Here is a 144,179-nt window from a genome sequence, read left to right as displayed (position 1 = left end):
TAAATTGTAACATTTTTGAGGACAAATATTACTTTATACAATAAGTCATGGGCGCACCGTGGCACAGTGGTTAAGCGGGCTCAACTCACAGCAAAAAGGTTGCTGGTTCGCCAACTTGTGACCTTTCTTTGTGGATTTTGTATGTTCTCTCCGTGTTGCGTGGGTTCCTGGCACTCCAGTTTCCACCCACACGCTGAGTTTGATTGCACTGGTTGGCTCAACTACATGTGCTGTGTCTCAAATTGCGCACTTCTATAATTTCACTGCTTCAACAGTACTGTCTCAAATCAAACGCTGCCACTACACACTTACTGGAAATGACTCAAAAGCACTTGGCAGCGATTTCCAGTAATCAAAACAAGTTATTAAGTTGTTTGATTTTTTTATTATTGTTTTTGTGTTGTTTTGTGATAAAATTTGTGTTTTCTCGAGACATTTACGTCAGTATCCACTCGGCAACGTGTTTTCCATTTTGCGTCATCTACGTCTCTAAGATGGAGGCTGTTGAGGGTGGAAAGTGTCCATCGATTCACACTCAATTTTTAATACAGTGCTCTAATAGGGCTGGATATTGGAACCTAATCATAGTGTAATCATTTTTATTTGAAGACTTGAGACCTGATTTGGTTTTGCAAAAAAGACTAAAGGAATATGCTGCTTGGCAAAGTGTCGGTGCTTTTATAGCCTGAATGATATCATTTGAATATAAATTTTGCACATAAAGCATCTAAATAAAGGAAAATATTTGCACTTACGGTGCACGCAAATACAATCCCTAACGCTACCCAAAAAGAACTTTCATTTTTAAACAGTGTCACAAATACTTTTCTTTTCTAATTTCTCTCAAAAAGGCTCCATTACATTTAAATATCCCTTCATCCTGACCCCTAACCTTCTGTGCTTAATATTGATCCACCCAAGAAGGTGTTGAATATATCACCTCTCCTTTAGATCCACACAAATACATCTACCACCCTCAAAATTCAAATATCCCTTGGCAATTCTTTGCTTAGTAGGAATATGACAGAAGGGAAATAATATAGAAAAACATTTATATATGTCAAATTGTACCACTTTTTGTATGAGTAACAACTGCCAGCTAGCCCAACCATGCTGGTATTGCCATATCAGTCACAGCCATAGTTCACTCTGTTTTATGGTAATCACCATCGTTATTGCTCACTTCAAGGAAAACATGCACACATACCCTAAAGGAAGGGAGGCAATCATCCTCCATCCACACATACCATGACATTTTCCAATATCTCCACACTATGCAGGCACTATTCAAGTTATTTGTTTTCTGCACTCCATTTTTTTTATCTGATTTGGAGCTGACATCATTACACTCTTTCTGGGAATTATTTTACGTAGGCCTTTTTTTCATATGCTATGTGGAAAACAATGAGTGTTTTTTCTGCATTATTTTTAGTTTAAAAATAAAAACAATTTCCAAAGTAGATTATAACTACAGAAATAATTTATATTATGTATTGCAGTCTTTCAATACTCTGATGCATTTGTATAGGATATGTGACTTTGTGAGTGTATTTTTAAAATGAAGACACAGCTGAATCCTGTAATGTTTTAAACTATTTTAAAAAAAGCCTGTTAGACATTAGTTATTCTTCCACTAAAAAAACTGCATGTTGATTTGTATTATTTTACCAAATTGTTTTATCAACACCCACCTATTGAAGAAATTCTTGCGTGAAAAGATTTTGGCGCAACAACACAAAGTTCCTCACCTGATGATAGCATACATAATGCAAAGTGTGCCATGACTGAAGTAAACCTTTTTATTTTGATATTTGGGACACACCTCAGGTAAAAATCATAATTAAATGTAGTTGTTTCCTTTTTGTATTTTAGAAATGAACAACTATTGCCATGAGAGAGACTCTGTTATCTTGAGAACACTGTCATCAGTGAGCAGAGAAGCAGATGGAATGCTCCTTCCCAGATGCAACACTAATAGACTTAGGAACTCATTCATTTCTCGTGTAATTAGATTGTTTAATTCTGAGTTCAGGGCTAGAAGAGGAGTGAAAAGATGATATTATTCTATGTTAATCTTTTTATCCCTTTCTTTGTGTTATTTTTCCTTGATCTATGTTCTTTATACTTCGATTTTGTCATTTCTCATTCTGTTATTTTTATTTGTTCTTGTTTTTGTTTTCATGAATCTATCGTCTGTGTTGCTGTGTGCTGGAAAAACAATTTCCCGAAGGAGATCTCTAGAGGGCTTCATAAAGTTGATCTGTCCCTCCGTCCGTCCATCTGTCCGTCGGTCCGTTCGTCTGTCTATCTATGAGTAATTATTGTCATGATCTGCTGTTACCCCCCTTTGTAATGTTAAAAATAATAATTCATGCCACTGCATGGATGTGTTTCACATGCTCAGAAGCATTGCATTGTGGGTAATACACAGCTCTGAAGTAAACATCGATGTTCAGTCGATCCCTCTGCCCTCGCAGAGTGGACTTCAGTAAGTTCGCTTGAGGTGTTCTGGGTTTTGGAACAACTTAAAGATAGCAGCGGGGAATCCCCCAAGGGGCCCGGTGCTCAGGGCAAGTAAGCGAGGGCACGTAAATCAAGTATTGAAACGCAACCCATTCCATATCCACAGGAGCTTGATTCAGGACTGCTGTGCATGTTGCTGATGCCCACAGCTGTAGGTGATGATCCTCCAGGCCTGTGGAGCATGAAACACCTTCCAGCCTAGATCGACATGCTCTCTACATACAGCAGGTGTTCACCTCTGTTTCAACATCATCCCTTTGTGTTTTCTTGTGTATTAACTTCTTGTCCTTTTGTTTGTTTTTACTTTGCAGTGCCTGTTTATAGTGTTGTTATCAGTGGGTTTGTTATTGACCAAAACATTTCTGGGTTTTTTGTTGTTATTTAGTTTTTAACTAAGTAAACCCAAGTGTGGATAATGAATTGTAGCAGAAAAACAAAAAGAAACAAAGGATTGCAAAAATGTAATTTGTAGCCTGTGACCTTTTAAGTCCAATAATCTATGTGATCTATTGTTCAACCAGTAATGTCTTGAAGTGAAATATTCATTATTTTCTCCAATTCCAGAAATCAACTGATTCAATCCTAGAAAATCAGAAAAAAAGACATGCAGCATTAAAAGATGCCTGTTTAGAACAATATAAAAGGTACATGTGCTTGTCCAACATGGTTTCCTACAGTAGATATTGCATCGTTAGACAAGGTTTAGCAGAAACAGAATGAGAGAATGTTTTTAAAGTTAGGTGTGAGATCATTATTTAGCAATGACACACTTACCAAAATGTTTAAGTAGTTGTCAAGGGCACTAACAAGGATTCATTTAAGGGTTAAGATTTGCATTCAGGCCATTAACTTCTGAAGTGTATTTAAATTAACATTTTATCGGACTTTATTGACTAGTTATCTTGTGTTCTTCTCCATAAAGATCAGATGTTATAGTTGAACTTATTAAGTATCTAATGCAATTCACATCAAACATTTTAATTTTTCTTCCTGAAGGCGTGCCTTTTGCCACTAAGGTAATATTTCTCTCTCTCATATGCCTTTTACACTGTAATCTGCCACTGCTCTAGTGTTACCCCCATTTCTAGACCCCCTCTTCTGAGTCGTTCTGCTGCTGTTTCAATAGCTCTTTATCACAGTAGAGGCAGCAGACTGCTGAGACGCACCGTTGCACCAGCTTTCTGTGCCAGAATCACTTCTGACATACACACAGCAGATGCCAGAACAGACACACAAGCCGTGGGAGAGGCGGCTGCCACTGCTGATCACACTGAGCCCGACACTGATCCTTGCATCCACGTGCACAGGCTCATGTCCCATTGCTGTCTGTATATCTAGTACTAGAAGAGCTGAAACACCAAGTCAGAAACATACATCTGCGGTCTAGCTGAGCGAGAGAGAGAGATGATCGAAAGCCAACTCACACAGTCTCTGATTATCAAACTCTGAAGCAAGACCGGAGCAGGTGACGATACAATTCATAGGAAAGCTCGTTAATACCTGAAATACATCCTTTATAGCTGCTGTTATTGATCGAAAAGTCAATAAGGGAACTCAGCATGGCTGTGCAGCTGCACTGGTCTCACGATTGGATTTGATTACACTGCATCATGATTCATTACGATTAACATGCTGGATTTTTATATAGCAGAAATGTGATCAATTGAGACAAGCAAGTTATTACATAAATTTCAACTCTCTCTGTTCATTTTCCATTAACTGTTCTTAAAAAAGGTATATATTATAATGTATAACAAAATATTAAACGTAAATATAACAAAGTGCTGTGAATCTCTTTGTAAAGGAAAGTTTTTGAAACAAATGAGCAAACATTTAGTTTAATTAGCTAACATTTATATATAGGCCTACCTTTGAGAAGAAAAAAAAAACTAAAATAGGAAATAAATAGTACTTCCTGGAAGTGGCAAGTAACACTAAACATTATAAAACATCATACATAAGACAACAGGCAGCATGAACATCACCAAATTATGATAAGCTGGACAATGCTGAACAAAAATATTCACCACAGGCTTACACACAGCTGCTCAGTATAATGTAAAATAATATACATTTATAATTGATTATTTCTCATGATTGCATCAATGCAGAATCATTGTTGTCTGCATTGCCATGCATTGGGACAATGCTTATTTCCTTGAGCCCTACAACTCCCGGTTTCTATCTGAGCCTTCTCTGCTGCCATGGTGTCTGCTTCTGCATCACTGAGCAGTAAAACAAGCCAGTGATGATCTGTCTTACTTAACACAGATGCCTGTTGTTCAAACCTGGGATCTCATTTCTCAGTTCAACCAGGATGCACTCCACCAACTCCCTGCGCTCTCTCAGCCATCATGGGTGATTGTTAAGGGGCTGAAACAATCCTCCAAGCAATTTGTTGCCACGGACAAATTAATCTAATGAATTGGCTAAAGTCAATTAGATGGGAGGCTCAACAATCCTCTCTCTTCCTGACTGCGTACTGCGCACCTTGTCAGGTTATTCTATTAACCCTATATTATTCGATAAGAGATGAGGAGTAAATAAAGCTTAGCCATAACAACCCTCCCACCCCCGTTGCTTATGTCAACGACCAGGGTGGAAGGAGTGAGACAGTCTCACCATTGAAAACATTTGGCGAGCCTGGATAATGCTGCAGTCGGCACCATGTGACCCATATTGATAAGTTATCCGGTAAAAACACACGTGTGATGATCATTTTAGACAAACGAATAACAGTTTGTGATTTATTTAGTTCAGACCAGAATGACAGCTTCATCCATTTGAATCTCATTTTCATCCTCGCTTGACCTTTAAGCATTTGTTTCAGAGAAGAATGATAAAGATTGGACCTCATCAGCCTAATTACCAGGCAGCTCTCCCGCCTCTGCCGCAGAAGCCTCCGCCACTCAATCCATGATAAGAAGCTCTGTGTTGCAAGGACACAAGAAAGAGTTCACTCATCCAAGTTCAGAGGGAAGAAGGTATTTTTATTGTGTGACATGATGTATGGTGGAAGTAAAGGTGTAGGACGAGGAAAGAAAGAAAACTGCTGCCACTGTGAAGTAGCACAGAAACTTTACTTACTCCAATGAAGGATTGACATCATAAAAAAAGAATGAGGACAATTTAAAATAGACTGAATACTCTTATTCGGATAATGAATGACCCAAATAGTATTTCTCTAGGTGCTTCCAAGTGTGCAAAGTTTATTGAGTTATGGGAGGAATATTTATACCAGGGACACATTCACAAGATTATTTAAGTTAATTCAATTCTACATTTCTGTCAGATCATAATGTAATCTCAATACACTTTACAGTTTAAATAAGACTATAGGGGAAAAGAACCGGTCCCAGTGAGGAAAAACATCCTTTTAGAAGGAACCTAAGGAAGAACCAGACTCGGTGTTGACTGAAAGGATGAATTGAGAGAAGAGAGGAGAGCATAGAGCAGGGGAGAAATGGAGAACAAAAGTATTTATTTAAACTGCATAGGTGATGAACAAAATACAGGAAAGAAACATACATAGAGAGAGCTTTAAAACTCCTCCCCCCAAAATCAAAACCTATAGCAGCATAATGAAAAAGGGCTGGTTCAGACAGAGCCTGAGTCAGTGCTAAGTAAAGTTAAGTTTTAAGATTACTCTAATAAATAGAGAGGGTGTCTGCCCTCCACACTGAAGCCAGCAGTTGTTTCCACAGCAGAAGGGCTTAAAAAACTGAAGGCCCTGGCTCCATGTCTACATTTAGAGATGTGTGGTATAACTAATAGTAATGCCTTACAGGTTAAAAGGATTTTAAATTGTATTATAAATATTACTGGAAGCCAATGTAAAGAGGACAGCACAGGAGAAATGTGATTGCGCCTTTTAGTCTTAGCAGGACACAACTTTAAATGGGTATGAGCTGAAGAGTTCTGAGAGACTTTTTTGAGCATCCTGACAGGTAGAGTAATCTAGCCTAGAGGTAACAAAAGCATGGATGAGTTTCTCAGCAGCGTCCAAAGGAAGGAAATGCCTGATTTTTGTAATGTTACGAAGGTGATATTTGTTTTATATGCAAATTCTAAATGATAAATACCTGTCAAAGCAAACATGATTCTTTACAGTCGTGATTGGCATGCACATAATATATTGTGTCTGATAGGTAAGATTTAATTCCAGTTCCACTTATACTTGTTTCGTTTTCTAGTCTCTGCAGAAGAATTTCGTGTCAAAAGGGTCAAACGACGCACTGAGGTCTAGAAGACGAGTTCTGAAACACAGCCCTGATCAGAGGCCATTAGCAACTCATTGCTAACTTTACCAGAGCTGTCTGCAGTGGTGTTCCCTAACACCTAAACCTTCCATTCAACCACGCATTTCGAAATAATTTGGATTTGAATCTGTCCGTCCGTCTGTCTAACTCGGTTCATTTTAAATATTAAAATCATATTTAAATGAGTCCGGTTGAATCCTCGCTGTTTGGAAAAGCAAAGTCGGATAGTAATGAAATGTATTTTACAGACAGCCAAATGGAGGTGTAACTTGCTGAAGTGAAGTCTTGTGAGAAATGTGCTATTTGGCACATTGTCCTCTGAAATCGACTGCGAGCACAAAGTGATTTGGTGAGAGAGTGTCTGTGTGGCTGTCAATGATTTGTGGTCAGAGAGGCCCACACAGGCAAAAGTTAAAAATAAGTGGTCTGACATTAAAGTAGCTGTCAAGCTGCGATGGCTGCCATGTCCCCAAAGTATGATCAAGACAGGAGGACGGACCTGACTTTAGCTTACCTTACAAATCTGTTCGTACAGTAGCCTGGTCAAGCCTGTACAAGATTAAAGATTGTGTGTATTGTAGTGAAGGTATATATATATACATATACATATATATATATATATATATATATATATATATATATATATATATATATATATATATATATATATATATATATATATATATATATATATATATATATATATATATATATATATATATATAGCTCAGATGGTAGAGTGGTTGCCTGCAGTCCAAAAGGTTGCAGGTTCAATCCCAGCTCCAGACAAGCTTGTGTCGTTGTGTCCCTGAGCAAGACACTTCACCCTGATTGCTCCTGATGGTGAACTTGGCGCAAGTGTGCAGCCTACTCCCATCAGTATGTGTGAATGGTTGAATTTCCCCTCGCGGGACTAATAAGGGATTCTAAATAAAAAAATATATATATATATATATATATATAAATGGCCTAGGTTTGAGGTTGGGATCGAGGTTCACCTTCCAGGATGACAATGACCCCTTACACACTGGTAAACCATTTGTCATTGTCATACTGGAAGAATAACCTCCATCCCAACCTCAAATCACGCACAGTCATGTAAAGGTTTTGCTCAAGAATAGCTTAGTATCTAGCACCATCCATCTGTCCCTCAGCTCGGACCAGTTTCCCAGTCCTGCCTGCTGAAAAACATCCCCACAGCATGATGCTGCATGATCCGGCTTATTGTCGTCCTATGTACAGAAGCCCCAGTCTCTGCTGTGGAACTCTGCAGCTCCTCCAGTGTTACCTCAGGTCTCTGTGATGCCTCTCTGAATAATGCCCCTCTTGCCTGGTCCTTGACTTTTGGTGGGCGGTCGTGTCTTGGCAGGTTTGTTGTTGTACCATGTTCTTTCCATTTGGCTATTATAGATTCGATGGTGCTCTTAGAGATCATCAAAGATTTGGATTTCTTTTTATAACCTAGCCCTGACATGTATGTCTCAACTACATTGTACCTCACTTGCTTAGAGAGTTATAATATCTTAGAGCCTTGACAAGAGGATTTGTAATTCAAGTAACATTTTGCATGACCTTTTTCATCTCTGGAAAGTCATAACTCATTTCTAGCTATGGATATTTTCCCCAAATTCCCGATCAACTTCTGTATGTTTTTGGACATATTTTGAAATCTAACTTAAAAATTGCTGGGCTTTTTTTCCATTAGAAGTTTATTTCTGTAGGGAGAAAACAACTTTAAGCCAATTAGGTTTTCCTAGTACAGATGGTATTTATCTCTAAACTGCACAGGGAGGAAAAATGCTGAATCTACATCTGTGTTTCGCAAATGAAGGAAATACATCAAGCCAGGTGCTTAGGTACGTAATCATTTGTGAAAGCAGCAACTCCCCAAAAGTCAACAAAATCAAGCATTAATTAGAATACATTCATTTAATTTAGCCATTTTCTGCCTCATTCAACACACACACAGGCCTTAATTCAAATTGAGATGATGTTCTAAAATTTTTGTTTTAGTTTTGACATTATTTAAAAGACTTAAAGACAAAGCCTGTTTCTATGAAATATTCATTACAGCTCCAGGTCACTTGCTTCCATAGCCGCATTCTGAGTATTATTGTGGGCATCTGGATGCATGCTACCCACAGATGTCCAGCCAGCAGTTAGGGATTGTTAAACTCGAGTGTTAGTTGCTCACCAGTTGGCTCCATAAACCGGTAAAATTAGATGTGGCTTATTTCTGGATGTTGTGCTGCAGATTGTGATTCACTGATTTTATGACACAATTTGGTAAACTTGATGTTGCATGTTATGGTTTTGCCTGATTTAAACCAACGCCATTTGCTAAGGACTCTAATGGTGGGGATGCAGCGTGCCAACTCATCTCATTCAACTCATTCAGCACAATTAACAGAACGTTTTGCCTTTCGCTAGACAGCAGTGGCGGCTACCGAAGTTTTCAGTTGCTGAGGCTGCTTCAAATTTAAGAGAAGGAGCTTTGAATTTTGGGATGTTACATTCCGGAGGGTCACCTAGCACCACCTTTGGTGAAGCCCCTTATTACGTCATAATGGATTCCGCTGTTGTAACCCTTTTTCCGCACTATACGGCGCACCGGATTATAATACACACTTTCAATGACTGGCCTATTTTAGAACTGTTTTCATAAATAGGGTGCACCAGATTATAAGGCTCATAGACTAGAAGATACTGCAGTCAAACGTTTGCGTGACTCACAGCCATGAGCTTGAACTCTTCATTGTAAGCTTGTCTCTTGAAAGGTCTTTTTATACACACACAAGTTGTGTGAGACTGTGAGTAAAGGCAAAAAAGCGACTGACAGGAGAGAAAAAGATATTGTCTCCAAAAGTGTACGTTCTGCACATGTGCTGGACGTTATTCTCCCTCATAACAGCATGTGGCTTTGCAACCGTGCTCATCTGTATTTACGTCACAAAGAAGTGAAAACTGGAAATGCTTTGAGTTTAGACAAGAGCGGTCGGAGTTTTCACCGGTTGAACGAAAGATAAAATTAAAATCCGATGGATAACGACACGAATATGAAGCGACTGGCATTGTCAGCCCTTGGTCTTCTTGTTGTGTAAGAAAGACGTTGCAGAAAAAACCCAGCTTGTATTGTTTCAGCCCCCCCACTGACTCTACAGGGGACAATGCCCCCCCACCCCAGCCTGTCCTTCACACCTCTCCAGGTGAGAAATCAGCTCAGGAGAACCAGGACAACAAAGGCCCCTGGACCAGACGGCATCGGTGGCAAAGTACTCAGGACGTGCTCTGACCAGTTATGTGAAATTGTTGGACTTCTGTTTAACATGAGCTTGACCCCGGGAAGAGTTCCACTACTGTGGAAGACGTCCTGTGTGGTACCGGTGCCGAAGACTCAGCACGCTAAGGATCCCAGCTGCTACAGACCTGTGGCCTTGACATCCCACCTTATGAAGGCTCTGGAGTGGCTGGTCCTTAGTTACCTGAGTCCTCTGGTGCGCTCCTCCATGGATCCGTTGCAGTTTGCCTACCAACCTGACATCGGCGTGGAGGACGCCATCATCTTCCTTCTCCACCGAGCACTTTCTCACCTGGAGTCCCCTGGAAGCACTGTGAGGATCATTTTCCTGGATCTAAGCAGTGCTTTCAATACCATCAGGTCAGACATCCTGAGGGACAAGCTGGAGCTGTCTGGAACGGACACTCACCTCACTGGACTGGATTGTGGACTACCCCACCAACCGTCCACAGTTCGTGAGGACCCGGGATGGTGTTTCGAAGACTGTACTGTGCAGTGTAGGGGTCCCCCAGGGAACAGTGTTGGCACCGTTCCTTTTTTCACTGTACACTGCAGACTTCCAACACCTGTCTCCCACCAGTCACCTGCAAAAGTTCTCGAACGACTCCGCCATCGTCGGCCTCATTAAGGACGGGGATGACGGGTTGTACCGGGGACTTGTCCAGGACTTTGTTGACTGGTGCCTGGAAAACCACCTCCAGATCAACTCCAGCAAAACTAAGGAGTTGATTGTGGATTTCCGGCGGTGTCCCTCCATCTCCCCCTCACCACTGAACATCCAGGGACAGGACATTGAGATTGTCACGTCTTACAAGTTCCTGGGTGTTCACCTCAACAACCGCCTGGACTGGGTGGATAACACTGCTGCTCTATATAAAAAAGGCCGGAGTAGACTCTACCTGCTCCGGAGGTTGAGGTCGTTTGGTGTCCAGGGGCCACTCCTGAAGTCATTCTATGACTCAGTAGTGGCCTCTGCCATCTTCAACGGTGTGGTCTGCTGGGGGAGCAGCATGACAGCAAAGGATAGGGCTAAACTGGACAGCCTTATTAAGTAAGTAAGTAATATTTATTTATATAGCGCTTTTCGAGACCAGGGTCGAGACAGGGTCACAATTAAGAAGGCCGGTTACGTCCTAGGGCGCCCCCTGGATCCTGTGGAGGAAGTGTCTGGGAGGAGGATACAGAGCAAGCTGGCCTCCATGAGGAAGAATTTATCTCACCCTCTCCAGCACACACTGAGGGCATTGAGGAGCTCCATCAGTGATAGGATGCTCCATCCCAGGTGTGTGAGGGAGAGGTACCGCAGGTCCTTCCTCCCTGCTGCCATCAGACTCCACAACAAGAACACAGCCAGATAATATTTAACAGCACCTTTTCTTCTTGTTATTTTTGTAAATATGTTAGTGTATATATATATAATATAGAGCAGATTTTTATTCTATTCTATTTAGATTTTTTTCATTTTATTTTTATTTCTGGGTGTTTTTATTTTTTGTATATTGCTGTTTAAACCGAATTTCCCCTCGCGGGACAAATAAAGGATTCTGATTCTGATTCTGATTCTGATTCTAAAGTCCTGGATCACACTGCAGCAGCTGGGAGGAATTTTCCGTATTTTTGTCGAGCATCGAGCAAGATATAGGGAACTAATTTTGAAAATCTAGAATGATCAATAAAATCATTCATATGAAAGGACCAGATTACCATGTTTAGACTGCACCGCATAGAAACACCACAGGGACTCGGTGGCGCCGACCACAAAGGACTGCCCGACGGCACCAGACTTCAGATAATCGCCCGTGTACAACCAGTACAAACCAATTGATCCATATACAAGGCGCTCCGGATTAAAAGGCACTTCTTTTTGAGAAAATTAAAGGCTTTTAAGTGCGCCTTAAAGTGCGGAAAATACAGTAATAACTTCAAAACATCATCACGATGAGGGGCTTACTGCATCTTGGAGAGGAAGACTTCAACATGTGAGTAAGTCAGGAAAGTTGTATTTTCACATTAGTTGCTCTTTACATTGTTACTTAATTTAAATAATATTTCTAGGGGGAGCTGGGTGGGTCTATGGCTATTTTAGGGGGAGCTACATCACCACCTAGCGCCTCGCGGGCACGGCCACTGCTAGACAAGTTTCAGTTGTGTTCATTTGATGGTTGTGCTCAAATTCAGTCACATGATTCATTGAATTGCCATGATTCCTCTACTCAAAAGCATTGTGATCTTACTTCTAGTTTGTTATATGATTTATTTTGGCTTAAGTCAATCCTCCAAAAACATTGTGCAAAAGCTTAAACATATTAAGAAGCGAGAGCTCAGAAATCTGTAAATCAGAAAACATACAGATTGATTTTAACAAATAAAATGAAAATATATTAAAAAAAAAACATTTAGGGCCCACTTAGCCCAAGTCTTGTCCTTACAATTTCTGTTGTTACTGTTTAACGAAATTCTCTATTGTGTAATAAATCTTTAACAGTTATGTGGTGCCGCATGCTCTTGTTCACATAAACATCCCGAGGATTTAAGCGAGCCAGCAGGTCAAAAGGTCGTAAAAGGCAAGCATTGAATAGACAGCAAAGCGATAGAGTCAGGGGAGATCGTCGGCAGTGCTGAGGTATTGACACGCGATAATGTGGGACGATGTTAGACAAGACAGAGACAAAGAGAAAGCAGATTACTGCAGCTCGGAAAGTAAAACGACGAATGCTGGAGTTTCTGGTGAAGAACAATCTAGCAGTTTTTTGTTTTATTAAGCGTGATATTATGTCAGTGTGTTAGGCTAATTTTGAACTGAATAGTCTGGTCAAATTTGATTTTACTTGTCAGTTTTGGTGTCATCAACTTCAATCCCAATTTTGTTTTTCAAAATGTCAAGTTTTGAGTTTTTTATGTCATATGTTCTGCAACAACACTACTTTGTTTTGTCAACAAGATGGTCCCACATTGATGTTTTGTTTTATTAGTTTTCCATGAAAACTAATGTCACAGACTAATTATAGATTTTAATAATCAATATAATGGAACATTCACAAAATATTTTCTTTATTTTCTGTGCAGCCCAGTAACAAACGCCTCACTGACTGAGGTTCTGGCCCCTGACCCAGTGGTTGAAATAGCTTTAGAGGTTAACTATGGCAAGATCAAAGAGCACTGTTTCCCCTCTCTCTCAGAAGAAGGTTGCCAAAGTTAGTTTAGAAACTTTTTGTTGCTTATTTAAAACTTTATTTAGTACAAACATTTAAAATCGCCATGATCCATATATAAAAGTTAAATTGGAGTCAACTATAGATTTTTGTGTGTGCCTCAGTTATGTAGCCAAGTCGTGACTGTTGCTTATAGAAACCAAGATTAATGTGCGCATCCACACATTCTGATTAATTTACCAGGACTCAGAACTACTGCAGACTGAGTATCTTTTGAAAAAAAGCCACCACAGGAAAAGATCCTTGAAACTAAGTCCAAAACAAACACATCCAATCTCATCTACATTAATCTGAATAATTGATATAAAAAGAAAAAGCCTGTGCAATTAAAAAAGTTGTTTGCCAGGGTTATTTCTATAATTTAATGTTAGCGCTGGTAAAACTCTGTCTCCAATCTGAAGTGTGATTGCAGGGCATTCAGCAGCTGATGTAATCTAAACACTCATTAGCATTTCCCATTAGAAGGAGTGCCGGGGCGGCCATATTGAACAAGGAAGGGTTGCCGGTTCCCAGGAGGACGTGCATATTGCCTTTTTATATCTTCAAAATGTTTTGTGTGTTAATATTCAGGTCCTAAATGAAGACGTTTGGACGTGTCGAGTCTGTGCAGATTATGCACGGTGCAATTTTGCTGCTCATATTGCCATGAAATTGTGTTTGTGTTTAAACACTTTTCAGACCAGCTCTTATCGTAGACCTGACAATTTGAACAAATTCATTGCCTCTTTAAAAAACAAAATACTTCTGAAGTCTCAATAGAAGCAGAGCAATAGTCTCATTTCCATTCCTCAAAACATTTGGTAGGTAGAAGAGCTGCGGAGTCTCAAACATATCCATCAGAATTATTCTTTTTTAGATCCGAGAGATATCTTTTCTCGTTCCTTGACATTTATACTTGGGCCTGGTGATGAAAACAACATCTTGAGGGACAATGAAAAACAAAAGACAATCAAAACCATGCAGCTAACCTAAGTCATGTCAATCCATATGCTTGTTAGGGCAAGATAAAGATAATGTATGAAAACCCTACTGTCTAAAATACCCTCTGGTAGCCACTACTGTTACCATGTGTATAAAGCACAATGATGTGTTACTCCTGCAGCTGTGGCATTCCACATCAGCGATTCAGGGTAAAGTGAAAGATCAAATTATGATTAAAAGCCTAGAGTAAGTTATTTCAAATTTAAATGTGGAGTCTGGTTCAGTTGACAGTGTAAAGATAAGAAAAGTCAAGATAAGATTACATGAATATGTTCTTGGACAAGAGACCAAGGCTTTTAACTAGAAAACAATATGAATTTTGTAAGGGAAAGGTCATTTAAGTTGAACATATTTTTCTTCCATATGTTTATGACCATTTGTAATTTTGACATTTTATTTGTAAAATATAATGCAGTTATCAGACAGTTGCTACACACACTCAGAAAGGAAGAGCAGGAGGTGTGTTCCCATAATGTGAGACAGCAAACCAAAACATATTACTTGACATAAGATGATACAATGATGCTTTATTACCATTTGTATGTGTGTGTCAATTAACTGTTTCTTTGTTTATTCTGTAACCTGGTTTAAGTCACACCAGGCTTGGCTTCTCAACCAGCAATGCCTCCTGAGGTCCTTCACAAGATAATTATTTGATTATATTATAATTAAATGAAAAACTACATTATATAGCATAAGACCAGCTTAAAATCTTGAAGCCAATCCCTGGAAGAAAAAATATTTAGATGGAATCAGAGGTCCAAGAACCATCAATCAAGTCATTGCAGTATAAAAAAGACGACAACTCCCCAGCTACTGCAGCGATCAGTGTCCACTCGATGCATATACTTGGTTCACAGGTTTGACACAACTTGTGCTTTTGTCACAGCTTCACGAGTGTGTGGAACAGCCTGACCTGTTGGCTGTCACTGAACCCCATCTGTAATACTTAGACTTACATGAATCCAAGTCAAAGCAATGTTACTATTTTCAATCATTGTGTAATGTTGTAGATTTTTGGAGGTAAAAAAAAAATGTTTTGTAAAAAATAAATAAGGTGAATGCACAACAAAAACTCTGTTATTTGCAGGCCTATTGTAATTCCCGACCACATCATTTTCGATTGTTGTGATTCAGCATCTTTAAGCTGAACTTTTTAGGATATGAATGAGAAAAATATCAGGTAGGAAAAATGCACTCCTTGTCGGGAGGATCGGAGGTGTGTGCATCAGTAACAGTCAAGTGCTGATGCTGAAATTGTGGCTCACCTGCAACCTGTATTTACCTGCTATTTTAAATCACCACTGCCATTATTCATTTGAGTACATTTACAAATGCCACTACAGAACATTTAGTACAAGCATTCATACTATTATAACAAAGTTTTAATCTTACCTACACTAGGTTATGACGGCAAAAGAACCCAATATTAGAATAACAATGCAGATTAACGTCAATAGGACAGTTTATCCCCACAAAAGAATAAATGCAAAAACATAATTTATTGAACTCTGGAGTTCCACACTATATATATTCTCCAGCCCAGCATTTCACTATTACACTGATTATTTTTATTTATACTTGAAAAGTTATGGGGAATTTCTGCTGATGATCACTTTGTCCTTTTCATAGAAATCATTAAATCTTATGACAATACAGTTACTTTTCAGGGTATGTTGAATGCCTTTTCCAGGATTTCTTACCTCTTTATTTTTGGCTTATTTGTTCATTGGCACGCTCTTCCCCAAAGGTTTTTTTTGTTTGTTTGTTTTCAAAAGCTTAAGCTTTTTATGTTCAATTTAGAGAATAAATCACAGAGTCAGAAAAAGACCGCTCTTGTTTTCTTCCAACATCCAATGAAATCATTCAAGGACAAACTCCAATGTGTATATTGACAGAAAAGAAAGAGTCTTTGGTAGCTATAGCTATTGATGTACAAGTAGTTAAAACAAAATAATAATAATGAAAAACATGGGGAAAATCAAGAAATCAGCTCTTAAATGGAACTCTTTTTTTTAATAAATTCTATATACTGTATTCCACACCTGTGGTTTCATATCTATACAGAAAACACGTACAATAATCAGCTAAATAGACAGGAAATTGATTAAAAAAAATATCCCTGTTAATACATAATCAGTTCTCAGAACAGAGACATTTTTGAATTATTATTTTAAATTATCATTTAGTCATCATCATCACTGATAAGATAATTTCTGATTTTATTTTATATCAGACCTTTCCACCACTCGCTGCTTCTGATAATATTTTTCTCTCACTATACGATAACAATCTTCTTATTGTTATATTTATATTGCTATTTTGAGAAGTCGCTTTAAGCCAGCACTGTATGGTGTGGGATGACCACATAAGAATGTATCGGATGGTTATCAATTGCTCCTAAACACCCTCCATGTACAAACTAAAAAAAACAAGTACATAGTTTAGCACCTTTGGAGGACTCCTGCCCCATTGAACTTTCACAGTTTGATACGAGTCCCAAAAATGTAAGATTCCAATCAAATAAACAAGACCAAATTTATTTAGTTTTTTTTTTCTGTACAAACTTCTGTTTCTGCCTTTAGATATGTACACCTGCAGTCCATCCAAGAGAGCAAAAGGGCTGTAGATCTCTATGCTAGACATTTACTACCGTATAACTTTGAGCTAAAAAACACACATTTTATGTTGTTGTGAGTTTCAAGAATGGACCGTTCTATTTTACTTTATATACAATTATAGTTATTTCAGATGAAATAAATAATGTTTCCGCTGTAATGCACCCAAATTGTTACCCGTTATTAAACTAGTTTCAGTTGATAAATAAAAACGAGGCGAATGAGATTGTATAGATGCAGCAAAAATCAAGATCTGCTGTAAAGGCCAAATTCTGTGTTTGCTGCCAGTTTACATTAAAAGCAGGAATGATTCCATCAGTACAAAGTACAGTACAGTTTCAAAGATCCAAATAATTCTCTCCCACAGCTCAGCTATACTTTTAGAACCGCAGAAATAGATTCATTTTATTCTTTTATATTTTATATTTATATATTATATTTGTCCGGTCAAATGTGTAATAAAGGAATATAAATTGAAGACACAAGACCAGTTTAAAATTTTCTTTCCTGGATAATGTTGTATTCTTTAATATTGTGTGGTAAATGAAAAAGAAAAGTAAAATATTTCTGTTACACTATGCTATGTTGTGTATCAAGCATTTGATAGCCGATCATCAAATTGCATCAAAAAAAAAAAGGAATATGAAGACCTGTCAGTGTGAAGTTAAATGTTGGCGGCGCGAACAGTCGCAGTGGCTCGTAGCTCTCCATTTCTGTGCTTTTTTTGTTCAGTTTTGGCATACCAGAAAAGATCGCCAGAAAACCGGGCTCTCCGTGGATTGTTGTCAGCCCCAGCAGACGCCTTAGACAGAGGAGGCACAGGAACCAAACGCACAGTCGCTGGTCCGCACTATTAGCTAGGCTAAGGCAACATCCACACATACCAACGCTACCCAGCATCATTCTTACCAACGGCAGATCCATCACCAACAAAATAGACAAACTAAGACTACAGATCACCGCAAACAAACTAATCGCGGACAGCTGCATTCTAATAATAACAGAGCCATTGAGCTAGCAGGCCGCACAGAATTCCGTGGGGATAGGAACAAAGACTCTTGTCCACAACAACTGGTGCACAAATACCACAATTTTAGACGGACACTGTTTTGATGATTTGGAGTGCCTGACATTTAGATGCAGGCCCTTCCACATCCCACGTGAGTTTACTTTTGTTACTGCTGTGTGTACCCCACCAGATGTTAATGCTAGCATAGCTTTAGGATACCTACACAGAGCCATCAGTTAGCAAGAAAACACTCACCCCAAAGCAGTCCACATTAATCGCTGGTGATTTTAATCATGCAGAATTAAAATCAGTTCTCCCCGAGCTAGAACAACACATCAAATGTGCAACCAAGGGAGCAAATACATTGGACAATATGAACTCTAATATAAAAAAGGGGTTTGGAGCGACACCACTTCCTCACGTAGGTCAGTCTGATCACCTATCCATACACCTAACACCAGCATACACCCTACACCCAGAACTGTGTTGACAACATCACCATTGACAAACGTGTCCAACGTGTTTACCCCAACCAGAAGCCTTGGATGACAGGAGATCCAGCACATGACCAACTACAAGCCCAGCAGCAGAGCGGCGGCTGACGGCGACGCCTCACTATCAGAGGAACTGAACTATTGCTTTAAGTTAAAACTGAAGGAGCCTGTCACCATTCTCCCACAAGCCCTTAACGACAACAACACCCTTCCCTTACAGGAGGGTGAGGTGTGTGCTCAGGGCTGTGTACCCGAGGAAGACTGATGGCCCGGATGGCATGACAGGAAGGGTTCTGAGTGGATGTGCAGAACAGCTCTCCAAGGTCTTCACAAAGATCTTCAACCTGTTCCTCGCCAAATCCATGATCCCAACATTCCTGAAGTCTGCCAGAATCATCCCGGTACCAAAAAAGCCAGTCGTCAACGACCTCAACGACTATCGCCCGGTCGCTCTAACACCAGTCATTATGAAGTGTTTCGAGAAACTGGTCCATATCAAAGCCACCCACCGTTGACCCACTGCAGTTTTTCTATAGAGCTAATAGGTAAACAGAGGATGCCGTTGCCACTGCTCTACAAACTGCACTGACCCACCTTGAACACCCAGGAAACTATGTGAGGATGCTCTTTATCGACTTCAGTTCTGCTATTAATACCATCATCCCCAACAGTCTGGTCACCAAACTCACAGGCCTCGGACTCTCTGAACCCATCTGCCTCTGGATCAAAGTCTAACCGCCCCCAGACCCTCAAACTGGGCCCTCCACCCCCATCAGACTCAGCACCAGCTCCCCACAGGGCTGTGTGCTGAGCCCCCTCCTGTACACCCTCTACACCCATAACTGTGCCCCCACCCACTTTACCAATACCATCATCAAATTTGCAGACGACACAAGCCATCAACTGTAATCGGAATTATCTTAAAAGGAGACGATACAGGAAGGAAGTCCATAGACCGGCAGTGTGGTGTTCAGACACCTCATCTCTGAACACCACAAAAACAAAATAACTCATTATAGACTTCTGGAAAAACTAGGAAGCCCCCAACCCCTACTGATTAAGGGGGACTGTGTGGAAAGAGTTCCAGACTTCACATTTTTTGGCAAGCACATATCAGAGGATTTCTCCTGGACTACAAACACCACTGCAATAGTCTATACTGTACACATTGTATTTTTTTATAACTTGTGAATTTTGTGTTGTTTTCTTATCTCGTTTTAACCCTTCTTTTATATATTTTTTGAAGTTTGATGTGTTATTTGCACTTTTCATTCAATTGCACAATTTGCAATGACAATAAAGACATTCTGATTGTGATTGTGATTCTGTTTTGAACTCCAAAAAAAAAAAAACATGTTTCTATATTCAGTTGTGACTTTTGTTTGGTTGAGAGATCCAAATCATCCAGTGCTCTCTACTAGTGTCTTGCTGCAACATGGGGTGATGGAGAGAACACCTCTCAGTTAGAGGATGAACTGAAGACAGGTTAAAACCCTGGACTATGCCTGACTTTAAAAAATGTGCAGAAATTTTTTATGCACTGTTTTTTTTGCAGCAGTGGTCCAGGACACTGTTCTAATATCATCCTGGAGGTGAAGATGCTGGATGTGGAGGCCTGTGGCCATTATTGTCAAGTTCTCTAAAACACTGATTAATGGACACTATTTGAGAGGGATAGGCATTTTGTCCATAAGTACAAGTACAAGTATAAGACACCGTTGCAACTAACAGAATTTCCATATATTAAAGAATGAGAAATAAACAAGGAATCGGAAATCCTCCACTAGGCAGTCCCACTGTTCCTCTAAAACACATAGTTAAACACCCTAACTCATAAGCCGTCAGACCTGTCACACAGTAGAATAAAAACTTAAAAATCCCTTCTGGAAAACATTGTTTCAAAAACAACAAAAACGATTAAAGTAATAATAACGGCATTGTAAGTCGTATTATGATGAGGTATATTTGACAGCTGTCAACAACTCTTTGCTTCACCCAGAATTCTAGGAGTGAATTTTCAGTGAACCATTCTGCTGAAATAGGAAGATTAAAAAGTAAGACAATCTAAATCAACAGGTAAACTTGGAAAGCTCTGTAGCAGAAGTATTCTCTCCTGTCTCTACATACAAAGTTCTACTGTTCAGTCAAATATAAGACAGCTATGTCAATTCTTTTCCCAGACAACCAGAAATCAGCAACTGCTCTGGGTAATACACGATGACTGATGTGTTGCACATGCTGCCTGCTATTTGTGCACACAGACTTTTTTCATACTCTTTTTTGCAGTTTTGATCTATAGCATCAGAGATAACCCATTCCTCACCGATGTTTTGACTAAAGTGCTAGAGGGAAGAAACTTCCTGCTATATCTGTGAGTTCTTGATATTTTCTGCATAGCAGTAGCACCTAATGTTTTTGTAATCAAGGACTAATCAGTATTAAACTAAGATCAGATTTGTTTTTAATGAATCTGCCCAAAAGCTGAGATCAGGCATGAGGATAAGTGCATGGTTTGTAGTTTAAATTTAAAGGTTGCAGTTTTACTTTTTAAAGAGATGGAAGCTTTTAGTGTTATCAAGCCTGTTTCTTCTCTTACAACCTTTGTTTTAAATAAAATGTCCCTCTTTGTACTCAACTCTTGACAGGAAGGTTGGTTTTCCACCTGCCTAATTTAGTCTTTTCATCTACATTTGGTCACCTATGCTTTAATAAACAGCGTTCAACTTGGCTTGACATTACTGTGTTATGTTGTGTTTCCCACATACTACCTACTCACAGTGGGCGGGGCCATCAAAAAATAGCACTGCGTTACTTAGAGACAATGTTGTACACAAAAAGGTCTGGCCCTAGTCCACCAAAAAAACTTTTCAGTTTCCAAATACTGTACACCTGTTTTGAGTGGCTTTCATGAATGGCGGGCGTGATGAGCCTTCAGGGGCGTCAATCCATTAGTGGCCGGAAGTAAGTTCATACTTCACTAGCAAAAAATTGTATCTGCATCAACGCACCGATCAGACACAAACTGAGTAAAGTTGGGCCGAGCAAAGACGGTAGAAAAGTATGGCGTTTTATTTGTGTCTATTTGTTGAGCTTGCAGTAAGACATTTTGAGCACCTGAGAATATGTTTTGAGCGTACGTAAGTGACAGGTTGCATTTTATTTTTACTCCAGCAAAAAATAAAGTGGTTTGAGCAAACAAATATCTATTTTACGTTTAATAAATATCACTTTGGGCACGCTTTTGCTGCTTTACGAGTGCTCAACTTCATCTCCCTGCGCGCTCAAATTTTCTTTTTACGATCGCTCAACTTCTACACAGCACTTCATTTGTGCCAATGAGCCAACCAATCACAGAGACCGGAGAAAGCTTGTTTCTGATTGGCTGTTTCCAACGACAACAAGGTGCCAGGAAAAGTGTTACATTCAAGTGTTTCTGATCATTAAACAGTACCGCGGTGAAGTTAGTTTGATATTGGATATTCGACAGACATTCGCTCCAGCAACCGCCAAGTCATTGTCCGCTACATGCCCGCAGAGAGCTCATTGAAAGCGGCTGATAGAACTGCCAAGAGTCCCTGACGCTCCATCGTGCATCTGTTAGGGACCGTCAATTAATTTTACTTTGACAAACATTAACATATGAAAATTAATAAAAAATTGTTTTGAGAGATGCATAGTAAAAACAATGAATACATATTAAAAATATGATTTAGTTCTATGATCTCAGTTATTTTTAATTGATTTTATCCCAACATCTTGAAGCTATTGAGCGCACAATGACTCGGCGGTCGCTGGAGCGAATGTCGAATATCCGATATCAAACTAACTTCACCGGTACTGTTTACTACACTTTTTCCGGCACCTTGTTGCCGTTGGAAACCAAACAGCAGATCAGAAAGAAGCTTTCGCCAGTGTCTGTGATTGGTTGGCTCATTGGGACAAATGAAGCGCTGTGTAGAAGTTGAGGGATCGTAAAAAGAAAATGCGAGAGCGCGCAGGGAGATGAAGTTGAGCACTCGTAAAGCAGCAAATGCGTGCGCAAAGTGAGATTTATTGAACGTAAAATAGATATTTGTTTGCTCAAACCACATTATTTTTTGCTGGAGTAAAAATAAAAAGCAAACTGTCACTTACGTACACGCAAAACATATTCTCAGGTGCTCAAAATCTCTTAATGCACGCTCAACAAATAAACACAAATAAAACGCCATAGAAAAGGGCCATAAATCTTAACTTTAGACCACAGAAAGGAAGACAACATAAAAATAGGACCAAAGCTAGTATCACCTAGTCTTGTTGACCGCAAGGTTAACAGCTGATCTAAGATGGCTTTGCAACATACATGATTTTAAACAACATTTCCTATCATAAATTAAACTGTTTATTTTTTCTTTAAAAAAATATTATAACCAACAGTTGCTGTGAAGCATAAAGTAACTAACCATTAGGGCCAATTTAACATCATCTGTTTGCCAGTTGTGTGAAGCTCTTTGTTCTGTTTCACAGACACATTTTAAAGGAATCACTGATTTACTCAGTTTGGGTTTAATCCTTTTACTCGTCTACTCTGCACAACAAACAGAAGCACCATTTGACACCACTTTTAAGGCAAATAATGAACTTCTATTTAACTTGCAGTCATAGATTTGGAGATAAACCCTCGCAAAGAATAGCCATTTTCTGAATAATAGATGATAGAACCCAGCAGCTTTAACTAATGGGGACATTTGGTTATCCCTCGGGATTGCAAGTAAAAGAATAATGTGAATTTAATCGTCTGAATATCTCTGAATAATCTAGACTGACGCTGCCTGTCAGGCAGCTGCTAATTAGTGGAGGCAAGTTAACGCCTTGTGATGTTAAAATTCAAATGTGTCTGTACTTGAATAAATAAGAGATAAATTAAATGATAATGTGAATAGTCTTAATTTAAGAACCCTTCAAGAAACCTCAAAGACTTACTCAACATTACTCTTGGAAAATAAGTCCAGCCAATGACAACTTCAAGAAAACAAAATATCCGACCCCGGAGTAGAAACATTTAAAGGAATCACTTGTTGGAGCTAAATGAGAGTGGCGATGAGAACCGAGTTGTCTTGATGATACTCCTTTGATATCTTGTCTCTGTGCTTCAGGTTCTTGTCCTGCTGGTGAATTAACCCTCTCTAAAGTCCCTGGGGCCACATGTACTAAGAAGTTGGTAGACCTTCTACTAAATATGTCCTGAAACTGAAATCCAGTAGACGGCGCAGCACAAAATTTCGATGTATGAATCTGTGCGCAACACGAATTTAGGCACTTTCCTTCCTACCTCCCAATCAACGTAGAATTTATCGCAGACTTGTTCAGTCCGTCATTTTTCTCTCCGTGACCAGAACAAAAAAATGAAAACACAAATGTTATTTGTTTATATTCTTTGATTTATACATTTCTGACATGGATCACATACTTACATTTAAATAGTGCAGGCGAGCTCCAGTGTAAATGTTTATATTTTATATACATAGTTATGAACACGAATACTTTATTTAGAGACGATCACGGGCTTATTTGAAACGTCTCAAAATGAGTTTAACAAGAATAAAACTGTAAATCAGTAACTGAAAGTGCTCAGTGTTGATGATGAGGATGATGAAGATGATCTGAGTTTCATATAAATGTGTGACGCAACTGCAAGACACACACAAGTTTTTATTACATTTAAAAAATAAAAACCTTTTGTGTACAAATGAACAAATCATGTGACAGTGTATTTATATGGGTGTGTTTTTCAAAGAGATCGCTCTGATCACGTGATCACACGACCTCAGCTGCTTCAATTCTGCAGTTTCACTTTGATCAAACGTTGTTTCACAAACATCTTCATGACTTTTGTTGACTTGAAGCATCATACGTGAATCTTTTTTTTTATATTATAAAAATAAGCTCATAATTCCTTCTTTTTTTCTGAATAGCGTAAAATAGCAGATTGAAATATACATTATAAAATGATCGATGTTTTCTTAATAAATAAAGATCATTAATTTGGTGAATGAGGACATATTAACTTGTGTATTTCCAACTACTGTGTGTTAATTTATAATCAATATTGATCGTTAATGTAACTCTGATGTGAACATCTCATGACTAGTGAGGCTGACATGCATCTGAGCAGCTGATCTGGGCGTACGCGACCTACATACCGTGCGGGAATTATGTACTTCTTACTGCTCTTTTCAGTGTTGATACTTTTACGTAAAGGTGGATAAGCATGTTTTTTGTGCGTAAACCCCCTTAGTACATGAGGCCCCTGGTTATTGGAACTGTGCAGCAGGTTTTCATCCAGGATGCTCTTGTATGAATCTGCATTCGTTCTTCCACTAAAAACATCCCTTAAGCATTGACTTCTGATTTTTGCCAAACATGAGTCACTAGTAATGGGTAGTTGAGGATCAGCTATATTCTGAAACAGTGTCTTGATTTTGAAAGGCCACCTTTGGGGATGATCTACAACTTAAATGAAACATGGCATCATTATCCAACCGAGAGTGCCATCTAGTGGCCTTTCAAACTGTATCAAGATACAGCATCAGCTGCCTCTTGAGGCCTCATTAATCAATCATTAATTTACACTAAAGAGTTCAATCGTTGCCTGCCATGTGAGTCTAGATTGCCAGCCAGTTCCATTTTTCTTTACCTTTTATGGCTTACTGGGGCCACTATTTCCATCCGAACCTTCAAAGCAGCAGACATTTCCCCCACTCTTCCCCAGATTTGTGCCCAGGGACAATCCTGTTTTCGAAGGTCTACGGACCATTCCTTTGACTTCATGCATAGTTAATACTTTTGCATGACTTGTCAACTGTGGAACCGTACAGTGTGGCGGTTAGCTTCATGGCCAGTTCTAGCAGAAACACATATTTAAAAGATTGCTGTTTCCCTGTGCTATTCTTTATAGACTTTAAGAGGCCGATGTAATCTATTTCGGAAAAGACGAATAAAGTTGTTGTGAAGTGGTTGTTTTAAAGTAAGAGTTTCATGTAAAAAGTATTGTGAATGTGATTTGTTTAATTCTAGTGTTAGTGCATTTGTTTACAATGTTTTTTTATGCATTACATGTCTGACCTCACTGATAGACAAGATTATATATTCATTGTTTGTTTCTCTGTCTGCAACAAAAGTACATGAGAAACAAAATCCCTTATACATATTGTGTTATTTTAAAAATAAAAAATCTGAATATATCAGATTAAGTTACATTGTTTAAGGGAAAAATACTTATTTTTGTCCAGATCAAACCATACCTGAAATACTGTCATGTATTCGAATGTTTTACTTGTGAGGTTATGTGGCAGACCTGAAACAATAATACAACATGAATGGAATTTTGTTCTTACCCGGATGTAGGTAAAGCGTGGGCGATAAACACTGACAGGAATAAAGAAGACAAGGTGGATGCAAGTGTCACAGAAGTATAAGCATTTGTGAGGACCAAGGGGATCATTTTACACCATGTTTCATTCTGTACCAGGAAAACATATTCCTGATTCTTCAAGAGAAAGAATGCATTTGGGCTTTTACAACAATCATGGTCAGATGTTTAATGTGATTAATGAGCAGTAACCCAAATTCAATTGTAACTCTGATGCTTCTGTTTGGAGTTTCCATGCTTGTTTTCTACTGTGTGTACTATTTAAGTTTGCTTTCAACCTGCCTGCCTCATTGTTCTGTCACACTGTCCTGCCCTCTTGAATTCATGCTCCCTGAAATGCTCCTTGAGATACACTTTTCAACATTCCCCATTCCACCTTTGAACGGAATCCATTTATTTGAGCTCTACTTGTAATTGCTTTGTACAGTTCATTGAGATGTTGAATTATACCTACAAGGTATACCAGTCTGACTCACCGATCATCAGTTGCAAGCATCTTTTGCATAATCAGATCTGCAATTTGTCAGAAACACTTAATATTCATTCTGCAGCTCATACACACAGGTCTTGTGGCTTGCTGCAGCTTCAGACCTACAGTAAGTACTTCCTTCTTTTAAGAAATTCTGAGGTTACCCTTAAAAAATCTCCTGTTGTTTTTAAAACAGTAGAAAACACACAACTTGCAATGTAAATTTACTTCTGATAGAGATATTCTCTACAATGCTTTCTATATGTGATTTCTCATATATCGTATTATATATCGTTTTTCATGTAAGTTGCCTGTTTTTCTGCGTTCATGCAGGCAAGACTTTTCCACATTCTTGTTTTAAAAAAAATGGACATTTCTTTGGAAATGCTGTTCACAAGGGTCCGTCACCTTGTTAGATAGCCTTTAACCACAAACCAAGCACCACAGAGTCAGTTATGTCGCAGCCACGATGAAAGTAAATCCAAATATCAGACAGCTTTCAGTGTATCATCTCACACCTCCATGCTTCAACACACTGTCTTTGTCTTCAGTTTTACGCCAATTAGTTGAACTATTTCCTATAGCACATCTGACAATATCTCATGGCACAGAGTGGTTGAAAAGTATAATCCGAAGTGACAGGAATCAGGAAACTGACTATGGACCAGTGCCCTGGGGGTGAATAATGTTCTAGGTTGGGCTCTTTTCCAGTACATTTACTGGAAATCGAGAGAATTAGTCGAAAATTGTGTAAACTTAGACAATATTAATAACATGTAGAAATCAACACTTTAAAAGCCAATGGTGAATAATAATGTTTATTGTGCGCCTTGTTTAGATACAAATGACAACAAATTTTAGTTATACTTTAATTTACATCATACAGAATAAACCAATTTTTTTTTTTTTAAAGGGAAAGCTATTAACAACCGGTTTCTATCAAATTATAACAAACACACACATACACTGCACACAAATAATTTAAATAATTTAAATTTTTTAAAAAAAGTAAAATTAAGATGTCAAGAGCGGGAATTGAACTGGCGAAAACTTCAAAAAATGTGTGCCACTAGTTGAGCTAACCTTGTGAGCGGAGGCGGACGTTTCCTATTAAGTGTGATAATCAGAATGGCAGCTTTTTCCAGCGCACCGAAATCATAGTCAGAGACGACGCTTCTCTGCTAGTTTTGTATATGATTGGCTGAGTTACATAAACGTGATTTTACTGACGGGCTCTTCAAAAATCGAACCTCAGATAGACCGGATATGACGAATGACGTCACAAACCAAGATTATAATCAGAACACATATCATTGCAAATATAGTTTATCAGTTTGAAACCTTCTTCTTACAAAATCATCACTGTTATAATTTTAAACTTGAATAGAATAGATAATAAAAATAATAATAATTAAAATATAAAGCGATAAAGAAATAAAGCCATAACGCTGAGAGGGCGCCCTCTATTGTTAAGGAAGTTTCTTGAAATGTCATCATAAAAATAAGAAAAGAAACAACTAAAGTAAAGTAAATGTTATATGAATGTTGTTACTTTTAGTTAATATTGGTATCAGGAGTATCATACTTTCATTTACCTGAAACATAGCTTAATACATTACTGCACACAAAATGTTAAACCCCCACCTGTGTGTTTGCAGAGCTGCCCTGCTGTGTTTGATCGATCCTGTTAACCCCGAATAAAAAATAATGTCATTTTAATGCAATGTTATCTCTTTGGTATTTCTGAATTTTCCCTGTTCATGGCAAAGCCTATTAAGCCCCAAATGAAAAAGAACACAATGCAATGAGAGGTCTCTTAGAAAGTGTTCCATTGAGTCCTTGTAAATAAAAATACACACCGTAAAACAGAAGAGCGGCTGAGAAAAATCATTTAATAATGCAGGAAGGCTGAGATGCTGTTTTTCACACTGGTGGGAGTCTCCAGCAATCACATAAAAAGGTGCAAACACATTCAAGAACAGTATATTAATACACGATCACAGCTCACATCACATACACATAATACTCAACCCCCACCTGGATCTCTCAAAAGATAATTAACTGATCTTTCAATACTTTTTCATCAACCTTGGTTTTATTCATTTATTCTTTCACATTAGCTGCAGTCAATAAACATGAGAACAATACAATATAATGTTTTTGAAATAGGAGTATGGTGAGTTGTATACTGGCATATTATTTCTCACACAACAAAAACACATTTTTATCCGTTAAATTTTTTAGGTGTTTAATTTTTTTAATTTTAAAACATGTATTATTTTTTTAAAACAAGAACTGCAACAATCAGTCATTAATTTGATATTTTTAAATAATGTTTAAAAATTGATATAATGCTAACTTAAATAACTATCTAACTAAATTAATTAATTAATTAATTTTTAATCAGCATTTATGCTTGAGTAAACAGTGAATATCACATTGCCACCAAATAAAGGAATCAGTCAAAGAAATTCAAGCACTTTTAAATCATATATCAACCAGATCATAACTTCAATAAAGACAAGATAAGAACTTGAAGGTGTCATAGCACACTCCAAGATCCATCACCAACATGGCACCCTGGGGCAGAGAGCAGTGGCAGCTTTAGAGATGTGTGTCACCTGGAAATGCAGGAATAGAATTGGAGACGTCTTGTCATCTGAGCCCAGCAGACGTTGGCCAACTAGACATCCGTGTTCAGATTCTGTGAAATTACCCCTATGGTCTCACCACTATTAGGCTTTTTCCTCTACCTGCTCACTGCTCCAGAACCTCCAACCTCCATTCCAAAATAGTAAAAAACAAAAATCTGTTTTGAGTTGATCCAATAGGTCACCTCTACAACATATATTTTATAAAAGAGGCACTAGAAATAAAGCCAGCAATACTGTTCCTTTATGTTGTCAAACGTTTACCACGCATGATAAAATACAACATGGTTAACACATAAATACTTTATTCAGATGGTAAATGGTTCTTACTTGTAAAGCACTTCATGTGCTTGTTCAATACTCAGTGTATTTACACAATACGACTTCACACATTCAAACACAATCCGATACTGATGGGAGTAGGCTGCGACGCAGTGCTACAGCTAACCGTCAAGAGCAATAAGCGTAAATCGTCTTTCTCAGGGACACAACACAATCCCGGCCTGGCATTGAACCTGAAAGATTCTTAGCCACAAGGCGACCACTCTACCGTCTGAGATATGCTCAGGGCTATTGATAATTTATGTTATTGCTACTGGAATTCTACTTGTGTTTTGTAGATACATACACTGCCTGGCCCAAAAGCCATACATTGTTATTCAGTTTTTTGGTGTTTTTTTTTTGCAATTTGTTTTTAGCTGGACAGCCACAGACCAAGTTCAATTACATGTAACTTCACCATTTAACGAATAAGGGCAAGGGACAAGTCAACTATATGCATTTGAGATCTTGCGAGATCTTTATACAATAGTTAGCAGGCCAGATTTAGCCCCTTGGCCTTGAGTTTTATGGTGTCGGACAATTTTCTTTTACATATTCAAGCTAAACCTTCAGCATTCTGTGTTTTTGTATCGGATATCAATGATAAAATGGTTGCTCATTATTGATATAATGCCAGAAAATAACCAGAAAAACACGTGATGATGGACACTTGGTGTGTTCACGGCAAACTGATGACATTTGTCAAGTCGCTTACCCAGCCAAATTAAAGTCCTGTCACTCGTCTCGTGGCAGGCCCTGGAGGGAGGATCTCTGGAACTTTAATATGCAAGAGTTTGTCTGCATGCGGCTCTCACTGAGTGTGTGTGGAATCGTGTGACAGTTTGAGAGTCGCCTCTAAGCTAGAACACACACAGGGATGTAACCAGTGTCATTAAAGCCCACAAGCATTCCGATGGCCTAATGCTGTTGTCAATCCCACAAATGCGGCTGTCAGTCCAAGCGTGTGTGTTCTGCCGGAATAAACGCCTCTACCCTCAAACACAACCGCCGCAGATTAGCAGGAGGGGAGCAAGACCGCTGACAAGACAGCGTCAGGACGGAGAGGAAAGAAACACTGTGTCCTCTTCATTACAGTACTTAATGACTCGATGAAAATGCTTACATCTGACCACGCTAAGAATGGACAAGGACGCGCATGTGACTCACTGCTGAGGTGTTTAAGTCTGCAGAGAAGACACGTAACAAAATGTTCTGAGGGGACGAGAAGATGATTTCAAAGGCTTTGTAGTGAGTCATCTCAGTGGGAAAATAGCAGTAGGTGACAGATTATACTAGTCATATTTAAAAGCAGCTTGAGCACTAGAAGCATTTTTACAACTTGAATATGCAAGATGTTAGTCTGGCTTAAAACTAGAGGGAGGTTGGAATATGACTGACAGCGTACTTCGGGAAGACTCATGCTGCCTTTAGCAGGTGTTCCTGTGTTCTTCACTTTTTCCAAATTTAAAATCAAAACTTTGATCAGACAAAATCATTTGAAATACTTTTATGGCTGTAACTTTTGACTGACCAGAATACCACTGTTTAGCATTAAACCTCCCATGAAAATAAGGATTCACCAACGAACATGATGAAGTCGATTATTCATTAAAAATGTATATATGTATTAAAAACAAGACGTGTAAACCTTCCAAATGTGCTTCTTGCTCTGCCATAAAAAAAAAATCTGAGTTTATATTTAATACAGAGTTTCTTTCACTTGATTAACTATCCCGCGCAGCGGAGACACTTCCTGGTCGTTAAAAGGAAGATTGATCTACATTTTTAGAAAAGCTGCCACTGTTTTTTGCAACATTTAAATACAATTTTAGCTTTAATTAAAATAATCAGCTTGATTAACTTCTGTTTTCTTGAATATGCATCTTAAGAATACGTGCAGCTTGTTGTGGTTTTCAAGTTAAATTAAGTGGGCAATGTTTGAATGAATTTATGTTGTTAAAGAAAATCATTTATTTACTACGACGAAGGTTCTGCTGAGGCGAGCGCTGAGAGCCGAGCGCCATGATGTTTGCAAGAGTTGACGGTTATTGAACCACAGGCGTGATTAATTGAGCTTCATCATTGAGAAAACAGACTACATATGCCAGATAAACTCAGTGCACAGGGGGACAATGGCGACAGGTGGAAGCTCAATCAGTATGGAAGGAGGAACACGAGGTGAGCAAGCTGTCACATTCAATTTGATCTCTCCTGGGATAATCTCATTCACGTTACGAGGAGCGATTAGAGCTCTTTTAAAATCAGCCATAGATGATATCGTCTGATTCAAAGGAGGGGTTAAACGTATGTGGGTAAGAGCCAGATCCATGTCGACTAATCTACTTTTAATCGACCATAGACAAGGTTACAGTTCTGTGACTTGACAGGCGGAGCTGGATGCAGTGGTTCAGGCCTACCTTTATACTTGTAATTGGTCAAATCCTCAACTAATTGCCTGACAGATCATTACAGCTTGAAACTGGGTATGTGTCGGCACGAGGATGGTGAATGAAAGGCATGGATGGAGGGACAGTAGCAAGAGTAGGAAGAGGATTAAGGATAGTGCTGTGGCCATATAATGAAGGATCTCACAATGTCTTTGTGGTGACATAATAGAATAAAGAATGAAATAAAATTGTGAGATTATATAAAAAAAATTCAATAAGAGACACAACAAGTAAGTGGCACGTAAATGAGTAGTTAATAACATTAAATTCAATTTAATAATCATCCATGTGGATTATGTTTAAAGCCTATTAGTTTAATGTGAATGTATCTTGTGCACATTTTTACTGCATGATGTGATGGTGACAATAACTGACATTTGGCCACTAAACAGAGGCTTTCGAGTCTAGTTGTTTCATGCCTCAAAAATGTTGTGGCAAAGTCATAGTGACGGCAGCTTAAACCGTACACAGGAACACATGCAGTCCAGGGAGAGTGAGGATGCTCTGAAGCCTTATCGCGGCTCCTACAGCAGCTGGAAACTCTGCTGATTTTATTGAATGAATTTAAATCACTTAACGCTGCTACCTGCTCAGTCAAATAGCTTAGCTACTGTGAATCTTCTTATATTGAAAAAATGTCACCTTTTTCACAGAGAAAACGCTGCTGCACAACACTGGTAGTTAGTTTTAGCAGCTATGCGATATAACTAGTTTGACAGATGATGGTGTTATAAGTGATCATTTGATTTTGAGTTTGGTCCTGTTTTCCTCTTATATTGATCAACATTATCTGAGTGTCAAGAGGTCAAGGCCTCATGATGTCACTGGACGCCTAGGAGGCAGGAATGGTACCTGTCAGGAGAGTTAATGGTATCTAATCACAGACGTAACACATATTGTATGTTTGGCTAAAAGGGATGTCACTCCTCACTTGCCGCCCTCGAGGACATCTGTTGCTTTCAAGTGCTGTCGGTTAAATGCACTCGGGAGCAAATTCACTGTGACAACTGCTGGTGACAAGCGACCAGGGCGGTAGATGCCAGTTCATCAGTTCATCTTCATCAAAAACCTGCGTGACCAGGGACAGAGAACCTGATGTTAAAATCGACATCCTGCTGCTGGTGGTGTTAAACGTTCAGGGACTTTGACTCTGCCAAATATCCAACAGAAGGGCATTTTTAACTAACAGATGAGCAGGAGAAACCCTTTCATTTTTTTACCATCTTCAAAGTGGAGAAAAAACCTCTACAGTAGTGAATATTTCTATAAAATGATCATTTGAGCAATACAATTTACACACATTTTTTTTGTTTTACATTTTGTTGACACACTCTGCTTCATTTATTTTCATTGAATAATTTTAATCATGCAGTAAAGGGTTACATGACAAATGACAGTCGAATGCTAGTTGAGGATTTTAACCATGTAAGTCATACAAGAGGAATTTTTCCCCATACATCTACTTGAAAGAATATTACCTGATTAAATGTGTTGCTTTTGTATAAGCAGGTTGTGGACACAGACAATAGTCTTAAATTCCTAATAATTTTCAGTAACAAATATTGGATAAACATATGTCATGTGGTGGTATGGATGGATCTAGTTTATGAATTTTAGTTTAAAAACATCTTTACATACTCATCTTTGAATGTTTTAAAGATTTCGGGAAACAACTTGTTTCACGTTGCAGTCTATATTTTGCAACTTTAACTTATCTTAACTTGATGAATGCAAAAATATTCAACATGGTTTGACTCAATCACATTACTGCTACTTCGCTGAATGAGAACACATCACTAGATTGTTTTCTAACGTTAACGTTTTGATTTTAAATCCCTATTCCAGTTAAATAGGGCTGTTATTTATGATCTTTAAATGTGAGCTTGCTTAAGAGTTTAGAATGAATTATTAAATATTGAATTATCAATGACTATAATGTATTAAAACTCGTACAAGCAGTGAATAATTTTGTGTATTTTCTTTATATTCAAAATATACTGCAACTATGGGGTCATCTTCCCTCTACATACTCTACAGAGTTTCCAACTAACTTATAGATAGAGGGCATACATTTGTATCAAATGTGGAACCATTTGAATTGAAAGACATTTGGATCTAATGGTATCTGTGTGTAAAACTGCTGTGCTCTTCAATATACGAGGAATGTGTAATTAACCCATCTGAGACTGAGGAATGTGCAGCTTAAGACTTTCTGCAGGGTATAAAAATGATGACAGATCTGAAAACAGTTGCACTGTCACACATTAAAAAGATGTCATGGATATTCTGCAAAACCTTTGTGGCACAAGTGAAATGGTGTTAACGGGGGAATGTTAAAGATGTGTGTGAGCGAGACAGTTCAATTTTGTCCTCAGCCATTAAAAATATTGGTTAAAGGTAGCTATAAGGTAAAGTCACGTGTTATAAAACAATAGATTTAATCTGTTTTTTTGACTTCCTGTGAGCTCTAGTGAGGTGCTGGTGAGCAGTTTTTGACAATTGTTTAAGCTTTAATCATATTTTTTGGACTTTCTAAAATCTTGTCATTTGTGCCACTTTAAACATCATTAAAAGAAATACGTATTCTTACATTTTTTTCTCACTTTTTTTGAACATTTGAAAATCTTCTGCTGTATTCAACAATACAATTATCCCCATTATTTTTTAATAACCTGTAGATAAATCATCATAGTGACAATACAGAGGCGTATTAAAACAATGACAAAGTATATAGGTGATGATAGCAGAAGGATGTCCACATAAATACTTTGTTTTTCTTGTTATTCTGTAATGGTACATAGAATGAAAAACTTCTGTTGGTAAAATGCAATACAGCCTGCCGAGTAACTGATAAAAACTGCGGTGTCCCTGAGAATCTCGGAAAATAACCAGTCCCATTTTGTTGCAGTTTGTGGCAGATGCGCGCCTCTCATTCCATCGACTCACACCGAAAGCTATTTTCTGTCCAGAGAATGATGAGACTGCACACCTCATCAATTCACTCGGTCTCATTCCTGGAAAATTTGGAATACTTTGTCTGGTTCACTTTGACATTTTAGTCTGTTTATTTAAGTTGAGACATCTCGGTCCCACATAAATGATGGTGTAGCCATCACTACATATACATACATGTATGATACATACATACATACATAAATAAACAGTGGGTGATTTTCTTTCTCATAAGGTCCCCCCATTAAGATGGTGGGTTGAAAGATGTATTTGGATCAACCAGCTGTCAATCAAAACAGCTGATTTGCCGTTCCGAAAGATTGCTGGATAAAACTAACGAAACTAAGTCTGATCGCAGTTGCTTTTCTGTGGTGAGGTGGAAAAAAGTAATGCATGATGCAAAATATGGCAGAAGAAGCTGTTTCACAGGTTGACAGTTTATTCATTCAAGTTACAATTGTATTCCCAACAGCAGGACAAAGTATTTGTTTGATGAACGTTGAAAGGAATTACCTCAGGTTCAGCTCAGAGAAAACAAAACCTTATTGTTTGATCCTATTGTTTACACTAACATTTAAAATATAACTTTGCAGTGGTTATGCATGAAAATATCCTGGGTGTGTGTTTGTATTTTTTGTAGTTAAATGAGCAATCTGTAGTATTTTCTAGTATTCAAATGAAGACTAAAAGTTTCTCTCCATTATCTTTTTTTTTTCACACATATTTGATACATTATCTTGGCAATTCAGTGTGTCTGATGTAATCCCCTGAAACACTTGTCTTGTTTTTCTTTATTGTGATTTATTGCATCATGTTTTGTCATTTTTTAAAAATGAAATATGTCTTAATCTAGATGAGTAAAGGGACGGGTTTTGGGGTTTTTGTTGTTTTTTTTGCAATAAACTGGTATTAAAATAATAATAATTATTTACATACAATGAAAGTGATATAAAATTGTTATGGTGTTTTCATAAAGTGAGGCTTTATTATGATGATACTTTTTTCATGCATCAGGACCAATCAATCGTTAATTAATTTAGGCCTAAAATCATTCTGTTTCTCTCCCTGATATTCCTTTAAAAGTTGAAGTAACATGAAAAATTGAATCACACCTCAAAGTCAATAAGTGAACAGTACCTGTTGGTGGTAAAGGTAAGTCACTGGTATATTGCCAGTGAGTTTGTGTTAGACTTGAAGGATTTATAGCAGTAGTGTGTGTAAAAGAATGATGTTTGCTGAGGTTCTGAGGACTCACACAATTGTCTCGTTTCACTTTATCCCTCCATTGAGGCTTTTTTTTTACTTCTCTTTTTATCATCGCAGTACTGTACACATCCTGTCTCCCGCTCTCAAGTATTATTTTGGTTAGAAAGACTCCGGTTTCGTAGTGTTTGAATTCTGTAAGGAGGTTGAAGTGATGAACCCTCAGAGATACTGAGCTGTCCTTCATTATTTAGAGAGCACAGCCTCAGCACACTTAGAAGTACCGCCGCAGCCAGCGGTTTGATTTAAGTCCCCCTGTCCTGTCTCCCATCCTCTGAAGTATCATTAATTATAAGCTCAGACATTTCCTTTGGCATTCCGGGCACAGCATGTGCGGGTTCAAACACAAGCCCGTTCAAATCAATTTCACCACTTGGTTGGTATTCAAGAGAGATATCAAAGATCTGCTCTGGGTTATTGTGGACTCGCAGACTCTCCAGCTCACACATTGGTAGTCAGCGTGGCTCCAGCTCTTCTCCTCTCGTCCCATGGTTCCTTTTCATTGCCTACAGTAACTCTCCTTTGTCTTCGTCTTTCTCTTCTCTTTCCCTCCCAGGAGCTTTTTACTCATCCAGCGCACGGCGGCTCATGCACCTCCTCTGCATTCAGCCTCCTGCCTCCACCCTTGTGCATTCCAACATCCTCATCTAAATGTGCTCGCCTTCTTTCATAACCAATGTTGTGGCCGTGATCCTGGCGTCTCCGGGCTTTCCATCAGCTCTCCTCTTTCCTCAGGAGCTGCTTTTTTCTGCATCACATCATTCTCCGTTTCAGTGTTTCCAGCCTGAAGGATTTCATTTAAAATGTCTTCTGAGCATCATGCTTGCGTAGACATGGAAAATTAATGTGCAACCCTTCCAAAACGAAGACAGGGGTTTAAAATAGCAGGAAATCTGAGTCTGCTTTTGAATATTTAACATTGAAAAGCATGACTTATTTTAGGAATTATGTTCATCACTCAAGAGCTTTCTCTTTGCACCCACTCGATTTAGGTTGATTTACAGGCCAGAGGAAAACTGAATGAATTGGCTGTGAGCGTCACCAGGAGACCGACTGAACATGGAAAGGATTTTCTTTTTAATCTTTTTTTATTATTTGGTGTTTTTTATGTTTACGGACCAACCTGATGACTCTTCTTTCATCCAACCCCGCATAAAATGGACACGACTAGTGCAGTAAAATGAAGTGTTTGCAGGTTTCTCATCTCGAATCACAGCTTTCACCCTGCTCCACCAGCCTGACCCCAACTTTGTTATGATTAAACCATCAGGGGCTTGGCCCCATTTCCCAGTGTTGCATGTTAATATTGCCAACTCCCAAGGACTGCACTCAAGTGTTGCCATGTCATGACTTATTCATAAGACGCACCAGACATAACATCAGAATCCAGATTCCAAACCAGAGACTCGTACGGACACTCCACTGCTTCTTAAGCATGTTTATCATAGTAATGTATGCTGCTCTTTTTTAATAGTTATCTCTTCCCATATATTACACCAGAAAATATTACAGTTTTAATAACACATATTATTGTGTCATATGTATTTTCAATTACTTTTGTGCTGCATCCATGTTATTTTGCATTAAGGTTTCTGTTTTTTAAGTCCCTTTCTAAACACAACACTCATTTAGTGGTGACTGGTATTATATATTCTAGGTGCTTCCCTTTTTATATATCTACATATATAGAGAGAGCGAGGTGAGATATATGTATAGGTATATACAGTATACATATATATAGATAAATAGATGTAGATATATGTAAATTCTTGTCCATTCACAAGAAAATGATCTGTAACCCAGTCATCCAAACTCGGCGTCTTTTACATCGACTTGACCAGTGTCCTCTCAATGGCCCGCAGAGCTAGACTGCCTAACTACCTTGAGCCAATGAGTTGTGGGTGTGAAACTTAAGTCACTTCTAACAAGAATAAGAAGCTCTTCTCAACACCTTCAGATGAAGCTCCAGTCGTTGCCAGTGATGGCAACAGTTTGTACTTCAGAAACAGCAAGAAATCATATCTTTTCTCTTTTGCCCTGCAGGACCTTGTTCTAATATAAGACTTTCAGACCAATGTTTGCATTAAAGTCTTCTTGATTAAAAAAAACACCCCCTCACTATTCGTGTTTAACAAAGAAGAATTCACTAAGAGGATCAGTTTATTTTTTGGATCAAGTCAGAACAACGGAAGGAAAAACTTGAATGTTTAACAATGGATTAATCCGCAGACAGATCATCGGACCATCAGCATGCAGCAGCCAAGCATCTGGTAAATACAGAAATCGTTCAGACCATGGTTCAGAGAGCTAAAACAGTTAGACACCTTTGGTCTAATTGGAGAGAGAGTCAAGAACAGGGCAGCAAACATAAATTCAGCCCCTTCACACTCGCCCCTCCCAAGCAGACCTGTGGGAGCAATTCAGGTTTATAAAGAAGATGTAAGACGACAACTTAGATAAAAGTCAAGCGATTTGTACTTTAGCGAGTGTGAATGATTGACTAAATACATACAACCTAATACAACTGCAGCATTAGTATTACCTTGACCAGGTTGGTTGGTGTGACACAAAACAAACCATGGATAGCGATGTGCTTGTAAACACAAGTTCCTCCTTAACACCATTTTCATAAATTACAGACTTGGTAAAACTGGGCCTGCTTACTGCCAAGTACTGTAACTTCCTGTTCTATCACTGTCAGAGTTGTTTTACTCTTTCCCTTCACACTCTTTTAACCAAAGACCACAATCTCAGGAACAATAAACACAGAGTCCAATATCTCCAGAAATGTCAAACTGCCCAAAAGGCAACATGTCCACCTAACTGGTGTAACTGAGTAAAACAGTAAAAAATGAAAAGGCAGCGAACCGGGAAAAAAAATGGTAATAAAATACAGAGGTCAAAACACTTGCTAGAAAAAGACTACAACCAAAATACTTGTCACTTGGGCAGGAAGGCGTATACTAAGTCCAGGAAAACCACATATCATAACCAAACAATGATTTGATCTGGCAGTCGATTGCTGGTCAACTCAAGCTGTGTGCCATTACTCAGGATACTTCTGAGATAGAGAGAGAAAACAGGAAGTAACCATACCAAATAAAACTACAAAAAAACTGGCATTAAGTGTGACTTCTGTCATTGTGCAGCAAAACAATACAAAGATGACATTATCCCTATAAACCTTATTATAACCACCATCAGAGTAAAAGTTTTGTTTAGTAGAAACCCACTGGCTAGTTCTAATTCAGTTTGCTTCTAAATGTTAGTGGACATCATCATCAGTCTGGTCTCAAATAATGTGCCTGCCCCACAGATACACACACCCTCTCACACATCGAGTGTGTTCTAGTGACAGTTGTCTAAAAATCAGAAGAAAGAAGAGAAAAAAATGTAAGAAATTGGACATGACATATATTTCTACAAGTTTACTTTTTTATTACAGGCACATTTTCAAAAATGAATTCGACCCAAAACCACCGAGTGCATCGACACTGAAATGTGCGGATCACGCATCGCAGACTATCACTTTTGCAGGTCATTGCTGTTACCATGGCAACTCAAGACAGACTGAGTGGCTGTCTGAGCTTGTCTGACTTTGAGGCCTCACACTATTGCCGTATTCTCACATAAGAGTATCGTTCCAATGACCAATGAGTGTTGAGATAGCAGACGATGGGCATCAAAAAGCTTCTACAATTCCATTAAAGATACTGTGGGAGTTCAGGATGGTTTTTCAGGAATCTGTCACTTGGCCCTGTGGATTACTATTTCATCCATTAGAAAGAATACATCCACATCACAGGTGCTTAGAAAGCGTTATTTATTAGTTTGTTAACGTTATCCAGTTTGCCTGTATATGTCATCGGATGGTATGGATTTAACAAGTGGACCTCAAAGACTGAATTACTTTTATTTTTGGAATCATTAAAATCACAAACTGAGCCTGAGAAACCTGGGTGTTGTATTTGACAAAGACATGTCTCTAGTTCAACACTGCAGAAAACTGACAAGAAACTGTTTCAAGAAAAATCTCTAAACTTAGGAAAATGTTGTCACAACATGATCTGGAGCTTGTAATCCATGCGTTTGTTTCTTCTCGCCTGGACTATTGTAACAGTTTGTTTTCATGTCTTAACTGTCTCGCCTGCAGTTAATACAAAACTCTGCAGTGAGAATTCTGACCCACTCTAGTAGAAGAACTCACATTTCTCCGATCCCTAAATCTCTTCATTGGCTGACAGTTTCTTTCAGGATCAATTTTAAAATTCTGGTTCTTACTTTCAGAGCTATTCATGGTCAGGCTCCTCCTTACATAAGGTAAGGTAAGGTAAAACTTTATTGATCCCTCAGGAGGTCTCCTTCGGGAAATTGTTTCATCAGTGATCTGATCCAGCCTTACACCCCAGCTCAGGCTCTGAGGTCTGTGGATCAGAATCTACTGATGGTTCCTCGCACACGGTTCAGGACCAGCGGACAGAAATCCTTCCAGGCAGAAGAAACTTTTATTCGTGCAGGCCTTCCATTGATTTTCTGGAACTCCTGTGTTGTTCTCTGTGTTATCTTGACCTTTTAAGTATACATTTTATTGAGTATTGTTTTGATTGTTTAAGCGCTTTGTGGCCCTCGTCTGGAAAAGCGCTCTATAAATGTTACTTACTTACCTACTTAAATATATCAGGACCAGTTTAAATTTAACAGCTTAACAAACAACCAGATAACAGTTGTTTTTTTATGTCAATGCAGCCGAGTAAGAAATATACAGTATATATGGTATCTTAGTACTGCTGTTTACTTCACTAGTACATGCCAAACTACTGTGCCTTGAACAGAGAACATGTGTGTTATTATAAAACTGAGAGCACTGAGTATTTTCTCACTGGTTATTCTGATATCATCCAGCATGCGTAAAACCACAGAGATAACATTGACAAATGATAATGAACGCAATGAAAGACAGGAGTGGTGAGAGATGATAGCAGTAGCGATGGTAAGTATAGATGAGAATGTAGGCGAGGGAAGTGCCTGTGGACAGTGATGACACTAGCTAATGAGGAGTAGGCACAAATGGAAGATGAAAATACACTTTCAACATGTCATGTGATAAATGATGACAGCGTCTAATGACTTTTCTTATTACGGTTAATTGTTTGTTTTACATACAAGTCATCATATCATTCCAGATTCGCCTTTAATATTTGCGAGTTAAATTGTTGCTTTAATACCATCACTTGACTTTCAATAGTAATGAAAATGATACTATTTAACGTCTTAAAAGGTTTTTATGGCAACTATGATTATTTTACAACAGCAGCTGCACTCAACAGTCAGTCAACAAGCATCTGCACCGGCTGTGGCGAAATCTATTTGCACAAGTGTCATCGAGCATTAGTGCTTTTAGAGGAGGCAAATCATTTTAGAGTGCCTGTTCTTTTTCTACATCAGCATCAAATCCTGTTACTGTACAGCTGCAGAGCTTCATGGCCAAGCAAAGCCAAAGGTGTCAATGGACCCAGTAGGTTCCTAAAATGTTCCTGTAGGTGCTTCACTATCTTTGAGGTATTTGTTTCCTGAAGTAACTGGGATTATTTATTGTTTTGATTCCAACATTCCAACATCATAAATACAAGTAATACTACCTCAAATAATGCATAATTAACCTTGATTACATAAAAATTGTAACAATTAAAAACTACTTAAACATTAGGTCTACAGAGATTGAACTCTTGGGTCTCAGCTGTAAATATCCATGACGATGCTACTCCTGATAACCCTCCGTGTGACCTACAGCACACTATGGTGCGCCGTGTTCTCCGCTGCAGTTTAGCTGCCATGACCCACAGTAATGCAGGAGCTGAGGGTACTTCTATATAGAAGGCTGACCAGACTTGGTTTTCAAGGCCTCCTTTGTCTCCTGAGGAAGAAAAGCTGCTGGTAAGCCTTCCTGACGAGGCAGTATGTGTTGCACCCCAGGTGAGATCATCGCTGAGTTCGACCTCATAATTATTCATGGCTGGAGATAACCTCAGCTGCAACTCTGATATGCTGGGGGAAAAGGCACAACGTATGATTTTCCTGATCCTACATGGTTGCCACCTGCGGTCTGTATTCAGATTCATTGTTGTTAGTGATTTATTCTAAAAGTGTTTTGTCGCCGGACAATCCCAGGTGAAGCAGTCTTCTGTCAGGGTGAACAGGAGGGGGCTTAGTCCCCTGGAAAACATTAATTCAGCAATTGACGTACATTGTTGGACTTTTGAATGAAAAATGTAGCATGTCTTTTTCCGGCAAATAATGCAGCTACCTTTTAATTGTTCATGACATTATTATGTCACCATATACAGAAAAGAGCAGTGTGACCAAATTTATTTTAAGTAGTTTGTAAATCTAAGGTATAGCCACAGTTTTGTGTATATCGGTTATAAGTTATGTCAGTTTGATTTAAGAGAAGTCTGCAGTCATTTTAACTTCTTTCCTGCCTGGCTCAGCATCAAGCAGCATTTATACTGACTGGACTAACATATGTTCAGAAACGCCGTGGACTATGAATAATTGATTGACGCTAAATGTCACATCATACGCGTGCACATACCCTCATCACATGGAGAGAGGATCTGCATGTAGATGGATGGGACTCTGATCTGGAGGAAGCGCTTGGAAGCAGCTTGGCTAAGAGCTCTGTAACCTTTGCCTCCAGTTTTGAGAATGAGATGAATAATTTAGAATATGAAAAATATGAAAGACAGAGAGGCTGGTAAACAGCGTCTATGGCTACAACATTGTTCCCTATTAATTATCAAACTTAATCTACTTGGACATTCAGGCTCGCAACTTAATGAAACCCGCTTGACAAATCAACACTGCCACCTGTAGTTCCCCACATGCAAGTGATTTTGTTGTAATGTAAAAACAACACCCCAAAGTGTAAAAGATCCTATAATGACACTCTCATCCTTCATGAGTGCATTGATTAACATTTTCATCATTTATGTGTCACCGTCAGCCACGTCACTTTGCAAAAGTGGAAGAAGAATTCCATCGTGCCGCAGGCGGCCACTAGGGAGACGCACAGGCTGAGTGCGTGCAATCCGGCAGGAGGTCAGCCTGGGTGTAGCAACAGTCCCTGAACACACTCTGCGACTGCATGCAAACATCACACACTCACAGGTGCATGAATAATAGAGTTTCCTGACAGGAAATTAACAAACAATGGAAACCCATCGAGACATCCCCATAACATATTCATCTACTTTAACGCTTCCGTCTGATTCCATCATAAGCTCTCTTCAAGAAAAGTGTGTGTGGGCGTGCTGGAAAGTGGCTTTGGACATCCCTGTTGTGTAAACTCAAGCGATTTAACCCTTTGCTGTCCCTTTGCCGCTGTCGCACCTTGACGTTATTCAGGTATTAACATACGATAACTGAGTCAGGATGGCAAACAGCTTAGGGTCTCTTTTCATATAACTCAGGAACTGACAATGTTGTTGGACATTCACTGAATCGCAGGATGTCCCAGAGGGATTAAGAATGTTTGTGGTGTGAAAATGGTCTTGTTACTTAAAGTGTACAAGTAAAGTGTTCTGTTTGTGTTTCTCCTGGTCAATGTGACTGCAGGGATTTAGTTTTGAGGCGGGAGTTACGCCCTGTCAGGACAGTATACTGGGGAGCCTAGGATAGGATATGTTTGATATAGAATTGCATAAAAAATGAATATGATTAATCCTGATTAATTTTAAATACAAAACAATTCAACAACAATGTGTCTTTTTATGAGTGAACAAATACTGCAAGCCTTATGTTGAATTACATAACTTTACAGCTGCACAGAGCAGTGACAAAAGTGTATTTTACTGACGGACTGTATTGACCAAATGTGGGGGGATTGTCTGACTAGCATGTTTATTGGTTGATGTTCAAACTGAAACTGATCATTATGTCATGATCTGAATGAGAGCAACTAAGTGCAGGAGAGAGTGACCATCAGACACATTATACAATAAGAATGAACAATTAAATAACTTAAGTCCAACTGATAAAATCACAAAGATACTAAACAAAGATTCCAGATATCTCTTAATGTCAAAAACTACCCAAAAAATATGCGTCTTCTGAACTGAGAAATAAAACAGAAAACAACAGGAAAGAACAACGAACATGGAAAAATAGAAGAAAAGTAAGAGGGCGGAACAAACCCTAGAAAAGACAAACTAAAGCACTGAGGCACAAGAGGAAAATTTAAAAAATGTTTTAAAAAAAAGTAAGAAAAAAAAAAGGAAACATCATCAAAAAGAAAAAGAGAGAACAAAATAAACCAAAATAAAAAGTATGACATTTCCCTAGTAACTAGTTACTGAAAGTAACTAGTAGCTTAAAGTAACTGAATTGCTGCACAACGCCACGTGTTGTGGGTTGATGAATCAGTATCAATTATTTCTGGAGTCGCTAGATGGCACTCGCTTCTCAATTATCTAAAGCTAGTCTATTGAACCCTCTGTTTCATGAAGCTTCATCAGACCCTTCACTACCGATCAAAACACCTTTTGCACAGTCTGTCTAGTAGTAGAAAAAGTCGACCGGAACGGTCTTTCAAGTTTAAATAAACCTTTTATTCTTACTTTTCTACTTCTAACAATCTAGAGTGGCAGAACAGCGGGTGAATATAAATGAGTAAAAAGCCTCTTTCACACCTGCAGTGAGCTCACTGACACTCATGCCTGATGGACGTAATGGTGAACATGAGCAGGTGGTGGGATAATTTAAGAAAAATAAAAAGGGCATCAATGAAGCAAATGAGGAAACGAGGAGTTCAGCGAGGGTAGGCAGCAGAAGCAAGATTGCTCCAGTAGAATAACTGAGGAACGTCTGTTGGTTTTTGTGGCCGCATCCTAAATAATGGATGAGATCCTTCGTAGAGATAAAACCAAAACTCCTCGCTGTTACAAGGACAGGGGTTGCAGTGAATATTAACTAATCCTTTCATTCTGTGTGATCATGCGAGGCCCCTGTCACCGTCAGACTGGCAAGCGTTCATTGAGTTGTGCAGAACATCACCTACCTGCGCTCTAATGAGCAGCGCTCGCTGTCGCATAGAAGCTTGTGCTTTTTATTGTTCTTCCTCGCTCTCTTCCATTATGCCACTCTGTCCTCATATTCTGTAATTGAAAAGCCACCTTCTGTTTACTTATTTATCACAGCCAATGCAAGTACACTTAATCAGCCGTGTGCATAGCTCATGTCCAGTGCTGTCGCTTTTTGATTAGGCTGTTCCACGAATCTTGTCACACAGACACTTTTCATTATGAACACTGAAGCATTGAAGAGATTCCCACACGTGAATTGAAAGTAGGGAAACATTGTAGCGACTCATTTATCTAAGTGTCAGACGTTAGATATTCACTGATGTAGAAATTAGGTTGAAGTTTATACGAGGAGAAAGAAAAGTATCTTTTAGTCATTATAAAAGGCCGTTTTTTCAAACACAAATATAGAGTTGGTTATTACATTTTGGCATGAATACATAACACTATTCAATTCCAAGTTTTTCTGAATCTGCAAATAACATAGCTGTGGCCTAGATTTATTACTGGTGTCGAAAAAACCCTTTTCTCTTTTCTGTCTTTGAATGTCTTCAACTGGGAAAAATTAATCTATAAAAATCTCCAGAATATATGAAAAGCCTTTAGCCAGCCCAGGTCTGTGTTCACATCAACAGATGATACAATACTGATACCAAAACTGGTTGTACACACACATCCCTTGAAAACCCATTCTGGTACATTGAACTAACTTGTTGATGCGGTCTTTTCCGCTCAGGGCTTTTTCACTGCACTAGGCCTCTGTGGGTATCATATCTTTCCAGCTAATGTTCAACAAAACAAAACCTGGTTTTGTTCATGGGTTGCTATGGCAACCACTTTACTAGGTATCGTGATGTGCTTGGAGATACCTGAGCAAACTAGAAAAGGAATGAATCAATACTTCATTTTACACAGATGTAAAATAATCCACATAAAAAAAGGTGGTTAAACAACATAATTATACTATATATGTTGGGTTTTGACATTTTTTAACATAGAGTTCTATGAATTGTCAAAGATGGCATACTTCATTCACAAAGATTACATTCTAATGATTTGAATGAAATAGGATTCATGTTTCATATTATGTGTAAAATTAATATTTACGAAAACGAAGAGATTTATTTTGACTGACACCTCAGGGAAAGCGCATATACACAGACGTGGGCGTTTTTTGTTTTTCTTTATGAAATCCATTCACATACACAATAAACATAAACAATGTTGTAACACATATAAATAACTTGGTTGTAAGAGAAAAAAAAAAAGTTTGTTTTATCCAAAAGTCATTTTAATTTCTCCTTGATGTCTGACACTTTTGATGTCAATTCCTCGGCCACATTCTCAATGAAAGTAATTTTGTGCCTCTATGGTGTGTCCATCTCATGTATACAGAACTACACAGACATCAAACGTGCCTGCTGCCAGCGACGTGCCAACTGTCTCGACTTCTGTTGCAACTTCAAAACAACTCCACGTTACCATTCTATGACAAGCTCATACACAAAAACAACACTCACTGATTATTACTTCACATTGCATGAAGTTCCTTTTTTTGGCTTTAATTTATGGTTTGCTGGATTCATGCCTGGAGTATCTATGGTAATGATGAGCGCTTCCTCACCTTATGTATGACATTATGTGGGAAACACTTTCACACGTGTGATAACTTTGTAATAAGTTATAAATGTAAAAAACAGACCGCATGTAGAGATCTTTCCATTACCCAGTTTTACAAAAGAGGCCAGGGCCAATCAAGTATATATAGTTTTGAAATAATTTTGGAAGCTGAACCGCTGGCACTGTATGCTGTGGTGATCCTCTCTAGGTGCCTTAGGCATTGATTTTCCCAGGACTTGTGCCAGTACCTAATGTGCATGTCTCAGTTATTGGCAGAACAAACTCCATGGCAATGTCCTGGAGTGAGGTGGCTCCAGGTCCTCAGGGTGCTGCAGGTAATGAAAAACTAAGCGAAAATGATGCATACAATTTAGTCAGGATGACTCCAAAAAAATATAGTTGAAATGTCATTACAAATAAGTAGTTGCCGTTCTCTGTATGCATACATGTATCTATATGCATCTACTTTACTGGGTTCTCACGGATTAGCCTGGGTTTTAGATGCTAAGGTCCTGATTTATGTGGGATTTAAAAATACTATTATTGTTTTTGCTGCTGGCCTTCAGCCCGAGTTATGGCACAGCAGCATTACTCAGGTATTAACAGCATCCTCTTGTTGAAAATATGTGCTCACTGTTGGTGTCAGCCTTATCACCCACTTGACCTCCTCCCACTGGTTTATTCTCCACTACATCTCTCGACAGGACGGCGGCTTGACAGCGGCGCATCAATCAAACTGACAGAGATCTGTCGAGGTTCATCACAGCAGATAATACTGGTTCCACTGCCATGGCTGCATGACTACACCTCCGCCCACCTCCATGACTATTAGCAAACGCACAAGTAGACTCCCTCCGACAGCTAAGGCTTCAAGGGCACGTTCCTTTGACTATTCACCAGCGCTGTGTTTTTCTAATTTCCTCCCTTCGCCTCGCAGGTGAAAACACATTCAGCGGGAGAGCATTTGCCTGACTCAGGTGAGGTGGGAGCATGTCAACTGTGAATTGACAAATAAATAAGAAAGCTGAGGCTTTCAAAAAGTGCCCCTAAAGGCCATTACATTTTGAGCAAATCATTGCTTTGTGGAAGTAAGAAAAGGACATTTGTTTTGTTTACTGGAGAGAAGAAAAGAGAATTGGTTGTAAAAATGTAAGGTCCAAGACTCATTACCAGTGTTCACTCAGCTGTGGAGTCACAAGTTTACCATAACAAAATTTCCATGAGTATATATTTTTTCTTAAAAATGTAAAATGAATATTGTGTTGAGGTTTCCGGATTTTAATATTGAAATATATCACAAGATCCACACTATTTCTATAATTACATCTCAAACAATGTGGCCTCATAAGACAAAATACAAGAAACGTCTGACTCTTGTAGTGAAGTCCTTCATGTTAGTTTTTGCTTCTACTGAAACACCAAAGTCCTCGTTTTACGACTTTGGAATGCAGCTACCCAATTATTTTTAAAGGATTGCCTCCAACCGCGATTTGGAGTTATTGTATAATAGCCCGGTGCACGGATAATCTGCCCACGGGAACAATAGTGATCAAGTGACGTTACTCATTACTTGGATGTGGTATATGTTTATTTGACCTATTTTAATTATTGTGTGTAGAGCAGGAACAGAGATTTCATAGGTTAACAGTCGTCCAAAAGGGGGTGAGTTCTCTTGTGACTTAATTCTGTGCCACGAAGAACGGAAGCGTAAGTCCGGCATTATTCCCAGAAACCGTTTCCTTGTTGTTAGCAACCTTTGCTCACCTACTATAAAGTTGCTACATACTCTTAATGTGCTAATCTGCCGTGATTAGTTGATTTGGCTGTTTCACTACTAATAGTTCAACTACTATAAGTTGTTTAGCATTATATGCCGTAGTGCTACATTGATTTGCTAAACCATTTGAACTCATCTGGCGATTAGACAGTCTCACTGCTTTTGTTACTAATATCTTAGAAAGTTATTGGTTGTTTTGCAGTTCATGCTAATGTTACACTTGGGTGTGCAACCATTGTGCTGTGTTGGTCTATGATACACCAGTTGTTAGTCATTGTATAGTTGGATCTGTGGAATGTTGTTGGTTTTGCAGTAGTTAAGCTAATGTCGTAAAGTTGGGCCTCTGTGCATATATACTTGCTAGATCTCAGCAGCAGTGGTAAACTTCACTGCTTGGTTAACTGTTCATGCTAATCTACCTTCATTGTTTTTTTGTTGCATCATGTACACAATTTATTTGCTGTTTGGTTTTCCCCATTCCACAAATAGCTTCTGCTTGTTCTGCGGGTGCTGTGGGACTTGAATTGCTGACTTTTACATTTCACCTTAATTGGATTACAAGTAAATGAGTCCTAATAATATTGGCCTAGTAATTACTTAAGCGTAATAAAATAAAAAAGAAGAAAATGTACAAGTTCAGCTGTCTTGCCTCAAGTAACAATTATAATAAAATTAACAAGAAATTAATTTTACAGACATATTGGTAAAAGGGTTTCAAACAAACAAAAAAGATTTTAGGAAAAATTATTCTAAACCCTGATAAAATGGATGAATTGAACAAATTAATAAAAAACAAACTCAAATGGTTTAGAACTAAAGTAACACCTGCACCAAGGGTTACAAACATTACAGGGGAAAACAGCTGACTGCCAAACATGAAAATATGGGTTTGCCAGAAATAAGGAAGGTGTGTCAAGAAGACACTCCAATCTTCACCCAATTTATCAACAAATGTGAGTCAAAAGCGACAGAAGTTGGTTTGCGTTCAGAAGCTTTCACCAATAATCCCTCAACTTAGTTAAAAAGCTCAACCTAATTGTAAAAAAAAATAAGCTAAAAGAAAAACAATGGCAATAAGAAACAACTCTGCTGAAACATAGAGAAGCTCTCTTAACAGAGAGGCTCGAGTCAACCAAGACTCATCTTGATAACGGTGAACTCAGTGGGTCGAGACAAGACCTCACTGATCATAAAACACTGGATAAACATCAGCAGCAAGACCTCAAACAAACGCAGGTTGAGTCCAAGACCTTTCAAGAGGTGTGTCGGGTTGAGGCAAAATAAGATTTGTGTCTAAAACACACAAAAAAACAAAGAAGTCAAAGCCAGGTCAGAAGCATCACAAGAAAAACTTCTTCCACCAGACACACTGTTCTCTAAAAATTAACCCTATATTCACAACTCTTCTATGCACCTTGTTTATTTTTAATTACTGCCAAAACAATTGTTGAAATTGTCAACATATTGCTTTTGCTTGGTGAAAAAGTGTAATGATTTCCTGATAGTTGTAGGTAGAGGATCTGGCTTTTTACTCTTTTTTTTCTTTTCCAGTAGATTATAGATCTAGTAGATTTGTCTTCACTTGAAGTTATATCATTTTTTTTATTTAAAGGTGTAAATTGTCATAAATTTGTTTTGTTTTTAACTATTTGTATTTGGTGGCTTTTTTTTTATGCTCATCATGCATGTAAAAAGAAATCTGGTTCTTTTATTGTGAAGATATTCAACATTTAAATGTTTAAATCTACGGCTGGTTCTCAATTGATTATTTAATTTACTTTAATTTTATATTACAGGATAATTTTTACATGCATATATTTAATAATTGTTCATCTTCAATATCTACTTGATAAAGTTTGTTATTTAAAACGTTATTTTTGTAAGTACAGTGGGGCAAAAAAGTATTTAGTCAGCCACCGATTGGGAAGTTCTCCCACTTAAAATTATGACAGAGGTCTGTAATTTTCATCATAGGTACACTTCAACTGTGAGAGACAGAATGTCCAGGAAAAATCCAGGAATCCACATTGTAGGATTTTTAAAGAATTTATTTGTAAATTATGGTGGAAAATAAGTATTTGGTCACTTCAAACAAGGAAGATCTCTGGCTCTCACAGACCTGTAACTTCTTCTTTAAGAAGCTCTTCTGTCCTCCACTCCTTACCTGTATTAATGGCACCTGTTTGAAGTCGTTATCTGTATAAAAGACACCTGTCCACAGCCTCAAACAGTCAGACTCCAAACTCCACTATGGCCAAGACCAAAGAGCTGTCGAAGGACACCAGGAAAAAAAATTGTAGACCTGCACCAGACTGGGAAGAGTGAATCTACAATAGGCAAGCAGCTGTGTGTGAAAAAATCAACTGTGGGAGCAATTATCAGAAAATGGAAGACATACAAGACCACTGATAATCTCCCTCGATCTGGGGCTCCACGCAAGATCTCATCCCGTGGGGTCAAAATGATCATGAGAATGGTGAGCAAAAATCCCAGAACCACACGGGGGGACCTGGTGAATGACCTGCAGAGAGCTGGGACCAAAGTAACAAAGGTTACCATCAGTAACAAACTACAACGACAGGGAATCAAATCCTGCAGTGCCAGACGTGTCCCCCTGCTTAAGCCAGTGCATGTCCAGGACCGTCTGAAGTTTGCCAGAGGGCACATGGATGATACAGCAGAGGATTGGGAGAATGTCATGTGGTCAGATGAAACCAAAGTAGAACTTTTTGGTATAAACTCAACTCGTCGTGTTTGGAGGATGAAGAATACTGAGTTGCATCCCAACAACACCATACCTACTGTGAAGCATGGGGGTGGAAACATCATGCTTTGGGGCTGTTTTTCTGCTAAGGGGACAGGACGACTGATCCGTGTTAAGGAAAGAATGAATGGGGCCATGTATCGTGAGATTTTGAGCCAAAACCTCCTTCCATCAGTGAGAGCTTTGAAGATGAAACGTGGCTGGGTCTTCCAGCATGACAATGATCCCAAACACCGGGCAACGAAGGAGTGGCTCCGTAAGAAGCATTTGAAAGTCCTGGAGTGGCCTAGCCAGTCTCCAGACCTCAACCCCATAGAAAATCTGTGGAGGGAGTTGAAAGTCCGTGTTGCTCGGCGACAGCCCCAAAACATCACTGCTCTCGAGAAGATCTGCATGGAGGAATGGGCCAAAATACCAGCTACTGTGTGTGCAAACCTGGTAAAGACCTATAGTAATCGTTTGACCTCTGTTATTGCCAACAAAGGTTATATTACAAAGTATTGAGTTGAATTTTTGTTATTGACCAAATACTTATTTTCCACCATAATTTACAAATAAATTCTTTAAAAATCCTACAATGTGAATTCCTGGATTTTTTTTTCACATTCTGTCTCTCACATTTGAAGTGTACCTATGATGAATTACAGACCTCTGTCATTATTTTAAGTGGGAGAACTTGCACAATTGGTGGCTGACTAAATACTTTTTTGCCCCACTGTATATTGCAGATTAATTAATCAATTGAAACGATAAATAAGTAAAGTGCTTAGGAAGCACTTATCTACAAACAAAGGCGTAAGTTTATTTTCGAGGTCAGAATGCATGCACTCTGTCAAGTTTCTATGCTGCTATGATTGATGTTGGCAAAATGAAGCATCAGAAGCCGTCATTGAATTTACGGCGATAATGAATTTCTGTATAAAGAATCTCTTCCGCCACATCTCGTCATGTAATAAAAGGGTTTTGTTAAATACACTCTCAATTTCGTCCTTGGTCTGCCTCTTCATCACTTCCGCCAAACAGACGAGCTTCCCTTCAAAAACAATCTTCTCGAGCTGGTTCATGCTTTATTTAATTTCTGAGTCATTCAAGACTATGTTGCAGCAAACATCTTCCATGAGAGCAATGATGCTGCTGTGCTCCACATGTGTGAGTCACTTTGTTTTTCCTGCAAAATCCAAAGTGAGCATAATATTCTTTCCAATTATAAGCAACATTATTTGAGGAAAGCAACAGAATGTGAATCATTTCCGGCTCATATAATTAGAATTAGAATAAGTCCATTTAAAATAGAAATTGTGTGGAGAGAACACACAGGAGAGAAAATGTTCTGGCACATTTCGGGAACATGTCTAGCCTCTGAAAACCAGAAACATGGGGATGAAAGCTGAATAAAACAATCTATTCTGCCGCAGCGTGGTTGTGACCGAGTCATCTGTACCAGTCATTAATTTGCCACCGACATTTGATCACATGATCAAGACATGACAGCTTTCACTGCCTCCCTGCACTTGCATCCGATGATTTATTTGCAAATGCTGGTTATTGCGTGATACATTGAGGTGAACAAAAAAAAAAAAAGAAAAAAATCCTTCTCAATCAGTGATGCCTGTCACGGCAGCTTTTGTATGCCATGTTACCATCTATCAGACCTGGATTTGTAAGAGGTGACAGGTGGAGATAAGGCTGGAGATACATGGAGGTTTGTGAAGTGTCGGATTGAAAAGAAAAATAGACGAAGTAGAAGTTTCAACACGAGCACAGTGTGTGCCGCCAGTAGGAACGGGCACTTGGAACATGTTGACAAGTTTCCCAAAAACCCATTTCCTACAGCGCAGCTAATACTGTGCGCTGTGAAACAATTAACTCTGGGGTCTCCAGGTCTGGACACAGTGAAAACGTTTCCTCGCACACGTCCAGTTTAAATGAGAAAACAATCTTTTGTGATCGTCTACACGAGATACTGCGTGGAAGACAATTGTATCATCAGAGGAAACTCTTTACCTGTGATCCATCCAACATCCACTGCCTTGGCCGATTCTCATTTTCTCCTCAAGAAACATGGATTTACAAGGTTTTATATCACCTTTCTGTCCTGCTGGCCACTTCTTTTATGAGTTGTCTCAAGTTTTTTTTTAGAAATGTGAGACTACAGAAGTCCAATTTAAATTCTTTTTTTTTCAAGCTGAGAAGATGGATTCAAAAAAGATTGATTATTTATTATATTCTTGTTATATTAAATATTGTAGAAGGCATTTTTTTGTACAACATGGACAATGTTTGAGAAATGTTGCGCAGAATAACAATTATATTTTTACCAACTGATGTGGTTAAGAACTAGAGCTTCTTCCTGCTGGTTCAAGAGGCCTCTTGGGACTATTAGTCACATGTAAAGCCTCGGGTCTAGATGATGTAAAATATTCAATTCATATCAGTGTAATAGGAACGCTCTCTCAACACGTGTGCTTTTTAGATTAAATATGATGATGATCTTTTTCTAACCAGGAAGAGTCGGCGCTGTCCTTGTGTCCCCAGATAAAACCCCAGAACTTCTCAACTGGGTCAGTCCTGCTGTCAACCCAAAATTCTTAGTGAACTAGTTTTCACTTCAGAGCTTCATCCTCGTTTTTTCTGTCATTCTTCATTCTCTCTGGCCATTAACCTAAAACCAAAAGCTCTTTATGTAGAACAGGGAGTTACATTGTGTGCCTCTGGAGCCCTTTCTAGATCTTCCATCACATCGCTGTGACTCATTTTGACTTTCAATTTCAAATCACGACATTCTTTCATAATTTCTTAGAAACAAATAAATCCACAACACTGCCTGAAAATTTAAATCACATAATTTTTGGCTTGTTTTGTTTAACAACACACATCAAAAACAACTTTTTTTAAAGTACCCTTTTGACATTATTTTTATTATGAATATATTTTCATATTTTAAGTAATTCGTTTTATTTTAAACAGTCATGACTCTTGTATTAGAACTTTATTGGGTTTTTTTAACGATCGGTAACTTTGCCTGGAGACCCTGTTAGAGAGAGTATGTGAATGTCCATACGACCACCAAACTACTTTACATCCATGTCAATTAGGACATGATTCCCAGACATTCGGGGACACTTTCAAATAATACTGATCGAGCTGCAGTAGGCAGTAGCTGCAGTTTTCCTAAGGCTATGGTTACTGACTCCACGGAACCTTCTTCGGGGTCACTGAGTACAATTCTTCTATAGAATTAAGCAGGAAATTGACATTCTTTTATATTTGATTGAGTTTTTATTCAGAAAAAGTCAGAGAAAATGTAATAAAATCAGCCATTCACTGGTTTCCTTATGGCTGTGCATGTGGCTAGGAAGCATAGAATTCTATAAAATGCATTAAGATTGAATTGTCCCTGTGCCACTTTCTCAGATGACCTGTTCTTCGAAGGCGAACGTTATACACGGAATAAAACTCATGTCAAGGTTTCATCCCTTGATATTTATGGATAGATTCTAACTTTTGCCAATCTTTCTTATTGGTTGTATCAATGCTATTAAGATGCTGTTATTGTACTTCCTTAAACTGCATATTTATATTAACCTATGTAATTTTTTTTCCTTTTAAATGATTGACTCCATCATGATGCATTATTTTAAGAGAGGCCAACCATTAACACAGGCTTTATATTTCACGAAACTGGCAGATAAATACAGCAAAAATGAAACTGCACGTCTGACAAAAACTCTTAACATTTAGAATCAGCAGGAGCTATTGTCTGGTTTCTTAGAAACAATTTGTCTGTTAAACATTTTTGCTAGTTTAGAGGGGGGATTTTTTTTTTTTAGTAAACTTAACTGAAACAAGTTACCTGCTAATGTCGCAGCTAATCTGGTCTTTACAAATTAATACATTTAAAAAAGGTTAATAACCTATTTAAAAAAATAAAGTAAACCCTCTGTTTTTTGGGGCTGGTCAAATACCAGGTCCATTAATATTATAAGATCAAAAACTGCTGGATTTCCATTTTTTTCAACATTAATAATATTAATGAAAATTAGGCATTCTGTGTTGGCCTTGACTTGCACCAACACTCTACACCTGCAGCAGTATTTTGAGGGACAAATTTGCAGAGAAGTTCATTCAAAGATTTCAAAATTCCTTGAAAACTCGAATAACAAATTAAAAAAACATGCTTGGAGAACATTCAATTTCCGACCACAAGTGAAACAGGCCATTTTTAAAACCTAGATAATGGACCGGGTTTCATAGGTCGGGCCAGGGTGGGCTTTAACAAGAATGGAAGAAGATCATTTGTAGGCTTTTTACAGGAATACTTTCAATTTGTGCTAGCACATTCAAAAAGGTATTGTGTGACTCCTGTGTCTCGTCTTCTTACAGTTTTAGCAAAGAGACCCAGATTTTCCTCTCCATAGCTACCCTATCCACATTTTCCAGAGGTGTCCCCAGGTCAGCAGGAAGACCTATCTTCTTTGGAAACATGTCCTAGATTTCCCTCATTTACCTACAAATTGGACATTCCTTCAACACCTCACCAGAATTGTGGTCGCTTGTATCCGTGATCTTGTTCTTTTGATCACATCCCATCGATACGTTCACAACATCCATGCTGAATATTTAAACGCTTGATGGTGTCAAATGAACATTCTACCTTTTATATTGTCATCGGGCAAGTACCTGGAATTTCAAGTAAACAACAGTTAACACAGACATTGTACAGTGTCTCTAAAACAAGTGCGCTAACTTAAAAGATCCAGGGTAAAGTACTTTTAGTAATTTTACCAGAGATGCATTTTCACGACAGCAGTGAGGAAACGACTCAGTTGACTGGTTACGATGGTTCTGCTACTTCCTGTGGTCTCCGAATCAGTGGGGTTTCAGGACACAAGAGGATGCTGGAAAATCAGTGATGAAGAACTGAGCAGCTCCTTCATTGACATTCTGACACACCTGTGATTTGTCAAACAATAATATTTTCCTCCTGCAGCTATGAGTTCATCCACGACTGCACTGTAGAAAATGTGATCCAGATTGATGTCTTACCCAATCAACCGAGAAGTCAATAGATGGGAAATAATGTATTTGTTATTTAGGCATTACTGTCCTAAATGGGAATTCAAATGTGTACTTCACCCAAGTTCAACATCCTTGCCAGTTATAAACTGTGTGAACTGAAGTCGTCTGCATATATATAAGTAAAACTTCCCTTCAGTTCTGATGACACAAAATGGATGTATAGAGGCATCAAATAGCCTTCCACGTCCTTCCACATGTTCTGACGTATAATCATGAGAGTGAAAAAGCATGACTGAGAGACACGCGTGAAAGCCTATTATATGTTCTGCACTTTGTAGACTATACTTAAGGTGTGTATTTATGCATTCACATGCTCTAAAAGAGGCAGAAACAACCCCATCATTTTTTTCAAGGGCAGCATTAGCCGCATCCTTCTCCTCACTTACGCTGCCTTGTCTTCAGTAGGTATCCCTGTTATGCCTCAAAGTGTACTATTACTGCTGCCTAAAACATCACGAGGCCTCGTGGTGGGCTTTAATAGCCGTCGCTGGTTTCAGGGCTCTACTACCTCCACTGGTGGTCCTCCAGTGCAGCAGATAGAATTCAACTAGGCTGTTAAGTTCCAGTGTAAATGCATTTATACGCACCTATAAAGAAGTCAGTGACTCCCTGCTCTGTTGTAGCCACTTAAGATGTTATTTGGCACATGCAGGGAGAGGCGGTGGGCTAATTTACTAGCTGTGTTAATGGAGAGAAAAGAGCTGGGTGAAAAAGTTTGTACAAAAGGCAAGGACAGAGCTACATGGAGGAAAGGTTACTTTCAGAAAAACACAATGTCTTGAGTTAGTAGCTCATCACAAATCGTCCTTTTTCAGACGTAACTTTTTTCACGCCACTCAAAGTCAAGCATTTAATTGCATCTGACAATGCCATTTGTCTCCAATAATGATGCCTTCAGCTCAGGAAACAAGCCCGCACAGCACAGTCTTTTGTGAACTTTTCTACTTTTACAATACCTGATGGGAATTCACATCAAAACACGACAAACCAGCGGGATCTTTTTAAATGATCCTCACCTTCCTCGTAAGAGTCTAATCATGTACACTGAGTTAGGTTACCGCCAATGGCAGACATCATTAAGGAGTTTCTAAAAGTAGTTTTCTATCTAATGTGGGACAGAACTGTCTTTCTCCAATCACGAGTGGAAAAGGATCCTCCCTTACAAGATGTTTCAAGCCTCATCTGGTTCCTTTCCACACTCTCCAGCAAATGATGACATTCCTATATGCGTCTCTGAAGGAAACAGCAGCCATCTGTTTCATTAAACCACCTCTATCCGTGTTCAGGAGCTGATCTTCATCATGTTAGAACCATTTCCATAAGGAGGCTAAATACTACTGATAAATACAGTGTGTGTTTTCTAGGGTCATTTAATTTCCAAAATAAATGACTTTTTCAATACATAAAAACATCCTGCTTACAATTCAAATTGCCTTTCGTAGAAGCATTTTCATGAAATGCTTGGGGACAAGTTACATATTATTTTACATTGGTGGTGTTTGAGATTACCATCTGGATTCTCTTATTTAGGTCGGCTGCGGAACACAACTGCAACCTGCAGTCCAAATTAAGTGTGACCATTATTTTTTTAAAGATTTTTATCATCATTTAATTCACTAGAAATGGAGGGAAATTGGTTACGGGAAGACTATAGTTATAAATTAGCATTTTGGGGGAGGTTTGCATGCTCTTCTACGTACATGTGGAACACCTGAGGCAATAGTTGACAAGGTATTATTGTAGATTCTTAATAAATAAAAGGTGTGAAGTGAAAAATAAAATGGTTTGAAATAAATGTAGCCACAAACATGAGCGATAAAATTGCATTGAAAAATAATATCACTTTAGCTACTTTATTATGTACAATCTATAATCATTTGTCGTTCTTCAGCAACTTACCCAAGTGTCCTCAGTCCAATAGCAAAGGCAGACAAGCTGGTAAAGTCAAGTAAATTGGGTTTCACCTGATCAATAGAGCAAAGCTCTTATCGAGACAAGACAAAGAGAAAACATTGCTGCTACATAACTTAAGTTTTTGGGAGACATTTTATCTTGACTGCTCGTATGAAATACTGGGGTCCTATCTGCTCACTGTGAAAACCCATTAAAATGAGGCAAAACTGTGAAGCAGGATAAATCTCAGGTAGAGAGAATGTACGACTAAGAGACACATAAAATGTATGATTGGCTTTAAGAAGCTTAAAAAAGGGGAGAAAAAAATGAATCTTAGAATGAGTTGTACAGTTTTTTTTTTAACAGAACTAGGAGAGTTTCTATGTTAAACCCTGTAGATTTCTCATTGAGCAATGCATATTAAAACTAAAATTTAGGGATCATATCATAATAAAAAATAATATCAAATAAGTATAAAAGTTATAATTGTTTATTTTCTGTTTTTGTAGTATTACAATTTAGAATAAAATCTAAAATACATTAAATTATACTACTCACTTTCTATGCTTTGTTTATTTCTATAAGCTTTAAATATGTAGTGACTTGATTTTGACTGTATGTAATTTTTTATATGTGATAATACCTCAGGTAGGGATGGGTTGATGAAGCTTCAAGAAGCAGTAACCTCATTTTCAGACTGCACTAGATGGCACTCACTCCTGTAAATATGTGAGTATATGGACGGTAGTAACGCTGCGTTTACCTTGGTAGCATTTTCTTTTTCAAGGTTGCCTTCCACTGAAAAACTACAAACGATAGAAAACAGAAGACCAATAATCGGCTATATCCGTGGTTGACTGGCAATAAGGCAGTTGATGGAATTTACTGCAGGAGTTATTTCCTTTTTGCCACTTACCAGACAACCACCTGAGTCAGCAGAGGAATTTTCAATCTTACAAATCTGACAAAGTCAGCAAACCAGCTTTATTCTGGTACATACAGTATTGCAAGAGACGGTCATCTTTTCTTTCTTTTTTTTTTGGAGTTTTAGCTTGTGTCAGGAAGAATTTTGGATCACTTATAATAATCCCACAGGTTCCAAAGTTGTTTCTTGTCAATTTAAAGCATTACCTCCCTCTAAAGAATCCTTATAGGATTAAGGTCAGGAGACTAACAAGGTCATTATTTAACATTTAAGTATTTTTTCTTGAGACACACCTTTGTCGCATTGGTTGGATTTTTTGGGGCATCGTCCTGCTAAAAGACAGATTCACAAGCTTCAAGTTTCCTGACTGAGAGAAGAAGGTTGTCACCCAGGATTTCCCCTTTACGAAACCCCAGTCATCTGACCTTGAATGTAATATAGTTGACCTTTCCCCTTAGCTGAAAATCCCCCTTACACAGGATAGTGTTCTTGGGATCATGAAGACTGTTTTTTTTCCCAAATTGCTTGGCTTGGTCTCTGACTACCAAATCAGGAAGTCGATTTAGTTTTTCGTTAAAAACTGAAGGCAGCAAAATAGTCAAAATGTTGAGCCTCGAACACATTGAGATACTTAACTCTGCTGGTGATAAAAGCGTACATTTAAATTTCTGTTTTAGAGGGACATGTTTGTGAAAATGCCACTTTCAAGTGTAAGAAGTTTCTATTTGCCCACGCCTATCTCCTGAGTAGCTTACATAAACTTCTGAAGTTAGGATGAGCATCAGGAAGTATTTGCTTTATTTTTAGAGCAGTTGAGTAACTTAAATTCAAAGAAAGAATATAAGAATCTAATTTTTTATTAGGCTTTATATTGATGAAATGTAACCTCATGAAACAGTGTCTACAAAAGACACTTTTAAAACGTTTTATTTTCTTCTTGTTTGTTGGTGACAGTTTTGACATTTGTTTTTTTTTCAGTGAATTTGGTTTTATTATAATGTAACAAACATTACTTAAAAACAGAAGATTACAATATTTTATGATTGTATTTTCAACGTGTGATCATTACTGATTCCTCTTGAATAATTTCTCCTTGATGGGGAAATTTTGAGGAAAATGATTGTGATTTTGGGGAAAAAATTCAAATAAAAAGAGGGAATATGTCAATCATAAATGTCTGAATGACCACAGACACTATAATGGTTTAGTATATTTAGAACAGAAGCACCCGCTAATGTCAATGTAATGCAAACTCTTTTTGTAAATAAAGCCAGGATGTTGTTAGTTGTAAATTGTTTTTGCTGAAATGAAATCTTCATTCTTTTTTTAAAAAGACAGATTCTTAGGGATATGGTCAATTACCGTTGTCCAAACATGGTGTTACCGATGGGTGTTCTGTCGGAGGCGTGTGAACCCTCCGCCACGGCATGAGAAAAAGGATGGATGATGAGTAGAAAGGGCAGGGAGCAGGAAGACAGAAGATGGGTCGGATCTAAAAGGAAAGCATTTAGCGAATAGCGTGGCATTGATTTATCCGTGGGACGCGACACATCTTGCAGGGACACTTGACTGAGACGGTGCGGTGATGAAGGACTGACTGTAAAACACCTCCGACCATTACTGTCATTAATATTTGTTCACGGAGAGAGAGGTGATGTGTGTGGGTGTCGTCGGAGGGGAGGGTTTGACAACAACATTATAAAGATGTCGCCTGGAAGCATCAGCCAGCACTGCATCTCTCGCCCTGACACCTGCCGTCATGGAAGTGTCACATCTAGTAGCTTGACATGTCACCTCTCCAGCGGGGCACACACCCCACCGAAGCACATGCGGGTCCAAACGCTGCATAACTACAGTCAGAATTCCACAGTAGCGCTTGCTCTGTTGGGGGACCTTGTTGAACCTGAGGTCCCTCCAACACACGTGGAGTTGGTTTTATCTTTTCAACTCCCTGCATTTAGAACTGCCATCAGCACATCTGGGACTCAACATCTTAGTGCCTGTTGATCCACCCACACTGGATTGTGGATGCATTTCAGGGTGGATCGGTTTATCCAACAATTCATTACCAGAGCACCTCAGAGTTAGACCTTTTTTTTTTTTCCTTCCCATTAACACTCGCTACTCATGAGGTCACACTGACACCTTGTGGTATACAGAGGTACAACTATCAGCTAAGCATTAGGAAACATTTTTCCTTATCCCTTTCATTGTGATGTTGAATCACAATCATGATGTTACTAAGACAAGAAAAACTATCAATAAAAGAAGAAAAACTTCTGATAATGCAATAATAATGATTTTTGGACAGTCAGCTTTTAAAGTCCAACAGATGGCGCTCTTCCTTCATATACAGTATATGAAGAAGTTATGTTTAGACATTTCTCAATAGGAGGCGCTTTGGCAGTTTTTATGTTGCTCTCACGAGGTCAGAGTGAAACTAATACACTGATCATGATTTTTACATTTGCTAATAAGTTTTTTATAATTATTATTATTCATTATTATTATTATGGGTCTGCTCTAAATACTATTAGGAATAATTATTATTTTCTCTTGTTTTCATCCGAAATAGATTTTGAAAAAAAACTACTTTTAAAACATTTACACATTATGTAAACTCACTTTTTCATGATTTATATTTATTAAAAGGTACGTAAAATTAAATGACAGAATTAAAGTTTGAAAAAAACAACTTTATTAATTAATTTTTGTTTTACCATCATATATGAGCTCTTTTCATTCTTTGGGTTGTATATATATATATATATATATATATATATATATATAAGGAACATGAAATCATGTCTGCTGCCTCTTACCCTTACTAGCTCAAATAGGCTATATTGTCCCGTAGGCTTTAGATAATGCACAGACATAAATATAACTAATAAAATGTTTACAGTAACCCTGAAGGAACATGAAATATAAGTTATTTCAGCACTTCTAAATAAAAGTGAATCACCTTCAACTGGTTGCAAACACAAGAGAATTTGACAGAAAAAGATTTCAGTCTTTACCAATTAGCGTCACCTTGTCAGACAAACTGACGAACTCCGTGTTAGCTTCTCATTTGCAATCCATATATTGAAGGGTGATGTCTCTTGAGAGTTGAGTGCAAACACCAACAGTCTTGGCAATTTAGGCTCACAGTGTTAAAATACAGCTGTCCCTGAAATGTTTACTTTTTAATTTTTAATTACATTTTTAACTCTAGAAAGTTGAAGTACTTTTTTGACACGGGTTCAGACTTTTGACACGGATGAACAGACATTCACAAGAAATAAAACACAACCTTTTGTAATTCTATAAGCTGTTTAAAAGTACGATGGATCGATTCAAAATGAATCGACAAAATACAATTTGAAATACATCATTCTCAGCCTAAATTTCTGTTAATATTCCAATTAAATTATTTAAATCTATAAATCCTACTTAAAAAGATTAAAGGCGTAAGAGATCGGCAGCCTCTCAAGATTTTTTACTCAAGAGAGGATCTGTTCAAGAATTAACTCATTTCACGAAGGAGATCTCCAGAGGGATTAATAAAGTCTGTCCATCCATCCATCCATCCATCCATCCATCCATCCATCCCTTCATCCATCCCTTCATCCATCCATCCATCCATCCATCCATCTAAAAAAAGAAAACGAACAATATGACATCATAATGACTTGGAAACCAACTAGTGTTGAAGCCAAATAAAATACATTTAAAAAAAAAAGGGTTCTTATAAGCAGAAAGTGAATCAAGCATAAAAAGTTGCAAAAGATAGTAAAAGGGCTGATGAATCTCAATAAATCAGTATTCCTATTTAGGGAATGCCCTCAGTCTTAAAATGGTGTGATGGTTTAATAGCTGTTCAATGCAACGGTTTGAACAGGATGTACTGCCATCTAGTGGGCTCTGAAGATAAGGACACTGCTTCATGAAGCTTCATAAATGAATCAAACTGTTTAAGATCGTATGATTAATCACTCCAAACTAAACAGCCCAGAATATATTTCCAGTGTAAATGAGAATATTGCACCATGTAGAGTAATTGTACGAGCTTTACACAAGGGCTGTGAACTCCAGTCCCACTCATCTGCTCCAGTATATAAATCTCATCATAAAAACGGCACCAGACCAGTGGAGGCCCTCAGCCTTCTATTAAATCAAGAATTCATAAAAGTGTGTGCCACGGAGGTGTTTGTCCTTCCTCACCAGTCACAGCTGTCACAGCTAATATGCTACAGCAGCGACCTCATCACATCCGCAATCCCAGAACAATAGCAGGTTATATTACTGTAATGATTCTCCTCTTGGAAACGACTCCCCTTTGGCCTGACGCTGATCTACAAGATTCATAACAATAAACCCTGTTAGAATACGGCTCTCGCACGCCGCCGTCCGCGGAGGAGCCGCCGTGGATGATATATGCAGCTTGTGTGAGTTCCGGGATGTTAGACTTCCACACATATCAGTCTGCACTAAGTAGAGATATGGACCGTTAGTCTTGCCTGGGAGTAGCATATCTAACAGCTGAGAAGACTCCAATAAGAAGGACGATCATGGAGAATCAGGTGCTTTTATGAGGAAAACTACATGCATTTACAAGTCGGTGAGCAGAAGAATAAAAGAGCGTAGAGAACACCGGGCTAAAGCCAATTACAACACATCCTCAGTGTTGCATGTCTGCACTTCCCAGGAGGCCTTCATAGTACGACAGGCAGCTAGACAGCACATTCACACTCGCTCCGATAACAAGCTTGTGCAGCTGTTTCTCTGCCAATGGTCTCCCGGTGAACACAATATGATGAGAGAGGAAGAGCAAGAGACGGGAGGTTTAATCCCGGCCTTAAGCTCTGGTAAAAATAGGCCTGGGAGTAAAACGCAGGCGATTAGACCAAAAGGATTTACCCTCCATTTGTTTTCTAAGAGCATCCTCCGCGCTCGGTGGTACAGAGAAAAGAGGTCGGGCGGGTTAGGGGGAGCAGAAGAGGAAGTGGAGGTGAAAGAGAGGAAGAGAAAGTTGGAAAGGAAATTGAAACTGGCATTGAAAATTGTTGGCTCAGTAAATTGTCAAACATGGGTGGCTGAGAGCTTCTAACTGCCAGCCGAGCTAGAAGTGGATGAGATGATTGTGTTTGTGCATTTAAGCACCAGTGCCCATGAATCCTTTTAAAGACTGTTGAATAAGTATATTAACGGATAGAGGAGCTAATGGCTGGAAGGAATGATTGGCAGGTATTTTGGAAACAAACACGACATTGTCATTTTTCATTAATCACTTTTTTTACGGTCGAAAAATGTCGATTTTATAACTGAATATTTGATTTAAGATCGGATGTATGCTCCAAAAATATATATATTTAAAATAAATAAGACAGTGTATACATCAACGAAGGCTTTAGCCTCCTCGGTTGCATTCGTTGAGCAACATCAACGTCAAATGAAAAATAGACAGCATTTTTCAGTCTAAACCGAGATGTGTGTCTTGTTGGCAGACATGGCAGGTGATGGGTCGATGAGGCTTCATGATGCTGTATCACGGTACAGTTGGAAAGGCCACTAGATGGCACTCTCAGTTTTAAAAATGATGCCAGATTTCTATGAATTAGTGGATCAGAGCCAACGATTTTAAGATCTAGTGGCTTTTTAAAATTAAGCCAGTATATCGTTAAATAATCGAAGCAGTATCATGAAGGCATCACTACTGGTAGCCATGAAAGTGGGGACTAAGCTTTAAAAGTTACCTGAATCTGAAAGTCCAGAACACCAGAAAGGAATCCTGAAATTTTTACAGCCATTCACACATACTGATGGGAGTAGGCTGCACACCTGCGCCATGTGAGTTTAATACATTCAGAATATTTTGAATACTTTGCCAACAAACAAACACGGACAAACGATTATCTCACAGAGTGTGTTGGAAAGCAGGACAGTCATATTGACCATCCATCCATTATTTTTTCCATGCAGGGAACAGTAGTTTAAAAATAACATGTGGTGTCAGTTGAAATGGTGTTTAAATTGATCATAGACACTGTGATCTTTCATGAAACTGACTCAAAAAGATTTCAATCCGTCCAGTGAGTCTGCCCTCGGGTTTCCACTCTGTTTGACATGGAACCTGAAGGTATTCTAACTAGATGTTGGTGGAAGCAGAAGTGGCGTATAATAGTGTGGAGCATTGATCTGTAACGATCTGTGAATCAATGACTTCCCAAAATAGAGGACGGAACATTCATTGGTCTGCTGAGTCTCCCTTCAGTGATGAGCATGAGCCCTCGCTCACCTGTGGGAGGATCGCATTTTTAAACCACTGGGAGTCATCATTTTGGAGGAGCTGATCCCCATCATGACCACGTCACACATTGCAGCACGCTGTCGGTCTGTTTTGAAGGTTTTAATTGAATTGACTTAGTTTTGTTTTTGTTCAGTAAAAAGCATTTGAGCTCAGCTCTTTTCACAGCTGCTGTCCTGACTTTCTTTCAAATCCCAGACCTACACTCTGACAGGGGAACACCACTCTCTCTGACATGTTGAAACCACCACTTGACAGGACCAACTTTGATCTACATCATCAAAGCGCATTAAGAGAAGATGCTCTCGGAAAAAACTGTCTTAATGCATTTCAGTTTCAGCTGCATTAAGATAATATCCATTAATTCTCCACTATGAGGTTTTATGAGCAACTTGATACATCCATTAAATGCCGTGGATTTAAAAACTAAACCTACATAATGTGTCTCTGTAAGCCAGCAGTTTCTTTACAGTACGAGGTAAATCACCTCCTGCTTTCAAAGTAACTCAGGGAGGACTTGTGTTTGGTATATATGTTTTAATAAAACTGCATTTTTCTTCTCTGAGAGTTATTCTTTTTCTGCAACAGGTGAAGAAAACACAGTTACATGAGGTTTGTTTTGTAGCTTTTTTATTTTACTACCATGTCCTGTGCTTGATGTGCTTTCATTTGTTGTTTTTCCTCACCTTCTGTGTCACAGTTTATTGATGCCTGCAGCTGTACTTTTATTGTTGTTTACGGTACTATAGCATGCTTGTCTTAACAACTATGATCTCTTTGGTTTCTTATTTTATATCGCTTTTATTCTGCAATTGCTGCGACAATTGTCCGTGTTGTGTCTGGGTGATAATAAATAAATGCGTTGAGTCTCTCTGTTGGCCAATCACTACATGCTCTTGGCACCAATGTGTTCCAGGTTGATGACCCGTGCAATCATAAAACTTAGTGACTATTTTTCAGAAAACAACTTTCACACTTTCACACAAAAGGGTGATGGATTATTACCACTGCTAGGCAGGGGATGGTTCTGTATGAGGATTACATTTAAATGATTTTTTTTTTTTAGGAATTGTTGTCAATGGGACAAGGATTTAAGGATTTGTTTTAAATGCAAATCAATATTGTAAACATTGAGTTATTAGTCATGCTATTGTATTCTATTTTTTTTTTTTTTAAATAACAAATATTTACAAAACATACCTATGATATTTGTAGAATTTAAACAAGAAAACAATCCAAACAAAGCATATTTACACATTATTTTAGACTAGAATTAGTAAAAAATTATATATATAGAGATATATATATATACAGATATACTTATAGATATATCCAGAATGATTGTTGATGATTGTTGTCTCCTTTGAAGTGAAGTAATCCTACATCAATGATAGCGGATTAACTGTTAAGACTTCCTGTCTTTCCTCAGGACGAACTATGAATAGCAAAATAAAATTAAAGTTACTAGCTACTTTACTGTGGAATCAATATCATTATCGTGAACTTTACAATGTATTTCACTTTATAAAATAAATTGTACATTTGTTGAAGGAGTTCTGACAGAAGTCATTGGAAGCAAACTGCATCAGCCCTTAGATTTCTTACTACGCATGCGCGTATTGGTCTCGCGCGCGCTCGTCGCTGCCTCCACCTATAAGTAGCGTGTGCGCGCACACCGCCGGTCTTCTCTCTCTCACGTCAGTTCGTTGAGTTGCAGTGTCTGATCGGAGTGTCTTCGCAAAGTGAGCCTTTCTCTTCCTTTTTGAACTTTAAGTGTGGATGTTGGACGCGCGGTGTTATTTAGTCGTGAAACAACTATCTTTTGTTATAAATATTGACGTGAAAACGGTGTGTATCGATGACGCCGGTGCTCATGGGTGAGGCTTAGCATGGAAGCTAACGGACTGACTGGCAGAACAAAAGAGCATGTGGCGGGACTAGTGGGCCTCGAGCCGCTGACACGTGGTTTATAACTTATTTATTCCCATGTTTGTGTGAATTCGTTTGTATACATGTTTGCTGTCTGTCGCAGCTGCTGCACCGGCCTGTCAGCGTCTGGACAATGACACGGTGCCACATGTTGGCACTTACGTCATTTACGTAACTCTTGATTCCTGTACACGACAGGCTACACTGCAACCAGTTTTTCTGCTTGATGTGTTTTTTGCCTTGTTTAATAAGTCCGGAACTCTTGTTAGGTAAAGGGCGTTTTTCGCAACTCTTTATATCCGAGCTGTGTCTTAACAATCGTAACATAAGTGCATTGAAGGTTTTCTTTAACGATTAAATACTTTTTTGGGACATTTTGTAAAGTCAAAAACAAATGTATTGTGAGCTTTTCAAATCTATCTAATATTCGGTGTCATTTACCAATGGACAGAGATAAATTGAATATCTAAAATATGGTATTGAATGTAGCTTGAGTTGTAGGAAACTGTTTGTACTAATAAACTAAAATTCAGTGTATTTTTCATGAGAACCTAAATTTGCCTTTGAATTATAGTGTTTTAGCTTTTATTTAATTGTTTGTTCAGAGCTGCATTTGTTGTAACTGGTCTCTGTAGGTGTGGTTTGTGGTTCACATGCACATCCTGCATCAGCAGGTTTTTAGAGCAACATCTCTTGAGAGTTTGCATCAACACTTGGTGACTTTCCATCACTAGCTTGCATCATGTGGATCAATATAAATGATTATATTGCAAATTGACACTAACTTAAATGATGAGATCATTAAAATAAACGGCAAGAAACTATTAAGGTTCGGTTCTGGCTTTGCTCAAGTTTAAAATCACAGTAGCACTAAAACTAAGGGCAATATATTGTATATTTAGTGCAACGTCACCATTTAAATGGATACAGTTGTTGGAATTTAAAATGTTTAGTTTAATAAAGGAGTTTTATTTTTCCCCAAGTCAACATTGAGCCGAGTGTTACTGGCAGACAAACTAGTAAGCGGTAACTATGTCACCTGTCGGTGTTTACATGAGTGAAGATGACTTATGGGCGGAGCTAGCAGTCACCTTGTGTCGGTCACTAGATCAGGACTCTGCTGACAGATAAGGCTGGTTGTCTCTGTGATGGGCTCGGGGCCTTCGGCAGCCGGCCCAACAGTAGTCGTTGCCAATTTCAGTCCAACGCCGTGAGTGATGCAAAAGTTCTGCCGTAGATCCTTCTAATGCGTTTTCATTTTCTTTCCAGAGTCATGGCCCAGCTGCAGGAACGCACCTTTATTGCCATCAAGCCCGATGGAGTTCAGAGAAGCCTCATCGGAGAGATCATCAAGAGGTTCGAGCAGAAGGGCTTCAAGCTGGTGGGCCTGAAAATGCTCCAAGTAAGTTGATCGTATGCAGGTGAAGGGCAGCTTTCATAATAGTTGCATTTAATCCTTGGTAAACGCTATATAGTGTGACTCTTAAGTCAGTCGGCTGCTTAGCCACAGTTATTCCTGGCAGACCAGGGATTAACCAGTGCTATTGCTGCTCCTCATAGATGTTTTGACTGAAGCACTTATGTATTGGATCGTCAACGTTCCTGTGCAAACTTAAAAGATCCAAGTCCTGGTGCGGTAGACTGTTTTGCTGCCTGATCCTGGTGGTAAAGCTCTGTCTTGAGGTCACCTACTCCTCATCCATTAGATTAAACCATTCCGGTGTCTATTTTGAGTCCGCCTAAGAATCTATACGGTTCCTTTAAGGGTTTTGTCAAAAAATGAATGCGCCACATGAAAAGTCATAGATGAATATTGTGTATTGCAAGTCTTCAAAACTGTATCACATGCCTTGATCCAAATGGGCACAATTGTCATTAAATTGATAATTATATGAACACCTGGATAAAATGTCCAATTTTTCTCACCTACTGTTCTAAAGAATTTTAATTGTTTCACTGAGGAATATTCTTGTACACTTGTACAGCTGTTTCTGTCCAACTTGTCTTGTTTACATAAGTTGGTAGTACAAGGTCATGTCTAGTCTTTGTATACAATCTTGCATTTAAAGGCTACACTATTTAAAACTTAATCATACAAGGGAAATGAGCAGAGGGATATTTTCCTACCATTTCATGTAAGTGGGAAGTAAATATTTTATCTGCCTTATCATTTTTGTTATGTTCACTTGTACCACAAATTGGTACTACATGTATTGAATTAGAATAATGGGGGGGGGACTGCAGCAATCTATCACCATATATTAAAAGGCAACAGTACTCGGTGTATGTTTGTACGAACCTCTGTACTTCCATCAGACCTTTCTTACACATGCACTGACGCTGGATCTGATTTTAAAGATGTGTAGCTATGAGGTGTATGTTTAACGGTCTTGTTCTGGTGCCACAGCCCTCCGAGGACCTCCTGATGCAGCACTACGCCGACCTGAAGGACCTTCCCTTCTTCGCCGGACTGGTCAACTACATGAGCTCTGGCCCTGTGGTCGCCATGGTAACACTTGTTAACTTGACTAGTTGTAATTATTTGAATGGTCATCTCAAACTAACCCAACCATGTCGTCCATCCCAGGTGTGGGAAGGACAGGGAGTGGTGAAGACTGGCCGAGTCATGCTGGGCGAGACCAAACCTCAGGACTCCAAGCCTGGAACCATCCGTGGAGACTTCTGCATTGATGTTGGCAGGTGTGTCTCTGTGACTCGTGACATGTGATCTACTCGTGAGGCTGACTCAACTGCTCCACAGGAACATCATCCACGGCAGCGACTCTGTGGACAGTGCCAATAAGGAGATCTCACTGTGGTTCAAGGAAGATGAGCTGGTGCTCTACACCAGCTGTGCCTTCAGTTGGCTCTACTGAGCATGACCCCCATCTGCCTCTCACCATGACCAGAGGAAGACCTCACAAGTAGCTCACCTTCTTGAACTGATCATTCTGTCTTGCCGCTTGTCCAGTCTGGACTCACTTAAGGCGTAGAAAACATTCCCATGTTCCATTTCCAGCGTGACTTGAGTTGTCTTTCCAATAAAAAAAACAATTTGTTCATCTGAGTGAGTCTGAACCTCTTTAATACACATGCTATTGTGTTCCAACTACAGGCCTTCATGTTGGAAGGAAACCTTTTATGTACTGTAGATGTGAGTCTAGATAAGGATCACTTGGGTCTTCCACAGGTGTAATCTCAGTTTTTGGGTGGAGTTGTGGATTGACCCTTGAAGGGATCATGACCACACGCAGCTCAAAGGAATCAAACTGCCATTAGACAATGAGGTTTAAGTGTGAACCATGATTTACTTGCCAAATCTGCTTGATCTTCAGTTTGCCTTCTAAACACTAAAGGTAAAGTCTGCAGAAACTCCTGACTATACTGATTTAAAGGCCCAGCCTATAGGATTTAAATGAGTCTTCCCATAGTTTATATTTAACTAGTGTGAAATCTTACATTTTAACTTTCACAAAACAATTTTCAATAAATGAATTGGAGAAAAGCTGTACAACTAGAAATTATAATTTAAATGTTTTGCAGGGCCATATACCCAGCAAGGCTCTTGTCTAAGAATTGGAAATGTTCCATTTCTGACTTGAAACATTCACCTGTGTAACTATTTTCCTTATGTTTCTAAGAACTTGGCAAAGACTCACAATCAACCGCAAATCTGCTCCAAGTCATTTGCCATTTTATTCAGTGTAAAAGTCAAATCTTACAAAAATCACCAGAACTTCACAGCCATGCAAAGATTTAGTTGTTTTTTTCTCTTAAACGCCTGTAAACAAAGAAGCCGCCCATCACAACCCGATATACTGATCCAAACATTTGGTTTTATTTACAAAGTCTATCAAAGCATGATCACAGCACAAACATCCCATAAGAAATCAAACCGGTATACACTATCAAAAAGATGTACAAACATTATCTAATGTACCGCGAGGGCCAATGTTAATATCAATAGATTTATAGCTATTAACATAGATCTTTTTTTGCATTTGTATTCAAAATAAACTTTTTTTTTAACCATAACCCAACACAATTATTTTCAGACAATAATCCCAACACATTAAGTCATTTTTATCAAATATATATGTGTATATATATTTATATGTATCTATATATAGCACCACGATAATGATTTAATAGGATCAGGAAGGGGTGAAATCACATACAAAAGACCCGTGTTAGTATCCAAGAAAGTAAAAATGCCCAAAACTCCTCCTGGTCTCTCTTTGATGTGAGCAGTGACAGCTATGGAAGCCCATTGATGTCTAATGAAGAGCAGGTCGATAAATAGAATAAAGATGTCACATTTTGGGTTGTCTTCTTGGCTGTTATTGCGGAGTTTAAATAAGGGGGGAAGTTGTTAAGCGATGTAATACCAGCAGGTTGGACGTCAGTATCTGTAATGTCACATTTTTGGCATTAATGAGCTTCCATAAAATGCTTGCAAACAGCAGGAGGAACAAACAAACAAAAAAAAGACAAAAAATATACAAGCTCGGCACAGCATCAGAACAACATCTGTTTTACATGCATTTTACTCGATCAGTGCACCTCGTTTCATATAACAAACCAGTAGATGGCGCTCGTTACTTGTTCCAAAAATTTGAATGGGTAGAGAAGTGAAAACAAATATCTACACGGGGTGGCGAGAAAACCCAAAAAGAGTGTTGATTGTACATTGTTTCCAGAGTAGCAGCAGTTAGTCCACCAAACAGTCTTTTGTACGTACTAAGATATATTAGCGCGTCGGGTCAGAGGATGAACCGCTGAGCCAGATGTCTGCGAGTCTCTTATTGCTGGTTTGGTCCATCCATCAGCAGAGTGGAGAGTCACACATGGATTACAAATATTGAGAACATGGAGGTGAAGATGCTGCGACTCTCAGTGAAGCTGTAATGATGAAGTAATAACCACTCTAAGGGTGGAACAAAGACCAATAAAGGGGGCGCTCCAGAGTCATTTTTCATTTGGTGAATTCATTATCAAGAAATAAACAAATAAAGAGTGTTTGAAAACCTTTTTCCATTGAAAGACTTTAAGATACAGAGGCTTTAGAGAAACCTTTAATTCCCACAACATTTGTTTGGATCAAATAGAAACTTGGATTGGAAAATGTACATTTTAAATTAAATTATTAAAAAGTATAATTTATTCACGTATTTTAATGAAATAAAGCGTTTGTCATAAAAAAAAGATTTAGGTATGGATGGGACTTTCTTTTTAGAACTGTGGCTGCTCATTTACTAGATTCATTAAGGTAGGGACGTTTCAAAGGACTACCACCATAAACTATATTTAAAGAGAATAGAAAATGTTTCTTTTTATGGTTTTAAATGAAAGAGATTTAACTGCAACCTGCCTTTAAAGCATAAAACTGTTCAACTCATGGGGTCTAATTTGAGGAGTAGCTCCCAGCTACACGACAACAACATCTACAAGCACCACCTTTACGTCAACACTAAGATCTACAAACAGACTTTTGGAAACTTGTTTAAAGTAGCCAATGTTTGGATTGGACACTCATTTATTGAGTGGCTGGACAACAGTTCTCATCACAGCTCCATCATGGCTGCCTCCAGTCACATGACCGCACTCTTGCACAACACAAAACTTCCTGAGAAATGTGAACCTTACTGGTAGTGAGAGAAGATGGAACCCAGGAGCGAAAACTATCACAGACGAACATTTAAAGGACCTAGTAACGTAGTGATCATGTGATTTGTGGCTGCTGTAGTAATAATCATCATGTTGGATCTAGAATTATTGCATATTAGTAATAATATTAATAAACCACCTCGTTTGCTTTGATAAAATTCTTTCATGTTTGGTGTCAAAGTTTTTCTTTCTTTTTTTTTTGCATATGCCAGACTAGTATTAAACTTTAGCTAAAAGTGGCTAGCATCAGGAGGTAGCGTCAAGAACAATTAGTCGTCGAGTCATTTCAGATCAGGATTCTCTGTTACCATCATTAGTCAGAATAAAGATATATTTATATATTTGTATAGATGTATGTTTGAGTATAGACTCTACATTTACTGTGCCAACGTGTTACGCAGGTATGGCTCAGTCCATCCTAAAACTAGCTTGCATACGCTAAAGATAAACTGTGTTGCATATCGCGGCGGTGAAACTTTATGGACATCAAATATGCTTCATGATATACAATTTTAAAAAGAGGCCCGAGGCCATAGACCTACATTTACTTTTGAGTTACGCGCTGATTTGCTCGTTAAAACGGAGGTTTTAATCCAGAATACAAACACGGTACATAATTACTCTGCTGGAATCATTCACGAACATGGAGACAGATTATATCTAGAAAGTCACATAAATATAGATTACCGTTTTAATGCTGGTGTCACGGAGCCATAAATATTGTAATAGATTCTTTTTTTTTTTTCTTCAGAGGTTGTGTTGTGGATAAATGGTCTTTGAAAGCAAGACTTGAGAGCAGGTGAGGACTTCACCTGTGCCTTTTGTGAATATAAATAAATTCATGAGGGAAGATCTCTGACTGGATAATGGCATCAGAGGGGGGAGAACACGGGAGTGTCAAATCATACCAGTAAGGTTTTATTTACGCCGCTGCTGCTCACTTGCATCGTCATGAAACGTGTCTTCTCCACAGCTGCATGTTACTCGGAGTGCTGATGACATTGTGACGCATGGAAGGTCAATTGGACAGTTTTTTTGGGAGAGGTCCGGCAACATGTGCCGTGGACCGTCTCGACTCGTGCGAGTCGCCGTGTTGGCCGAGGGAGCACATTGGGGACGAACATTAGGCAGGTTTGCGAGCGTTGCCGACGGCTGTTAGAGCGTCTTCCTCCTGCTGATCACCAGAATTGCAGATTTAAGGCACTTGTGCACCGCTGATGATTCCGCCCCCACTGTGAGAGGACTGTGGACAGACGTGAGAGTCGTGTTGGGCTGTCGATACGCATGCAGCTGTGGAAAACATCTGGCCAATCTCCTGAGCGACGGAAGTGAGCAGCAGCCTCCTCCATCGCCAAACCTATACTCTGAATAAATCTTCACATACTATTTGAATATAATCACCTTTATCAACACAGAAGCCACTGAAAATGCAAAACCATTACGCTAAGACGAAAAACAAATATCGAGATCAAAAAAAAAAAAAAAGACAAAATAGAATTCAAGTACTATAAACAAAGTCCATCTGGCAACATTGTGGAGAAGAAAATAGTCAAAATATACACAAGTGTGTTCTTCTCTCAGCCAGACGGCTCAGGCCATTGAAAGCTTGTGTTCAGTGGCTGACTGACCTGAAAAGCAAAAAAAAGAGTTTCCCAGCTTGTTTAAAAAAAAGGTTCTCACAGTTTGTATGGGTCTCTGTGCGGCTCGGGAGCTTCGTCACGGCTCCTGTTTGATGTAGTAGCTGCCGGAGCCGTTGCTCTCCTGGTCCGACGTTCCCTGGGAGAAGGTGAACTCGTCCGCCGCCTCCTCCTTCATTCTCAGGAGAGAGTCTGCAGGAGACAGTGGGAGGGACACGGTGAGACGTGTTGCGTGACCGCGTGTGCTCGTAGAAAAGGACATGCATGGCGAGTCAGCGGAAGATCACATGAAACATGCCACCTGCAGAGTGAACACACCACGATGATCTTGCACAGGGAAGTCTAGTCTTGGACCTTCGCTAGCATGAGAGAGCCATGTGAGCATGAACATGTGCAAACACAGGTTTCCATGGTTAACATGCAGCAACCAGCTCCACAGCGCCGCCCCGTGGTCAGGCCAAGGAGGACTGTCTGGTGTTGTGGCGTTTCAGCGTCGTGCCGTTTTTTTATTCGTCGTTTTTTTTTTTTTTTTTTAATCAGCAGTGTGGCGTTACCTGATTTGTGGGTTTGGTGAAGGTGGATTCGGGGCTGGGGCCGAGCGGGCCCCTGGGAAGGATAAGGGGGCGGGCTTTGCTCTTCGTCGCCAGAGAAGCTCCTCCTCCTGCCTGCCTGACTGAAGGGCCGTCGACCAACTGGAATCTTCCTCTCTAAACACCAAGCCAGACTCGGGTCAGCTACCAGGGGCTTATTACACACAGGGCTTCAATTCAACTGGAACCAGTTTCGCCATGTTTAGATGAAATTAGGAAGGAAAAGTCAAAGGTTAGGGTGAAATGGGAATTTAACCTCACACTGCCGGTGATGTGGCCACCTGAATAAGCCCCTGGTCAGCTGTACCCAGAACGCACAACGATGCACCGTGGTGAGCTAGAGAGCTCAGGGGAAAGTCTGCTGACACAAAAGTCAGCAACACTAGTCCAGCTATAGCCGTGCTAACAGTGACGGACGTCGTCCATTTTCTCCTTCTTTATCCACTGGGGATTTCAATGCGTTTCATATCTTTATTGTAGTTTTTTTTACTTCCTCCTGATTGTTTGAGACATATGTTCATTCACCATTTGGCTTGAACCATGGGTGTTTGCACATGTAAATGTTCATCTCAACTCACTAAAGTAATCTCGCTCTGAATTATAAAGGATTTTTGAAGTTCCTTATTGTGATGTCACACGGTTCATTTGGAACACGTTAAATAATAAACTTGCCGTTCGAATACGAGGAAGATTTATAGGCTCAAATAGTGTTTGTGGCTCCCAGTGTCGGAATAGCGCAACTACAAGGTCAAAATATATATATATATATATATAAATATATAATAAAAGGTAATGAAAGTAAATCAGATTTTTGTGTTGATCGCTTGTTTTATCTTTCTTTTGAAGTATTTCAATACAGAATCCATGTCTCTGATTCACTGCTGTAAAGAGGTGTCATGGTCACACGACACTCAGACTGTCCCGGCAAAGTTATGCAATGAAGAGCGCTAAAATATCAGCTAGTTTCTACTCCATGGATCATGACTGTAAAAAATTAAACAATATATACAGACAATATAAAGCAATAATAAGAAGAACATCATGTTACATATTGCTGCTTAAATCTACGGTTTGTGTTTCAAAAGGCTGCATGTTAAATGTGTAGTTATGGTCTTTATGACTGATTTAATATGTTAAGTAACAAAATATATGCACATCTACAATAACTAATGAATAAATTAATATTTATTTATACAGACATTTTACTCCTCTGATTATTATTTTTTTTATTTAACAGAATTGTTTTAGTTTAAATTCATTAAATGAATTTACCTCACATACAAGGAGTAAAATAACAAAGTTGGAAGCTGGATAATAATTTTAAATAATTGGTAGTTTGGATTCTTGATGTTGTTTTCAGCATTGTTCTTTAATCAAATTATGATAATGAAACTAAGTGTTGCATTTAGATTCCAATTGCCCCTTGTTCAGGGACGAATTATATCCAGCACACACTCTTCATTACATCAGAATCATTCAATACTTATTTACTTTAAAAATATTTTATTTTTCACAAGTGAGGCTGAAAAAACACCTGCCCTGTCAATCATTTATGTTTTTCTATTTTAGAGCCTTCTAGACTCTGTCAATCAATAGATTAAATCCATTACGATCGCACGAACAAAATAATCAATCAAACCCATCCTTAATTATCACGTTGATTCCTTCATGCAAGCTTGACGATCTACTCCACACACAAAAATGTGAATCTATCCCCTTCCTCTCTTCATCACCTGCTACAATGCAACTGTAAATCAAATACCCAGGAGCCACTGACCAATCAAAGAGCAGCACAACCGCACAGCACATGTGAAGCCAGTAACAGTGAGAGGAGCAGACAGACAGAAAGAGAGTGTGTGTGTGTGGGCGTGTGTGTGAGTGAGTGAGAGAGAAAAAGTTTGTTTTTTTTTAAACGAGGAAGAAAGTAAGAGAGCAAAAGAGAGAAGAGGCAAAGTATTTGTTAAGAAGCAATGTCTTACTTTTCTTTTGACCTTTATACTGCTGGCCCTTTTTCTTCTGTTTGGGTAGGGACTGTGACATTTCTCTGTTGCCTGGGAAAAGAGAGTAAGTCAGTATTTGTCATATACAGTATTTAATAAAAGATTAATTCATGAGAACATTTCATCTCATTTGCACAGAGTCATACAGTACAACCATTTATGAATAAGACTGAAATTTGTATTATTTTGTTTTAAAGTATGCGACTGTACAAGAAGCATCTTGAACCGCACTTCTCTAGACGTTAGCATTAGACGTCTCGTTTTAAAGTACCAGGGTTGTAGAGGAAGGGTTAAAATAAACAAATGGTTCATGTTGACCTTTTACAAAAATAATATTCAATGTAACAATTTAATTAAGGTCAAGGGGAGTTACCTCAAGAAGAGTTTAAAAAGCTGAGAGTACATTTGATTAAAAGGTTTTGCGTTCGAAGCCCTTCTAAATGGTTTGGCATTTAATATTTTTGAGTTTAACAACCTATTGTTGCTACAAATTTACAACAGCTGTTTTTGTAGTGATTGTCAGTCAGCTCTTTATGTCTGCTCTTTTCATACATTTGCAAAATGTGTATACTTTTTAATTGTAGCAAGTTTTTTATGAAGTGTTTTAACTACAGCAATTGTTAAAAATAAAAAGGCCAAACAGTCCAACTAGGTATAATAGCCATTGATTGATCAATCCACTCACTTTCCTTGTGACGAGAAACTTATCACGATTGTCCAAACTTATCATAAAGTCTAACAGATTCTTACTCTGTGATGCTGGCGGTTGGAGCTGGTAGCCCGTCAGTTGACACCAACCCACAGGGTAAAGGTCAGGAGACTCACAGTCCACCCACTGGTCATACTTGTCATCCCAGCCGTCGAAGTGGATCCTCAGTAGCCGGTGAATGATCCTCGTTACTGTGGCGACGCACACCAACTGGGGCTCCATTAGATCGACAGCCTCCAGCTTCATTCCTTGCTGGAAACCATGATTGGGAACCTCCTTGTAGAGGGGCCACAAGTGGTTAGAGAAGAGAGATTTGTCAAACATTGATTGAAATGAATGAAATATGATGCATGTTTCCACAAACATCCGATCCAGTTTTCCAGAAAACCTTTTTTTTTTTTTATTCTATATTTGATTTCTGCATATAGATCCATGTCTCCCATATATTGCAGCTGTCCATGCACATATGGACAGAATAGTTAAAAAATAATTATAGGACCTATGGCAATATCTTGATTTGATGCGAAATGTACATCATCATTAAATAAAACAGTATGTGTTAGTCTATCCTAGTGATGGGTTGTTGAGGCCTCATAGTACAGGGGTGTAATGATCACAATGTATCATAATAAGGTGTTTTCATTTCAAAAGGCCACTAGATGGCAATCTCTGCTTTATAATACTTGGCTCTAATCCACTAATTCAATGAAATCTGGCATCATTTTCAAACCTTCACTAGTCTATCCGAACGAACAAAAACGACCCCTTTGTCGACTTCTACCCACCTTGTTGAAAAGCTTAACCGGAGCAGCTGTTGAACCCGTTTCTCTGAGGTAGTCAAACCATTTAAATGGCAGTTTTGTGTACCCTGTGGTAAAGGCAAAGGTAAAGGTAAAGACATTTTTAAAAGTGGTGTCAGAAATGGACAGCGAACCATGCGACATACCTCTGGGGGGCGTGAGTTCTATGTTGTTAATTTCACAGAAGCCGACGGGGAAGACTGAGGGAGAAGTGCCGTGGTAGCAGAACCAGTCTGATCCATCCACTGCTTCTGAGCCATCAATCCCAATCATGAGGTACCCGTCTGCCAAAACCTGAACAGCAACATAAGTGTGAGGGTATTTGTCTGGGCCTGGGGCCTTTGTTTAGTTTACACATTAAATGATGTGCACCGTTTGTTTATGTTCTAGTACTGTAAATACAGTGTCAAATATATGGAAAGCTAATATGCTTAGCCAATCATCAACAACAAAAAATCCTTGAGGAGTGAAAACCAGCCTGTTAGCCGAGCTTACCTTTCTTACAGTGGCGACACAAATAGCTGAGAGGTTCAGGGGATCGATAGATTCTAGCTTCATGCCATCTTTAAACCACTCCGCATTGTGGTCCACGTCTTTCACCTGAAATGTTGAGATCATAATAAATGGGTTTACATTTTGGGGACCCCGATTCTGGTTTAGATGCTTTGGAAAAAATATTTACTGGTACTGGCTTATTTCAAACTAGTGTAAAAATACATTTTAAGAAAAAACAAAGTTATGTTGCTTAATAATGTCAACTGTAATTTGGACTCTACCAACATAAATAAATATGAGATACTAACTTATTTAAAGAGATGGTAGTTCTTCAAGTATCGGGTCATAAACTTTATGTCCACCCGAGTAACTTCATCACCTACAACCTCTCCTATATACGTCCCAAATTAAAGTCAACTTTTCAACGAAATAAATAAAAAACACTGCTGTCATTTTACTCGACTTGAAATGTCACTTTGAGAGATCCCAGTTACCTAGTGATTATATTGTGGAAGTTTCAAACGCACCACAGATACAACCAACAATGCCTCTTCTACCTAAATCTGCAATGTTGTGCATTCTTTGTTTGCTGATCTACATAAAATAATTTTTTTTTTTTATAGAAGTTGCATGTATATTTCTACATTATTAAGCACTGTGTTAGTCTTTAAGCTTCAGGGGAAAATGTATTGTTTGCAATTACCTTCTGGAAAATCTGTGGGGGAGCGTTAATTTGACCATCCATTTTCCTGGTAACATCTGAAAGGTCAAAACAGGACACAGTGTTACGAATCACTCTGATTGATTTGAATGAACATCTTTATACAGCACTGACATGTGACCACAAACGATTTTTCCAGTTGTGCAGAACTATGATAAGAACTTTCTACAACACTTTAGTGGCTTTTGCAGTGTTTCATGGAGGGAGTTGCTGGTGTAAATGGATCACAGGGAAAAAAACAAACAGAGCGAGCTGATAAAGAGGGCCAGCCCAGTCCAGGACTGGTATAATCGAATGGTATGGAATACTCTGAACATGTGTAGGAGAAGGAGGAGAGTCTATACGACTATGATGATTGAACTTCCAGGAAACAGATTTTAAAATTGCATCAAAATAGAGAGCTGTTAAGGAGATCCTTCTGTTATATATTCATGTAAAAATGATGAGTGTCACAGTCTATAGGTTGGAGTCATTTTAAGTATACGTTTTTCATTTTCCACACATTGAATTTGGTATAATTAAGATTTGTTAAAGTATGCATAAAACATCGAAAACCTAATTTTCTACAATTTTAACAGTATTTACAATTTCCAACTAACTGTTACCTACAAACACACATATGTGGCATTTAATCATTAACAACACATTAGTCATTTTATTCTACCACCAGAAGTTTTAAATTAACCGCTGTAAGTTTTTGAACAGCGGTAAGAGACCCTAGAGTAAACCCAAGAAAAACATTGGAAGAACATTCAAATTTCTCACAACTAGAACTCAAGATTCTTGCCATGTCCCCAGCAGCTACACATGTCTGTTATATTGGACAATTTCTCAACTCCAGTATTTCACTCACCAGAACGCTTGAATCGATGACCAATGCTCCGCGACCAACCAATGTTGTGAATAAGGGGACTGAACATGTGACACCAGAAGTAATCAGACCCGTCCTGGCTCTCCTCATACACTAGCCTGAGGCGACCACCAATCACTTGCTCCACCAAAGCCACCCGTGTCCGGCACAGATAGTTTTTGTCCACCACCTCTACTCGCATGAGCTTCTTGAAGGGAAATTGTATGTTTTCATGTACCTGCCAATCAAGAACCCACAGTTGAGTCAGCTCTATGACCTACCTAATATCAGACTATAGATCAGCTTCTGCAGCCATGTATCTCACCTTTGAACTGAAGTCAGGTGGCAGTGTTTTAGCTCCAGTGAGACGCTTCACAAGAACAACTTTCCAGTTAGAGTACTTATGTTGTATACCTGGAGGAGACGCAATAAAAAATGTGTAAACATCATCAAAATCAATCATAAAAGCAGAGACACTTGTGGAAGGCTTACTTTTTGGAGGTACAAGAGGTTTGCCGGTAGAAGCGCACCATCCCACTGGGTGCACCTCTGGAGTACAGAGGTTACACCAGAAGTCTTTACTGCTGTCCGCATCAAAGCCTTCATACCTTAGGAGGGCCTTGAACCCTAAATAATCACACAAAATAAAACAAATTAATTTGCAGCACAAAACCTTTTTTCAGTAATTAGATTTTTTTTTTTCAAACAACTGTACTGACTTTTTTTAAGAGAAGAAGAACATGGTTTGATGTACTTTTTTCTACTGAGCTTAAAATTATGACAATGAAATAATGAAAAAGCGTATTTAAACATTATTAAGAAACATGCCTGTGAATGGCAGCAGAAACAGATTTTAATTTTTGTTTGCATTGTAAACAGTGTATAAAATCAGTGGACTTTCTTATTAGGTACATCCAATTAGACCCAAGCAAATACACAAACAACTGCAGTGGTTGCAGAAAGTCAAAAATGTGTTCAGCAATTTGAAAATTATTTCTGCAAATACATAAACCTCCATACTACAACCCTTTCAACCTAATTATGCTTACATTTACATATATTTACATATATAGCTTTGTAACCCATAACATTACTGTAATGCTTTATTCTCTCACTCTACTTTTATTGTTCACAGCTGCTCCTCCGCAGCAAAGTTATCATTCCCTGATACCTCGACTGGTTTTCCATCCCCCTCTCCCTTGTGTTACTAGAACTAGAAGTAAAGTACATCAACCAATTTATAAATGTACTAGTCATAACTACAACACAATATACTTTTACACAACATACTAATAAAGGCATCACCACAACAATAACATATAGAATAACAAAGTTGGTATTTATTCAAATAAATAGTTGAATAAACAAAAAGTTGGCGAAACAAAATACTAAGGGTGACAATTTTGAATAAAGTGCAAACAACCCTGCAAATGTCAAGATTATTAAGTGATCAGAAAAAGTCCAGAACTAAATAATATTAACAAGTCAAATAAAAGTATTCTTAGAGTCTTCGCTGCTTTAAAATTAATAAACGTTTTGAGAATAAATGTAAATCAAAGAAGCACAGTCGGTATAATTATATTAGAACAACACAAATGATGTAAACAAATCCAATAAACTAGTGGAAGGACCTGAGAGCTCAGAGGTCTGGATGACTTTGTTCATGATCAGTTTTAAAAGACAATTTTAATACAAAAAAAAAAAATTAATCACATTAGTGACCAACATTATTTAAAAGTTAGTAATTAAAGCGTTTAACTGTGTGTGTTAGATTTCAATTCACACACACTGAATTCTGCGCTGTCAGCTATTCAACCAATAGACACAGGCTAATGTCAGAAATCAGACAGTAATAATCAATAGAAAATTATTTATATAAATAATTTTTCCTAACAAATCCTCACGGTAGCAACCCTCAGTATCAGTCCACGGACAGGGGAGTTTGTCAGCAGTCGTATGAATAAGTGTTGATGAATAAATGGTTATGGCACCATTAAGCCACACACATTAAGAATAAAAAATAAAAATAACTTAGACCAACGAGACATGACAGGCAAATTACAATTGTTTCATTTATCAGAATTTGACTGAAAATATCCCCCTCAGCCCATGCTCCAGGTAATAAAACCGACACTACATCAACAAGCAGTAATTTCAAATATCAATACTGAACCAAAGCCTCTAAAACTATGTTGCCACCGTTTTTTCCCAATTGACCTGGATCGTCACAGAGAGTTGAAAAATACATTGTAGCATCAGACAATGATATAAAATACTTTAAATTACAAATATGGATTTCTCTTAATGAGCATTTTATATCATCATAAAATATAAAGGCATCTTAAATAAATGTACAAAAGGATCAATGTACCTGCTAGCTTAATGATTTCTGCTATCCAGTAGACTTTCATGGGGTGGTTTGTGTCAGAGTTGAGCACCTCTATCCGCACTCCCACCTCTATCCCATCCCAGCACAATCCCATAGGAGCCTGGAGCAAAAAGGAAGACCAGTTATTAGGTGAAAACATAATTGGTAAGTTCATACTCAAGCTGATAAGGGACTTACATGCTTAAAACAACTGACCGGAGCGCCTAATGTGTTATTGCTACAAATATATTGACCCCAGTCAAAGCTCTCAGCAGGAACCACTGACAGAATAAAAAAACAAATGCAGTTTAGAAAGATATATTGAACATCTTATATTTTACTTATGTAGTGGAAACATACCGGCTTTTGATTTGGCCTGGTTCTGTTGAGTTGCTTGATAGTGAGGATAAGCTGCGAATTTGGCTATAAAAGGTTGTTTCTGTAAGACTTTTGCCTTTTTCGTTGGGGGCTTTCCCTAAAAGATTTAAAACAGATTATCAGACGATGTATTGCAAAAACATGACTACTTCAAAGATAAACATCTACCTGAAGCCGTGCCAGGATGCTTGCTTTTTTGGAATTTGAAGAATAACTTCTTGAACAGGAGACACTACAGAACCGCTTGGTTTTAGAGTAGAATGCATCCCGCACTCCGACCATCCCACACATTTCACAGGTGGCTGCAAAGCACATGTCAAATATTAAAGCATTTAAAGTGTCCACCTTTACCACAACGACAGAGATTATGACACCTCACTCGATCAGGTCAAAAATCAAACTAATGACCAAATACACAAAATTTATTTAGAAAGAAAGGGTGATAAAATGGGTATAAAAGGGTACAGGAGTTCTGTTTTAATATTGGATCTGTTATAAACAAACACAATTGCATTCAGTCTTTTTTCTTTTTTTTTATAAATAAACAATAATATTAAAAAATATATATATAATAATAATTTCCTAACCCATTCCTGCTTTGCCATCAGGATAAGTGTAGACTTGTCCATTGGTCTTGATGATGGGAAGACTTGCAGGGATGGAGGACACAACCTCATCCTCACTTTCTTCTGAGCTGGAGCTGCTGGTGGACTCCTCGCTGCAGCTGTCATAGCCATCATACATCCCGAATGAGTCCCGCCGCTTGCGCTCTGGACGTGAGGTGCGTTCACCCTGAGTAAAAAAGAGAATGCTCAGTCATAAAAAAATTTGACTAAAGCATTATTATATTGTAAGTAAGTAAGTAATTTTTATTTATATAGCGCTTTTCCAGAGAAGGCTCACAAAGCGCTTAAAGAATCAAAACAATATTCAATAAAGTATATACTTTAAAGGTCAAGATAAAACTGATAACACAACAGGAGTTCCAGAAAATCAAGGAAAAGCCTGAACAAATAGAAACAAGTGACGATGAAATTTACAAACGTGTGGATTTTGACAATGTGTTTGAGAAGTTAGCGGTTTAATAATTGACATTCAATATGTGAATTACTTATAAAACTTACAATTGTAGAAGGCAACGTTTCAGAAACGAAAAGCAACTGTAAACATTAGAAATTTGGGAAAACATTATGCAATGTAGTTCAATTAATTTATTTTAAACTAAAAACAAATGTTCTCACTGTAAATTTTAAAAACAACTAAAAACAGATTGTTTTTAAATTAGGACAATAAAATCTATTGGCTTGTTTGGATTAAAATGTGGAGGAAAACAACCGGAAAGCGATTAACATTCCGATAGACATTCTAACATGCACATGTAGTAAATGATTAACCTTTAACAAGGAACGACAAAATTAATCCGTATGTTAGTAAATATAAGAACCAATTGAATCAGCCCGGAACAGTACTAAATTGTTTACTTTTGTCACAGCCTGTCTACTTCCTCTCTGGCGCCGCTGGTGTCATATAGGTGTCGCCTCCATGATCCTTTTAAAAATGTGTGATAAAATAAAATCACTTATGCAACAGAAATTGTGTGGTTTAAGTTTACAAAAAGGTAGAACGGCCTTAATACTAATACACTTCCGTTGCTAGCTAGCGCTAGCACAGCTAGCTAGCGGAAATGTATTTCCCCACTTAGCAACAACACACTGCACAGAGTGAAAAATATTTCAGCACGCCTGTGTGCAAGTATATTTAGCTTGAGAATATTTTAAAATACATCTGTTGCGAGTATGGAGTGTAGGCTATATTAAATGTAGCCGAGGCTAACGATAGCGTAAACAGATAACAACAAAGGAGGAGCGCCACCCGTAGCAAATCTTCTGCAAAGGTTTTAGCATAAACTCACCAAATCCCGTGCGTCTTCCATCAGCCCCTCATATAGAAAGCTTTTGAATAATCTATGTTGCTCGCTTAAAAACAGGACCCTCTGCTGGGGGCGAATCGCTCTGTGAAGTATCAAGGTCTAAATAAATACTACCAAAGCAGGATATCAACAAATTACTCTGGCGCTCGTGCGCATGTGCGAGCGTAACCTACTTTCAAGTGATTGGTGGACGAGGAATGGAGGTCATCGAGCGATGCAGAAACAAAACAGTGCGACTGCAGAGGAAACGCAGGGATCGCTAATGAATGGACGACAGCAGAGATGAATGGAAGAGCCGTGAGCCCCATTGTCAACAGTAACTTAGGTGGAATGAGTTGATCACTGTTTCATCTCATAACTTCGTATAGGTTGCTCAAAAGTTGACTATGAGCGAAGTTGGTGATTTGGAATCATATATGAGACACATATTTGAAGTAAAATAAATATTTTATTATACTGTATATTGTGCAAATCTTCACATAGTATAAGTCAAACTGAATTATATGTCTTTCCCAGAAGACACGATATCCTCATATTAATCTTTATTTGTTAAATGCTACTGCTCCAAAATAGAATTCTTCACTATTTTCAACAGTACTGTGAATAGTATTTTCAAAAGTGCTTTGCATGCAAACTAAGAGAAACAAATAACAATTTGGTCACAAACCAGCTGTATTCTGGCTGAAGTGACTCGTATCACAGTGCTTTTCAGTGACCTTACAGACATTCTGTACTGGAACTCAAACTTTCACATTTTAACAAGGTAAAAAAAAAAAAAAGTACAACGCAACATCAGAAACAAACAATGAGGTTAACAATAAAACATTTGCTGTTCTGCAGTTAGAATACACATTTGGATGGTCAAACACTGGCTTATATTTCAACAAGGTAAGGCTCTTAAACAAGTTTGACGTCTGAATTCAGATCCAATCCTCCCCTTGACTCATTCCGGCTGTTGACATCGCAAACTTAATTGCAGAGTAGAAAGGAAAAAAGTTAGAGTTTTCTCTATTTTAGGTTTAGAAATATTGAAACATTCACACTATACCTTTAGATATGATTTGTCTCAGAGCAGCTCATCCTCAACGACATCGTCCACACTTTCGGATATAGACGCAGCTTCTGCGTATGTACAAGGAAAACCATAATAATTTAGTGTACACTTCACCAATACAATACAAAAGCACAACCCTATACATCTAGAGATATTGTTTTTGTGTGTCACAGCACCTGGTCTTTCATATTTAAAATACATTTTAAAATGGTGGATCATATTGAAGCATAGTGTTTCATATTTTCCCCTGTTTTTCTATCCACATGCTTGAAAAAGGCATGTAATGTAATTTAAAAGCAGCTCACTCCAATTACAGACCTTTTTTTGAGATAACAGTAAAGTAATGTTAATGACAATGTGGTTGTTTTTTACTTCAGTTATCTGTGCAAATGGGATGAGAGTCAAAATAAACAAAGCAAATATGACAGATTGTTCGATTATAATTAAATTGCTCCTGGATGCCACATGATGGCGCTAAAAGCCTTTATAGATGACTGTTTAAGTGTGACACAGGTGCAGTATAATAATAATAATAACTCCTGAATAGTTTGTGCGATTAGAAAATTGGTTTCTATAAAGTGGGAAACTACTGTTTTCTAAATAACAACTTGCATTACAAGTAGTGTACAGGTTTTAGATTGTAGGTTTGTCACACAAACAGAAACCAAAAATACATAATTTGGCACAGTTGATGAAAAATAACAAACCAGCAGGGGCAGTATATGCATTATCACACACATTCAAAGCAAGTACCAGTCAGTCTTCTGCACTCACCTGATAAGCTTATACAGGACATACTGAGTTCTGAAGACGCTCCAATCACATCCTCCTATAGGATTAACAATAACATAGATTAGTAAAAACAAATATAATTTTAACTTTAGTCAAAGCGTTTATCAATTTGATTCCTACGATGACTCACCAGCATTCTCTGCAGGCAGCCTGGATAGTCTCCTTCTGCTCTCCTATCCGCCCCTTCATGGAAGCTGCCGGCATGACCCAGTCTGATGAGCTCTTCACCAATATCAACCTCCTGAACCGCATTCATGTGTTTGGAGAAAGGGAAATTGAGCAATGAAATGAAACCAAATATAAATTATACACTTGAGTCTGACCTCGCCGTCCCTGTTGTCATACAGTTTAACGCTGGGCCAGGAGGAGATATCCGAGTGAGAGTAGCTGCACAGTTTGGCCTGCAAAGGTTTCCAGTTAGCACAGTGTGTCAGTGCTTCGAAGACGTCCAGGGCTTCCTCGGCCCACACCTCTTCTGCAGGACACAGAAGTCTGTCAGGCCGAGGAAAAACATACATCATCTTTCCCTCTAACTGGCGTGTTTACCTCTCGGCCGCACCCCTGCTAAGCTGCACTCAATAGCTTGAAATGGCAAGCTGAGGAAGTCACTCCTGAAAGGTTAATGCAGATGCAAAAGCTGTTAATAGCAGCATGCCACATGTCTGCTGAGGGAAAGAAACTGGACAGTTTACTTGACGGACGGTAACATAAATACGGGGATCCAATTTAATTCTTATCATATTTATGTTATGCTTTATATATATATATATATATATATATATTTTTTTTTGTTTGTTTGTTTGTTTTAATGTTCAATTAACATGCAAACGTTTACAGCCTATGTTCATTATTGTGTTGCAATCAAACTTCCAGCTGCTAGGTGGCAGCAGTCATTATGTCCTCTTCAGCGAAAGGAACATGGAAATTCTGCAAGATCCCGGTGATGACCGAGGACGAGAAGATTCAGTCGACTTTTAAAGCTGATGTTTGGCCATTTTTCGGTTTCGAAACAAAATTAAAGTAGTTAGGACTTTGTCAAGAGTCATGTGGTCTGTAAATTCTGAAACTCCAGAGTTAATTTTTCGAACAATACTACAAATATATCCTTGTTACTAGAGTATCACAATACAGTATTTAGCATATTTTCCACTGCATCGTGCTAGGCTTAATATCAGAACTTTCTAAGGTAAGGTAAGGTAAAAATTGTTTTTTCCAAAAGCCACAGAAAATAAAGCCATTTTTCATAAAAAATAAATCTATATAAAATAAGAACAAGAACAAAGAGAAAATTATACAATCTAAGTCTAAAGATAAAGATAAAGAACATAGATCAAAGAAAAATAAAAAAGACAAAGGATACAAAGACTAACATAGAACAGAACATCCAGATACTTTTACTCCACTCCTGCCCCCAAACTCAGAATAATACAATCTAATAGCCCGAGGAATGAATGAGTCCTTGAGTCTATATGTTTTGCACCTGCGAAGGAGCATTCGTGCCAATACACACCTTTAGCTTCAATACTAAAATACTGTTCAAGACGTTTGGCAACTTCCAAATATAAGTTATAGCCTATATTGAATTGACAGTTTTCCTGTAAAACTGTCAATTTTCCTCACCTCATCCGGCAGAGGCTCTCTCTTGGTAGCTCAGCATTGTCCCCGTAGTCTACGTAGTACAAGTCCACCAGTTCAGACCCTACAGTCCCCAGAACCCTGGCCCGGTTCCACGTGCCATGGTCACTGTAAGGAGCAGCCACAATATCCCCCACGACGAGTGTTTCCACCTGCTGCTCCTTTAGAAAATCGAAAACATTTGATTGATTGTGATGTTAAAACTTTAAATAACGACACTATTTCCAATCAAAGATCCTCACAGTGGAGCCGCTGCTATAGAAGAAACTCATCTCTTTGGTTAGTTTGTCCAGCTGAAGGCTGCGGACCCCCAGGATCTGGATCCAGAAGTGGTTTGGGTTCTCTGAGGCAGACACGTAAACCTCTAGATGTTCATCCGGCTGAAAGCTCAGATCTGGGCTGGGAACTAGAAGGTCAGAACAGAAAAAGAAAGGTTTAGAATGAAAATGGATAACAATCATGTATTTGTAAAACACTAACTTTCAAACTTGGAGATGTCAGAGAGCGACTCTGTGGAGATGCTCTTTCCCTCGTGCCCCTCCGACTCGTCTTCTTTCATCTCGTGCTGCTCTTTACAGTCTGTACCTTGGTTATTAGATAGAAATTCTGAGGTTCCGATAGTCTGGACAGAACCGTTCTTTCCAGCCTGATGTTTGGTTCCGTTGCTGTTCAAGCATAAATGGTTTTCTGAGTCTCTGACATCAGTTCTGAGGTTACCCATGGTCTGCCCGCGTTTCTTCCGCTGAGCGGATGACTGGACTATCTTGGCCCTCACCAGCGAGTCTTCATGAACCTTCTCCAGTACCAGCTCCTGATAACAAGAAGAAAAAGAGATAGATGGCCAGGTCGTCAGAAGAAGCAATAACAACAACCTTCGGCTTTGTAAAGAAAACATGATGAAAAATAATCAATTTGGTGCTTTAGTTGTTTTCGTGTTTTCTTTGGAACAATTTTACGTTGATAAACCATTAACTTATACCCACTCTGGCCTGCTTCACTGCCTGCTTCGTCCCAGTGATGACAACTTTACTGATTCCTTGCTCGTCATTTCGCTTGAGAGAAACATCGGCCCCTGTTGACCTGGTGATCAATTTAATGCTTTCTCCACCACGACCTGTGACACGCAAATACAAAAACTTTTTAAGCAATACTCATCCGTCTGGACAAAAACTGACCCTCTGGCAGGATAAATGTTTGTTGGGCCTAGACCTTCTGTACCATACCTATTATACGTCCGCAGGCGATCTGAGGAACCTCCAAAGTCTCCACCACTGGCTCACAGTCACTGACCAGGTTCTCTAGGATGCAGCGGGCCATCAGGACCTGCTCGTCCGAGCCCTGCAGCTGGAAGCACATGCACGCCTGACCACTGAGCTCTGAGGAATCTGACACCGCCCTGACCTGAGCGCCAGACTTTTGGGTCACCTACAAAAACAAGAGAGTGCATACAATAAGTGGGACAGCTTTAAACAAAACAAATGCAAGTGGATCGATTTCTTTACTGTTTAAAATTATTTATTTAGAAAAACGTAAGTAAAATCATGTTTGTTACTCTCACAACTCTAGGAAAATCATGAGGATGTAACTAGAATTTGAACACTTTATTTTTGGTTTGTTTACAGGGTGAGCACACGAGAAGTATGTGCGTCAGTAACTGACTCCCTCACCCACTACACTACTTCTGTTACATAGACCCGCCAACCTAGAATTCTCTGAGGACCCAGTTGAGAATATGAGAGGCTTATTCATGCTTGTAGGTTGTTTGGACTTATTTAACTGATGTTATATCCTGGTCGCAGTATGAACTGAACCAAAATGTTGTACTCCTACTACTGTTCTCGCTGTGTTGCTTAAATGTTGAACTATTAATACAACTCTGGGGAGTCTATGGACTGAGTGTAACTTCCGGACATGAAAAGGAAGGGTGGTCAAAAAGTAAATGAAAAAGGTCAAACTAAAAAGGTTTAGAAACATAAATATTATTATTATTATTATATTTTTAGTTACAACAAAATCCCAACTTCAAAAGTTAAACTTTCTGTATACCAAAAAACTAAAATTGTGATGAAAAAAATACTTTGTCAAATACAAAAATAAAGTGAATATATCAATAATATTTTTCATAAAACTATATCTTTCATAAAGAAAACACCCACTTGTCGACAAATCAATCATTAATTTAAAAGAAGTGGTGATGGAGAGATACTTGCGCTAATCTTAGACGATGAAAGATGATGAATTATTACCATGTCCAGAAATTTCGCGTGATGCTTGGAAATGTTTCTGCAAGCTTCGTGCGAGATTGTAATCTTGTTTTTTAGTTGATCTGGTTCCTTATCTGTTGAAGATTCCAATAAAACATTAGCCCCAACAGCCAAAAAACGAACAGATTTCTAAACAGACAACTTTGTAGGAGCAGTAACTCACGGCTGTTTGAACTACTCATGTGGCGATAGACAATGTAGCCCATGGCTGCTCCGACAGAAATCCCAGCTGCCAGAGCCACTGCCTTGAACGAGCCTAGGTTGGTGTTCTGACTTTCCTTCAGTGCCTCCATGGTCCGGCGGGCGGCCAGCAGGATGCTCCAGCTGAGCACAATATAAACAACAATTTTTTAATCAAAACATTTCATAACAATGTTGGGGAAAAAACAGCTCAATTCAGGGGCTTTAAAAAGATATTGGATTCCAGTGGGCCGCTTCAGTAAGCTTCTTTAAGATTAGACTAAATCTCAAATAACGCTTCATCCAAAACACTTGGCTATGATTGGTCAGGGCCTTGGGGTGAGTGACAGCCCAAATAACACAAGCACATGTTATCAAACAAAACACACAAGCACCAGCAATGAGTTAACTTTTTGTATGTTGTAAAAGTATACAAATCATAAGTATGTTGGTCTGTTGAAGCACAATTAAGAGTCCTTGAGCATTGAATTAGGAATTTGAATAAGTTTGTTTTTGATGAATGAGTCCAAAAAAACCTATTATAAACACATTTTTGATGGTCTTGGTCGATGTTAAGACACCAATTCCTTATTTCAAGCTTCTTTTTCTTTGCATGTACAGTAGTAGGTTTAGCATTTACTTATGTGTTAAATCTGAATGTGTAGATATTGTACTAAAGTCCTTACAGCTTAAAAACTAGAGTGATACAGAAGGTAACCACTATGCTGCAGCGTCCGTCACTCTTGATTATAGAAATCCACAAAACCGCATAACCACTCATGATTTGACCCTTGCATAGAGAAGTGGTAAAAGGAAATCTAAGACAGAACTATCTAAAACTGGAAAACAGCGGAGAAGAAATGGATAAAATGAAAAGCGTTTGAGGTTTTCTACTTCTTGTTGAATCCGAGGAGCTTGTCAAGCAACCACACACACCTCTTAATGTTGCATTAGGATGATGGAGCGAATGCGTTTTAGCACCACTTGAGGCTCATGATGCTGTAGAACAAAGTGCTTGATGAACAAGAGCATCAAAATGCAGTTATGCATGTAAGTCCACAAGCACCACTAATCTCTGAATCTCAAAACCTTCTGAGCATCTTTATAGAAGATTATTATTCACACGCAGGCATGAAATATCGGGCCGTGAGCGGTCACAAGACCGCATGGACAGGTGGACAGACATGCCATCTCACTGGGGAAGGAGGGCTTTGAGGTTGCAGGCGACAAACTCATGGAATCTGGACACTCCAACGTCCATCTTGGCGGAATGGTGGCAAAAAAAAAAGAGTGGTCCTCTTTATTGTTTACATCTGAGATGATGAGTAGGAAAGGGTTTCAGTAGGAAACAGGGGGGGAAACAATTAAGATATCCATGAACAAATATAACTTTGAAATAATACAATAGAACTTACTGACAAACAAATGCAAATTGAATTACAGTGAAGTATCTTCCAGTAGGGAAAATTTGATTATTTAAACAGTATTTTCTTACTCAGTTTAACTTAAAGAAAGTTATGTGTGCCTTTTGTTGACCTTGCAAAACAAATTCAAAAATTGTTTTGTGAGAACCAATTCAGTTAAGCTCAAATAATAATAATAAATAACACATGATAAGCAGGACATGGAAATATAATAAATATATAAATATATACACTTGATAAAACCACAGCATCCTTGACACATTACCAACAACTCTCACCACGATGTCGTGTTTTAAGTTCATGGTAAGAAGGCGAGGCCGTGGCTATTTTAAAGAATGTTTCATTTTAATTCACTAAAAAACAACATCCGACCGACATGACCGCAAACGCACCTCATCAATGCGAGCTAGTCAAGCTAACGTTAGCCAGTTGTTTCTCTGCACATGCGGAGGACGCAAGTATTTACAGAATAAATAAATACCTGTGTGGAATTGTCTCTGAAATACATTCGTTATTTGCTAGCACACAAATGAAAAATAGATTTAATTGAAGGTAAATGACTGACACTCACAGACCCTCGCTGTCTTTCCAGTCGACCTAGGACACGAGAGACGCGGAGTTTTCCGTCAACAGAACCGGAAGCGGCAGTGTATCAATATTAAAAAGAATCGCATAAAAGACAATTCCGCTAATGAAAACATTTTAACCGGTATTTGTTGTATGATTAATGTCATATGTATTAACTAGTAAAATAGAATTAACAACGAGCGTTGGTTGAAATCAAGTTTCTTAACTGTAATTTGAAGAAGACAGGAAACGCAGTTGCCAATGTTGACTTGACAAAAAAGCGCTATATAAATAAAAAATTACTTACTTACTTACTTATACGTCAGTTCCAATATAAAAAGTTGTTTCAAAAACTGTCTCAATTAATCTACAGTGTTTAAAATGAAAAAATAAAATATAAATTTCATTTTTTCATGTTTTATGAACATTATCTGGGTGTGCTGGTCCTGACATTGTTGCTCAACAGGTGGCGTTTGTTCTTTGTCCACTTCCTGGAACATATCTGCCTCCGACATCTTTTGTTGCACACATCTTGATGACATGCCGATTGAAAACAAACCATGTTCATAAATTCGTTTGATTTTTTTATTACAGCAGTTGTTGAATTTACAATTATATGGGACTGAACTGCTCCACAGTATTCCATGCAAGTGTTTACCTTTAACAAGAACATCATTGTTAGAGACAGCCAGTTAAATGACGAGTAATGCACCAGAATGACTCTCTCGCACAGTCAGGACTCGTTTCCAGATCATATGGTGGAGACAGTAGATGGAGAGGAGGATCCTTTTTCCATGCAATACATGAGGTACAACATTCTTAAGTGTTTGGGCAATTAAGTTCTTATTTCTTGGGAATAAATCACGAGATAGTAACTTCTTATTTACCTCCACTCCTGTATCAGTAAGACTAATACAATCTAGAAACGACCCACTTGAGTTATACATTTTTGATGCTCGTAAACGACAACCTGAGCTGAGTAAGGCAGCAGAATGATATTAAGCACCATCAACAACATCCCTAGAAAGCAGAAAAACTGCAGTGGACACGTGTATACGACTTTTTTTTTTTTTTTTTAAGAGAAAGAGATTCATTCACAGTCCAAAAACCGCTGACTTAAGATTGCCTTTGTTGATTGTATACACAAGCCAAATGTGACGCGTCCATCAGCGCCGTGAGTTCAGCACACAACAGCTCAATAATTATACCACATCCTTCGATGATAAATATAGGTTGAATCCAGAAACCATCTTTACGAATTTAGACAGAGTGAAGGATGTGTGTTCAGGGTAGAAAAGTAATTAAAATCTACACCGAAGGGTGTGAGAACGTTTGTACATACACACAAATGTATCCATTATTTTACCACATTTTAAAAGGAATAATTAAACAACCATGTACCAAAGTAAAACACCAGAATGATCCCTTATAAAACAAAATCTCAGCTCCAAAAAAAAGAGGTTTAAAAAGATCACGTGAAGTCAAATTCGACAACAAAGAGTTAAAAATTCCATGGTTGATGAATTGTAACTTTTAGCTCATGCTAATTTGTTACACAACATTGACACAAAAATGCACGTGAACAATAAAATACACGGAAAAGTTTTTGCTTCATGGATCGCTGTGGAGCTTCCTAGGGATGGCGGTGACCATGCAAGAGTCCGTCACGGATGATGGACACGAGAAATGTGTGAAACACAAACAATCATCATGCCTTTAGAAAACAACCTCAAACCAGAAGATAAATAGTCGCCCCTTTCTTTTGGCTATTTTTCAGTTAAAAATAAAATTCTTTGGAATTGTCTTTTTTTCCCCTGCTCATCAGATTGCTGAGAGTTTGTCAGTTAAATGTCCTGGGAGCATCAACAGAACCGCCATGTTCTAGTTTTTATAGAGTTATGGCACCCGTCCAGGAGCGACCGGTTCCCAGTATTGCCACACATTGGAGTTTCTTTCAAAAAGGAGAGTTCATTCCAAGCTTGGTTTCAAACTGCAGCTTCTGTCTCTTCTGGTATCGAACCCGCACCCTGCAGAGGACATGTCAAAACAGGGAATTAATGAAGAGTTCACATTAGTGTCAACATCAATGCGTTTCGTACCGGATCTCGTGAAGCTTCACCACTTCGTTAACCAGCATCACCACTAGAGTGGAGACTGACACCAGCAGCCAGGCCAGCAGTGGAATGTCCTCCAGGTTGAATATGAAGGAGCCCACCTGGTTGCGCCACAACTGGTAATCTATTGTGGCCTGAACGATCTGACCCAGCAGGCTGCAGGAAGGAGAGTCAGTCACGTCACCAGCCTCGCATAGAAGAGTATTAAAAAACAAGGATGTGGTGACACTCACACGACGACTACAGTGAGACACCACCAGGTGTTGCTGAAGGGACTTTTCCTCCACAGAGGCTGAGAGCGGTGGACGTAGCTGAAGGAGATCACCACTGACAACACAGAGGGTGTTATTCATGAAAACAGAAAATAAAATAAATGTTTAGAGGATCTACCTGTGTGTAAGACCAGGAAAGCAGCCATGACCTTCTGTGTTAACAAAAGACTGTTGGACAGCTCGTTGAACCAGCGGGGGGCGCCGTGCGAGGAGCTGCATTAGACCCATTATTAGTACGTCCATGACTATTTGGGTTGCATTCTTCTCACCTGGCAGTGAGGATGTGAAGGCAGGTGCCAGTCGTGTTGGCGGCCAATGAGAGCTCAGTGCTTTTGAGACAAATCTCCTGCAGCGTGAAGCCAAAGGCCAACAAGTAGGCACACATCGTGAGGCCGAACTTCAGGAGGAAGCAGCCCAGGAAATAGTGCTGCGTCTGCACACAAAGTATATGTTACACAATGATATGTGATACAACACTTTGCCAATGATATGATGCAAAATATGATTAAAGACAGACGCATGGGTGGGAGGGTCACTTCAGACTCAACAGGTAAACTGTCATTTATGAAAACCAAAAATAAGTGGCCTTGAAAGTTAGATTTCATAATTAAAGAGAAGAAAAAAAAGACTTGGAGTAGTAAGTAAGTAATTATTATTTCTGAAGGGCCTTTCGGAGATCAGGAAATAGAAGTATAAAGTTATAATGTGTCCAAATAATACTAATATAATTTATGTGGGGTTCCTTTTAAATGCATTTATTTATAATATTTATAAAAAATAATAATATATTGCAGATTTAAAACATTTCTGGAGAGCAGCTGAAAAAAAACAACCTTATTTTATTATTAGTTTAAAAAAAAACATTGTTGTTGTCTTTACTTTAACAAAATTCCGTGCCCTGGTTTTATCAAATTATCATTCAAGAAACTATATTTCTCGAATATAAACTTTTCATTTTGATCTTCAAAATGTATTGGTTCTGAATGGTACAATGAAGGTTAACGACTCCTCGCAATGGTGTGTTTGTTAGTGTTAATGTTTTAGGTTTTATTAAAACGAAGCTGAAGAGGAAGAACGTACCTTGCGAGGAATAGCAGAGAGGTTCTTCCCTGTGGCGACAGTCATTACTGAACTGTCTGGTGGTTTTCCAAGTAGTGAGACACTGTAAATATGAGAATCATAAAGTTACCACAGAGTCTTATTCAATAATGTTTGTGTGTGTGTGTGTGTGTGTGTGCGCGAGTACCTAAGCAATGGGCAGCTAAAGCAGGACAGCCAGAGTATGTCAGTAGTGTTCATCGGAGGAGGCAGCTGAGCGAGACAGGCGAGGAACTGCAACATCGGGTTTAAATGAACATGAATGTAGTTACAGAACATTTATCTTCATCGTGACTCAAATGTAGCAGTGAGCCGTCTCACCTGGACGATGACCAGACTGAGCTGGCACTGGAGGAGGAACAGGAAGCACTTGCGAATTCCATAGGTGGTGTGTCGCGCCTGGAAGAGATTGAGAAAAGACTGAAACCAAATCTTTAAAAAAAAACAAAAAAAAACAATACAACAACTAAAAATGTAAATGGCAGATAAGTTTAGTTACAGACAGGGACACAAGAAAGGAGAGCCTTTCACTTAATGGATGGATGGATGGGTTTCTTGGTTTGAGGTCAGCTTGTTGCACTTTAGTTAAACATTGTCTAGGAAGGTGCAACGATGTTGAGCACAGTCTGCGTTTTAACAATGAAATCTGCATCATGGTTTTAAGAGTGAAAAAGGCGAAAACTTGACTGACAGACCTGCTCGATGAGCTTGACCATGCTGACACTCTCCCCTTGGTGGAAGGTGACAGAGCTGCCGAGGCTGTTAAGCTGGCCAGACAGTCTCAATGGAGTTAGACCTTCAACTTCTCCATTAAATCCTCCACCTGTAGCGTAACCAAAAGTCTCCCACGAACACTGAGATGGGTACAGAGGGTCCAGGGCGATACTGTGGAACAAAAAAAAGAAGGAATTTACTCAACATTGAATTAGATAATATTCACATTGTAATCATCAGATGAATGTTTTATTCAAGTACCTACCTCAGGTCACTCTGCAGAAAGAGGCGACCGTTTCTGAAGTTAGCAGAACTTCCTAGACAGCAGGTGACCTCCCGATTCTCCTGCATTATCTTCATCATTTCACACATTGCTGTTGAACAAAAGTAGTCAATACTAGCGCAGCAGAAAACACTATTGTTAGAGCATTATTATATAAAGTGATAACTTTCAAAACTACATAATAAACATTTCAACAACGTTATCTTGACGAATCTGTGTGAGAACATCAGGCTTCTAGTGGAAATTCCATTTCTAAAAATGCATAACAAACTCACTGTCAGGTGTGCAGTCGGTAAAAAGAGGCACCAATAGAGGCACGTTGTCGATGTTCTTCAAATGGGGTCGTACTTGATGAATTCCTCTCGGAAGTTTAGCCTAACCAAAAAAAAAAGATAACCATTAAGCCATTAAGTTTCAATGTTCTTAATTAAACATTTTTATAGTCCAAACATATCCAGTCACATATGGTTGCCCTACAACAGGAAGGTCTGGTACAGAGAACTGCTGGGGCAGTGGGACCATGACCAATTATTTTGCCATCAACACATATTTTTGCTTTAAGCCAGTTGCATAATAAATTATTCATAGGTTTGTTTTCTGTGCGCTCAACTGCAGGACTGAACATGTCTTTCACTTTCATACTACCAGACACACAGCCCTAATGAGATGTAAATGTAATTCATGGTCAGCTATTTTAGTCAAAAGTTGGCCACATATTCAGAAACATTTACAGGAGCTTATATTCAGCAGCCATTTAAAAAACAATCATCTGTTGCTCTGTCTGTTATTACATGGTTCCATGTCAGACAATTTCTTGCTTAGTGTGCACTGAATGGTAAATGCTAGTGCTAGAAAAGATTTGAACTGTTGAGCCAGACTAAAGTAATGTTGCGTATAACATACCCTATTAAAGTCTTCCAGAAAACTGGGCACATCACTGTCTGTGGGTTGAAAACTAGCATGGTCAGAGTGAGCTTCTTCTTCTGGCAGCAGTGGACCTTCTGCCTCGTCCCGACAATCTATGAGATTCCAGTCAAGCAGAAGTGAGCAAAATAATAATAATGATGTATTAATTTAAAAACTCAAAATGCAAAAGTAGTTCAACAGCATTTTTTTTAATCAAATATTTTTTTCTTTCCGTTTAATGTTTAGCTAGTTTAATATGATGGGGATAAAGAGTGTTAATTGAAAATCAGTTGTAAAAAAAGATAATTTCTTGATTCATAGTTTCTCGTAAATAAAACAGTTTATCTGTAAGCAGATCAAAGTTGGTCATTCATAACTAAAAGTCATCATTTCTCTTGCATATGTGTAATTGCAACTAAAAAGAGAACAAAATAATATTTGGATATATGTTTTAGGCTAGTACTTAAACTACTAAATTACTCGATAGCTGGATGTGCAAAAGGTACTGTACCATGGTGGAGGTCTTCATGGAAGTTGTGACTTGGGCTTGATGGAACGCCGTCACAAGGACTGTCTCCATTAGGGGTCAGAGAGATGTGACAGTTCCAGCCTGTCTCTAAACCCATCTTCTCTGCAAAAACCTGCATAATTCCATGTTTGCTTTATTGACTGTGGCATGAAAGAAATGAATGGGAATTGTAGTGAAAAAGAGTTTTTGCTCACCTTGCTGCGGAGTTCATCTTCCATTGAGAAGTAAACAAAGCGGATGCAGGCAGTGACCAGGGCATCGATGAGTCTGACAGTGTCCAACCTGGCCTGGAACTGTGACGACACCATACCCATGAAGATTTGACCGCTAAGAGCCTGCACACAGTCGTCCCTTTCCACACCCTCACCAATACCCTCTGCACAGACAACAAGATACATTAGATTGTGAAGGCTTGGGTGTGACTTTCTGTCTCATCTGTACCATCTGAGCTCCAGCTGTTCCTGCAGGTGTGGTGTTTGATGGGGGTAGTGGAGGGCAGATCCAGCCCAGAGAAGAGGCACGGGCCAGGGGCAAGCTCAACACACTTTCCATTCAACTGACCAGACAGAGAAACCTGCATGGGTTTGTAAGCAAAAGCAGAGCAGTAGCCTGAAAGGCAGGCACGCTGGTAGAAGTCCAAAACCTTCTTTCTGTAACAAAAAAAAACGAGAAACATGAATTTCATGTTAAAGCATGCAAAGCAGGAATCTTTCTGAGGCAAGTTCACCTGTCGGAGCCTGAGAGGGGGTAGATATCACTTCCATCCCAAAAGTCAGTACAAGCTTCCAGAATCAGATCGGCTGAGCCATGTGACAGCATCTGAACATTGTCTATGTCAAAGTTAGGCAAGGAGAAATGGAAAACGGTGGTTAGAGTTGAGACACTAAAACAATTCATAACAAAGAATCTATGTAAACTTACTGGAGGATGAGTCCCGGACGAACAAATTGATGAGGTGAGAGATTGGCGGTTGACCTCTGGCGAAGTAGTGGGGGCGACGAGAACTCTGCTCTTTATTCTTCTCTCCTGTCGGCAGCTGGTAAAGAGCTAAGTGGTTCTCCTGTTTGAAGAGTTCTCTGGCACCAGGAGTGAAGCCTGACACATGTTAAAACAGTGCTCAACAAAAGTAGTCTAAACTGGAACACATCATTTGGTGCATCATCTCACCGATGAGCCTGGAGAGCTCACAGAGCCCCCAGGGAACGTAGACCGGCAGCACCGTACCATGACTCTCCTGCAGTGCCAGGTTTGATAGGTGGTCAGAGAATCGACAGAGCTGCTTGGTGACGCTGGCGTTACAGAGGTTCAACATAATGTTCAGGCCTAGTGGTTTAAGCGAGGGGAGGTGACACTGCCAGGAAAGGTCGTCGAATTGGATGCTGGCTGGGTTCTGCTGGTCCTGTGAGAGACTAAGCATCTCTAGGTGGTAGTCACAGACATAATCATCTGCTTCTGCATCAGGGCAACCCACTGCAAATTCCTAGGGAAAAATTAAGAAAGAAAATGTGATTAGTATTAGCAATTAGCATTCATAAAAAGACAACGACAGAGTTGTGGCTTCATTGCTTGCCTGGATCTGATCATCCTCGCCTCCCTCCGTGTCGTGGCTGAAGCTAACGTTGGATCCAGAGTGGTGTTTGGTACGAGTATTGGTAGGTTGACCGGGACGTCGTAGTCGTACAGTATCAGTAGAGTGCGCCGTTTCGTAGGACGCCTCACTGGGCTCAGGAGCTTCTCCCTGACGTGCAGAAGACTCCACTGGCAGGCATAGCAGTGCTTCTCCTTCCTCAGGCTGTTAAACCAAAAGGTTTCAAATGCGACAATTATCAGCAATTGAGTTCGACCCAAATCACTTCCTTAACTTAGATAACACGTTTTCTAAGCCCTAACATCCCCGAGATTAGAGTGCGGCCAGAGTAACACAGTATTTGGTGTGATTTAAACGGATTTTAAAGATGTAATAAATAGCTAGTATTTGGTAAATAGATATTTTTTAACCTGCATTCCACTAGAATGAGCTTCTTGTCACTAAGGTTGTACAAAAGGTTTCATCAAAAATATCAAAACAATCCAAGTAACTATTCAAGTAAATATCTTAACAATGAAACAGGTAAACATAAAAAAAACACAAATTAAATCTTATATCAGAGCAAAACTTAATTCACAACGCAAAATAGAATAACAAAATCTAAGATCTTCTAATATACATGCAACATAACTCTCTAGCTTGAAGTGATTATTTTGTTTAAAAAAGAAAAAAAAAACTTTAAGACAAATAAATGAAATGCCACTTTAAACAATTGTATGAGGTCCATCAACACTTTAGCTCTTGAGGGATGTGTAGTCCATGTGCACTGAGCACATTATTAATGACATGCAAGAGTGAGACTTCTCAGTCAAGAACTGAGAAGGGGAAAAGGAATTAAGATTTCTTAACAACACAAGTTAGAAATTCTGAGCTGGTTCCAAACACTTACAACGCCTAATGCCGATATATTGTAAATTCCTAGTTGTGTGCCAACAAGGAAACCTTCACATTCTTCAGTGAATATGGATCATATTAACATAACAGGTCAGTCACTTGTATAACTGGCTGTTTAGAGACCGTCCTATCACTGTGATAAAGAGTTACAGTATCTTTAGCAGAGCAGCTTTTACAGTATGTTGGTTCACATAAGTAAGTCATTTAGTAAGTCATTTTTATTTGTATAGCGCTTTTCCAGACCAGGGTCACAAAGCGCTTAAACAATCAAAACAATATTCAATAAAGTATACATTTTAAAGATCAAGATAAAACTGATAACACAACAGGAGTTCCAGAAAATCAAGGAAAAGCCTGAACAAATAGAAAGATGGGTACATTTTCAAACACGCACCTCTTCTTTGTCATCATCAATTTCTAATCTTGAGTAGGAGTCAACAGAGAGGTCATCCTGCAGATCGTCCTGGCTGTTGTGTGGCGGCTCAACTCTTCCACTGAAGAACAGAACAGTTTCTGGACTAGGGTTTGCCCATGACAGAACCCCCTGCTTGTCCACACAACATAGCACCTGCAAATAGACACAAGTGAGGCAACTATTCATTTACAACCTTAAAATACAAGTTCTACCTTAAAATAGATTGGTGGGCCTAATTTAGTATTTTGTATAGGTCTATTAGCAATACTAGGCAACAAAAATGGACCGAAATATATTAGAAAATACATTATATATACTATTATAATTATTATTTAGGGAAAATTAGTGATGCAATTGAAGAAAAACAGTGTTTTTGCAGAATGATGAATTTCAATTGTGCATATTAACAAAATAAATAATACATTTACTGAAGAAAGCCTTAATATAGGTATACAAGTTAGACACGTGCATTTCTTTTTTTTATTTTAGTAAATCCTGATCATAGCACATCGATTAATTTTTTTTCTGATATTCATTTTAATCCAGTAAAAATGTATATTTGTGCACAACCTCAAAGTTAAACACTGATTTTTTTTATTTATTTAATTAAGTAGCAGCTTTTATTTATAGTAATGAACATCACATTTGAAACTATTGCTTAACAAGCATTTGCCATAAAAACAAAAAAACCTTTACACTTGGACACAGTCTTTATGAGGTACTCACAGTGACTGATCCAAGAGTGTGTAGAAGGCTGGATGTGTAGCAGAGGGTCTGAGATTCTCCCTTTAACACACACACAAAGTGCCTCCACACACAGCGCAGCATCTCCTGCACACAAGCAAGTTATTCATCAGTTACTTTCACGTCAGATAACATATCTTTAGCCTTTATTCGATCTAAAGACTATAAAACTGGATTCTATTCAAGTGAATACAAGCAGCTCTAAAACCATTTGAGTGACGTAAAGCTTAGAGGCAGGAAAGGCAGTGAACAAAAGTAAAGACTTATGTGAGCCGCAGTGCGTCATCAGCAATCACATCATTCATGCACATCAGGAATATCAGCAACGTATGAGCAGAAACTTGCTTCAGTGAAAGCTCCATAATGATTCAGTGAACTCCTTTCCATCTGCCCTCGCAGTGGCGACATGGTTTCACAGCAGAGGACAGAGGGAGAGGAACAAGTGAAAATTGACTTTCAGTCATGCAGTGCAGATATGCAAAGGAGAGGTTTTTGCTGAAGATAAATCAGAGAGTCGACTTCGATGAATCTTGGAAAAGGAAAATAATCTGTAAATTTCCTTTCATGAGTTACATTAAAGTCAACTGGGTTTGGTTCATGAGTCGTCAGCATTAATGTGTCAAAGATCAAACTGATTTCACCAAATGTGACAAAAATTACACCCAGAAGTGGATTATATCCTATACATGCCGACTGCTCATCCCAAATCAAAAACCATATCTCAGAATAAATACAATTAAAGCAAAATGAGAAACACACATAGTTGTCCATGAAATAAAGTGGCAAATCAGGACATTCATAACCTCCACCATCAGTTACCAATATGATAGAGAAGGCTAAAATGTGGGAGTTGATCGGATAAAACGACAACCATGTGATTGTGGCTGTGATTGATTGAGAGCTCTGCAAACTAAAAGTCATTGAGCAAGTTCGGCCTTCAAGGTCACATTGGAAGTCAAGCGAGTGGAGAGAAAGGAAAGGAGGGAGAAGGGACAATACAACAAGACATTATACCTGCGTGGAAACCACTTCGGTGTAGCTGCTTAGAGTGTCCTCAGAGAACTTAGCAAGCTGGGACAAGAGAAGAGGCTAGTTAAAACCCTGATGGACGCGGCACTTACGCTTGCTCTCCACATGGATGCGTCTTTACAATGTGGTTGGATTACTGAGGCCGAGGTTGGTAATACGTTTATCATTTCCATCAGCAAAAATGATTTGAGCCTTTAGTACATTTGGATTTGTTTGGTGCCAGTAAGCGACAATCTAGTAAGACCGAGTTACTGGTTATGCAAGTTCCAGCAACGGCTATCTATATCGGGTTTTTTTGTTGAACAGGAAGTCATTGGTCAAATGAGACAATTTAAATTACTTAATCATAGATCTACTAATTTCCAATTTTCTTTCAATTATTTTTTTTTTACAATTAGTCTCATGATTTTGATAACCCCAAACTTTCTAAAGTATCCAAGACGATCCTATTCCACCCAAACCAATAATATTACGGTTGGTTAAAAACAGTTGAAAACAAGAAACATTAGTAGATTTAGTTTTCCTTCATCTCCTAGACACAACAGAGAGTTAGTAAATTCATACAATTTCAGGATTGGACATGTTATTACCAAGCCAGCTGGTGATGCGCGGCTGAACTCAGCCAGGACTCTGGCTTCTCCAAAGGCATTCACAAGGACCCACATGACGGGGAAGAGCAAGGGTAAGATGGGTAGAACTCCCATCAGCTGCAAACAGGTCAATAATTTATTCAGTCGATTCCTGTTTTATTTGAGATATTGTGTTTTCTGGTATTGCTTTGGGAAATGTATGCTTAGACTACTGTTAATGTATTCATCATTTTAAAATAAAACTAACATTTAAGGGTTGACAAGTTTTATTGAAAAGCAGAAAAGGGTTTTACCTGAATCTGAAAGAAGTTGTAGCAGGGAGGTGTGAGGCTAGGAGCGTCACAGAAATACCGGATTGTGTTGACAAGGAAAAACACCACCTTTAAAAAAAATGACAATAGAAAATGATACGATTCAACTAAAATAACTTTCTTGCACTACAACAAATATTGATGTTCAAGTACCTTTGAATTGTTAAAATCAAACATTAAACAATTCCTTGGCTTACCAGAACCACGGGACAGGCGAGCTTGGTGATCACTGACTGCACTGTGAACCTCTCATTGTCAAGAACGGTGATTGGACGTGAATGAGCCACCTCCAAACTATTCCTGTTGACGAAAGACAACTAATAAATACACTTGAAAAGACAAACTTACATTTCTTTTAATGACTTATTAAGGTACTTACCTCACCATGTCCAGTATAGGGGTACGTACAACCCTGAATAGTCGATGTTGCTGGGGACTCTCAGGTCCTCTTTTCTCATTAACTCGAGGGGAGGGGGTTGGGGAGAAAGGTGGAAATAAATCTCCTGGCTCCAAAACAATGTGTTCATCATCCTAAAAGTGGAAAGAAAATGCAATCAATCCAAAACACCACCAATAACACGTCACCAGTTACACAAGGGGATATGCATCACTTTTGATTATTAAAGTGGATTCTATGAATATTCATGTTCTGCAAACTTGGATTATCAGTTCTTTGAATTTTTTTTTTTGAAAATCTCCACTTCATATAACCCGTTTCATTTAACACAGGCATGGGATGATTAAAATCCCATGTGAATGGACAACAGTTATACAACTGTAGTCCTGGGTTGTTTACTCTGAGCTCATTTGCAGACTCTTCCCTGGTGTAAAAAGATGGCCGCCTATGATGCAATACAAGCTTTAGATGAGCATGATTCAACAGCTGTGATCAACGATTAGATGTTAAAAATAGACTGTAAACATATTCTAAAAGTATATTTAAAAAAAAATCAATTTCATTGACTCACAACCAGTTTTCACAGTAGCAGTACCGAATCACCATATCTGTTTAATAATGCATTCAGAATTGTATTGTGAAATAGATAAATAAAACTTAGGTAGATAAAGAAAAATGAGGCTTATAATAATGAGGCAGAAAGGTTGCACATTTGGCAACAAGAGCAAAATAGCAGAAAAATGTTGTGAAATTGCCGTCCCTCAATGACAGTAGTTCAGCGTAAATGAAACTAAAAAAACATTAAGACTTTGAAAAATATGTCATGACAAAAAAACGAAACTAGTGACACATCAATATATATCCACCGGGCAGACTGAGAGCAAAGATGTAAAATAACACACCTTGATCCCTCTGAGTGATGCAAAGGTCTCCTGACCAGGTCTAAGAGCGATGATGTCTCCTTCCACCAGCAGACTAATAGGAAGATTTACCAGCTGTGAATCACGATATGTCCAATGAAGTGACCACGAGGGGGACGAAGGAGTGTACAGGTCTGGGTAAAGAGATGATGACCAACGTGCTTCACCCACTGATCCAGCTAAATAATCTATAAGGTGGAGAAAAAGAAAATAATTTGTAGCTCAGTCATCCAAATATAGGCTAATTGATGTCAAATAATACAGTTTAACATTAATTAAACAAGTGCAAATTTAGAATAGTGCTCACCACTGAGCTGATTGATGATGCATTTAAGACGCCGGACCATCTCACTCCTCTTGAGCCTCTCCTGACGTCCCACAAGCAGCAGGTTGAGCAGAAAGAGAAGGAGTAGGGCTGTGGCGTTCACCAGCTCAATGCCAGAGCTAAAAAAGAGAACGATTCAGCCACTTTTAAATGCTAACTTTAACTTGAACTAAACTTAATTTAAAAATGCACTGCAAATAAGTCGGCACATCATTTGATCGTTCACACGTTCTTTGATGGCATGAGACAAGCTTTTTAAATGTAAATATGGCCCACAATAAAACCAATGAAATATATTTTTACCTTCCCTCAGGCTGGCTGCCATGGCAGCAGAAGAGCCCCAGTACCACCAGTAAGGTGAAAGCTGCACCAGGCCAGTGCAAACAGGAGTGGCGGTTGCCATGGAAAAGGAAGCTAGTAGCCCATTGTTCCTTTAAACACATGACAAGTATTAAAAAATGATAGTAAGATATGCATGTTCAGTAAAGGGCTTGCTTTGTTTTTTATGTATACCTGAACAGAGACCCGGCGGCCTGCAGTCCTCTGGTGTTGCTCCAGAAGACTGTTAAGCTGGTTCCGGAGCTTCCCGAGGGCCTGGCCCGTTGACAGGCCCAGGACCCCAGCATCTTCCTCCTGCGACACCAGAAACACAATCAAACAAGGTGTCAATCAATTCAAAACACTGGCAGAAGCCAACGCAAACACCTAATGCTTGCAATACGAATAAAAAAAATCCAAATCCAGGTTTTACAGTAAACAGCAGAATATTAAAGATGAACTAACTCATGCATAGTGGCAAAAAATATTTGGCAATAAATGGCACAAGAATTCTTATCGATACATGCACTAGTCTTTAACACACAAGATGGATGGGTTTGACTAAATTATTAGATTAATGTACAGACATGTTTTTTTGGTATTCTGAAAGTTGTTATGCATCTTTTATCAGAATAATGCCTTATTAGAATATAAAGAAAGAACAATTGAGATAAAATGTGAAATGAACAAAGGCTTGCACCTTCACTTTCCTCAGGCTCTTATTTCCAGTGATTCATTTTTAATGCAGAACCATGCTGCAGACAGCACAATTTGATCCGAGCACGCTTCAATGACCATGATCTAGTTGAAATAATGAGCTAAAATAAGTCACCCATCATCTCTTCATGTTACATAAGGCTACATTGTACGTCACACAAAACGATGACAGGAAACAGTGATCTCTAATGGGAAAGCAACCTTTTCCCACACTCCCCTTCACTGTGAGTGTGCGTCTCTAAACACACACGACTGATGGGTAAGCTCTCCATCCTACACGTCAGAGCCAAAAATATCTACTCGTTTTCCCCTGAGTATCAAAGCTTGGGGGGGATGTAGCGCTGTAGTGGAAATGATCGAAGGAAACATCCACTAATCACAACAAAACAATATTACTACCAAATAACTGTATTTACATAGGTTTTTGCATTTATTTTGCCCTTATAATTTCCCATCTTCAAGATTTGCTAACCAGTGCATGTTTGCCAATAAAGCAGTTAAACTCCACCAACCCAAAGAGATTACATATCTCTTTAAGACAGAGGGCAGCTGTGTGTAAGAGTAAGTGATTATGTAAGACAACATGGCACTCAGGTGCTGACATACAGCAGCACACGTACACAAGAATCTTCTGTTGAGTTTGTTGAGCGACCAGGAAGTTTCTCCTCCGTTCCATGAACGTGATTTTGTGTCTGCTTGGAGAAAACCCTTCCTCTACATCTACAGAAGAATCTCTGATATCGCACACGGAGGCGAGTGTGGGAGTTTATGCAAGAATATGACAATGAATCACTACTGTAGGGTTTTGAACAAAGATGTAATGTTCATTTCACTGGCAAATCTATTTTTTGGCCAATAGAAAACATAAATTAAATCAGATTCAATACATTTTTAGATAAATATTTTTTGTTTACAAAATTATTTTATGGACACATATCTACACTTCTTGTTATATGGTTATTATGACTATAATCTGAAGTAGAAATAACTATTTGCTAACTATAACATTACAAGAATGCATTTGACTGACTTATATTCACCGAGTTTAACAGCCTTGCGTATAAACAAGAACCCCCCTAGGGTGGTATTGTTTTGTAGATCCCACTACAAACAAAAACTCACCTGCTTCTTATCCTTCGGCTCCATGGCAACTACAATCACTCTGCATGCTCTGCTCCTCAACCAGCCAATGCCACTTGGCAGAGCTCAGTCAGTTCAGGACCACACAAGCCAAACGAGGTCCCAGCACCCGCAAGGGTCCGGGGTCGACCACTGCCCAGCCGGGGGTCAATGCAAAGGCTGCAGTGTAGTCGGAGGAAGATGGAGAAAGCAGGCGGGTGCAGCCTTGGTCCCCCACCTGGCAACACCTCCTGCTCCACCTTCTCTGCCAGTGTGACAGCAGACAACAGCAGCGGAGCTGAAGCCTCTGGATTATTCTTACTTTTAATTTCAAGGTTTATAAGCAGGTCAGATGCCACGTCGGGATCCTCGTCATCCTGCAGACTTCTGGGGATAAAAGCATATTACATGAACTACTTAATAAGCACTCTTGGATGAGTGACAACTTTAATGGCCTGCAAAGTGATATTCAAATTTGGATCACATGTATTTAATACTTTTTAATTACCATGGTGCCATCTTAACACCAGACGGTCTTGGGCTGCTAATGCTTACAATCATAAGAAAAGCAGTGCAAGAAATGAAAAAGCCATTTTAAGATAACTAAGAATATGGTGCATTTGTAAGACTTTGTTTTTGCTTTTCCCTGTGGTGTAAAAAAGCAGAAAATAAATTTTCTCCAAGGGAGAATCAGACAGAAAGCCTTTTTTAAAGATGCCATTTTTGATTCTACACTACCCAGGAGGGGAAGAGCTTAAAGGTTTCTTCAAGGTGATAAATGTCACTGCAATCCTACATTTTGCAAAGCCACACCTATGTTGAACCATTAATAGAAACCACAATAGAACGTTTTTTCTTGAATGAAAAGTTACGTTATTTATAGTGTTCGAAAACAAAAATAGAAAATGATAATAATTTAAAGGAGTTTTTTTATAAAGTCAACTGGCCATAAAACAAAACATTGGCGAGTTATGTATTGACTATTGGAGACCATTACGATAACTTTGAAATAAAAAATGACAATATTCTCAGAATGCGATTTTAGATGAAACATGGTTGAAAGCTATTTTAAAAGGCGTTTATTATGTATTAATGTACTCAAGGGTACCTGGTGAAAGCAGGGGGGGTAAAAAAAAAGGGTGTGCAGTTATTCTTTGACATGGTGTGAGTGTTCAAGCTAATGGTTCCACTTGTTTGCATAACAGTTCTCCTGAAAAGCAACAACCCTTAACCCTTTTGATTCTACGGACACCAGATCTGACAACATAAGCACCTTCATACGGCACAAAAACCCACTGAACCCCAGAGTCAGCAGTCTCCATTGGCAGAGGGGTCACAACGCTTTTAGCCAAACAGAGGAGAGACGGGCAGGGCTGTGAGCTCGTAAGCAAAATTTCCAATGATCTAAACATTTGGTAAACATTTAAGCCACTTTAAAGTTAATCTTTATACAATGTCCCTGCATTGTTGACAATTGTACAATAAGATTGAATAGATTTTAATCACCCTGGTATTGGCTCTAAATAAAAGTATTTGACAAATAAATTAAAATAAAACTAAAATATGGAACTTGTGCAAGAGACTAAACAAAAGATAGTCATTTGGATTAAGGAACTGGAACATCGAGAACAATAGCTCGCTACACTGTTGCAGAATAAATTGCTACACCAACATATAAATTGCTACACCAACATATGATAATCTTTTCTGTCAGAAAGGTATTGCTTTGCTCAAAAAAACTACAGGAATGTGTTTTACTTTGAGATATGGACCAGGACCACTTTAACTCCTTCAGGTAGTTGAGAAAATTCTTACTGGGTCCGTTCCCTTTGCAGGTTCTAAAGGGAGATCGAACAGGGTGGTAATCTAGAATAAGAAAATTAATACTCTTGTTGAGATACATTTGAAGGTTTTTACTAAAATGACCTCCCAAAAAGAAGGTACAGAAACGTCTACTAAACACATAAATAAAAATCATCATAAACAGGTTTGAATTGGAAAAACATCCACATCAAAAAGTTAAATGGCAACTTAGACTGAAGTGTTATTATTGTGAAATATAAACAGGACCTCATAGATTTTGTCGAAGTTTATACAAAAATACCTAAAACCAAATCATCTGAAATGTAAATGGTGTTTCCTGGAACAGGTAGGGGTTGGTCGAGATGTACATGACGTCTACAACCAAACAGGTATAAACATTAAGTATATGTATGCATTCTTAAAATTACAAACAGTTAACTAATGTTCTTAGCATATAACTATAGACTGAATAAATACTAAGAATATAGTTATCGACGTGATACACGATCTTATTCTTTAGATATGTGTTACTATGGCACAATTTTAAACTTAACAGCTAAAACTATGTCAAGAAAACAAACTTTGAATATTAGTGTGATGATCGTTTGTTTATACAATATTGAAATAATGTGATAAGGTGAACGTTCACGCTGTATTGACACATAACATATACTAAATACTGTCATTAAAAGTAGTATAAATAAACCAACCATGACAAGCCAACAGAAGTCAAGATTGTTGAATATATTGACGAACATTAATAATAACATTACAATAAAACAAGATAATACGTCAGCAACACTTCAAGTTGAGTCCATGACAGTCACTAGCTAACCTGTCCTTTCTAATGCTAACAGCAGCGAGCTACAGTCGCACGTTGCATTAGTAGGACCACAAAGAGCGATTTTAGATAAACGGTTACATTCTTACGTTTTCTCCGACGGTCACGTTGTCGATAAGTCCCGTTTAAAAAAGGTGTTTATCCTCGTAGGTGGACTTGAGGCTTGGGAGCCTCTACTGTTGAGCAGCAGCCATGTTGAGCGGCGTTCTGCCTAGTAGGACGGATAGTGCGCTGTGATTGGTCAGAGTAAAGGTAATCTCTGCGCTGATTGGATGAGAGGAAAGTGGGCGAGGACAGATTTATCACGGGTTCACTTCGGTTTTCAGGGATTTTGAGGCCAAGATCAAAACCATCTAATATGTCATCTTATTCTAGTTGACACACTTTAAGATCAGTTATGTTAAACAGCACCAACATTACATCAGGCATAATGTGCGTGTTGTGGGTTCAAAGACACACTTTAAAAAGATTCACATATCTATAAATGTGATTTGTATAACTTGTTACTTCTTATTCCTGAACTTTACTTCCTGGAGTGAACTTCCAGCCAACTAAAGTCCATAACTCACTGAGTGAACTATGGCTCCATTTTAATCTCTAATAACTGCTGAAGTACAAATACAGACACGCCCGTCAAGTACCTTGGCAGCCTGCTTACAAATAGCAAAATAGGAACTATTAACAAAGATGCAACAAAGTAGATTAAACTTGTAAAAAAACTTTTCAAAAACACCTTTTAAATACAAGGTCAAACTATTTCTACAATTTAAAGTTACAAAAATAAACTTTTTGTCCTAGAGTAAGGTCAAATATGTGTTAACAGTTTGGTCTTGACAATAAATAAACTGCAGTTCTCATTAATAAACTTGCATAATGATGAGAAGAAATTGTCTCTAGTCTATTGAAAGCCATTCTGAAAAGCTCACCGCTGAATTACTGCATGTTCATGAAGTTTTGGTTAAATCTTTAACAATGCTCATCTTTAAAACGACCACACTAAACAATTTTTAACTGAAGCTGGTGCATGAATGAATGTAAACTTCCTGTGAGTTCATTCAGCTCCGTTTTAACTGCGCCCCCCTTTGTCTGTTAAATTATAAACTCATTTTCCACTGCATCCTTGGAGAAAATCTGGAAGTTAATTTTCTTTTGGAGAGTTCCTCCTAAGAGTGGACTATGTCTTTCTTTGTACATTAATATATGACATAAATGTTTGCTAGAAATCAAACAATGGCTGAGTGAAACACTGGACAAAACTGAAACTGGTTATTTATTGCTCCTGATGATAAGGTTCCAGGGTTGAGTCAGTACTTGGGTGACTTAGGTCAGTCTGTCAAACTGAGCCTGAGAAACCTGGGTGTTGTATTTGATAAAGACATGTCTCTGGTTCAACACTGCAGAAAACTGACCAAAAACTGTTTCCTTCAACTGAGAAAAATCTCTGAACTTAGGAAAATGTTGTCTGAACATGATCTGGAGCTTGTAATCCATGCATTTGTGTCTTCTCGTCTGGACTATTGCAACAGTTTATTTTCATGTCTTAACAAGAAGGATCTGTCTCGCCTGCAGTTGATTCAGAACTCTGCAGCGAGAATTTTGACCCACTCTAGTAGAAGAACTCACATTTCTCTCTCTTCACCACCAGTTTCTTTCAGGATCAACTTTAAAATTCTGGTTCTTACTTTCAGAGCTATTCATGGTCAGGCTCCTCCTTACATCACTGATCTGATCCAGCCTTACACCCCAGCTCGGGCTCTGAGGTCTGTGGATCAGAATCTACTGATGGTTCCTCGCACACGGTTCAGGACCAGAGGAGAGAAATCCTTCCAGACTGTTGCTCCTAAGCTTTGGAACGATCTTCCTCACTCTTTGCACTTAATGGAGTCTACTGACTCCTTCAAGAAACATCTTAAGACGTTTTTATTTGTTCAGGCTTTTCTTTGATTTTCTGGAACTCCTGTTGTGTTATCAGTTTTATCTTGACCTTTAAAGTATATACTTTATTGAACATTGTTTTGATTGTTAAAGCGCTTTGTGACCCTGGTCTGGAAAAGCGCTATACAAATAATAATTACTTACTTACTTACTTACAGGTTTATTTACCAGACAGGACATATGCCATACTTCTGCATAACTTCACAGTTTAAAAAATAAAGATCAAGAGTACGCCTCAAAATCAAAAGGTTTTTGTGTATGTGGTTTTTTACCTAATTTTAACCTGATTCAGTAAAAAAAAATCTTAATCTTAAATCTTAATCTGCTGGTCTTGAATGGAATTATATAATATTTATTTAAGAGCACATTAATCAAAACAAAGTTAAAAAAAATGTATTTTCCCTTCTCAAAAGGGTACAGGATCAGTTTGTCACAGTGTCACAAAGTGTGTCGATATCAGGCGTGCATTATTGTAATCTTTAGTTTTCCTAATAATGTATTGTTTTCCAGAAAGTCACACATAATCAAATAACCCTCTCTGGGTTCCACACAAAAAAAGTCAAGAAATAATAACATTTAAGGCCCTAGACCAGACCTTCTTAGAGCAAGAAAATGTAGCTAAACATACAGTATTTATTTTTATTTAGCTACTATAATAAAATAAATTACCTCTTTAAAATGGTTGCAGACTTTGTTTATTTATTTTTTAGTTTCAGTAGAGCTTTAATTTGCCTTGTGCGTGAAGAGGGCAGATTAAATATACTTGATATAAAATCCTACTTTATTGGTTTGTTATAAAGTCCGACCTGCTTCACTTTGACACTTTGAAAAGAGGAATTAAATCATTGATGAAGACATTTTTCAAAATATTTTATTATTTTCAATCATCTTACATTATTCCAAAGCATCATTTAATAAACACATGATATCACTGTTGAGATGTTCAGTCAACAAAAGAACAAATGAAGGTGTCAGGATTTAACAAATAAACTGTGTGTTTAATCAAAATAACAGATAAGGTAAGGTAAGGTAAGGTAAAACTTTATTCGGGAAATTGTTTAGATGTAGTGAAAGATAGTGATCATCCATGTAATCAGTTCTACAACATTTATAGTGTTAAATAAACAAACTCAGACACAGATGTTTGGTGATTATATTTATACTCCTGAGTACGTGTGTAGCTGTGTCACCACACGAGTGAGCATCTGCACATGACTCAAGCCGGAAGTGAAGAGCGATCATTTCATGATGAAAACCAGGGTATGGCACAACTCATTGGCCTTCAAACACAAAAAACACAGTAATGGAGACAACATTAAATCCAGAAACGTAAATCATCACCACAGGACTGTTAGCTGAGAAAATGATTGAAGGGGTCCCAACTTGAAAATGATCAACCACTTCTAACCAGGTGTGCAGGTGAGAAACAAACTTGATCTTCATCACCAACTTACTATCTAGGTGCTTTATTTGTTGTTTTATATCAGCGGGAGTATCTTGATCTAATGCTACCTAGATATACCCTGTAAGACTTTGGTAGGATTCCAAACAAATGTATTCTTTGTGAATGTTATTTAAACACCTTTCTTTGAGGAACTTCGAAACCAAACCAATTGTTTCATATACAGAAACCCCTGATATACATCATCTTACTAAATGCAGAATAACTAGCGAAGAATAACTTAAAATTGCTTTAAAATGATGAATAATCGCTTATCATGAATGGTGTTGCAAACAAAAACACATGTTATTGATAAACAAACGTGGGTTAAAATAAAAAAATGTAGATACATTTTGGGATGAATATGTGGTTCTTCATATTGTATTATTTTAAAAAGTGTAAATAAATACTCAAAACCGGCACACATGTATACAAACAAATACACTAATACGCTGGTAAATGAATAGGAAAAAAAACATTTTGGGATAAAAGCATGAAAAAAATCAGTTCATGTCTGAATAAATATTTGTAATTGAAAAGTAAATATAATCGTATATAAACGGAGCCAATTAGGGGATAAATACAAAGAAAAACATTTACCTGTTCGATATAAATGGTGATGGATTTGTTCAGGCCAGCTTGAGTGTAGGTGATTTCCAATGATGGCACTTTGCTGCGGCTTTTTGGGCGGGCGGTTTGCATGGAGAGGATTTCATTCAGAGGGATCAGGAACACTCGTTCCTACAGAGAATTATTTTTTTAATAATTGCAGATTTAATTTTGCCCCAACTTGTGAGAATTTAGAGAGAATTTGATTGAAAACCAGAGCTAACAGAAACGTCTTGCTCAATAAATAAACATTATTTTAACAATATATGGAAATTTGATAATATCTGTATATTATAGATATCTAATGTTACAAATAAATGATCTCTGGTAGTATTAACCCTTGTGTTGCTTCTGGGTCAAGGTGAACGACCTCCCTTGCTTCCATAAATAAAAGCAGCATTTGCTATCCTGCTGTGACTGTGGTTATCCAATACCTGTGTTTCAGGTTGCAGGAACAGCACCCCTTCTGGGCTGGCAGTGACTAAGCAGGGAGACGGGCAGACCTTCCCAACGACCTTCTGAGCCAAGAAGGAGATGGAACCAAACAGTGGCAGTTTGCTCATTATCTCTGGAGGATAGAGAGAATAATTCTAGTCTAGAGCACAGCAGATATTATTAGTGTAGAAGGAGAACACAACGTACCAACGAATTGTATTTTGGCATCTTCGGCATTAAGGGACTGCATGGAGCTGATCTGTCCCCCAAGGAATGAGTGTATTTGACCCACTTTCTCACTGAGCCTTTCTTGTACAGGCAGATACTCCTTCACCTCGTCAGGCCTGCACAAACACACACACACTTTTCAAGTTTTCGCTCTCTTCAAAATGTGCTCAACATATTTCATCTTTAACAACAATGTTACTTCAAACGCTATTTTAAACTACTAAAAAAGTGTGAAAAAGGTTCCTGTCAAAACTTTTATTGAGTCCCGAAAACTATTTTTAGTTGTCATACATCAATGTAATGAAAAGATATTCAAATGTATAATTAAAACAAATAATATAATCTGGAATCTTCCCTTCATTAAACAAGCAAATCTGGTATGACTGATATTTATATATCACCTGGACAAGTACATTTTATTTTGTTTAAGTTACAATAATTTATTTCTGAAACAGGTTTGGAAGTAATCATTTTTAATAAAATACAACGCTCTAACAACCAATACACAAGTTACTTAATCAACGTCTTTAAAAGAAAATTAATTTTTAAATTCCAAGTAGAGTTAATATAAGTTATGGTTTGATACAGTTTGAAAGGCCACTAGATGGCACTCTCAGTGAAAATCATTGAATTACTCGATCACTTCGAAAGATTATAAAGCACACAGTGAGATTTAGTGGCCTTTCAAAATGAAAAAAAAATATTATTGTTATTATGAGGCCTCATCAATCCATCAACCAGTTATTATAATTTAAACATTCATGTCGAAAAAGCGTTAAGTTTTAAATGTTCAAACATTTGTCAAGTTAATTGTTGCTGTATATCAGAATCAGAACCTTTTGTTGCCAATGTTGTTAACACAACATAGGACTTGTTTGTGGTGTCAGTACAGAATAAAATAAAAATAAAAAATAACACACAAAACAAGCAATACAAGAACAGGACCAAGCTCTAAGGCAGCAATAGTTATCAATGAACAAAACAATATTTTAATTTTCAATAATAACACTAAGTATTGGAGAATAAATAAAATAAAATATATATATATATACTAAAAACTAAAAAAGCCTGAATGGGATCAAAACAACGAGTGGAAAGTGTATAAGATTATTTGGATTCTCACTTCGAAGGACGGTCTATGAGTTCTTTCGACAGTAGCTGCAGGGCGACCAGCTCTGCCATCTGCTGGACTGAAAAAGAAGGCAGCATGCTCTTTCCTGTCAGGTAGTCATGGAGGAGCTAGAATCGAAAAACATTTTTATTATTATATTCAATGTTTATTGAGTCAGACAAAGAAAAATATAAACAATTATTTCTGATATAAATTTATAAATCAGAAATGACAGAATTATTAGAACCTGACTAGGGTATATTAAAAGGACGTTTTAAGGAGGCATGTTAAAACTCCACATATTGGTGTCACCTGATGGTAATGGAAGTCCACATATAGAATGTTGGGGTAGCTCAGTGGAGTCTTCCAAATGAGTCTTCGCAGGACCAGGATGACAGAATTGTCATCTACCACATAGTCCATGGGGTATTCATCAGCATGAAGAGGGCGTTCGAGTTCACCTAAGAAAAGAAACAAAGAAAAATAACACTATCACACATTACTTCATAGAATAGTATAGTGTATGTGTATATGTATATATATTGAAAATTTACATTTTAACTCAGTGTAAAAGGTAAGTTCATTTCTTTGTATTCAATTCAATTCTCTGAAGTTATCTCAAGACACTAAACATTTTGATTACACTATAAAGAGTAGAGAAGAAAAACAAGAGTAAGCAAATCTCAATGAGTGACATTGGCAAGGACAAACTTCCTTTAAACAGGCAGAAACCACAAACAGAACCAGACTCACTGTAAATGGCCTCCTGCGATATCTTTAATCAAGACTAATTGTTGGATAACAATTTTGCAGTGTAATGGAACTGCAGGTGAAAAAACTTCTAGGAAGTGTAGAAATAAGATCTTAAGGGTATACCTTGAAGTTTCTTGACAACCACAGAGAATTCTTTAACTTCTGCCTGACTTGAGATGTCCATGTCATTGCAGAACTCTTTGATGACATCCACTGTGAGCTAAAAAAAATAAATAGAAGAGTTTAAAACAACCACCTGCGTCACTTACACTCACACTTGTTTCTCTTACACTGAAGCTATGGATCTTGACAGGGTAGTCCACGCTGCCCGGCAGCTGCAACGGAATTCGGCGTGATGTCTTACCAGACTGTAAATGGAAGCAAACTTTGTTAAACTTTAATAAGATTAAAAAAAAAACTGTAAACGAGTTGAAGGCCAAACACACCAGCATGGCATCAGTCTCCAAAGGGGAAAGGATGTTGCGTCGACCACCAAACTCGTAGGTTCTCTGAAGGTTCTCCAGACACACACTCGCAAGAACTGAGGATTCAGTGTTCATTTTATTCAGTATTTTACAAAGTATTAGCTATTAATTTAGAAGGTGGGAAACATGAGCATGATGCCTGCACAGCATGGCCTCTACCTTGGTAGGAGTGGTCGTAATCTTGCGCGATGATGCTGAGGTGGTCGGTTAGGAGGGGCTGAAGATTTGTTGACGGGATGAAGAAGCCAGTCAGCTGACTGAGCAGCCGCCAGCCCAGAGTGCAGCTGGTTCTGAGACAAACATATAATTGAATATACATGAACTCACTGATGCCTCTTAATAACTAATTTCCTTCCTAACAGCACTGTCATTAGTACCTGAATAAATACTGAACCATCATGTACTGGATTAAAACAACTCAGGGAAAAACTGAGTGAAATAATTGAATAGAAGAATGTAACTAAATTGTCACTTTTATTTTCCAAATGTACCAAACAAAATGTATCATTAAAAAAAACAATATATGTCAAATATATATATTGTTAATCTGTTGAAAGTCAATATTTAACCCCAGCCATATAAATTATTACATTTGAGGTAATGAGGTTTGAGACCAACATATGAGTTGCCCTAAGTCATAGTATAAGTCTGTTCCTGCAGCTCACAACTGTTGAGTCAACGTTGCTCATTTTAGATTGTTTTCTTAAATTCAAGATCTTTATATTTCACCAAAGAAATGTCAAAACACTTAAAAGACAAACAATAGTATTGCTTTGCTCACTTGTTTGGGTTGTTGGTTGTTTGCTTCACCACTTGACAGTAGATCTCATCCCTCAGCACCTCCTTCTCCTTACCAAGCTTCACAAAACACATGTTCCTGATGATACATCCTGAAGACATCATGATTTAAACACTCACCAGTAGGATCTTTCTGAGACAGCTAGCTTGAGTGTTCTTCTTCTTCAAGGGCATGTCGCCCATGAACTGCAGGATGTCTGCACAACAGAGACGTCAGTGAAGAACTCTGCTGCGTTGATGCGTGTGCGGTGTTGAACAACTTACTGGCAAAGCACTTGACTGATAAATCACTGATTTCCATGTCTTGGTAGAAAATGAGGGACTGCTGGATGGGCGTCTGGGAGTTAAACACATCATTTAAGTAGAATCCTAACAGTGTTGTTAGCATTTGGGTAAATAGTTTTACTCCCAAAATTAATATATGAATAGCAAACAACTGATAAACCTTTGTCTATAAAGATTTATTCATTATATTTTGCTAGACAGGTCTATACATGGTTCTTGATAAAACTACTTGGGATAATAATTCATCACACGACATGTGTAGACAAGCAATCGTTCACACAGGTGTCTCACCTGAGTGAACTTCACTGCAACGGAAATCTCAACGCTACCTACAGGCAGCCCTGAGTTCCCCACTCTGTGGGCAGAATATAGAACATGCTCAACAATTAAAATATAATGACATTGTTCTCTGAACTATTTATACCTGAAGTATTTGCCAGCGAATATTTCCATGGGTGAGATGTTGACGTCAGGCTCAGAGCCCTGGCTGGAAGCAAACCTCATGTTTGAATCTTCATCTGCACCAAGAGAACTCCCTCTGTTGGCGACAGCAGTTGTGGCAGATCTTGTTCTCATGCTTCTCCTGCGCTCCTCTCTTCGATCCAGGTTCATGTAATGGTAGTCTGGTGCTGCTGAGGGCTTTGTGTGGTCCTCTGGAAAAAGACCAGAGCGTCCTCCCAGGGAGCCGAATAACCAACCTGACCGATAATAAAACATGTAAGTAAAAACACTGTAAATGATCCTTTACGATATCACAGCATTATTAGAGATAATGTGGGGACACAATGGCAACCCTATGTTATTCATTTATTAAAAGAAAAACATTCATGTCTATGGAGAACATGACTTTTTTCCTAATGATGAAAACTGGACACAAAAGAAAAGATGGACAAAGTGGAAGAACTTATTACAAAGACCCTAAGCATATGATTTTATTATGTCTGTTACCATGTCTGTTATCAATGTATAAAATCTCATTAATAAGCTAATGTCACTGTTTAGTTCCTTCCTGCAGCTTGATTTTGAAATGCTCTGGAATTTAGTTTTTTGTGATTGATTACTTAAGTAGAATATTTTATTGCTTTGGTTGATGTTAAAAATGTTTCTAATATTTAATTGTAATCAGTAAAGCCATATGAAACAATGTAACCAATCATTTGTGAGTTTGTTTATGTATGCCGTCTATAAAACAAGCATTTGTTATGTGTTCATACATGCCTGTTACAAATCTATTTTTGTGTAGAACTAAGGCATTTGAAATAACCTAATAATCCAATATATTGTTTTTTATTCTATTTCCATCTGTTCCTACTCTGAACTTTACTCCTGCCTTGCACCTCTTGTCCTGCCGTCTCTCCTCTCCTATACACTTCTTACAATTAAATGATGCAGATTTGACCCATTTTCACATGATAACTACATAAATAAGCACTGATTTTACATTGGAGATCATACTTTTGATCCATTCAACACTTAAATTGGGGTTAGGAAAGAGAACTCACCAGCCTGAAGACCTGACATCGAGAGCAGTTTAATGACGTCACCTTTGCTGAAACTGAGCAGACTCTTATCATCCGAGAGGAAACTCCTTAACGCAATCACGTGACAGGAATCCTAGAGAACACAGGCGAGTCAGTGAAGAATAATGCTCATAAAAAAAACCTTCAGATCGATGAACTTTATTCGGAAAGATACCTTGGTGAGCTCTCTGAGGAAGTAATCAATCATGGCTTTGATTTGAGGAGCTCGTGAGGAATACACCTCCAACTTTTCATTCTTCAGCTCCACGACCACCATCTCTGGACTGAGCAGGTCAACAGACAGCAAATCTGCAAAACTACAAATACGAAGCAATGAATTTAGAAAGAAATTCGGTCATTTATCTGGAGTAATATTTTTTGGTCAAAAATCACCTGTGACTTCCGAGGACACGGAGGTGCTTGGGGGTGATGCCAAAGGGTTTGACTACCTTTAGAAGACGAATGCCGCGGTGAGACACACCAAGCACCTCAGCATCAGTGCTCTCTGCCTGCAACAGAGAATTCATTTTGCACCATCATTTTATGTTTCCACCCCATGCACTTGTGTGACACTCACCTTCACTGGAAACAGTCGAGAGAAGTAATTTTCCCAGTTGTCCCGGGCAGCAATGACAATCCTTTTCTTCATGTTGTTGTCCTCGATAGTGCTGATGCTTGTCCCCACATTGAAATTTGCTTTGTGGGACAATCAGAAATATCTCAACATTAATTACATCCTGTTAAAAGAAGAAGCTGGAGAGTTGACAAATGATCTTACCAAACAGGTCTTTCATCTTCCTCTTCTCCTCTCTGCTTATTCTTAAGCAGCTATCGGAGTATGTGTCACTCATGATCTAAATATCAACAGATAAGCAAAACATCAAAAAACAAAGCTTACAAATATGATATAACATTGAATACCTCTGGATCGAATGGTCATATATATCCTGAGATGTCTCCCCAAGCAAAAATGACTTTCTCAACACAACAGTGGCAAATAAAGAATAAGTAAGCCACAAAATATCATCCCTGTTTGGTCATTAGTTCAAGAGAGATGGGGAGACTTGTCAAACTTTGGGGAGGGTCTTTAACTTGTCCCTCTTGAGGACTAGTTCTTCCACTTGATTTACCAAAATGAACCGTTAAATCTCAGTGACTCTAAAAAAAAATCATGGTTGAAAGTGTTATACGTCTGCACTCACCTGCTCACACAACAGATTAAGGATGTAGGGCCGGTTGAACATCTCTTTTGGATAAAACACCTACAGTGAAATGTGATTAGATATAAATATATCGGCCAGAATTTGATCGATATGATCTTTCTAAAATAAATGGTTCAAATATTTTCAATGTATTTTCTCACCTCTTTGCGCATCATCAGTTTCCCAGGCATTTTGTCATAGGAGAAGTAGACCCCAGCAGAAAAGTTGTAGATCTGAGAGTTGACCATCGCTTCATCGGGCATCACATCTGCTAAAAGAAAACCAGTAGAACTCAAACAGGACGAGGGATGTAAAGGATTAGCTTACCAAAAGTTTGCACTGAAGGAGGATCATCCTCAGCATCCCTCCACCTATTTAGGATTGGTGCCTCCCGGGTTGGGGGCAGAGGGATTTCCAGCAGGACTGGTGCTTGCTCTTGTGGTGGTGGTGGTACTGGTGGCAAGGGTGGTGGTGACGGTGGTAGTGAGGGTGGGGGCGGCGGTGCAGATTCCATGGGTGAAATCACTGGTTTCTTGGAGCGCTGTGCATCAAACATATCTGACAGGGACTGCTGTCTTTGCCTCATGCTGTTGGAGATAACTCTGGCATTTTGGTTGACCGGAGGAGACGGTGACATGGGTTTCTGTTTGTTCTGTTAAGGGTGCAAAATCACCTTGAACATCCAGTTTGAAAAAACATTCCATCCAAAGAAACAGAGTATAAATTATAGATTGTAAATCTTCTTCTATTACCATCACAAAAACGATTCCCTTAACCTATCACGTTTGCATCCATTCAGAGACCTCTACCACTGCTAGATATTTTCTCATGTGTTTCCCACCTGTTTTCAAACACAGTGATGCCACTATTGAGATCTAACTAAATTTTCCACTCACCTTCTGTTCTGGAATTCCCGAGGCATTTCTCAGTTTGTCTAGAGCTTCTTGTTTTGGGTCATTTTTCTTTACAAATTGTTTACCATGTCTGTGAAAAAACAAAAAACAGTTACATTTTTGTCAAGGCATTATCTTTAGTTTAACTTGGTTGAACTTTAAATACCGGATAGGCACAAAGCCTTTAGGCTCTTCCTGCGGTCGATTGTTAAACTCCTGGATGATTTTATGAATATTCCTGGTCGGCTCTGGTCGTTCTTCCGGGTAAGGAGAGACAGTTGGTGTTGTTGTTTTGGGAGGTTTCGGAGGTGACGGTGGGGGCTTCACTGTGATGAAAGGTTTTTTAATTTTTTGTTCTTAATTTTTTCGCTGGTCTAATTGATGTCCAACAGTTGGTTTACCCAAAGGCTTGGCTGCAGGGGGTGAAGGAGCTGGTTCTGGGGATGGAGGGGATCGTTGCCGTCTGGCAGGAGAGGCTGAGAGTCGAGGTGGAGGGCGAGTTTTAGATGTGCTTTTAGATTTCCTGCCTTAAGCGGGGAATAATGAAAGTAGATACATGTTAAATAGCTTGGTAATAGTAATACAGCAAAATAAAACTATAATAAAATAAGTGTAAATATGTGTGAGCCATCTTTGTTTGGAACCAGCATTATGATTGTGATATGTGTTCTTATATTTTATTAAAGGAAGAATATTTAAAAATAAAGAACAAAAATGTAAAATTACATGTTTAAAAATGTAGATAGGAGTATGCTTGTGAGGCAGCAATGAATTTTATTTATTTACATTTAAATGAGCCATATTGTCGATAAATATGACTACAGTAAATGACTAATTTTTTACTCTGATAGTCTTATGCCATTTCCTAAACAGGTTATAATAGACAGTCTCTTGATAATACCAACATAGATGACAATACCAGCATTTACTTTATTTAAATTTGATTTTCAGACAAGGACAAAGACAACCAGCGAGCCACATAAAATAATGTGTCTAATTTGGCCTTTAAGCCTTAAGTTTGAAAATATGTTCAAACTAATTTAGAAAGAACTCGCTAAAAAACACTGCTTTGCCATGGTATACAAATTAAAATGTGTAGACATTTGAAAACATATAACCTAAAAAAAAATGTAGTCACCATGTCGTTTGAATTTAATCAAAATTAGACTTTAATTTGATTGAGGGGTCAGTAGCCTACATGCTTATATTCAAGACATTTGTCCTTTTCTTGGAAGTCTACAAGATCAGGTAGACACACACACACACACACACACGCACAGAGATGGACATAACGGTGCCTATTTTTGTAATCCTCCAAGCAACCCCTTCTCTTGCTACCACTACTTCACCACAAAATGATTAATTTACTCCATAAATGAAAGGAAAAAGACTACTGTGTTATCAGTCTTCCAAACACAAGTCAGGTAATCAAAACCAATAGGGCCAGTAAAGAGTAAGTATAAACGTACCGATATTTTGAAAGAATTCTCTCTTATCATCAAACGACTCCAGATTCTCTGGGTCTTGTCGCGGCATCTCACTTTCTGTCTGTCAATTTAATGTACAATTGCAGGTAATTGGATACATTTCAAAAAACTATCAGTGAAATTATTGCTAAGAAGCATACCTCTAACTCTTGAGTTCTGAAAGTCGTGTTGTGTTCAGGGGTAGACCTCTGAGTATAGACACGATCAGACACTGGAACCGGAGGCTGGCTGCGCTCAGGTGGAGGCACTTCAAGCCGAACCGGCCTGGGTGATGGAGCGGACGGAGACGAAGAGCTCTCTCCATTTTGGCGATCAGAGATGCTTCTCTGATATTTTTGCTGTTTCTGCTGCTCCTTTACCTGCTGCTGACTCAGATTCATCGCCTGCTGAGTCATCTGTTGAGCCTGTGAAGACGACGGACATTAGCTTGCAGGTATATTTGATTGGGTGGGAGCCTCACCAAAAGAAGAGCCTGCTGGTTGATGACTGCTTGCTGTATGGGATCAACTGATGGGGGTGCAGGCATCATCATCGCTGAGTGGAAACGTCATTGAAATGTTTTTTAATGAGAAAAAATGCTAAACCAAGAGTTTCACTGCAAATAAAACATACGTTGCATGGTTGGCATGGTTGGCATGGTTGGCATGGTTGGCATGGTTGATGGCATCATGGGATGAACACCATAGCCGGGCATCTGGGGAACAACCGGCATTCCTAAGGTCACACAACAAAGTGAGAAAGTGACGTGACATTAAATATATATTTTAAAGTACAAAAAACAATTTTTGCAACTTACCAAGTGGATAGCTTGTCATTGCTACTGGCATTCCTGAAAATATACCAAAACAAGACACTATTAATTGTATTTAAATACCAACCTTTTTATATAAAAGTCATATTAATTAATCACTTGTAAACTGCACAAACTTACAAAATAGTTTGTTACATTTTAATTTGATTTTTAAAGTAAATGAAAATGATTAATCTAAGTTATATTGTAAATATTATATTCGATGATGTAATTTTACTTTATATAACTTTAATAAAACTTTAAAGCTACCTTTAAAATATTTGAATATTCAATCTAGAAAGGTTTAACCCATTTATTAATCATCACTTTTTTACTATGATCTTTCCTACCGGTTGTGTACATTCCAGGCTGCATAGGTACACCTCCTGCCCCTCTCATCCTCCGAGTGAGCATGGCTACCTTGTCCTGGTCCTGCAACACAGGGACAAACACAGAACTCACAACAGGAAATGCTAGCCATGTTTTTAAACATTATGTTATGTAAAAATGTAGACTGGGAATAACAATCCAAAATAGTTTTTTAAACTTTAAAATGCCTAAAGTTCAAAATAATAACTGAATCACGTTTCAAAATGCAATTTGCAATACATTACTTACTGGTGGTCCTTGTTCCAGTACAGAGTCAAACAGGTCATCAACATATGCGTCCATCTGTCGCCCACGACCTACACAATGAATTAATAAAGCAAATCAGTAAAGAATGATATTTTTCCTTTATATCAGTAAATAATTACATTTTTCCTTTATATCAGTAAATAATGACATTTTTCCTTTATATCGTTTACAATTTTCTTGTTAAAAATGAAAAACACTGTTCACTGCCAATGTTACAAAAAATACATTTAATTGTACATGATCTGCATTTTTATTAGGTCCACAAATGGTCTTGGATCACTGAAAGTTTCTATTCAGACCAAACTGAAGGTTGTGTCACTGGAAGTAAATGAAACTACAGTCTCAGTTTCAGACTCTGAACAAGCGGCCAAAGCAGGAACAGAACTCTGGAGACTAAATTAGGTGAAAGTGAATATTAAGTTACTGTCGCACTGAGATGTTTTATGTGTTGTTCCATAATAGAGGGATGTACACGAAAAGAGAATGAACTTATACAATTTAATATAAATATTAAGACAATAAAAAAATACAATCAACAAGAATAAAGAGTAACAATATCGCCTGTATTGTTTTGTTGTTTAAGCGCTTTGTGACCCTAGTCTGCGAAAGGTGCTTTACAAATAAAAATGATTTACTTACCTGTTATAATGTATGGTTTGGACTGGTGCTCAATAAGAATTTAGATTAATGCACAAACTACTGGAATTACTAAAAAACTTAGTCTCACTTCAAAGTTAGCCGGTTTAAATTGTAAATCTTGACATAGTTTATTATTCCTGGAACAACATTTCACACATAAAGGGACCAACACGTGTAGAACCCACCTTCCTGTGGATAGTCTCGACCCCAGGGGCTGCCTTCCAGCCTTGGAGCCTGCATGGATGGAGCAGGCGGGATGAAATCGTCCAAATCTGTATTGGGCCTGCTAAATAGAAAATCAATTTGAGCGTGTGTGTATATTTCCAGTTTTAAGAATTGGTGTTACCTGTCAATTTGGCTGCTGAACAGGTAGTCTGAGTTGGCAGAGGATGGCGTTCCAGGTGGAGGCAGCTCCTCTGCTTCTGCTCCAGCCAGCAGGTCCATCACATAATCTGAGCCAGCCAGATCTAACCAGCCGTCATCATTCAGGAGGGAAACAGACCATCCCTGCACTGCTTCAGACACACCTCTATGGGCACAGCAGTAGCAAAGCCAGTGAGAACAAAATGGCATCCTTTATGAGTAATCATCACCTGTAGTGAAGCAGCGAAGAGGCCAATTCCTCCCCTGTGGTCCATGACTCCACTTCAGTAGTCAACTGTTCATCTTAAAAAAAAGGTTTTATTTTAAAGATGTAATGCAAGGCAGAAATATCCTGTGTATGTATAAAAATCATACCATTATAGGTGTGAACGTCCACAAGCATGGCACCTCTTCTCTGGTTGGCAGTCCACTCCAGCTCTGTTGGGGGGTAGGTACGACATGCCGGGGCAGGCAGCTGGAGGCCAGTGAGCAGTTTGTGTTGGCACAGTGATCGGTACTCTGTTGGACTTTGATCGGAAACATACCTGGAAAGGTCAAACTGTAGATTAGGGCGTTCACAGCAGAAGTTTCAAGAAGAACGTGATGAGTAGGTATATATTTATAAAATATACAAAATTGGATTTCTATGATAAAGAATCTATTCTTTCAATAAATACGCATTCTTAAATTGTTTTTGCTTTGACATTTGAGTAAAAATATACTTTTTATTTGCTTAAAATTCTAGAATTGTTTGTTACCAACATCACTTATTTGTGATAAATGCACTGCTGCCAAGAAAACCACAATGATATTATTATGTTGTAATTCAACTTTTGCTTTATCAATAAGAAATGTCAACAAAAAAAGAATAAGCATGTCAGCAAGATAGATCGTGCGCTGTGAGTTTCTGGTATGGTAACATGTTGGTTCTACTTTGTTTTGATAAATCACAGAACCATGTAAACAGCCCATTTGAAAAAGCTCTCAAACTTGCACCTACTTGAGCAGATGTTTATCCAGGGATGGTGGTGGAGTGAAGGCACTCAGACAACAGGAAAAAAGCAGCCATCCTCTCAAACATTCCTCTGTATCTCCTAGTCCCCATGTGTTGTACGCCAACTGGACCAGGATCTCTTCCCGGAGACTCGGATGCTTTTGTCCTTTCTCAATGATGTAGTTACCAAGAATCTGCTGTTGCCAGCTGCTGAGGTCCGACTCGCCAGTAAACCGCAAAATCTAAAAAATGAAAGTTAAAGCCATTATCTACCGCACGAACGACGAGTGAGACGATTAAAGATAACTTGTACCAGTTTGTATATTTGTAGAGCAGTTTTGGCATCTTCTGGCTCCAGGGGTCTGAGTGGTCTCTGGAGGGGATATCCCTGAGGCTGACCCCATGTGTCCTGGGGGACCCACCAATAAAATATTACCTACTTTTCACATCAAAGCTTGCTGCCACGGTAACACATTATGACACATGCTTGACATCATCTGGAAAAATTCCATTGATAAAGAAGTGACAAAGTCCAAATCCATGAGCGCTCAAGCAATTCATGTGTTGAGCAACAACAAGAACTAAAAGACGAGCACGCCACACAGCTATAGAGGGACTTGACAATCAATCACAACAATCTCAATAAGTCAAAATATGAAAATGAAAATCAGGCAGTTGAGGATTTAATTTATTCCAATCTGGAATATACAACTGTTGACGAGTTGAAGTTGTGGAACAAAAAAATACTGTAACCAGCATAAAAAAAAAGTTATATCCATAGTAGCAATTGCTGAGCGATCCGAGCAGTGTAGCTCATTTTCATAAGAACCAACAACTAGATTTCACAATGTATCAACATTTGCTTAGACACAATAAAAGCATGGTTTCAATTCTATTCCTACCTTTAACATGCTCTTGATATAGCGAGAGAAAGCATATTTGTTGATGTCCGGAGGCAGCGACAGCTTGTGTTTAGACTTCACCTGGGGCCGTGTGACCTCGGTGATCATGGCTGCATTTGGCTGAAGCACTGAAAAATATGGAGAGGTGTTTAATACACATTATTATGATGATGAAATATAGGTCTAATTCAACCTGTCACGCTCCGGATCCTGGCTGAAAGCTCAGCAGGAATCTCCAACGTTCCCACATCCTGGCAGGTGGATTAAAAAAAAAAGATTTTAGTAAGATTTCAGATTCAAGCATCTTTCAGTTTGACACCCACCATTGCTGGAGTGACGGTCCTGTGACTCTTGGTGGCTCCTTGCCCCTTCCTCCTCTCCTGAATCTCCTACAAAAAAGCGTACTTCAGTCCTATTAGCACTTGTGACTTCTGGTATGTTATTTTTAGAATCACATCAAGACTTATAAAGCTGACTTGACTCCGCCTCTAAGAGACGTGGTTCCAAAAGTCCAAAGGAGTTGGCTTGTGTTGGCAATTTCAATTGAAACCATCCCATGACAAATCTCTGTATTATGACTCCTCAAGTGTTTACACAGGACTCACACTTCAACACAACTGTGGATCTGCATTTATCAAATAGTTTACGTCTCTAACAATACACAACCTTTCTCAAACCAAACCCATATTTTTGTTTGATTTCAGATTCTGTTAATCATTTTAGAATTAGAAATAAAACAAGTTTTGAGACTCTAGATGCTCATGAATCACAGCACTGCTAAGTTCATTTAAGAATTGATATAAATGGCAGTAATTATTAGTATTATATTATTTTGATAAAGATGTGTAGAGAATATTTTGAAATATATTTGAAGATTTTTTTTTAAAATCAACATATTAAATATAAATTAATAAAGCTTTGTTGGTATTTTGTTTTAGAGATACAACTTAAAATAACCTGATTAATTTGTTCAAGTAATTAAGTTTAGAAACTTTTTTTTTTCATTCACAATCTTTTACCATCTTACTTTTTGTATTATACATAAGATGTCATTCTACTCTGCTTTTAACATTTCGTTTTGGATTATATTATACAATCTAATGCTAGATTGTCTTATCAAAATGACAAAAAAGATGTTGTCAAATTTCCCTCCAAATTAAAAAAGGGGAAACCTTTTTAGAAATAAACAACAAACTTAGACCCCTTAAACGAAATAATAACATTTAAAATAGGAGGTTGATATTTTCCAACATTTGAGCAAAACAGCTGACATACACACATGCATCGGACAGAGTTCATTCGTTTAAAGCTAAAGCAGCATTAGTCAACAATGGCAGCGAAACATAAGACACAGAAGACACATGCAGATCATCACATGTTCTGTGGTTAGAAAACAACAGAAATGAACAAACGGAACAAAAAGAGGCGCACCTGCTCGAGTCAAGGAGCTGTGGAGTCTAAACAGCGGAAGAAGAGATGCTGATCAAATTACACCCACAAGGTTGAAGTCCAGAGTGGCTCAGGTGGAGGCAGGGCGTGCGTTTGTGTGTGTAATAAGTAAGATAAGAGTTATGAGATATGAAAAGGGTGTGGTTTTATTATGTGGTTGGAATCAAGGAAGTTGTTTTCTCCTTATTTTTTTAAGAACTGCCTCACAGTGTGAAAACTTCTCTCTCAGATAGGTTTCAACTTAAGCTAAAATTATCATCCGATAATGTGTTAAAAAATTGATATATGTTTATTTATGTTTTTTATTATATGATTTATTAAATCATAAATGATATGATAAATTAAACAATTTTCTTTTTTTGATTACAAAACAACTGTCAAAAATATAGAAAGCAATACAATATATATATTTATTGTAATTGGGTATCCATGTGAGGAACAGGAAGTGTATGAGGAAAATGTTTGATGGTGAGAAGGTGAGAAAAAGCAGAAATACTTAGTAGTAGAATAGAATAGAAAATAGAATAGAAAATCTTTATTCATCCCCAGAGGGGAAACACACTTTTACAACAGCACAGTTGAAGAAAAAAATAAAGTGCAAGGAAAAAAGAAATAATAAAAGAGATAATACAAAATAAAATAAAAACGATCTTAAAAATATACAAATTATTTACAAAATTAGAAAATGAACACTATTAACAAAATAAAATATAATAAAATAAAATAAAAATATAATAAAATAAAAACAAAAAATAAAATAAAACACACGAGAAGAAAAACACGCTATGGATTAGCATCAGGATATTTAAAGTAGAGAGTTAAATATCCTGACACCAGTTGGGATGAAGAACCTTCTATAACGCTAGGTATAATAAGGCGACACATTGAGGTTAAATTAAACATTTCTGTTACAATCTTTTAGGGCACAGACTTTAAGTCATACCTTTCTCCAGTGGCGCCTCTTGATGGTGTCTCTGGTTATCATCATCACTGCCCAGAACTGGTTGAAAGACAGCCTCAAGCGCTTGTAGTACTTCCTAAACACGATAGAGGGCGGTATTTTTAGGAGAAATATATTTTGATAATTTACGTCTGTGATAAACATTCAATTTATATAATTTTATTTTTAATGTTAATATGTTTATAATTTGTTTGCAGTAAAAAGTTGTTTTTTTTGTTGTACCTTCATTTCATGTCAGTGTACAACGCGTTTATTGAGGACTGACTTCTGACCTTATTACCTTATGTAAGTAAGTAAGTAATTTAAGTAATTTAGATTTGTAGAGCACTTTTCCAGACCAGCGTCACTACTACCCAATAAAATATACATTTAAAAGGTCAAGACATCACATGAGTCTCACTGACAGGCGCTCAGAGCTAATGGGTATTGTTTCGATTGTTTAAGCAATTTGTGACCCTGGTGTGGAAAAGCGCTCTACAAATATAAATTACTTACTTACTTTACATACCCGGGGTCACCCGGCCCTCTCACCTGGCCTGGTGTCCTCGGATGTGGCTCTGGATGACGATTGCCTTCTGCTTAAAGAACTTGAAGTTTCTCCTGCACAGGAAGCCTCTGATGTTTCTCTGAATGGTGACCGCCGCCCACGTCTGGGTGCTATTCCACTTGTCCTCAAGCTGCTGATACACGACCTCCTTCAGAAAAACCTTAAATACAGAAATCAGATTAACAGATTCAACACTTATTTAACCAAGATGCTAAGCAAGGTCTGGTCACCTTGGTTACTCCCAGCTGGTACTGTCCCTCGTCTGCACCCACCATGTCCAACAGAGCCACAGTGTGTTCTTTATCCGTCACCTCAGTGCCACGAGTTAGTAAAACCCCATATCTACACGAAAACAAGTATAGAATTTTCATTACATATTTTTTCTAAAGACGAAGCATCATTTGGGTTTTTATTTTGATTAGCATTCAATATAGCAACAGGGTTCTCTCCTGGGCTCCAGACATTGTTATTTTACTTGTTTCTCTTTGGCTTGTGATTCATTTAAGTGTTTCATTAAAAAACACATTACACAGAACCTTATTTCAAAGCTGAAAGGTTTGCATTTTCACCTTTCAATGAAGTAGGAATACTGGATTCGGATGGGGAATCCCTCTTTTCTGATGTGGATAGTCTCCAACATCCCAGCATGCTTCAGCTGGGCTGAGACGTAGTCCAGGTCAAACATCCCTGGAAGCTAAGAAGTATCATGAATAATTCAGAAAGAAGAAAAAATGAAAATGTAGTAACCTTGATGTAATTTGGCTTCAGACAGCGAATAAAGGTAGTTCTGCATCTGGAAGAAAACATGGAGGCAATAACAGGGAAAAAATTAGTTATTTATTAATGCTCGATCTGTTGTTAAAGGGTAACTAATGTGTAAACCCAATTCGCCGGACTTTCTCACATGTTTCAAATGTTGAGTCTTCCTCTCCAAGTTGCATTAAGGTCTTGAAAAGAGCTCTATAAATACTAATTACTTACTTACTTATTACTTTATAGATTTCTCCCATTGTGAGGTTACGAGAGCGGAGTCCATTATGACGTAATAAAGGGTTTCACTCCTTCTCCAGCCAGCGGTAATCATGACCCGCTTTGTTTATATAATGAGTCCCTTGGATGTGGAGATTTCTGGGTTTGATGACTGTGTGACAAACCTCAATGTATGACCAATCACAGCAGAGTGGGTGTGTTTAAAGTAAACAATTTTATTTCCAAAAAAAAAAGCATTTTTCAAGATAAGCACATTTTCTAATGTAAATATTTCAATGAAAAGAGATTTCTGTACAAACAGACAAATACTGATGAGTACCATAGAGGTCCAAGGTCATTTTAAGCATTAGTTGCAATTTAAGTATCCAATATAACTATCCATTTAGCCAATCAGAAAAACACAGCTTTATAAAATGTGTTTAGGACACTAAATTAAATACATAAAGTACATTTTCATTTTTCTTGACCACATCCTGTTACCTCTCTAGGCGGGTGGTGAGCTCGGTCAGGGACTGGAGGAAATGTGAGGCAGCAGTAGAGGACTGTTGCCGGAAACCCTTTCCTCTCCATCCCAGCTCTCTCTGCTGAATATATCCGTCCTGCACCTTCTGGAACAATTCTGACACCATCTGGCCGCATAAAACAATATATATATTTTATTTTAACATGAACACACAACACGAGGCTATCACAAATTACCGACTGCCCAATGCCGTTCATTTAAGATGGTCAAACAGTAAGTAAGTAAGTAGGTAAGTAATTTATATTTATAGAGCGCTTTTCCAGACCAGGGTCACAAAGCGCTTAAACAATCAAAACAATACTCAATAAAATATATACTTAAAAGATCAAGATAACACAGACAACAAGCCTGCACAAATAAAAACAGCTGAAAATCCTTTATTTAAATGGGTATTTAATAGTGACTCATGATACATCATCAGTTGTTTGATGCTGTATTATGAAGCAGTGTCTTAATTCTAAGATAGATATCTCTGCTTTAATACAAAAACTAATAACTTAAGAAACCTGAAATTATTTTAAAACCTAGAATGCCATCTAGTGGCCTTTAAAAAGTAAGACACCAATAATGATACAGCATCAAACAAACGATACTGTATCATGAGGCTTCATTCACTCATCACTAGTAATAAATGGAGTAAAGTGTACTGCAATGTGTAATGATAGCTATTAGCATGTAAAAAATACAACTTAATTCTAATGTTTTTGGTTCACTCTAATGAAAACAAAGTTATTTTTTACAGCAGCGATTCAGATTCTTCTTCTCTCACCTTCAGCCGACTGCGGGCAAACAGCTCAACCACCTCAGTCCTGAACTGATCGTGGTTCTTGTTCAGAAAGTTGTGCACCTAAAGATAAGGAACTATTAAAACAACTTGTAACAGAGATATGTCTACAAGACTGTACCTGATAGGTGACAGCTCCAGCATAGTGGTAGATGGTAAAGACTGGCACTGGGTTCTTAGGCTTGGCATAGTATGGACTGTTGCCATGGTGATAGTGGCACTTCTGGAGGAAGGTATGGTCAGTGGCCTGATACAGAGAGTGTCAAAAATGAAAGTTTGAACTAAGGTGCTCATCCTCGTTTTATTTATTTGTGTGTGTGTACTTGAGGGAGCCAGGTTTGGTCATCGAGTATACGAAGGATTCCATGAGGCCTGGAAGAAATGAGCTCCAGGCAGGAGTGAAAGTCCTTGACTTGCATTGGGTACCACTGTATCTGCTCTGCACTGTATTCTGCCTTCACGGTAAGACACACAAATGCAGTAACTGGCTTCACATGTTTATAAAAAAAGGACACTATTTTATAACCATGTGACTATCACCTGCTCCTGAGAAATCACCGCCTTGTGGACAAAGTGCTGTAGTGTTTCATTGGCAAAGTTTATACACAGCTGCTCAAAACTGTTGACCGCCAGGTCCTGAAGCAGAAAATTGATTTTATCCACAGAATTGTTAGACAGCCCTCACACTTTTGTCGGCCGACCTCAAAACCGTAGATGTCCACTATCCCCACTGAGCTGTCCATCTCAGTGGGACTGAGCCACTCGTTGATCTGCTCCAGCAACCAGTCAAAAAGGACTGAGTACAGTGCTTTGGCGATGGCATCTCTGTGGGAGATGAAGACACAGTAGAATGATGAAAAACCTTGTGAGGTAGAACAACCAAACAACTTTTCTTTGTTCTCCATGTTTATTTAATTTGTCGCTTTCTATTCTAAATAAGTGGTGGACTATTACAATTCCACAGGGGCCACATTTTATACAATGACTATTGTGGGGGGCCATCATGACAAAAACAAATCCTATAAAATCAAGCTAAATAGGCTAAAACTTTTATTTAACTTTAATACTTTATTTATGCAAAACCAGTTTTACATTTTTTTTAATTAAATTGTTTTTCTTTTTTTCTTTAATTTTCTCTTACTACTACTTTCCTACTATTTTGACAGACAATACATACTACAATACAAAAACAGAAGACAGAAAAAAACTCTAAAGTCAAATCTTTGACTACTAAGAAATTAATACAAAATACAACTGTTAGTTTCAATGTGTCTGATACGTTTTCCTTTTGGCCACATGAAAACAGTCAAATGTTTTTCCCACTGCTCTATAACTGGTTATTTTTTACTTATAAAACTACTTAAACTCTTTTGTTTCACCTTGATTCAATGGCACTCTCCACAGATAGAGGGCAGTAGATTCTGTCATATGTGGTCTCCTGCGGGCCGTAAAATGTGATTATTATTGTGAAAGTTGGCACTCATGTTTGATTCATAACAAAGTACCGTGACTCTGTGTGTGATGACAGTCTGCAGCGCCTCAGAGGAGACCTGCAGCAAGGAGCCCACCCTTCTGGCCTCAGCCTCGCTGAAGATACGAGCGACTTCAAAGGACTCACTCTGTAACAAAACCAAGATGTTTGATAAAAGTGGTGAGCTGTTACACTTAACAAATTCACCTCATAGGAGCTGAAGCAGATGTTCCCGAGCTGTAAAATTGAAGAAAGAACAGACCAGATGGTGGAGATCTGGTCACCATGGAGACCGATGATCTCAAAGCACTGGACTAGAAGGTGAAAGTCCTGTTTGTCCTGCTTCCCCTTTAACTCACAGGCACCGCCCTGAAGTGATCATTTTGAAAATTAAAGTTATTCTGTTAAATTCACAAGCTGTACTTTTGATAGTTTTTCATGACCTGGTTTAGGTAGTAGTACGTTTCCGCCCCCTGCAGGTAGAGTTCCTGCTTGTCCCAGTCATTCATGCCAGCCAGAAGCTCATAAAACACGTGGTAGTTTCTCTCTTCATGGGCCTGCAGTGAGAAAATCATGTCTTAAAAAAACATTGTGATTCAACACGATTTTTTTCCATTACGGTACCACAATATATGTCTGCTGTCCAGATAATGAATATTGATTTAATTTGGTTTTAATTATTCATTATTCATATGCAATTTTATGGTAATGGCTCTTATTTTAGTGTAATTTATTTTATTAATAGCTTTCTATTCAATACATATAATTTCATTATGTCAATTCTGTTATTTAAAAAAAAAACTTTTGTCATCACTTGTGAGGTGTAGACTTGAGTTTAAGGCATTATTTTCGCTGTGCTTCAAAATGAGAAATAAAGAGCACGAGACCACAAAGATGGTGGGGACCTGTATGGGATCTAAAAACTTTTTAAAATTAAAATAAATTGTCTCCACTGTGGTTCACTCCAACATAATAATAACAATATACAAAAATGATTATAAAAGGTAATGTTTTGGTTATATCATGTCAGCAATATGTAATATTCAAAATATTAAAAAGTTCTTTTGATGAAAAAAAAATTGAAAAGACATTTTAACACAAAAAAAAAACTAAAAATAACTTTCCACATTTTAAAACAGTCATAAATGGTTTAAGAATATAACTAAATATGTTTATTTTGGGAAACAATAGCTTTGGAAAGCAAGAAAGCATTGATTGTGTTCAATCTATAATTGTTTTAGAGTTAATATTAGAGCTTGTTTTTAGAAATCTAGGTGGATGTCAAAACATAATTATCTAACTGTAATCATCAGATTATCAGTAGTCACAAGAACCATCTGACAAAGACGTGTAATCCATCTAATTGTGATAAATGTGGAGTGTGTTGACTTTCATTACTAATGCTTTAATCTGGGATTATTTAGCATTTACATCTTTATGATCAAACTCCAAACCCAAAACATTGATTCAATCCAAACAAAACATATTTAAATGCATTTTACTAAGCTGTTTCTGATCACCTTTTGCTTGGTGGTGGCACATACAGTATATAGGACAGAAGAATGGCACTCAAGTTACGTTCTCTACTAGTGTAGAAACCACACAATCACTCTCCTCACCTGAAAGACAACCCTGGACTTCTCAAGTAGATATCTGGACAATGAGGTCCCTACAACAACCCCACTGTTGACCAAAATGAGGCAGTAACATTTTCATCAACACTAACGACCCATTTACTTCAACCTTCACAGAAAAATCAGTTTAAAAACGTTTACACTCACTGGAGGATGTGGATATGGAGGTATTTTCCAAAGCGGCTAGAGTTGTTATTCAGGATGGTTTTGGCATTCCCAAAGCTCTCCAGGATGGGAAAGACCTCCATGGGCTGAAAAAAAAGGTCATTCATGTTTTTATTCCCCAGCACTATCTTACAATAGAACAGTCTTTACCTGGCGGATGTTGTCCTTCTTTCCCCGATACATAGAGCTGAGGTAGTGGACCATCAGCTTTGTAACTTCGGTCTTCCCTGAACCACTCTGGCCACTGCACAGGAATAGTGAAAAGTGGGAAGATGGGGATATAGTCACATTTAAATCATGCATATATTCCCTAGTCTAAGAGTCATTCATTCATCCATCCATCCATCCATCCATCCATCCATCAACATCTAAGACCAGGTCAACAACAAGTATGTTGAGTTAAAAAATGCATATTGAACATCTGCCTACCTGATGACGATGCATTGCTCCTGGGTGGAGGTCTGGGACTGGCGGAAGGCAGCATCGGCAACAGCATACACATGACTAAGACGAAGAACAGCAGAAAACAGCGATGAGGTCATTGTAACAACACACACTTGTTAAAAAAAATGATGGTCTGCGTTTTCTTACGGAGGGTTTCTGTGCTGCTCCTTGCCCTGATACATCAATCTCATTTCCTCTGTGTAAATATTCAAGGGCTTGAAGGGGTTGATGGACAGAAGCATGTTTCCTATATAAGTCTGGAAAGATTGAATGGATAACATCAGTGCTGTAGTTCTGGAGACAGTCTTGAACAGACATATTCGTGGTATCAATCTTTTATCTTTACATTAATTTGTTGTTTTTTTTGGGTTTAGTTATCGATTTGAAAAAATAATTTCATTTCTTGTCTTGTACTCGACACTCTCCGATCTTGGTTGTGTCTTGGTCGCAGCTGAGGTGGTCTAGAATCCTTGGTTACAAATATCGTTTAACTTTACTTAATAGACTTACCTTTTTTTTTTAATCATTGAGTATCTTATAACAAAATGTATTCAATTATTGCTGTGAAGCAAAACAATGGGATTTTAGAAATTACTGTAAACTGTGAAATAATATATTGCCTTTCCTATAAGTTTTATTTTCATCACAATAACAAGTTATAGCTATAAGACCCCCAAAATGTAAGATAATATTCAAGTGAAACTCACATAATTGCAGTCACGATGAAACCTTTTCTTTAGATTCAGCAGCACTGAGCTCTCACACACTTCCCTGCGGAGAGAGACAGGTGTTTAACAGACATGGTATGCATGCTGGTCCACGTGTGTTAACATTTACTCCAGCTGCGAAAGATCCTCCACCTCGTCCACTTCTACTGCACTTTTGGAGCCACGCATCACCACCTATCAGACAGACAAGGGTGCATACGAAATTAGCTCAAATCCGCGGGGAATGTCACGACCAAATAAATCAATATCTGGAATAAAAAATGTTTGAAAGCTTCTCCTGGTTAGCCACCCCCTAGATCTGCATGACATTTGTCATTCCACAATCTCATATCTCCGGTGCAGCGGTGCGTTGACTTCTCTTTTGTGTTTGTGGACGGACAAATAAATAAACCAGAAGCGATCCATTATATCCTCTTCGAGGGGCCTTCACACGGACTAAATGTCAACTGATATGCTGGCTATTGAACTCACAGTAGTGCACAGGTTCACGTTTACCCATTGGTTGAGTGAGACAAACTTGTCACCACTGCTAGAATATAGACAAAACCTGTCAGCGTGTGGAGCCCCTGCCTTTCAGCACTGTGGCGAAGAGAAGCGTCACTGTAGGATTCAACCGTGGACCGAAAACATGAACCTGTAGAAAGACTCTTTTCTTTAGTTGTCCATGTCCAAAAAAGGACAAGATTTCATGATTTTGCACTACCACCTGACCCCTCTTTCGCTGAATGAATATATGCAACATTTTCCTTTTTTAAGCAACAGAAGAAGAATACAAAAGGATAAGTTAGTCAACTTCATTAACAATAGTGCTAGTGCTGCGGCCGTACACCACAATGGTGTAAAGGCTTGGCCAAAATCCTGGTACCAAATGTCATTCGATGTGGCCTGCCAGATGGTTTTCTCAAAACCAAAGTACAATAATGTTGATGTTAGAATTGTGACCGATGAAGATGTTGTGTTTAAGATAAGATAAGGAACAAAGATGATAAAGTCAACAATGAGAGTAAAATTGATGTTAAAGGAATGGAATTAGTTTAATAAGGGAGGAAAAACACTGAGATAATTCAGATAAATTAAGCCTTAGAAAAATGAAAAGACAATATCAAAATCAGAATTCCTTTTCAATAGACTGCTAGAAGACTTTGGCCCCTTGTATGAATGAGTTTGACACCCTCTGTTAAAGAAGAAAGATTTGTTTTTTTCCTTTTTTTGGGGTTGGTCTATGTAACGGATGAATACAAAGTAAAAAAATATTTAAGGTAAAATTATATATTTTTATACTGTAGAAAGTCGTTTTTAAGTTATTAGTATAGCCTGTGCATGAATCTTACTTCCGATATTACGTCTGTGATTGATGTGACCTAATCTTTTTATTAAAATGATGCACTAATGTTTAACGTGTCTCATTTCTCACACCAAGCAACAACATTGTTATTTATTCTGTTAACTTAAGTTATTCATCTGTTAAGTGATAAAAGTTATTTCATGCATTAAGTATGTATTAGACATAACTGTTAAGTTGCATTCATGATCTATTATTTATTCCTTATCAACCTACAGTCATACCTGTGTGCTCATCAGTCGACGTTCTAGCATCTCTTGACCGGGGTCCTCTGATTCCCACGGTCCCCTGCCATTGTGGGCAGGAACAGTCTTCACCTGCCCACTATCATCATACACCGTCCACTTGGTCAATTTCTCCACAGTCTGTTGTGGCAGCAGGTTCTCAGTGCGAAGCCAGTCCTGGACCACACACAGCAAAGACACACAGTCTAGTTTGACTCTACATATTCTTCAAATACTTACTACAAATGCAATCTACTGATGCTGACAGAATACATGCAAGACAAGATAACACATCACAACATTATATGCCTAAAGACTTGTACCTGAGGGTCTCCGCTCATCCGTGGGTTCCCAGCCCAGTGAAGACATTCCCCCATCAGCTGGGCCACCTCTCTATCTGCCTCCTCTTCAAACAGAGAACGCGCTACTGAAGCCGATCCCTCCGCGTCTGTGTTTGTGATGACCTGAGCAGCCGAACTGGGCGTCTCAGCTGCAGCCTCTCTTTCTGGATCGGACCTCTTAACTTGAGCCTTTCGGACTCCTATTGCTCCCGCTGAGAGAGAGATTTTGTTCAAATCTATCTGGTTAGTTCCCAGATTTCTTCGTGCAGCCTGGAGTACACTGACCCCATTTAGATTCTCTCCCTCCACCCTTTTACTTGCATCTTCAGAACTTGATGTCCCGTCCACAGCTGCTCCTGCACTTGTCCCGGAAGCACTCCTGTCTCCAGACACACCAGGCATCAAAAGTCCTGGTCTGGGATTCTTTATGGACTTGAGAAGGTTGAGGTCAGGCTTGACAGGAAGGACAAGTCGGGCTCCAGGCTGAGGAAGCTTGGGCTGTGCAGAGCTGGGTGTTGCAGACGATTCAGTCGTGTTTGAAGGTTCCGGTGTTACCTGAGGCTTTAGTGTGGTGTTAACTTTGCTCAATTTGTTCATCCTTGGAAGCACCACTGCAAACTTGGCCTCTACTTCCTTTGCTTCGACCGTCATCCCTGCAGTGCGATCAACTCTGTCCTCTGAGGTTTTTGTTTTCCTGACCACCAGGCTGGTTTTACTAGCCACCCTCATCCGATGTTTAAGTGCAGTGCCTTTGGACTTTCGGGCACCTTGTCTCTTTTTGAGAGCACGAAGTGAGAGCCAACGAGAAGCCCCTATGGCTTTTGTCCATGCAGATATTTTCTTCCTGAAGTTAAGCCCACGAGGCATCTTTTTCTGAATCCATCCCGACATTTTGCGAAAAGTTGTCAGCTCTTTCTTTCGGCCTAACAAGTGCTCTTTGGACTTATTGGACCTCCCCTCCAGACTTTCTTCCACTATAGCATCATCATCGGAGCCTGTTTTATTAGTTGACTCCCCTCTCTGTTGTCCTCCCTTGTCTCCATCAGGCTCCAAAAGATTCTTGAGGTCTTTGCCTTTCGTTTTTAGAAGCATCAATCTGTTTTGGCCTTTCATGGCTTTAGTCAAAGTCGGCTCCTCGTCTTCCTCTTCTGGATCAGATTGTGTTGACGCTTCTTTTTCCACATCTTCCGAAGGATCAATTACTATTTCACTCTCTTCTATCTCAGGCACAGTTTTCTCTTTTTTTTGCTTCTTCTTGTTCTTTTTTTCCTCCTTAGCTTTTTGCTTTGCCTCCTTTTCTAGTCTCTGCTTTTCCTGTTTAGCTTTCTTTTTATCTTCCTTCTCCGCCTGCTTCTCTGCCTTGGTCTTCTTGCCCATTCTGCTTCTTCCTTCCTGCACGGGCTTCTTGGCACGTTGGGGTTGTCTCAGTCGTCTCCGTGCAGCGTTAGCTGTTGGCTTTTTTAAAGGCTCTTCCTCGCTTTCCTCCTCATCGGCTTCATCATTAGCAACTAGAGATGTATCTTCCTGTTCTTGTTCTTCTTTTTCACTTGCATTTACCACAGAGTCGCTCTCTGACTTGACCTCCTTCGAAATGTCATTGTCCGAGTCTTCTGCAGTTTGGTCATCGCCTCCGTCAGCATCCGATGCTTCCGTCTCGTTCTCACTCTTCTGCGTCTCTGCGGTCTCCTCGTCGCTGTCCTGCTCTTCTTTCTCAGTAGCCTCTTCTGTTTCCTCTGCTGAGCTTCCTTCATCACTCTCAGTTTCCTCCTCAGTGTCACTTGCTTTGTCTCTTGTCTTCTTTCTACTCTTGCTGTGGGTCTTGTTAATGGCACTCCTTTGTTGTGCTGTAGGATCTACAGGAAGTCTGTTTTTGCTTTTCGTAATTGTATTCTCCTTTTTAGGTGGTGTAGTTTTTTTAGCTGCTCTTATCGTTGACACCTTCTTTTCGCTATCTGCTTTGAGCATTCTTCTGTCATTCTTCTTTTCAGGTTTATGCTCGGCCTCCGAGGTAAGCACCTTGTCTCTGCTCCTCTCTTTCCCATTAGTGGCTTTTAAAGTACTTTGAGACGTTTTTGATCCACTTCTACTGACAATTTTTTGTTGATTATCTTTTTTGGCCTCTTGTGCCTTCAGCTTGGACGACTTGACCGGTGGCATGACTGTTAGCGTTCCAGTGTCGTACTGACCTGAAGAAGAATATATCTTTAAACATTCAGTTTGGTTTGTAATGAAACATGCAAATAAAGGCACCTCTACTGAAAATGTACAAAATACAAATTAAAGCATTCAAAGTAATTTTTTTGCTTACTCATGAAATTATATCTTACCAATTTGAAACCGACCAAATAAAAATAACTGCAAATAAGTTGTTCTTTCGAAAAATTACCAAATTACTGGCATAAGTGTATGGATTCAATTTTTACATAATAACAAGCAATAAATTAAACATTTTAGGCGTGAAAATACTTAAGATACTTTATTATTAAACCTTATTTACGTTTGAATCTTTTGTAAACAAACCGTAGTTTAGCATAGTAGATTCTTCTTCACTTCTGGAGTTTAATTCACATCGGTAAATAAAAAAATGGCAACATTACCGCCCCTCAGGTTAAAAAGAGAACTGCACTTATCTTCAGTAGTTTATGACACAAACGTGAGGAAAACTCTTTTGACGTCATTAAAGTTCGTCAAAAAGGGTTTTTTTTACTTGAAATGCATTCAAAAACGACAAAAATATGCGAGAGGTTTTCCAAATTGTTTACTGAGACTGAATAAGAGGCTGTCAAGCCAAAAAAAAAGAAACTCAACTCCACTCAACTTTATTTATTGAAATAAAAAATGAAAATAAAATAAATATCAATTAATAAAAGGACATTGTTAAACAAACTTAAGTCTTAATGTGATCGTTAGTCATTTCATTTTTTTAGATTTATTTTAAATTCAATATTTTTTACATATATTCGAACATTAAAAGTGAAATAAATCAAATACAAAAGAAGTTTGGCATAACCATAAAATAAGTTGTTTACTATTTAATTTGATACAAGCACTTCATTTTCAAGAAAAAGGGTCTTCAAACACTTTGCCCAAATCTGATCTAATCCGATTCAAAGAGCAGTTTAAACATGAGACTGGTTGTATTCAAGCATCATCACAGTAATAAGCAGCAGAGAATCTCATTTTTCAGTATCTATTAAAACATGATTTTTAAAGGATGCTTTCTTGACAAAAATTGAATTCGACACAAAGGAAAATCAGGACACAACATTTTTTTTAAGAAAGGTGAAACAGAAAAAAACATTAAAGACAGTTTCATAAATATTAAATAAATAAAATTCCTGCAAATGCCTCAATTATTAAGTCATGAGAATAATTAAAAAAGATTGTCCGAAAAAATCTAAATGTGACCTCATGAGTCGAACACCTTCATCTGTGAGTTGAAAGTAATGGAGTGAAATGCAATATTTGCAGCTCTGTGAATGAGGTTGTGTGGCTTCTGGGAGGGTTTGGAAGGGGGTGTGTTTGAGTGAGAGCAATATAGCTTACCAGGCTTCTCGGGTGAAACCCATGCATGGCTGGGGGGGCTGCAAAGTTCTCCAGTTTGTCCTCAAGTGCTGGTGTCACTGACACAAAGATAAACTCATGCTGAGAGGCAGAAATGTAGGGCAGTTACAAAGAGGACATCCCACCTACTAGCACAACACACACACACATTTCATGTGGGAGATGTACAGACAGCCCCCCGCCCCGTTTATGATGGGGAGTTTAGTGTGTCCACACAGCCACACACACACATACACACACACACACACAAAGTATCT

General features: G+C 38.4%; 5 protein-coding genes across 9 annotated transcripts; 1 reads left to right on the top strand and 4 right to left on the bottom strand.

Moving 5' to 3' along the window:
• Positions 1-67,001: 67,001 nt before the first annotated feature.
• On the top strand, positions 67,002-70,328 carry nme2a (NME/NM23 nucleoside diphosphate kinase 2a). The gene is made up of 5 exons (XM_087794656.1): positions 67,002-67,074; positions 68,531-68,663; positions 69,669-69,770; positions 69,849-69,961; positions 70,023-70,328. Exons 2-5 carry the CDS (start codon positions 68,535-68,537, stop codon positions 70,135-70,137), a joined length of 459 nt encoding a protein of 152 aa, XP_087650782.1. The 5' UTR covers positions 67,002-67,074; positions 68,531-68,534; the 3' UTR covers positions 70,138-70,328.
• Positions 70,329-70,933: 605 nt separating this feature from the next.
• mbtd1 (mbt domain containing 1) lies at positions 70,934-85,563 on the bottom strand. Of its 2 annotated transcripts, XM_087794652.1 has the most exons (17): positions 85,389-85,563; positions 84,064-84,268; positions 83,645-83,778; positions 83,459-83,573; positions 83,297-83,379; positions 83,102-83,219; positions 81,223-81,357; positions 81,056-81,144; positions 80,734-80,968; positions 79,863-79,918; positions 79,160-79,264; positions 78,811-78,958; positions 78,650-78,732; positions 77,906-78,140; positions 77,135-77,206; positions 75,120-75,272; positions 70,934-74,757 (listed from the first exon to the last, which is right to left on the bottom strand). In XM_087794652.1, exons 1-17 carry the CDS (start codon positions 85,407-85,409, stop codon positions 74,645-74,647), a joined length of 2,100 nt encoding a protein of 699 aa, XP_087650778.1. In that variant the 5' UTR covers positions 85,410-85,563; the 3' UTR covers positions 70,934-74,644. The 2 variants fall into 2 exon arrangements, with proteins under 2 accessions (XP_087650778.1, XP_087650779.1); XM_087794653.1 differs by lacking the exon at positions 75,120-75,272 and having other exon boundaries at positions 85,389-85,562.
• Positions 85,564-85,834: 271 nt separating this feature from the next.
• Positions 85,835-93,462, bottom strand: tdrkh (tudor and KH domain containing). Of its 2 annotated transcripts, none has more exons than XM_087794654.1 (14): positions 93,327-93,462; positions 91,315-91,475; positions 91,134-91,225; positions 90,111-90,312; positions 89,871-90,001; positions 89,368-89,698; positions 89,130-89,293; positions 88,873-89,048; positions 87,799-87,863; positions 87,576-87,727; positions 87,383-87,493; positions 87,235-87,289; positions 86,455-86,528; positions 85,835-86,374 (listed from the first exon to the last, which is right to left on the bottom strand). In XM_087794654.1, the coding sequence occupies exons 2-13, from the start codon at positions 91,442-91,444 to the stop codon at positions 86,473-86,475; spliced, it is 1,665 nt and encodes a 554-aa protein (XP_087650780.1). In that variant the 5' UTR covers positions 91,445-91,475; positions 93,327-93,462; the 3' UTR covers positions 85,835-86,374; positions 86,455-86,472. The 2 variants fall into 2 exon arrangements, with proteins under 2 accessions (XP_087650780.1, XP_087650781.1); XM_087794655.1 differs by having other exon boundaries at positions 93,331-93,348.
• Positions 93,463-93,893: 431 nt separating this feature from the next.
• tmem94 (transmembrane protein 94) lies at positions 93,894-111,461 on the bottom strand. 3 transcript variants are annotated; one of them, XM_087794648.1, is made up of 32 exons: positions 111,339-111,461; positions 108,609-108,992; positions 106,965-107,084; positions 106,755-106,882; positions 106,434-106,570; positions 106,109-106,314; positions 105,189-105,340; positions 105,007-105,109; positions 104,792-104,878; positions 104,499-104,615; positions 103,894-103,950; positions 102,862-102,966; positions 102,115-102,288; positions 100,809-101,030; positions 100,406-100,718; positions 100,160-100,333; positions 99,966-100,068; positions 99,680-99,888; positions 99,433-99,614; positions 99,221-99,350; positions 98,707-98,822; positions 98,079-98,178; positions 97,786-97,894; positions 97,502-97,691; positions 97,128-97,205; positions 96,955-97,040; positions 96,789-96,870; positions 95,978-96,141; positions 95,827-95,921; positions 95,670-95,763; positions 95,422-95,592; positions 93,894-95,349 (listed from the first exon to the last, which is right to left on the bottom strand). In XM_087794648.1, exons 2-32 carry the CDS (start codon positions 108,630-108,632, stop codon positions 95,277-95,279), a joined length of 4,101 nt encoding a protein of 1,366 aa, XP_087650774.1. In that variant the 5' UTR covers positions 108,633-108,992; positions 111,339-111,461; the 3' UTR covers positions 93,894-95,276. The 3 variants fall into 3 exon arrangements, with proteins under 3 accessions (XP_087650774.1, XP_087650775.1, XP_087650776.1); XM_087794649.1 differs by having other exon boundaries at positions 108,609-108,989; positions 111,339-111,457; XM_087794650.1 differs by lacking the exon at positions 103,894-103,950.
• A 2,578-nt stretch (positions 111,462-114,039) lies between these two features.
• On the bottom strand, positions 114,040-142,465 carry myo15b (myosin XVB). Its single transcript, XM_087794647.1, has 66 exons — positions 140,341-142,465; positions 140,018-140,194; positions 138,561-138,625; positions 138,431-138,494; positions 137,871-137,980; positions 137,709-137,783; positions 137,430-137,523; positions 137,262-137,365; positions 137,100-137,163; positions 135,924-136,037; positions 135,688-135,849; positions 135,515-135,628; positions 135,389-135,447; positions 134,711-134,834; positions 134,550-134,645; positions 134,333-134,464; positions 134,131-134,256; positions 133,995-134,072; positions 133,183-133,331; positions 132,460-132,505; positions 132,282-132,406; positions 131,943-132,054; positions 131,697-131,872; positions 131,148-131,241; positions 129,079-129,144; positions 128,949-129,006; positions 128,756-128,883; positions 128,167-128,262; positions 127,860-128,095; positions 127,235-127,404; positions 127,090-127,162; positions 126,843-127,025; positions 126,682-126,782; positions 125,840-125,907; positions 125,572-125,653; positions 125,228-125,260; positions 125,044-125,145; positions 124,892-124,965; positions 124,572-124,835; positions 124,414-124,492; positions 123,346-123,471; positions 123,111-123,270; positions 122,948-123,035; positions 122,379-122,703; positions 122,213-122,319; positions 122,052-122,111; positions 121,628-121,703; positions 121,427-121,545; positions 121,243-121,358; positions 121,025-121,166; positions 120,832-120,943; positions 119,754-120,027; positions 119,621-119,684; positions 119,309-119,381; positions 119,165-119,241; positions 119,028-119,104; positions 118,406-118,536; positions 118,208-118,302; positions 118,052-118,129; positions 117,885-117,981; positions 117,321-117,469; positions 117,021-117,136; positions 115,877-116,013; positions 115,669-115,802; positions 115,226-115,366; positions 114,040-114,464 (listed from the first exon to the last, which is right to left on the bottom strand). The coding sequence occupies exons 1-66, from the start codon at positions 142,321-142,323 to the stop codon at positions 114,423-114,425; spliced, it is 9,372 nt and encodes a 3,123-aa protein (XP_087650773.1). The 5' UTR covers positions 142,324-142,465; the 3' UTR covers positions 114,040-114,422.
• Positions 142,466-144,179: the final 1,714 nt, after the last annotated feature.

The sequence above is a fragment of the Callionymus lyra genome, chromosome 6, assembly GCF_982586985.1.
Source record: "Callionymus lyra chromosome 6, fCalLyr1.hap1.1, whole genome shotgun sequence".
NCBI lineage: Eukaryota > Metazoa > Chordata > Actinopteri > Syngnathiformes > Callionymidae > Callionymus > Callionymus lyra.
The sequence above is the reverse complement of the archived record's forward strand: the minus strand, read 5'-3'. Positions and strand labels throughout refer to the sequence as shown.

Bases quoted from the DNA above. Each gene is read 5' to 3' on its own strand.
- tdrkh (XM_087794654.1), bottom strand. From the start codon at position 91,444: ATGGAGGCACTGAAGGAAAGTCAGAACACCAACCTAGGCTCGTTCAAG. The intron at 89,699-89,870 runs GTGGGTATAAGT...TCTTGTTATCAG, and splicing joins AGGCAGTGAAGCAGGCCAGA to GAGCTGGTACTGGAGAAGGT. The intron at 87,494-87,575 runs GTCAGACTCAAG...AATGCGGTTCAG, and splicing joins ATGACAACAGGGACGGCGAG to GAGGTTGATATTGGTGAAGA.
- myo15b (XM_087794647.1), bottom strand. From the start codon at position 142,323: ATGCTCAAAGCAGATAGCGAAAAGAAGGTGTCAACGATAAGAGCAGCT. The intron at 138,626-140,017 runs GTATGACTGTAG...TCTGTCTGATAG, and splicing joins GTCGACTGATGAGCACACAG to GTGGTGATGCGTGGCTCCAA. The intron at 133,332-133,994 runs GTGAGAGAAGAA...TTATGCGGCCAG, and splicing joins TTGCCCGCAGTCGGCTGAAG to ATGGTGTCAGAATTGTTCCA.
- nme2a (XM_087794656.1), top strand. From the start codon at position 68,535: ATGGCCCAGCTGCAGGAACGCACCTTTATTGCCATCAAGCCCGATGGA. The intron at 69,771-69,848 runs GTAACACTTGTT...CGTCCATCCCAG, and splicing joins CTGGCCCTGTGGTCGCCATG to GTGTGGGAAGGACAGGGAGT. The intron at 69,962-70,022 runs GTGTGTCTCTGT...ACTGCTCCACAG, and splicing joins TTCTGCATTGATGTTGGCAG to GAACATCATCCACGGCAGCG.
- mbtd1 (XM_087794652.1), bottom strand. From the start codon at position 85,409: ATGGAAGACGCACGGGATTTG. The intron at 83,220-83,296 runs GTAAGTCCCTTA...TTTTTGCTCCAG, and splicing joins CGGTCAGTTGTTTTAAGCAT to GCTCCTATGGGATTGTGCTG. The intron at 75,273-77,134 runs GTAAGACATTGC...CTTGGTGTTTAG, and splicing joins GTATAAAGGTCAAAAGAAAA to AGAGGAAGATTCCAGTTGGT.
- tmem94 (XM_087794648.1), bottom strand. From the start codon at position 108,632: ATGGAGCCGAAGGATAAGAAGCAG. The intron at 102,289-102,861 runs GTGAGTACCTCA...GTCTATTTGCAG, and splicing joins ACACTCTTGGATCAGTCACT to GTGCTATGTTGTGTGGACAA. The intron at 97,041-97,127 runs GTGAGACGGCTC...CCGATGTTGCAG, and splicing joins TCAGTCTGGTCATCGTCCAG to TTCCTCGCCTGTCTCGCTCA.